Here is a 133,166-nt window from a genome sequence, read left to right on the forward strand (position 1 = left end):
AAAAGAACCTGAAAAAGAATATATATGTGTGTATGCATATATATATATATAACTGAATCACTTTGTAGTATGACTGAAACATTGTAAATCAACTATACTTCAATAAAAAAATAACAAAATAATGTATTCCTCATGCACCTATCACTTATCACCCAGCTTCAATATCTATCACCATTCTGCTAGTCTTGCTTTATTTACAGCAATCACTATGTCCTCTTAGTGTATTTTAAAGCAAATCTCAAACACTATGTTGTTTTACACTCAAATATTTAGTATGCATCTCTAACTGTTAAGGATATTTTTATATAACCACCATGCCCTTATCACATATGTCAAAATGAACAATAATTGCTTAATATCATCTAGTAACCAATCCATAGTCAAATTTCTCCATCTGTCCCCAAAATATAATTGGTGTACTCTAATCAAGATCCAAACAAGTCTACACATTGCATTTGGTTGAGCCTTTCAAGTTTCTTTTCTAGCGAGCACAATTTAATCTGTTTTTATTGGACAATTTAGAAAACATTCCAGGATTTCAGAGACTCTTGGGATCCTTAGCATAATAATAATTACACTGCACATGGCCAGATGTCTGTGAGTAAGTGATTATAGTATACAGAACATCAGACTGTGGTTTAGAGCTTTGGGATAGAGAGCTTCTTCCAAGTGATACACAAAGAACCAAAGTGAGACCATGGCCTTTGTCACATAGCTTCTTTCAGAAAAATGTGTAAAAGACTTAGTTGAGCTTTGTTGCCTTTGTTGTACAAATGCTTTAGCTAGCATTTTCCAGTTTAAAACAAACACCTCCAAAACACTACCTAAAGTCAAGACTATCTATTAGAGAAATAACAGTAAAATTTGAAGACATTTCTACTGCAAGAATTTTATGGGTGTAAGGTATGTCAGGAAAGAGCTAATGGGTCATTTTGATTTACTGAGAGAGAAAATACACCGTTTCCAATAGGATGAGAGGCTTCACCAAAGCAGCTAGCTAGGCTCAGGAAATTGGGGAAACCACATGACAGGGGACCAAGAGGGGAAAAAAAAAATCAAGCAGCGGTAACACAGAAGGTTATTGGGTTGGTCAAAAAGTTCGTTCGGTTCGTGAATACATTGTTTAATACAGTTCTTGGTGAAAATGAAAAACGTCTTATTTTTACTTAGAACTGAACGAACTTTTTGGCCAACCCAATACATGAGGTTTCAGCAAAGTGACTCAGAAAAAGGTACCTGAAGAGGGCTAAGATAAGAGGAGAAAAAAATCCTGATACTGTGCATTAATCTGCCATAACAAACTGTCACACACTGGGTGGCTTAAAACAACAGAAATTTATTTCTCAGTTTTGGAGGCTTGGAAATCTGAGATCAGCGTGCCAACATGGTCAGGGTGTGGTGAGGCTTCCTGGCTTGTACGTGGCCACCTTCTCGCTGTATCTTCACGTGGCAGAGGGAGAGAGAGCAGGAGAGAGAGAGAGAGAGAGAAAAGGAGAGAGAGAGAGCTAGAGGGCTTTGGTGTCTCTTTCTAATAAGGGCACGAATCCTATCATTGGGGCCCCGAGGAAACTCATCTAAACCTAATCACCTCCCAAAGGCCCTACCTCTAACTATCATCACACCGAAGAAAGGGCTTCAACATATGACTTTTGGGGGGACACGTAGCACATGGGAACCAAGGGAATGGAAAGGAATGAAGGGCAGGGTCGTGCCAATTGTCTGAAGACAAGAGTGCCACTGTTCTCTTGGGAAATGCAAAGACAGAAAGTATATTGAACAGTTTTCCTACCCCTGTATAGGAAGTGCAACCTATATACGCCTTGGATGGAGCAGGAAAAAATGAAGGTGATAATGTAAGAAGCATGATGCTGACTTATATAAAGTATAGGAAAGCAAGGCTCAAGCAAGGCAGGCAACCGTTTGGATTTTCCAATTAGTTTTGGGTGCAGATAAAGCTGTTAAACAGCTGGACTTAGCAAAGTGCTGAAAACTAGAGTGAAAGCTCTCTAAGGGTAGGGTCTGGGTCTCTACATCATTGCTGTCTTTAACACTTAACAGTGCATCTGCCCTGTGATGGGCATTCAATCCATACATGAATAAGTGAACTATTTAGTCCTCATGGAAATAAAGTGACCACAGGTGTGCAATGGTTACTGTGCACCTGCCAGCCTGGCTATGGCAGGACCTTTGAGGATGTGATAGCATGTTTCCTGTCCTCAAGGTAGACATATGCAATCAACAGAGTTTAAACCGAGTGATAGGGAATTCCCTGGCGGTCCAGTGGTTAGGACTTCACGCTTTCACTGCTGTGGGCGCGGGTTCAATCCCTGGTCGGGGAACTAAGATCAGCCAAGCAGCCAAAAAGTCAAAAAAATAAGATCAAAAATTAAAAATTGGTGTTTTACGGATTCAGTGTAGGTGGAGATGAAGGGGGCCTGAGGACCCCGGAAGGTTAATGTGAGCAGAGAGACTGACCTAGACATTACAGGAGAGGCAAGGGGCTTGGGTAGGGGAAGACAGAGCAGTCTGGTGATGCGTTGGTAAAGACAGGGAATGGGTAAAAAGCGAAGACGCAGGGGCTGGAATGAGCCTGGGTGGTGGTGAGGACGCTTGCTCAAAAGGATATGCATGGGGAATTATGGGGAGGGCCGTTAAAAGCAGGGGGACCAAGGTCAGCTCAAGGGATGCCATGAAGCCAGGTAAAGGGTCTTAGACGTCATGTGAACACCACGGGGGCAAGGTTGATCATATTTTCCCATCTTTTCGCTTAATATTTCTGCATTCGAGTCATTGTTAGGAAAGTTTTACCTACTCCTAGTTTATAAAGGATTTCTCTGAGCACTTGTATAGTTTAATCTTTCACATTTAAATTCCTGATCTGTTTGGAATGTATCCTGGTATATATTGTGAGACATGGATTCAATTTTATCTTTTGCTTTATGGTTATCTAGTTATTTCAGTACCATTTACTAATAACTCTGTCTTTGGGGGGACATGTCAGAAAGACAAAGAAGTCAGCTTGAAGGAGCACCCCAACTCACAGACAATTTGATCAAAATAAATAAAGATAGTAGTGGATTATAACCTACTGAATAAGATAAGGATCCATGAGTCCATCCTGCTGTAAATAATAAGCAAAATACACTGAAGATTTGATGAGGAATAAGATATTTACATAGTCTCAAAGTACCTCTCCATGAAATAGTTATTAACTACAAACGAAAAAAGTAACTTTATAGAAGAAGCCTGGAAGATACCACCTTAACCAAGATACCAAAATTAACATCACTAGTAACGGGACCAATTGAAATTGTACCTGATGGGATGCAATTAGGAGAACACAGACTTCTGTGAGATCCCTACCAAAGATGCATAAAATGAATCTAATCACAAGGAAACAACAGACAAACCCATGCTGAGGGACATTCTACAAACTTCCTTGACTAGGGTCTTCTAAAATGTCAAGATCATGAAAGGCAAGGCAAGACTGAGAACTGTTCCAAATTAAAGGAGTCTAAAGAGACAGCACAACTAAATGCAACATATGATTCAGGACTGGGTCATTTTGCTAGAAAGGACATTATTGGGACAATTGGCAAAATTTGAATGGAGTCTGAGGATTAGATCACAGTTGTGAGACAACATTAATTTTCTCATTTGGGGGGCTGTACTGTGGTTTTGTAGGAGAATGACATTGTTCCTAAGAAAGACACACTAAAGTATTTGGGGGTCGTGGTGATGGGACATCGTGCCCACAATTTATTCTCAAATGCTTCAAGGAATAAAAGGTTCTTTGTACGTACTTGTAACTTTTCTGTAAGTTAGAGACTGTGTAAAACAACACAGTTACAGAGAAAAAACCACCTCCACCTTTTCCTGATTTGAGATTCACCTTTTATCACATGGTAAATTTCCATATGCAATTGAATCCATTTATGCAATTCCATTCCATTGAGCTGTGGATTATATAGTTCATGAATCAATGCCACTCTGTTTTAATCATAGAACCGTTTCTACTGTTAAAAAACAAAATTCAACTGAGTAAATTAAAAAAATCTAATCGGCTTTATTCAATGGTTCATGAATTGGGCCAATATTATAAAATATTGGCTATATTCCCTGTGCTGTACGATATATCATTGTAGACAAGAGATTTTAATAAAATAATAGGTTATAGAATAAATATACAAAAATGAAAGTCCTCCATTAAAGAAAACAACATTATATTCAAATATATAATGAAACAAAAGATCTCATTCACAATAGAAAAAAATTACCTAGGCATAAAATTAACAAGACACATCCAAAACCTATATGAGGAAAATTACAAAACAGTTTGGAAGTATACAGAATTCTACTTGATTGACTAGAAAAATATATCATGTGCTTGGATAAAAGGAGTCAACATCATAAAAATGTATGCTCTTCCCAAGTTAATTTTATAAATTTAACAGATTCCAGTAAAATCTGTCAACCCCCTTTAGGGGTTGCCTCAGCTGTTGAAAGCCGTGTCACCATCCCCAGGCAGCCCACTACCAATGGAGGATGAGGCAGGAGTACAAAGGCCTGGTCCCTGCTCCAAGGGGGAACAAGTCTGCAGGACCATTCCAGTCCCAGAATTCCCTGCACAGTTGGCTGAACCTTCCACTGGGACTGAACTACAGGTCAACTTCTCTAACTTCGTGCTTCCTTCCTTTCCCGTCTGCAGTCCTGGATCCTGAGAGCACTCCCTAATAAATCTCCTGTTCACTAAGCTCTGTTAAAGTGATTAAACACCCTGATGCCTTGATAGCTTATGTGAGCAAACTAATACCTAACCGAGTTCAGGCAGTTGTATCCAAGGAATGGAAATTCAAGAACAACCAATCACAAACAGCCAGCTAGGCTTTCCCAGATAGGCAGCTGCTTAAGCTCTAGCCAATCAAATAATTCCCTTGCTTTGCTTCCTTCTCTGATGTGTAGAAGCCTTGCCCCTAGCTCCTGCCATCCAAGTGCCCCCCAATCACTTTCAGTTTGGCACTACTCCATTCGAATAGATTTTTGCTCAAATAAACTCCTGAAATTTTTCATGTGCCTCAGTTTATCTTTGAACACCTCTATTTCAGAGTCTGTTTCCTGAGTAATCTAGACTGTGACCAAGGCTGTTGGATTTGGCTTTATCTGTGAGGACAGAATCCTCCATTCTTCATGCTTTGGGCACAAGGCTGCTCTCTACCCCTGAAGAAAATTCTCTCAAACTCATTACAATACCACTTAAGTTCCTGGGGAATGGTAAATTCCTGCAGTGTCTCTAGGTTGCCCCCTCTCATAGAATATTTTTCTTCCCTTGTAGATGTGGGTGTCTGACTTGAAAAACATGATGATGCTATATAACTTCTGAAGAGCCCCCCACCAGCCTCGGCTGCTGGTCCACAATCCTGGCTGCACTGCCACAGACAAATGGATCTCTGTGTGCACTGCCAAACACTCATATTCATTATGTAATATATCTACTTAAGATATATTATTTTATGTGAATAGTTATAATATATAATTAATTAATATGGACTACATTAATATATGTATATGTAATATATAGTTCTATGATTATATTCAGTCTATTACTATATGTTTCAGAGGTATGCTCAGGTTTTCTACCTTCTGTAATACATTTCAGGTTTTTGTAGTAGATTGCCCAATTCCCGCTTCACTTATTTTTACAGTTGTTCATAGTTGAAGCCCCTAATGGTCACAACATCCATAGTGAAGAATACTTTTTTCCTTCTTTAACACCTTGATTTCAATCATTTCGTATAAAGTGAATGTCTATTACTTAGAAGAGTTCAAGTAGCTCAAGCTCTAGCTATTAGCATAATTTTGTAATGTGTAACCCTCTCCACCAGGAATATGTCTTGCTGTGATAGCCGTCTATGAGGGGAGATTATTCAACACAGGCAGGACTACATAAAGATAACCAAAGGATTGATTCTGCATCCGTGACCTCACACTATGAAATGAGAATCATATAAATAAGAATAATTAATTTATTCAACAACGAGTAGTTAGTATATGGTGGGGCTCTAATACTCATTTCTAATTTCTTCTTCCCCAAAGAATTGGTGAAAACCCTTAACACGGTGTCCTTGGGAAATGTTCTGAGCTTCTCTTCTTCCTGAGCTGAATAGTCTGCAGTTTGCTCTTCCCCTGTGTGTCCCCTACAATCCTTGTCATGTCATCTGATACGTCACCCCTTGTTTAGGAAACTTTATTGTGATTCGTAGAAATATTCTTAGTCTCGACATACAGTCGTAAAAGAAAAACAACACTTTGGGTCCAGTTGGTTTAGCACTTATGTTGCAAATAAGATTTGTTTTTCTTCATCAGGCTCTGCAACGTGTCTAGGTATATGACCTCTGTCTCTCTGAAGCCTTGGAGCTTGGTGTTTTGGCCTGAGGCCATATGTTCTGGGGCCCACCCCTCTGTGTTGTGCCGCTTTGTCCCAGTCCTGCCCTGTTGTAGCAATGAGGTCATAGAGGAAAGAGGCATCCTCTGGCTCCTTGGGCAGGAAGAGTCATTTCTCTTCCCTCTCAACCCTGTGTCTATGAGCCAGCTCAGAGCATCCATCTCACTGCCGGCCTGTTAAGGGCAGTCGTGAAGACCCACCTGTCCTCTGCCTTGTTCTCTGCCAACTCTGCTTTGATCCAGTTCCTGACCAGTCCCTTGTCCCTGGGGCAGGTCTTTCCTTTGGCATCTCAAACCAGCCTGTGGACTTTTGAGTTGAATCTCAAGCTTCTAGCCCAAAGTCCCGTGAAGGGCTTTGACTTTGAGTGAAGCTAGGCTCCCCCAACTCTCTGGCTGCTTGAGGATGTGATTCCCCACGAAGCAAGTAAGTCCTTGAGGCCAAAGGTAAGGTCTTGGCCCATCGAAAAATCCCCTACTGCCTTTTTGTTGTCCCCAAGGAGGGGATTTAGACACTCTTAGATTAGGATCCAAGCTGATGATGGATTTTTCACTGGGCTGAACCAGAGGCCCTATAATATTTAACCATTGTTAAGTTGTTAAAATTCGTATTTAACATTGTTAAAAAGCAGCGATGGGCTTCCCTGGTGGCGCAGTGGTTGAGAGTCCGCCTGCCGATGCAGGGGACACGGGTTCGTGCCCCTATCCCGGAAGATCCCACATGCCGCGCAGCGGCTGGGCCCGCGAGCCATGGCCGTGGAGCCTGTGTGTCCGGAGCCTGTGCTCCGCAACGGGAGAGGCCACAGCAGTGAGAGGCCCGCGTACAGAAAAAAAAAAAAAAAAAAAAAAAAAAAAAAAAGCAGCGATGGCTGAGACCCTTTCATCATTTGACACTTCCATGTATATTTCAAAAAAGATTAACAGAGAAGTTGGGGAAAGGAAACTGGTAAACTCTAAAGAATCTAATTTTAAAACAAGATTTTCTATTTCCTGTCAGGCTTCCAGCGTTCAAAAACAAGTGAAATGTACAACTTAGATAATATCTGGTGAACTCTGCTCTGCACAGACTGCCTCTTTATTGAAACCTCCTGTGGCATCAAAAGAGACTCACCTAGATATCTGTTAATGAAAAGCTGGACAGCAAGAAAGAAGTAATAAGGACATTTTATCTCTTTGGCAGTCTTCTAATAAAAAAAATGAAAGGAAAGTAAGTTCATTTTAATTGATGAAAGAAACACGGATTTCATCAAGTTGGAAAAGGCAGATAAACACTGCTCAGGGCAAACAGCATTCCTCTGTGCTTCTTGTTTAAAGATGCTGAGCATTGCTCTACTGCAACGTGAATTAGGTTCATGGTAATTGTCTGTTTTCATATTTGGTTTTCCTAGGATTAGCATCATTTCTGATCGATAAGGGAATATTTCCAATGATGAGCACAGTGCCTGACACAGAGCTGGTGTTCAATAAATCATTCTGGAATGGATGAATAAAAGATAATGCAAGATCTCTTCCTGCAGGAATTTATTATCTACTTGGGAAGAGAAACACACACACACACACACACACACACACACACACACACGATGGTTCCTATCATTTTCTTCATTGTTAATATTTCACTGTTATTTTTCATTATTAGTTTTGTAGTGTTTGTAATAAGTCCGAAAGGTGGTCAGAAATGTTCTTTGTACCCTGGACTGTGTCCAATTTTTCCAACTCTCCAGCCTCAAGCTTGCTTCCCAACTCTGCCTGGAGTGCTCATCTTCCTCAGCAGTTGCCTAACTCCTGTTCACCCTTCAAGGCTCAGCATAGTTGATGTTCCATAAATGCTTGTATAATGAACACACATCTTATCATTAAGATCACCTTGAGATAGGTCAGGGGCTCTGGACCGTGGAGCTGGTTCTGAAACTGATGGGGAGCGGAAGCCTGGAGAAGAGTGGAATGTGTTCAAGGTGTGTGGTCCACAGACAGCAGCACTGGCTTCACCTGGGGCTTGTTAGAAATGCAGCTTCTCAGGCCCCGCCCCAGACCTGGGTGATTTGTACCCACATCCAAGTTTAAGAAACACTGCTTTTAGGGCTTCCCTGGTGGCGCAGTGGTTGAGAGTCCGCCTGCCGATGCCAGGGGACATGGGTTCGTGCCCCGGTCCGGGAAGATCCCTACATGCCGTGGAGCGGCTAGGCCCGTGAGCCATGGCCGCTGAGCCTGCGTGTCCGGAGCCTGTGCTCCGCAATGGGAGAGGCCACAACAGTGAGAGGCCCGCGTACAGCAAAAAAAAAAGAAACACTGCTTTTAGAGGCTTCATTTTGCCACATGATACCAAGGGAGAAGATGGACCTTGGCAGTTACCCCACCTGGGAGGCCGAGGACCCTGAACAGGCCTGGACAACTGCCCGGATGTGTCTCTAAAGGCTCCTGTTCCCTCCACAACCAAGGCTTGAGTTCAAGACATTTTTGGCCTCATAGAGCACAACGTAACTGATTACTTTTGTCTGGGGAAAATGCTGTTTGCCAGTGAGTTTTCTCCGTAAACACCATGGAACTGCAGTTCCTCTCCTGGCCTTGCTGCCCGTTGGATATCGAGAAAGGATAGTCAACCTTCACTGGACTCAAAGTTTTATATCCCCAGGCCTCTGGCTGACTTTTCATTGCTGGAACCAAGCAAAAGACATTCCAAGCAGATCTCACAAGCATCCTTTCCACCCAACCCGTCCCACCCTCCTGGATGTGTGATTCTCTTGCAGGCTAGGTAAGGGAACAGAGTGTCCACAGCTAAGGAGCCCACAACTTCAGGGACCTGTGGATGAGTAAGACTTGACAAGGAGGCCAGCACAGGCTGCCTGCTGGGTGAGGCAGTGGGGACGTGGGCTCAACATTCAAACACAAGAGCTGTTTTACACCAAAGCGTGAGAGATGGAAGTTTCCAGAATTCAGCTTAGAGCTGGACCAAGACTTTCTCTGCCACCAGTGACTTCTTAGTCACAGACATGCCCAAACCCTCTTCTAACCTGAGGGCAGCAAGAGCTCAGAATTCTTTGGCAGCCAAGTGGACACACGGACTGGGGTGGGATGAGATAGAGGTGTACTTCAGGCTTCACCAATTCACCAGACCTGGAGCCAGGCCCCCACCAGGCCCACAGCTTCCCTATTCTGAACAGAAGCACTTCACAGTTATTTCTTGAAAAAGCCACAGTACACTGCTTCTTTCTGCTTTTGGTTCTCAGGTGGCTTTCCAGGTGGTATGAAGAAGTACACCTCTGTATTACTTAGAGCTGCCTCAGCTTAAACGTCTGTCATCTCGTTGAATCATCCTACATTTGGCAAAGCCCAGGCCCATGTCCCAGGGCCATGACTAACTCCCCTTGCTGATTCAGGGAGACCTCTGAATTCTACCCTGACCATCCAAGGCCTCACCCTGACACCACCAGTTTCCTGGGTTCCTGCCTCAGCAGCTCCCACAAGGGACACACTGGGTTGCTCAAGGAGCAGCTGGCTGTTTTGATCACTTGGAAACATGAGACTTTTTAAGATAACCTTTAGGTGTTGCATTTGCAATACTAGGGAAGAACCTGCTTGAGTTCACCGTGGACATAAGGGCAGGGAGAGTGGGGAAAGAAGTGGGTATTCAGAAGCAGGTGAGAGGGGTTGGCAATCCCACTCAAGTATATGCCAAGGTAACGGCAATACTGTGTGGTAGATCAAGGTGGGTCTTGGAATCTCCCTGGCTTTTTAGAAAAGCATTATTTCTGCCTTTTTATCTTGCCTTTGCCCCTCGCTAACTACTTTATCTCACTTTCCTCATCTGTAAAATGGGCTGTTGTTAGGTTTAACTGGGAATTATGTATGTAAAATGCTTACTACGGTGCCTGGTACCAGAAAAGCCCTCATTTACTGTTTGCTATTCTCTCTACTGCTCCTTTCCAGGGAGTCACTGGGGTGCTGGAGGAAGACACCCAATCTGCCATCCTCCCAGCCCCCAAGCTGAACAGCGCACCAGGGAAGCTGATGGGAAAATACCGTGCAGTGCAGAAGGCCAAAGGGTGGTGGTTCCAGGCACGGACTCTTGGAGGCCCTAGGTGACGACCTCTCTGCTCCGGAGTCCGCCCTCCCCAGGTTTGAGCGGCGGGGCTCCGGGCGGGGTCGGGGGCGGTGCGCTCCAACCAGGACGGCGCGTAGGCGGGCGGGCGGGGCTCCGCGACCCGACGCCCTCGGCCGGCAATATAGCCGCTCGGCTGAGGCGCTGGTGCGCGGGGGCAGCGCAGCGGGCGGGGGCCGCGAGCCAGACACCAGAGCAGCTGCCACCGAGGTGGCCCGGAGAGGGACGAGCAACATGAGCAGCAAATGCGACGTGGTCGTGGTGGGGGGCGGCATCTCAGGTCAGTGGCGGCCGCGCGCCCTCCTTCCTCCTCCCGGGCTCCGACAAGTGGCCGCCCAGGGAGGCACGCGAGGCGGCAGGGGGGCGGGGTGCCCCCAGGAGCCCCTAGACCCTCCGTGCGCCCGAGGGGATCTAGAGGGTCCCGAGCGTGCACACGGAATCCTCCCTCGGGGGAAGGATTTGGTGCGCCCCTGGACAGAAGCCGGGGGCTGGAAATCTGTTGAAGGTCTGGGGCTGGACTTTGAACTTTTCCCCGGACAGTTGCCAAGCCTGAGCTTGCTGGAATTTTCAAATCGCGGGGGAAGAAAATGGGCAGGGGACAGAGGCTTGCTAGAGGGTGGCATAAAGGTCAGTCACTTTGTTGCAGCCTGACCTGAACACTCTACATCCTTACTTGGAGCAGGCGTGCACCACTGCGTGTTGTTATTCTGGTAACAGGAAAACGACCTTGAACAGCTCCCAGTTCAGAAAGGATTGGACCCTGGGGCAGTCGATTACCAACGACCCTCCTGACCCTGATTCTTTGTGGTTCCATGATTGCCATGTGTCTGCCTGGGGCTGTAGGGCCTTCTTGTCAAACGCCTCTTCTCTCATTCCCTCCTCCCCCCACTCAGTGGCGGTGGCCAAGAAGCCCAACAGGAATGGGGACAGAAACTACCCTCTTAGACACGGAGGGAGAAGGGGGGAGAGAAGGGGGGAGAGGGACCGTGCACACAGCAGGGCCCCCCAGAAAACAGAAGCCAGAAGAGGGATGGGGTCAGTGGGGGAACCCACCCTCTCAGGAGGGTCAGGCGGATCCTATGGGATGGTGTCAGTGGAAATAAGCAATGCTTCCAAAACAGCCTGGCTAACAGACCCCTGGCGATGCTTTGGCTGAACCCCCAGGACCTCCTGGTGCTTGAGCAGTAATTAGGACACCTCCACAAGCCATGAATGTGTTGGCTAAAATATGCCCTAACCAGATCAAAGGAGCAGGGCTCCACCTTGTTCTCTGTGGGGTGGGCAGGGCAGAGGTGCTCTGACTCCCTTGTGCCAGGTGAAGAAGCCAAGGTGTTGGATGTTGGGTGCTGCTCTTCCACTCCAGCCTTCCTCACCTTTGAGTCAGACCTCAGGGGTTACCACTTCTGTCTGCCCGGTTCCTCCTGAGCTCACCCATGCCAGGCTCTGTGGCCGGTGCTGCAGGTACACAGGTACATAAGCACAACAGCATGCTGCGGTAGGCTAAGGCTATATAGATGCCATTGTCTTTCAGTATTTTTGACATCTTCTCTCCTAGAAGAACTTGGACTCAGAATCATATCTACCTAGGTGTTTTAGAAAATATCGCTAGATGCGCCTCCATGCTGCCTTGCACAGCACCCCATCTTAGGGAAGCTGAAGGCTCTCTTTCTGGGCCCCCAAAGTCTTTTTCTTGCCCAACCTATGTCTAACAGGTTCAGATTCTTCTGTTTTCCCTCTTACTTTGGCCTTTCTGATTCATACTCCAAACCTTCAAGCTCACTCAAATTATTCATGTTAGACTCGTATGGGAAGGATAGATAAGGTTTTAGCTATTTTTCCAACAGTGGTGAATCTCTACTCTGACCCCCAAACTCTCCAGACAAGGGACTGGTGAGTAGATCTGCCTTTTCTCAAGAACCGTACATAGAATAGGCATTGTTCTACATGAGGATAACACCAACTAGTCAGCTAGGTTACGAGGGCCTTGTGAAAGGTAAGTGAAGCACTGTGTGTGAAAATGGCTTTGCAAAGTCTGACATATGTATGACATAAGGTCTTACAAGAGTTTTGCTCATTTATTCAAACAGTAGGCATTAGGGCCAGCTGCGGTAGAGGATGCAAAAATGGGTCACATTGTTCTTGTCCTGGAAGATTTGTCCATTCAGGAAGGGAGGTGAGGTATCCACACGAAGGCAGTACAGGGTAGAAAGCGGTAGGTGTCACAAGAGGGGTCCACTCATTAATTCATTATCCATTCATTCAAGGAACATTTGCTTCCTGTCCCACATCTTACCCCAAAGGGAATGAAAGATGAATTAGGCAGAGCCATTGCCCCTGGGGTAGTCACACGCTGAGGCAGGAGGCATAGTCATGAACAAGTAAAACTAATGATCTATGATAGATGCCTTAGTAGCAGGAAGTTCTAGGCAAAGTGCATGTCCAACTCTGCCTGAGAATATCTGGGCAGACTTCACAGAGGAGGTGACACTTGAAGTCGATCTTAAGGAATGGATATGAATTCACCAGGAGACTAGATGAAGAAAGTATTTGAAGCTAAAGAGCAGCTTATATAAAATCACAAATATGTGAGATGTTCTCATGCTTAGGAAACATAAGAACTTCAGTGTGGAGTGTTGGGGGGACTTGGGAGAGACCAAGCTACGAAGGTGGGTTGGGATGAACTGTGGGGAGCCTTGTATGTCATCCCACAAAGATTTAGTTCCTTCTGAGGTCAGTGAACAGCCACTGATGATTTTTCATTCACAGAGTGGCATGTGTCAAGTGACAGAAATATGGTGATGCAGAAAGAGGGACGTGCAGAAGAAGAAGAGCAGGCTTGGGGGAAAGATGGGACATCTAGAGTGGGAGGTGCTGGGTGAACTCCCAGGGAGAGATGTCTAGCAGCTGGAAGTGCAAGGAACAAGTTGGGCGGACAGATTTGTGTGACAGAGACATTTTATCTGAAGCCACTGAAGTCCATGAAATGACCCAAACCAAGAGCAGAAAGAGAAGAGAGGATGCTTGGGACAGAACTGGACAAGGGCGTGCTTACCTCCTCCACTGGGAGGAAGATATTCAGTCATTCTTTTTTCTTTTTTAATAATAATCTTTCTTTCAATTAATTAATTAATTAATTAATTAATTAATTTTTGGCTGCGTTGGGTCTTCATTGCTGCGCGCAGGCTTTCCCTAGTTGCAGCGAGCTGGGGCTACTCTTTGTTGCTGTGCGTGGGCTTCTCATTGCGGTGGCTTCTCTTGTTGCGGAGCACGGGCTCTAGGCACACGGGCTTCAGTAGTTGTGGCACGCAGCCTCAGTAGTCGTGGTGCACAGGCTTAGTTACTCCGCAGCATGTGGGATCTCCTTGGACCAGGGATCGAACCCGTGTCCCCTGCATTGGCAGGTGGATTCTTAACCACTGAGCCACCAGGGAAGCCCTACAGTCATTCTTTAGAGTTTGATGAAAGATATGAGGAAACTGAGAAACTGAAAAACAATTAGTTAACCTCAGATCTTAGCTCAGATGTCATTTCCCCGGAGCAGCCTTCCCAAATCCCTCTAAATGGGATTAGATGCCTTTGTTTAATTTTTCTCTGCCATCTTGTTCCTTTCCATGAGTTTTTAATTGTTCATATATTAATGTCATTTCTTGTTCAATATCTTTCTCCTCCACTAGGCTGTAAGCCTCTGGAGCCCGGGGAGGTGTTTCTTTTTCTCCCTGAGAACCCCTAACCCCAGCTCCAGAGCTCTGCCTGGCCCAGTTAGCACTCAAAATGAGTTGAATTAATGAACTTTAACTTTACACCAACAAAGCAGCAGTTGATTGGATCTGATATTCATATCCATTCACTACCAATCCTTTTGCATGTCCTGCCAAATCATATTGTGAATGGGAAAAGTGGTAAAATCAGAATTTGGGGATTAGTCGGTGACTGACGCAGTGGTTTAAAAGAGTCTGAATTCGGGGCTTCCCTGGTGGCACAGTGGTTGAGAGTCTGCCTGCCGATGCAGGGGGCACGGGTTCGTGCCCTGGTCTGGGAAGATCCCACATGCCGTGGAGCGGCTGGGCCCGTGAGCCATGGCCGCTGAGCCTGTGCGTCCAGAGCCTGTGCTCCTCAACGGGAGAGGCCACAACAGTGAGAGGCCCACGTACTGCAAAAAAAAAAAAAAAAATGAGAGTCCGAATTAGACTCTGTTTTTTTAACTTTGTTAATTATTAAACTTGGGACATTCTGGTCATTCTGGTTAATTCTCTGATAGTTTGCAAAGCTGTCAGCAAATTTTAATCACTCCCTTTGGGATAAACAGATGTACTGGGGGTACAGCTGGTTAATATGTAACTTTTTTTTTTAGTGTTTGAAAAATTCCAAGGCAACTATAGAACAGCTTTTTGTTTTTGGAAATGTGTGTGGTATATACATGCACACCTCCTGAAATCTCTTTCGCCCCAGGAGCAGCTCATCTCTGGAGACTTGGCAGCGTAAATGGCATTTCCCACATGGAGCTGGACAGCAGCATATGGTTTCTGTTCCGAGTCTTGGTTTTAAAGTTTGGTTTGGTAGAACCATGGAAACTATGTTTTGCAATTCTGGAATGGCTCTTGCTCAAGCCTCAAAATAAAAGCTAAAAAGGGAAACTTGAAGCAGAAAGGAGAACTTTTTTCCCCCCCAGGCTTGAGAGAGGAGATCTGGCCATGTGAGGGTGGCAGGCACTTGGCTAAGAGTCTGGAGGAATCAGAGCCAGCTTTCCAAGTGGTAACCAACACCTGGGAGGTGATCTGTGCGGCCAGGAGGGCCAGTTTGCTGTTGGTTGGCAGGAGTGGCCTGGGCAGGGGCGTCAGAGAGGGCCCACGAGGGATCATGAGTTGAGGGACGCAATAGACAGACGTGGCCTGTATGTTAGTGGCAAAAGCCCCACCTCACCTTTGATGAAGAAAGTTGGAGAACTTCCCTGGACTCCTGTAACCCACCTCAATGTTCTAAAAAATAGTAATCGGATAGAAGTGCTTGGAAATTTGTATATCCCGGTCAAGGACAGGATATAGAGAAGCAGTATGGCAGTGTTTAAGCAGCATACATCAAACATCAAACAGACTTGTTATGAATCCCATTTCCTACACTTACCTATTGTGTCACCTTAAAATTTCCCTCACCTCTCTGCTCTTCAGCTGCCTTATCTTTATTTTTTTTAATTTAATTAATTAATTTATTTATTTATTTTTGGCTGAGTTGGGTCTTTGTTGCTGCGCACGGGCTTTCTCTAGTTGCGGTGAGCGGGGGCTACTCTTTGTTGTGGTGCGTGCGCTTCTCATCGCGGTGGCTTCTCTTGTTTCGGAGCACGGGCTCTAGGTGCACAGGCTTCAGTAGTTGTGGCACACGGGCTCAGTAGTTGTGGCTCGTGGGCTCTAGAGCACAGGCTCAGTAGTTGTGGCGCACGGGCTTAGATGCTTCACAGCATGTGGGATCTTCCCGGACCAGGGCTCGAACCTGTGTCCCCTGCATTGGCAAGTGGATTCTTAACCACTATGCCATGAGGGAAGCCCCCAGCTGCCTTATCTTTAAAATGAGACTCCTAATGCCTTTATTGGTGGAGAGGTTGTTGCTAGGATTAGAAAGAATGCACATGAAGGACTGTACACAGTGGTCATTATGGTGTCAACTTGTACCTTTTTTTTTTTTTTGCAGTACACGGGCCTCTCACTGCCGTGGCCTCTCCCGTTGCGGAGCACAGGCTCCGGACGCGCAGGCTCAGCGGCCATGGCTCACGGGCCTAGCCGCTCCGCGGCATGTGGGATCTTCCCAGACCGGGGCACGAACCCGTGTCCCCTGCATCGGCAGGCGGACTCTCAACCACTGCGCCACCAGGGAAGCCCTCAGCTTGTACCTTTTGAAAAAGACATCTTTTTTAGCTTCTAGGGTTTTTTAATCTGTGGGAGCAGAGGCAGGCACCTCTGTGTAATCACATCTCCCTCTTTAGTAACCAGTCATTTTTCTTGCTGTGAGGCATTTATAAGGTGGCAACAGGATGCAAGGTATATACGCAGGCATGGTTCCGGCCTCATCCTGTCCACCCCCATCCCTTGATTCCCTCTGATGAGGAGCCTGAAGAGCTCAGGCTTACCTTGGGCTTCAGAGCCACTAAACCCACTGTGCTCCTCTTCAGAAGACATTTAAAAGCACTAGATCTGGGGGCTTCCCTGGTGGCGCAGTGGTTCAGAGTCTGCCTGCCGATGCAGGGGACACGGGTTCGTGCCCCGGTCCGGGAAGATCCCACATGCCGCGGAGCGGCTGGGCCCGTGAGCCATGGCCGCTGAGCCTGTGCGTCCGGAGCCTGTGCTCCGCAATGGGAGAGGCCACAACAGTGAGAGGCCCGCGTACCGCAAAAAAAAAAAGCACTAGATCTGTATCTCATCACTACCCCAGCCCAGCTGTTATTCCGATTCTGACCTGGTCCTCATTTTCAGCCACCTGACTCCTATCTTAATTATAAGAAATAATAAATGGGACTATTATTTATGTCTTTAATAATATTAATTATTTAATAATAATAAAAGAGCCAGCATTTTGAGTGTTGTCTATATGCTAAATTGAGTAACAGTGAGGTGATCCTAGTATTAACATCTGCCGAGCACCAAATGAATTCAAAATCTTCGTGTAGAAGTCTGTTCTGTGTTTAGAATTTCTGACATGTTTATCTCTTAAATATATATTAAAAATAATTGGAGTCGAAGATTTTTCTTGCAGTTTAGCTGCTGACTTTCGTATATCATCTGAGTTAGTAAATCACATACAAGCCAAGAAAGTAGGGCTGCAAAGCAGCATCCCTGTTACAAGATAATATTCCATGAGTGTGTGTGTGTGTGTGTTAGGGTGTGTACATTCACAGCCACTAGCCACCCCCTCAACCCAAGGTTTGACAGTGGAGTCGACTGGCACACTGCCATTTCAGATCCATTAGTGGTTAGTGGCCATTTTGTCAGCCTGATTAACAATAATAGCCGAGGTCTGCTGTGTGCTTGCCAGATGCCAAGCCCCATTCCAAGCACTTAACATACATTTTCTCTTTTAACCCTTTAAATCGCTTTTTGAAGTATTATCCCTACTTTCTAGATGAGAAAACTAAGGCATGGAAAGGTTACCAACTTTGCTTAAGGTGGCACAGCTGGTTAGTGGTGAAACCACAATTAACGCCATGCTCTTAACCTCTATGCTCTACCAATGCTGATTTCTTCTGCTCCCAGAGAAAATGTCATTGCATGAGCGGTTCCAGCCTCTTAACCTTTGCCCATCATCAGACCAACCATTTCCTCTGTAACAATAACTTAGAATTTGCTTTGATACAATTTGTTCACACTGGAACAATGGAAAAGACATACACACTGAGTAATACAACTGATATGTATGTCATCAAAGTTTGAAAATCAGCTGGTTTACAGCTTAATATTAAAAAAACAAACAACCCAATCCAAAAATGGGCAGAAGACCTAAATAGACATTTCTCCAAAGAAGACATACAGATGGCCAACAGGCACATGAAAAGATGCTCAGTACCACTGATTATTAGAGAAATGCAAATCAAAACTACAATGAGTAGTTGACCTCACACCAGTTAGAATGTCCATCATTAAAAAGTCTACAGACAATTGATGCTGGAGAGTGTGTGGAGAAAAGAGGACCCTCTTACACTGTTGATAGGAATGTAAATCGGTACAGCCACTATGGAGAACAGTATGGAGGTTCCTTAAAAAACTAAAAACAGAGTTACCATATGATCCAGCAATCCCACTCCTGGGCGTATATCCAGAGAAAACGCTAATTCGAAAAGATACATGCACCCCAATGTTCATAGCAGCACTATTTACAATAGCCAAGACACGGAAGCAACCTAAATGTCCATTAACAGATGAATGGATAAAGGTGCGAGATCGATCTATCTATCTATCTATCTATCTATCTTATTCAGCCATAAAAAAGAATGAAAATGCCATTTGCAGCAATATGGATGGACCTAGAGATTATCATACTAAGTGAAGTCAGACAAAGTCAAATATCATATGATAGCAATTATATGTGGAATCTAAAAAATGATACAAATGAACTTATTTATAAAACAGAAATAGACTCACGGACATAGAAAACAAACTTACGGTGACCAAAGGGGTTAGCGGTGGGGGAGAGATAAATTAGTAGTTTGGGATTAACATATACACACTACTATATATAAAATAGATAACCAACAAAGACCTGCTGTATAGCACAGGGAACTATATTCAATATCTTATAATAACCTATAATGGAAAAGAATCTGAAAAAATATATATATGTGTGTATATATATATATATATATATATATATGAATCACTTTGCTGTACACCTGAAACTAACACAACATTGTATATTAACTATACTTCAATTAAAAAATGGTTAAGGGCTTCCCTGGTGGCGCAGTGGTTGGGAGTCTGCCTGCCGATGCAGGAGACACAGGTTCGTGCCCCGGTCCGGGAAGATCCCGCATGTCGCGGAGCGGCTGGGCCTGTGAGCCATGGCCGCTGAGCCTGCGCATCCGGAGCCTGTGCTCCGCAATGGGAGAGGCCACAGCAGTGAGAGACCCGTGTACCGCAAAAGAAAAAAAAATAAAAAAATAAAAGATGGGAGGAATAATATAAGGCCATAGGCTCCAGTTGACAGGTGATATTTCTGTTTATAGGAAGGTAGAAAGTACAGCAAGTCTAGACTAGTAGGATGGGGAGATAATGGGTAATAAAGTTAGAAGGAGGAGGGCAGGATCAAGCAAGGAAAAGCAAAGTGAGTTGGTTACGTTTTTCTGTGGCTGGAAAGAAGGAAGCATTGACAATTTTTACTATAAAGATAAGATGGGCAGTTGTGTGCCTGATAGGTGAAAGAGGGCAACCCTAGAGCCAGGGCAGCCAAAAGATGGGTAGTAATTCAGGAATAGGTTGAGAGGTGATCAGCTGTGTATCATGAATTGAGTTATCCTGAAGCTCAAGGCAGGTCGCAGGAGAAAGGGAGGGGAGGCAAGAATGGAAAGAAGTACTGCAATGGTACACGCTCCTTTTTTCTATTTTGCTGAGAACATACCCAGAAAAGAAGTATCACAAAAAATAGTATTTCCCCCCTGAAGTTTTATAATTGAAATGGAAGGACTTGACTGTATTTTTAAGTTTCCTTTTTAAAAAAAATAAGATCAAAGAGATTTTCTTCCTAAGGGTTGTGACCCAGCTTACTAAATGAGGAACACACATCTTGGGCAATCTCAAACACAAAGTGAGTAGTTCATCCTGTTTTGTAACATAAAAGTTGTCATTGAAACTTGCTGTTTTGTGAGAGAGAGGGCAAAATCAGAAAGCAAGTTCAGGTAGGTTTGGCCTTTCAAATGTTAGTTATGTTACCGTAGTCTCCATTTAATGGCATCTTAAATGTCATGTTCTAGTTAATTTCAACTTCATGTCAGAAGTTTACACTCTTGATCTCATGTCATCTCATCCCTTACCTGGGCCATTTTCCACTCTGGACTCATCATCATCATCAACATTTATCAATTCCACAATGGTGAAGGTGTCCTTCTAGGTCCTTAGTTTTATTTGCTCTCCTTCCAGCCTAAATAATCCCCCTTTTCGTTTACCTTGCAGATATTTGCAATGATTCTTTTATAGTGAATTTGGAATCCTGACCTCATCTTTTGGAATTGGAGCTACTTTTTATTCCTGTGATCCCAGTTGTGTTTCTGTCTTAAATTGTGTCTTTATAATTATGTTTAATTCTATCTCCCTTCTTTGGGTTATTTTCCAGTTAAAGCAACACGCTCTTTGGAAAAGTTTTGTTATCCAACACGGCTCCCTTTCAGATAACTTAGGGTAAAGTGAAGAATTAATAACCAAAGTTCCCTCGAAAATTTTTAGGAAGAAAGGCCACTGATGTAAATGAAATATGAAATCACATTCCTTCTTGGTTATTTACAGCTTAAGGAATTTTTTTGGAGATGCGGGAACATTTTTTTAATAAGGTGAATTGCAGAAATTATATTTATTGTGAAAATCTGTAAGTTACAGAAAGAGACAGAAAGAAAATGAAAATCATCTATAATTGATTCCCCACACACACACACTCAAAACAGCCACTGTTACTATTGTCACCTATATTTTCTTTTTGCAAACCACCTACTGTATTTACTGCACTCGCTGGTAGTTCTTTTTAAATAAATAACATATTATGAATGTTTAACCATGTCTTAAATGCTCTTCTTCTATACGATCTTGATAACTTTATATTATTTCATCTGATTATATTTATTTACCAATCTTCTATTGCTGAACATTTGTGTTGTTTCCAAATTTCTGCTATTTTAAACAAAGCTATTATGAATATCCTTATACCCAAACCTTTGTGCATAACTGATTATTTCTTTAGGAAATTCTTAGAAATAAGTGTTGGGAATCCTTTTAAGGCATTTAGTAATGATTACAAAATTTTCACTCCAAGAAAGTTTCATCAGTTTAAGGTGGAATTTTAATAATGGGCTTCTTAGTTACTTCACTAGGAAACCAGTATTTTTCCCTCTCTGACACAACACAGAGAAAACCATGGTTCTTCACCAGCTCAGTGTTGTAATTTAATGAAATTGTAGGTGCTAGGTTTTGTAAATGATCTTTAGTCTTGTAAAATTTCAGCGGTGGCAAGTAATTCTTGCTCTCTACGACATGCAGGCAAACCACTTTTGCAATTAATGCTCTATGCCTACCATGATTTACTAGGTATTTATATATTTTTATAGTGCTTTAACATTTTTTGAATACCATTATCCTGTGCTTCTAGAAGTTTGAAATCATTAATTAGATAATTCTGTTGTGTTTCAGTGCAGAAAAGAAAAAAGGATAGTCCTGTAGCAAACCATTTTCTATGATTATTTTTACCCGTCTAGATAAGACATGAATATAGCCTTGGTCCACAGTCTATTGTAAATGCTGATCAACCAGCTGTTTCATGTTTTACATTTTAATTTCCTCTCTAGTTTGCATTCAAATTCTATGATAGATTTTGGTTTATTTAGGAGTCCTATAAGATACAGTTGATTGTTTTCAGAATACCCCTTTTATGCTATGCCAGTTAAAGTGAAACAGCCCTTGTTAAGTACTGATGATAAGCACACATAAAGGCATACACTCAAATGAGTTATCCTCATTTGATCAAACATGTTTTCTCATTTTGTTGTTTCTGCAGGGGAGAAAAAGAAGTCAGGTTTGCCCATTCGTTGATTGATTGATTCATTCAATAAACCCTTATCAAGTGCCTTATTTACCAAGCATTGGGCTAGGCATGGGAATATCCAGATGGGTAATCCATGTTTCCATCTTTGAAGGGTACACCAAGCAGAGGGAGGAGCATGCAGCCACATACAGGTGAATTCTCTGAGGGGTGGTGTGTGCTGAGAAAGATAAGTTCATCTGGTTCTGATGACACAGAGGAGAAGAGGATGGCAGTTTCACCTCAGGGCCTCAGAAGACCCAAAGGAAGACTTGGTGATAGGATTTATTAGAGAGATAATTAGCCAATTCAAATATTCTTCCATAAAATATAGCGTTAAGTGGTTGAAATTTAAATCTACATTCTAATATACACATGGCATTGAAATTTCAGGTTTGTTCTTCTTGCTGTTGGCCTTAAAATGGCAGTGTAGTGGATGCTGTAGTGGGCTGCCCAAGCCCCCTTTAGGACAGTTATTCCCCCATCTGCTGAGAGTGTTGGCTGCTGCTTGTTCACAGCTGAGTCCCTCTCTGGAAATTGCCCTTGACTGGGGGGAGCTGACTTCCTGCAACAGATGTGGGGGTATAGAGGCCTGGCCCCCTTGCCTCAATGCAAGACAACTCTGAAGGGCCATCTCAGCTGTGGAGCCCCCTGTAGGATTGACTGAGGCCTATGTTGTGATTGCATTTCAGTTCAACTTCTTCCTCTGTCCAGTCCTGCTTCACTTACATTTTTCTTCGTGTTGAACCCTGATAAGCTCCTATATGCAAATCAGGTTCAGAAGCTTCTTGCCACGGACCCTAATTTAGACAGACAATAATTGAACAGCATTTTTGTTCTGCACATCACAAGATGTTCTAACCACGAAGCTTCAGTCAGTTGGAGGTGGAGGCCATTAAAGGACTTGGCCCTTTCCAGGATTCAAGATGCCAACAGGGCCGGGGAGGGTGGTAAGCCTCATCAGTTCTGGATAATCTCTCTTAGGTGTCCTGAGGGTCCCTGGAACAGGGGTGGATGGTGGAGGCTGACCACTACAGTGGCCCATACAAGCTCTGGGGAATTCCATTCTCTCATCACTCTGTGTGCTGATTTAGAGGTGAGATTCATAGGCTCTGATCTGGACTTGCTACAGATGTGGATGTCTTTCTTTATTGGAGAAATTTGTGGCAGTGCAGCCAAGGCATAAATTATGAAACAGACACCCCTAATCTGTGAAGACGATTCAGGTCAGGAGCCATCCATCTCTCCCAGGCTACCATTTTGGATCCAGCTCAGATTCTGGGTTATTGGCAAAATGGTGCTGTTGGTGTCAACCTCTGTTCTTCCCCTAATACTACAACCATTTCATGCAGCTTCCTGTAGGGTTTCTTATAGGGAATTGGAGATAGTGAAAGTGATTCTAGAAATGGATGATGGAATCCCAGAAGGAGAAGAGAGAAAGTGAGGCTGTGAGGGAGCTGTTGGTAGGATTTGAGTGGAAAGGTTCATAGATCGAGGGTCTTGGGTTAAAGGACATTGATATGAGATGGATTTGAACAACTGAACTAGAAAGATAGAAGATGGTGATTGCAAGGGAGGGTGCTGTAGAGTTTGGACAGGTAACCTTTGACTCTACTTCTTAATGACCATTAATAGCATTTAAATGAGTTGCAACATTTTGAATCAGCATGTCCAGAGATAGTATTCTCTGTGTGATTCAACAAACAATTTAAAGGCCAGAAAAATGAATACCTTTTTAAAAAAATAGTAATCTGCTCCTGGTTTTACAATTGGGCAGAGGACACAACTATGCATTAAGTCCAAGTTTAGGGATGACTTAAGTCTAAATTTAGGGAAGGCCCATCTGCTGGATTGAGAAAGGCAGGAATCCTGTGCTTTGGATCCTGAAGATTCTAAGCAGAGGTTTTTGTTCAAATTGCATGCACATCACTGAAAGGATAACCCCTCAAATGCTGACTTGTGTGTGACTGATGGACGAAGAGTAGGGAGGGGACCCAAAGCAAGGTGCTCAAGGTCTGGCAGTGCAGAGCAACAGGGAGGCAAAGAAAGACTTTCCCTACCTGCTTACTTTTTTGAAGATGATTGGAAAAGCATGGAAAAAGGCAAGGACTATATATAATTCAGCATTATATGAAGTCCAATAGGGACAACACATTGTCACATTCCACGGCAAAACAGAGAGAGGAGAGAGAGAGAGCCTGTCCTTCCCATGCCCTGCCAAACCAAAGATTATAGAGCTAGACTATTAGTATTATAATGACATTGACACTTTGAGGATTCTGTTCTCTGATTGAAAAAGATGAAGCACATTACTTATGGAAATGTCTGTAAAAGGAAATTGTGGGCTAGTTTTTAATCCTGTGATTCAGCCTCTTCTGTTTACTATCTACTGAAAAATCTTGTCTGGCAGCATGCCAATCTGTTTCTGTCCATCTGCTGCTAGCCTTTGATTGAGAAAACATTAAGTGAGGGCCTTCTACGTGCCAGGTGCTAGGAATGAACAATCAGGAAACAGTTCCAGTTTAACACAGGCGTGCGCACACAAGGAATCATGTTAAATTACATTTCCTGTGCCTAGTTATTGTTGATGCATGCACAAAAATGTCCTTTTTCAATGAAAGAAACCTCTGTGTACCTTTCAAGAGATCACCCTTGGACCAAGTTAGAATAGATGCTAAGATAACTTTGGTTTGGGTTTCCAGGTGTTGTGGCCTCTGTTACCTTTTTTAGTCTTACTCATAGATCGTGTGATACTTCTGGCCTTAGGAGGGGTACGGAGAACATCACAAATGCCTTTTCTGTCATGAGAAATCAGGTTGCATGCGGGAACGGCCACAATCTGAAAGGAAATCACATGGGTCGCCCTAGTCGATAAAAGGCAGAACATCCAAAATACACTGCCTGTGATCTGCTTTTCTCCCCTTGTTCCTTTCTCTCTGATTTCGTGAAGAATATGTCCAGAGGGAAATGAGTTTTCTGTAGATAAATCAGTCTGCTGGTCCACAATATTGCGTTTCCAGTGGACAGGTCTGAGAAATGGGGAAAAGTACAGAGGTTGAGCTGACTGCAAGGTAGGCGAGGCAAAAACATTCTATGTGCAAAAGAAAAATCATCTGGGGCTTATGCTTGCTTTATTTCTGGATTTTATTTGTGAACAGAATACTATGAGAAGCTGATGGAAATGAGAGAGCATTTTTTTTCTCCTACTGTGTTCTTTTAAAAGGTATATTTCAGTAAACAGATATTTTTTAAATATGGCTTCCTTTCCCATAGATGAATTCCTTTGAAAGGAATTTATAGGTTTAAAGATTTCATGAGAGCAAGTTTAATACCAGTCCTTAAAATTCAAAGCATAGTGAATTGTAAATTTCCAATGAATATATGTGTGTGTTAAGATATTTGAATACTTTTTCATAGAAAAATAGGGGTTTTTAAAAGTATGAGCAGTTAGAATTTAAGCCACTCTTCAAATCATGCATTCTATATATAAATTCTTGGCATTATTTTTCAATATTTTTAAAATACAGTGGATGAAGCCCTCAATGACAATGAAAAATGATGCCTGCATTTTTCAAGTTACAAGTAATTTGTAAACTGAGAGCTTATTCAGTCTTGCTGCTAAAACCTTTGCAGCTATGTGTGAAGAACACGTGCAAAATATAGTAACAAAAATACAGTATCTGCCTGGTATTTCTAAAGGACCTTGGTTACATATAATTCCGTACATATAAGAAAGGCAATATTAGGGTTTTTTTCCTCCACAAATATATCCTTCCTATAAGGTGGTATGTGCAGTATATTGATTCGTACAATTTTACATGAAGTGGAAAGTCAGAAAGAGATGGAGTGTGGAAACACATTGAAAGCTTTTATTTCTCTCACACTGTTACTTGTCTGGTTGAATATCATTTCCTCTGTCTTTGGCATCTGAGCCTTGTGGTTCAGCACAGTATAAGGGTGTTTGGGTCCTATAACCTGTTATTTAACTAATACTGTTTTCTAGAAGAGTTCCCACTAAGATTTTTCAGCTTCTCGTGCTATGTGTTAACCAGGCATTTTAAACCATCACTTCTCATCACTCCCATGATCCCACCGTTTCATGCTTCCCTCCTTCTCTAGCTGCTCCTTCAGCCTCCTGTGCCAGCACCTACACGCTTCACCTCCAGTGTTCCCTGTTTTGGGAAATAGAATCACCTTCAGACCAGTTTTCAAGTCACGACCCTTGACACTGGTAGCAGACATTGGAGGGGTCCCACCATCTCCCCTCGGCACCCATTCCCATATACAGGGACCTACGGCTACTGAGTGCTGCAAGTCTATGCCTGAGGGCTTTCTCTGGCCACTGGAACCCATAAGGGCTTCCACTCAGGACAGGCCAGCAGTGGGGTGGGGTTAATGCCCCCAGGAACAGCCATCTTCCTAAGACTGACATGATCAATCAATCCCCTCTTAGTTGGAATCACTAAGGCATGTTCTGCACAGTCTCCCAGAGGTCTCGAGTGGGATCAAGCCCCAGTTGCCCACAGTAACAGCCTGCTAGATGCTGTGTCTTTACTGCCTACCTTCCCTTCCTTGTTTCATCTCCCCAGAGTCCTACCGGGGCTTCCTGAGGTCACCTCCCAAATAAGCTAGTGGCATCCAACTCCTTGTTTCAGGGTCTGCTTTTGGATATTAGATACTTTCTTCTTGTCTTATTCCTAAAGTCCTAGTTGCAAAATAATAACTTGGATCTGTCCACCTCACCGTCTCCGTGTCCCTGCAGACCTGGGGTTCCACATGTGGGACCGCTACAGTTCTGAGTCTGCTCATTTAAGTCCCGTCATTTGGTCCAGCCCTTCTGCAGTCCACTCTTTTTCTTTTTCCTTTTTTACTGTGATAAAATATGTATATAACATAAAATTTACCATTTTAAGTGTACAATTCAGTAGCAGGAAGTACATCTATATTGTTGTGCAGCCATCACCACCATCCATCTCCAGAATTTTGTCATCAACCTAAATTGAAACTCTGTCCCCATTCCTCTCTCCCCTCAACCCCTGGTAACCTCCATACTACTTCCTGCCTCTATGAATTTGACTACTCGGGAACTTCACATAAGCGGTATCATACACTATTTGTCCTTTTGTGTCTGGCTTCTTTCACTTGGCATAATGTCCTCAAGGTTCATCCATCCAGTCCTTTCTTACATTAAAGGAAGAATAATTTGTTTTTAGTGGGGAAAGCACAAATTTGATGTTTCTAAGTTACAAAAAAATATTTATTGTCAGAAGTGATGTAAACAAAGTTGTTCAAAGACAAAAGCTAACTACCCATCGGCCTTTATCCCATCCCAACCCTTCTGAGGTGACTTGTGTTGACAGCCTGGCATGTATCCTTCCAGACTTTTCTCCTGGAAGGATAATCTTTCTAAAATATAAATCTCATGAGGTTACTCGTGTGCTTCAGACCCTTCAGCAACCTTCCAAGATCAAGTCCGAAATGATGACTGTGGCCCAGACACATGGCAGACCTGAGAGCTCCCTACAGTGGAAGCCCAATCTCCCATGACTTCTTGTGTTCACTGTGTAGCCACACTGGCCCATTTTCAACTTCTCAAATAATCTACCATGTTCTTTATGGTCTCTGGCCTTTGCACTTGCTCTTCATGTGGATCTCTTCCTAGCTCTCCTCCTGTTACTGAAAGTGGGGTCTGGCTGCTCACCTCTCGAAAGCCAATAAAGAGGTAAGGTTGGTGGAAAGGAAAGTTTGCTTTATGTTGGAGGCCGGCAAGTGGGGGTGGGAGGGAAGGGCAGAGTCCTGTCCAAAGGCCGACTCCCCCCCCACTGACAATCAGGGGGCAAGAACTTTTATAAGCCGAGGGAGGGGGCTACATACAGAAACAGCACAGTCAGCTCTGACAGTCATCTTGAAATTGGTCGTGCGGTGGTCTGACCAGTGTGGTCTTGATTGTTTTAAGTACAGTTAGTCTTTAGTTCCAAGGTCGGTTTGTTCATATATCTTTGAGGCCAGCTCTCAGAATTGTGGCAGCTTATGTCATGGCTCCAGTCTGGTCACCATGTAGTTAACTTCTTCCACCTGTTGGGGGTTTGGTATCTATAAGACAGCTCAAAAAATATGGCTCTGAATATTATCTATAGCCCTTGAGGAGGAACTTAAAGGTCTTTGACTATTTTTAATGACTGAACTATTATTAGTTAGTCTTGTTGGACTGTTTTCCTTTGTTTCTGCATTTTCTCACTTCTCTGATTAAACTTATTCTTTGGCTTAAGTTTTTCCACAGACAAAAGGCAGGTCGAGGACATGGGGGGCAAGGACCATGGGGTCCTGCTCCGTTTTGCTCCTTCCTACCTATGACTTTGGTAACTCTTGATCATCTTTCAGAGTTTATTTTAAAACTTACTTTTTAGGGGGAGGGTCTCCTTATCTGATAGCTTTTCCCGCAAACTACACTGTACCCCCCGTTCTTCCTTCCTATGGCACCTTGTTTTATACCTTTCCTGCTCTCCCTGGGATAAACTCCAGGAGTGCAGACACTCTGTCTTTTTCACCACCTAGCGCAGTGCTTGCACCTAATAAGTTCACAGTAAATATTGATTGGCTAATTAAGCCTTTCCTTGAGAACCCAATTTAGAACTTTGGGTTTTAAATTTCATTTGGACCCCTCTGTGTTATCCCTCTTTTCTGAGTTACTTTAATGTACTTATTATGATGGGTTAGTAACTATTTTTTTCCCAAATAACAGGGTTCATTTTTTTTCAGTTATACATATATGTGTAATCTGTTCTTTTTCAAGTTCTTTTCCCATTTAGGTTATTACAGAATATTGAGCAGAGTTCCCTGTGCTAGATAGTAGGTCCTTGTTGGTTCTCTATTTGAAATATAGCAGTCTGTACGTGTCAGTCCCAAACTCCCAATCTATCCCTCACCCCATCCTTCCCCCTGTAACTATAAGTTCGTTCTCTAAGTCTGTGAGTCTGTTTCTGTTTTATAGACAAATTCATTTGTATCATTTTTTTAGATTCCTCACATAAGCGCTATCATATGATGTTTGTCTTTCTCTGTCTTTTTTTACTTCTTTACTTTTTTTTTACTGTCTTTACTTCACTTAGTACGATAATGTCCAGGTCCATACATGTTGCTGCAAATGGCATTATTTCATTCTTTTTAATGGCTGAATAATATTCCATTCTATACATGTACCACATCTTCTTTTTCCATTCATCTGTCGATGGACATTTAGGTTGCTTCCATGTCTTGGCTAAACAGTGCTGCAATGAACATTAGGGTGCATGTATCCTTTTGAACCGTGGTTTTCTCTGTATATATGCCCAGGAGTGGGATTGCTGGAACATATGGTAGTTCTATTTGTAGTTTTTTAAGGAACCTCCATACTGTTCTCCATAGTGGCTGTACCAATGTACATTCCCACCAGCAGTGCAAGAGTGTTCCCTTTTCTCCACACCCTCTCCAGCATTTATTGTTTGTAGATATTTTGATGATGGCCATTCTGACTGGTGTGAGGTGATACCTCATTGTAGTTCTGATTTGCATTTCTCTAATAGTTAGCGATGTTGAGCATCTTTTCATGTGCCTCTCGGTCATCTGTATGTCTTCTTTGGAGAAATGTCTGTTTAGCTCTTCTGATGATTGGTTAGTAACTATTAAACCACCTAGTTGGCTGGCAAAATTATATTTTTAATGAAGGGAATGTCCTCGTTTTCCCTGAGTCTTCTTGTCCGATTTTCAACACCCATGTCCTCAGCACTTATTTGATGACAGCTATGACTCTAATCTACCATAATACAGGCCACAGTCCCTTATCTGCACTTCCCAAACACCCAGAGCTCTGAAAATTGAAAGTATTTTCAGGAGCTTTCAGTAAGAGCTGACCAGAACTGATGTGTCTGGTTTGCTATTAGTCATATGTTTTACTGCAGACATAATAATGCAGGTGATCTCAGAGTGGTTGTCCCAGTTGTCATTAGGACTATTACATAATATACACCTATGTACTGTTTTGTCACTCTAAAATCTGAAAAATTCGAAGTTCTGAAATGCATTTGGTTCCCAGAGTTTCAGATCAGGCCCATCTTTAAAAATTTAAACCAGGGAGCTTCCCTGGTGGTGCAGTGGTTAAGAATCCACCTGCCAATGCAGGGGACATGGGTTTGAACCCTGGTCTGGGAAGATCTCACATGTCGTGGAGCAGCTAAGCCCATGCACCACAACTACTGAGCCAGGGCTCTAGAGCCCGCATGCCACAACTACTGAGCCTGTGTGCCACAACTACTGAGCCCGTGTGCCACAACTACTGAAGCCCTCCCGCGAGCCTAGAGCCCGTGCTCCGCAACAAGAGAAGCCACCGCAATGAAAAGCCTGTGCATAGTAACGAAGGGTAGCCCCCGCTCACCGCAACTAGAGAAAGCCCGCACGCAGCAATGAAGACCCAATGCAGCCAAAAATAAATAATAAATTAATTAAAAAATATATATATAAACTAGGAGGATGGCATACTTTGGAAAATATAATACCAAAATGAAACAGTCATAAGTTTATTCTGTTCATCGTGAGGTTTTAGTTTGTTAGTTGGTGGGTTTTTGCTAAGGAACACAGTTCATCGTTCTCAGAAAAGACCTGACTATTCCCACCAAACTTTTCAGCAAGAATTCAACATGTAGGAGTACCAACAAAGTTTCCAATTTTAAGCTTTCAGTACTTTGGTGGCAGTGCTTCCATGGCGTCTGCTGTTCTGTCCCTCTGAGTAGGGCCATCATGCTAACTGAACCCCAGAGGACAGTAGGGTTCTCTACTCACCAAAACTTGGCTGACTCTGGAACCTTCCATCTGCTAGTCTCTGCCAGCTCTAGTGTCCCTGCTCTGATCCCCTGAAGCCCTTTGCTGCTGTTTCCACGGACTAGACACGCTGCAGTCGCCCCATCCACAGCACGGCACTGGGAGGTGCTCCTTCTACACCTGTAGGCTGAGGTCTCAGAATCCTCTGGTTGGAACCCCCAGGGAAGACAGTGGCTCCAGAGACCCCTGCTCCAAAGGCCACCACATTTCCCATGCAGCCTGGTATATAAAGATGGGCTGTAGTTATTATGGCAGTTGAAGGAAACTCGGCATTATTTGTAAAACCGAGTTAACAAAATCTAATTCTAAATCTATCTCTCTGTGTCTGTGTTTTTTCTTTTAATAACTTGACCAATTATCATCATTCTAGATCTTTCTAGTGGGGCAAAATATGGCTATTATTTGAGAAAGGAAGAAAGAGTAGCATGTATCTTGGCTTGGGTTCCCCTAGAAGCTGATCCTAAGACAGAATGTGAGTGCAAGTCATTTATTTGGGAAGTCATCCCAGCAGACCCCAGAGGGGTTTGGAAACCTAGAGGAGGTAAGGAAGTCAAAAAGGATGAATTTTCAAGCCTGTTTCCACTGTGGGTGACTGGAGCTCAATCCTGCTGGGGACCCCGGGGGAGACAGTGGAGGATCCTCCTCATTTATCCCCACTGAGTTGTGAGGTAGAGTCAGTCAGGGGCTTAAGTAGAAACGAATGAGGAGGGGATGTAGGGGGGGGGTGGGGCATGGACAACACCTGTTACACATCTTTCATTAAAACCTCAACATAACTTTAAAAAGGTATGATAATAATTGTAAACCTTATCAAGTTCTAAAATTTCATCTTCTCAAAGTTTTTAAATGACCCCTTCGTTGATATATACAATTCACATACCATACAATTCACTCACTTCCAGTGTACAGTGTAATGGTTTTTAATATATTCACAGGGTTGTGTAATCATGACCCCAATGTGACTTTTGAATTTTTTTGACCCCGCAAAAGAAACCCTGCACCCATTTGCAGTCATTCTCCATTCCCCATCACCACCACCACCATCACTACCCGCCTACCCTCAGCCCCTGGCAACCACTAATCTACTTTCTATCTCTAGATATTTGCTTGTTCTGAACATTTCATATAGATGGAATCATACCATAAATGACTTTTATGTCTGGCTTCTTTCACTCAGCATAATGTTTTCAAGGCTCATCCACATTGTAGCATGTATGAATACTTCATTCCTTTTTATGGCTGAATAATATTTCATTGTATGGATAGACCACATTTTGTTTATCTCTTCATTAGTTGATGGACATTTGGGTTGTTCCCACTTTGGGGCTATCGTGGATAGTGATAGTGCTGCTATGAACATTCATGTACAAATTTCTGTGTAGACATATGTTTTCATTTCTCTTGGGTAGATACCTAGGAGTGGAATCGCTGGGTCATATGGTAACTCTATGCTTAACCTTTTGAGAATCATCTTCCTAAGATTTTTTAAAAATTTATATATATAATTTATAATGTATATAATTTAACATATATATAAAATATATATAACATATATATATATAATGTGTTAACTTCTGCTGTACAGCAAAGTGATTCAGTTATATATTCTTTTTCATATTCTTTTCCATTATGGTTTATCACAGGATATTGAATATATTTCTCTGTGCTGTATATACAGTAGCACCTTGTTGTTTATCCGTCCTATATATAATAGTTTGCCTCTGTTAATCCCAAACTCCCAGTCCTTCCCTCCCCTACCCCCCTTGGCAATCACAAGTCTGTTCTCTATACCTAAGATTTTAAAATGTCATCTTCAGTGATTTTCTGGATACCACGTAGTGTGGATGCACCTAGAAAATGGTATTTTGTGTTGCCTTCTGGAAAGAGAAGTTGACTGTATTAGTCCAGGAAACTGGAAGGAGACAGGAGGGGCTTGACCAGCTAAGCTGCCTGCTTCTCCCGTATGCCTTTCCCAGATGGTTGGGACTGGAAGAGATAGATCCTTGGGGCAAAATGCCCCAACATTCACAGGAAAACCCTGACCAAAGAAAATACTTACTGGTGTATTGAAGTATATGCTTATATATAAAATGTGTATATTTACATGAATATAGTTATGTGTATATTTAAGTATAATATTTAACATGTAATAAGTATTTTCCTTAGTAACAATTTTCCTATGAACGTTGGGGCATTTTAGTTGGCCTGTGAGCCTGGAATACAGATCTTGATGCCAAATTCAGTTCCTTAATAGGTGAGCGATAATTGCATTGTATTCATCAGTTTAGAAAGCACAATATAAACAATGTCATTAAGTTCCAAAATTTACAGGGTAATCTAATAAAGATGTATTGGTGGTGTTCAAAGAAAAAGCAATTAAGGGAAACAGCTCCTGAGCCTTAAAAAAAATAATGTACATCCTTCGCTCTTTTCCCTACTGTCATCATTAGGTTGTAACTGAAGTAAATTTCATAAAATTTCAAGTAGTTGAGTTTATTTTTATTAGATTTGATATACAGCTTTGGGAAAGCACTTTTGTCAATTTACTTGCATACAATTTTTTTCTGAAATAGGGAAAGTTAGTGACAATATAAAGGCAGGTAGACTGATTTACAGAGAAGTTTTGCAATTATGTGACTCTAAGTGCTTAATTTTAGGTCTCTAAAAAGTATAAATTTATAACAAAAAATCAATCATTTATACAATGAATCCTGGAAATAGCCCAGTAAACGAAACTACTCATCACAACTAATAAATTTTTTTTACTAATTCTGGATGAATTATTTTCATAAGTTCATTTTTAAGTCTTATCATCCAAAGACAACCACTCTTAACATTTGGGTATATTTTATTTCAGCCTTTTTTCATGCATTTGTTTGTTTTCTCTGTGTGTGTGTCACACATTTATATTTATAGTCATAGAACAGACACAATTTTATATCTTTTCACCTGATATTAAAACATAAGCATTTTCCACATTATTACAGTCTTTATGAATACAATTTAATATCAAATAAGCTTACCATAGCTTACTTAACTAATACCAGATTATTGGACATTATGTATTATGTGTGTGCACTGTTATTATAAACGACACTGCACTAAAGATCTTTAGGAATAATATTTTTTCCACATTTGATATTATTTCTTGGAATTGAATCATAAAGTAATAATTTCCGATTTAAAGATATGGATACTTTAAAGTTTTTGACAGATACTGCCAAATTGCTTCTCTCAAATGTTTTACCAATTATTATTCCAGCCAGCTTTGTTTCATCACATTGTTGGCAGCCTTTAATATCATCCTTTTTTTACAATCTTTCTCAGATTGCAAGTGAAAATGGTATTTCTCAGTTTCTCAAATTGAGAGGTGAAAATGGTTGTTTTTAATTACTAGAAAGTTGAACATTTTTCTTGTGTCTATTAGTCAATTATATTTTCTGGGAGGGCTATTTTTATTTCTTTTTTTTCTTCATTTGTGGTTAGAATCTGGGGTGGAATCTATTCTTCTTTTTGAATAAACCAGTATTTACGTATATGTTTCTTGGTTACAGTTAAAAACTTTAACCAACATGTTTAAATACTCTTTGAGAATGATTATGCCCTTCTAATGCAGGTAGTCTTCTGTGAGCTTCTCGACCCCTTCCAATGTACCGATTTCACACCCAGGTGTATGGCCAAAAGCCACGGGATGATTCTGATACTGCAATTAAAATGGTTTAGTCCAATAAGTAGACTTCCTTGAACATGTTTTCCTTGTGGTATTATTCTATGCAAAATTTGTATTGTGATTCTACTACTTTTACAAACCCCCAGGGGAACGTAGCAGTTTCAGACTTCACCTGTGCTAAGATGACTCCCAAATCACTATGTATTTCCAGCCAAAGTCAACAGATGGGAAAATAGATAACTATTGGCTTTGTAGTTGGGTCAGTTATGAGAGACAAAAGGAACTGGGGAAGTATGAGATACAGATGGACATAGTAAGACTAAGCTAAGAACGTACATGGAGACCCACACAAGGATATACACAGAGTAGAGGAGCCCCAGAAATAGACTCAATGAATCAAACAGAAATTCAGCTGGACAAGGGGGCACAGAAGAACAGAACATCACAGCACAACTTTCTAGATTTAGAATTTTGTTACTAAAGGCTGTTAAATGTATTTTTGCAATTGTGGGTGTAAGTGTTGACATTGGCATTTTCAGTTCCATTTGCTCCTTTGTCTAGGAGGAATTTGTCAAGGATCAGAGGACCCCCAGGTCTGGATTACACCTCCTTTCAACAAGACGGAAGCCACCTCTAATGAGAGGTGGTTTCACCTTTCAACTTGGAATGCAGATTGGTATTACAATTTGGTGCTATGCCCAAAGCTTGGGAGTACAGAGTGTGTTTAAGGTACTTAAACACACACACACACACACACACACACACACAATTTCAGCTAGAGCATAATATTAAAACACATTTAATGTATAAGAAACCTCTGTCAGTAGCTGGTACAACATAGACCAGGTACCTTTCTGTTCCACAACCTAATGGTGCAGGCTTAAGATTTAAATGCTCCAGAGGAATTCATAATTAACAAAGCCTTTAAAATACCTTTTTAAAATATCAGATGCTCAAGTGATCTTCTGCTGAGGAAATAGTTTAGTTTTCTGATGGGTGCCCAGACTATGTTATTGATTAAAGGAAACTCTGTAGCCTTTAGATGTGAGGCAGGCAGGTTGTGGAGCTGACATTGTACTGTTAATATTTGGAGACCTGTATGAATCCTTCTCCAGGTGGAAGACTCCATTTCTATGTTGACACTTTTTTCCTTGCAAATTTTTGGGAATAAGTTTGTAATTAAAAAGATATTTGGAACAGAAAATTTGGGGTTGAAACTTTTAAAGGGCACTTGTGATCAAATGGTCACACTGCCATTAAAATAAGTTTTGTGATACATCAGATTTTGAGTAGAAATGCATTCTGATGAACCCACTAGAGTAAGTGCTTTGCACAATGAGCCCCTGTTCATCCTTTGCAGCTGAACTAGTTGACTTGTCTGAGTTGTTTCATGCCAGCAACAAATATTTATTGAGGATGTCTACATGTCAGATATTCTCCCAGGTTCTGGGAATAAAGTAGGAAACAAAACAACTAAGACCCTGCCCTCACAGAGCTTATAATCTAGTGAGGAGGATCACACAGTAAATAACAAAAAAATCAACCAAATAAATACCTACGTACCTACATACATACCAAGTACTACCAGTGGCAAGTAATCCATGAAAAATAAAATAGATGGTGTGATGGAGCAGAGTCAGGGAATACCTCTTCCTTAGAGGTGAGGTATAAGCTGAGATCAGAGATGTTGAACATGTAAGTATCAGGGAAAAGAGTATTACAGGAGATGGGAACAATTGATGCAAAGCCCATATGGTGGGAACAACTTCGAAGTGTTCAAGGAACAGAAGGAAAATCAACATGGCTGGAGTGGGATGAAGTGGGTACTAAGGCAAGATACACAGGCAAGAGTGAATTCATATGTGGCCCTGTAATAAGTAATGAGGTGGGATTACCTCTTTGCAATGTAAGTCATTGGAAGATTTGAAGCAGGGAAATGTCTTGAATTTGATTTTGCTTTAAAGGATATTCTACCCTATGTAAGTTGAAAACAGAGAAGTTAAGAGTGGAAGCAGTTGCAGTTGCAAGGCTATTGCAATAGTCCAAAGGAGAGATGCTTTCATCTTAGACCAAGGTAGTAGCAGTATGGGTTCTAAGAAATGGTTGTATTCAGGTAGAGTTGACTTACTGATGTATTGATTGGAGGGTGGAGTGGCCAGGAGGAAAAAAGAACAAGGATAATTCCTGGATTTGGGCCTGAACAACTGGCTGAAGTATGGTACCATTACTGAGGTGGAAAAGACTGCAGAAGAACTGGTTTGGTGGAGGGGACTCAAGACCTCTGTTTGAGATATGTTAAGTTTGAGATGATTATTAAATAGCTGAAGGCACAATTAAGTAGGCAATTTCTATATCAAGCTTGAAGTTTCAAGTCTATAGGATTGAGTGAGATCACCCAAGAATGATTTAAAAAAAAAGAGAGATCCAAGAACTGACTCTTGGGGCTCTCCAACATTTAGAAGCTAGGAAAAGGAGAAAATCCAGCAAAGGAGTCTGAGAAGAAGCAGAGTTAGAGAGGAAGAAACCCAAGGAAATGTGTGGCCCAGAAACAAGTGGAGACAGTGGGGTCAAGAAGGAGGACAAGGGAGTTCCCCAGTGGCCTAGTGGTTAGGATTCTGGGCTTTCACTGCCTTGGCCCAGGTTCAATCCCTGGTTGGGGAACTGAGATCCCACAAGCTGCATGGCGCAGCCAAAAAAAGAGACATTAAGGCAGATCCTACAGACATTATAAAGAGAGAGAGAGAGAATAAGAAGGAGGATAAGACGAGAAGCTGCTAAGAGAACAATTAATTTAAGGACCCAGACTGGACCACTGGGTTTGCAATATGAAAATCACTGACATCCTTGACAAGAGTAGTCTAGGTGGAATGGTAGGGATGAAAGCCTGACTGAAGTGAAGTGGAGAAATAGAGGCAATGGGTGAAGATAACTCTCTGAAGAAGTGTTATGAAGAGATGCAGAGGGAAGGGGTTGTAGCTAAAAGGAGATATTGGGCCAGTTAGGTTTTTTGAAGATGAGAGATACCAGAGCAGGTTTGTGTGTCGATGACAGTGATCCAGGAGAGAGGGAGAAATCGATGATTCAGGAAAGAAAGTATATGATTAGAGGATCAAAGCCCTGGGGGGAATAGGATCCAAAGAGAGTGGCGAGGGTTGACTTCCTTAAAGAAGCCACTTCACTTAAGTCATAAGAGGTAAAGAAAGCAGCACATGCAGGCACAGGTGAAGGTATATAGCTGGATTTATTATGGAAAGATGATATTTTTATTTTCTTAATAAAAAATGGAGCAGAGCCATCAGTCAAAGAGGGCTGGGGGCAGGGGAGGTGGTGTCATGGAAGTTTAAGAAGAAAAGGCATGAAATAGCCATTTTGGACAGTGGGAAATTACATACTAAGGTTCAAAAACATTATTCATTTAATTGCATGAAGGTATCTGTCAAATATAATAGTCTTAACTTTAGAAAAGAGATATTAAAATATTCTTCCCGAGGATGATTAATCAAAAGATACTGCTTGGATTGCTCCAAGTCCATGATAAAAATGTTATCAACAGAGAAAAAATTGCTTTACCTCTTCGCTGCTATGGTCAGTGGGCATTTGTCCAATCTATGATAGAATTTATCCATTTGTTTTGTTATAGGTTAAAAAGGTGGTTTAAGACCCAGTCATTTTTTGTGTGATGCACAGTTTGAAGAAATAATAAAACCTGGGATGTTATGCCAATATTGTAAGACGTGGGTCTATAGATAAATCATCTATACTGAATCAAAGGTTGATGAGACATGCTATAAAAAGGCTTGAGTTGCCAATAAGTATTTGTGGGGAGGTGGAACTTAAGGAAGCAGAGGCATGATTAATTCCCTGGCAGGCCCAGCCTGCCTATCATTATATGACAACAGCAGGCCCAATATATGCAAGTAATTTTGCACACATAATCTTTGTTTCAACTCTGCCTGCAAGGTACATCCCTGTTTTACAGACTGGAATTAGGAGGAGTTCAGAAGTTATTTGCCCAAGATTCCACAGTGCCTAAGAGGCAAAGTGGGGTCAGAAGCTCATTCTTCCAATTTCAAAGCCAAATACTTCCTAAGATGTTGGATCCATTCATTGAACAGATATTTGTTGAGTATATACCATGCAACAGGCAATGTTCTAAGAGCCTTATATATTTTGCCTCAATTTCTTTTCACAACTACTTGATAAGGTAGGGAGTAAATACTTCCACTCTTTTACAGGTCAGGAACTTGAGGTTTAAAGGAGGGGATAAATTTAATCACCTAACCAATGGTAGACCCTGAATATGAGAGATGTCTAATTTTTCAGAAAGATGAATATTTCCTTTTTGAAGTGATAAAAAGCCAATTTCACACAAGGAATTTATTAAGACAGTTGGATTGGTAAGGGTTGGGGCCCACTGCTCAGAATGAAATCTAGATATTCTGACTAAAAGCACCTCAATTTGTTTTTGATTTGGGGTAACTGAGTAGATGTCCTAAAGTGAATGAGGAAACTGGATCCCAGCTACAGATACCCCTGAAATAATTTGCCCAGACAGCAACAGATATTTTGTTTTTCTCTACATTTTGGCACTAGTGTTCATTTTTGTGTGGCAGGTTCTCTTCTGATATTAACCTAACAACTGAGTCCAGGACCTCTAACTGAGATTTAGAGTGATCCTTTTTTACTTTTTCTGAGAGTATATTTTTCCCTAAAAAGAATTGAACCTATGAACATACAAGTAAACTTCATCTGAGTTCCATTTGAGGTCCTGTCTTCACAAACATTGACAGCTTGTTTTGGCTTTCCGGAAGCCTTTTATCAAACCACAAGGTGGGTTTTGGCCAGACATGGAGAGCTTTCAACCTATCTCCAAACAGTTGGTATGAAATAACAGGAAAAGCCTCTTTCCAAAAATAATTTGAGTGAAAAGTTTAAAATTATAGAGCTCCCATAAAAGAATGAGGAGACCATGGTGGGTCAGGAGAAGGTAGGCTGAGGCAGAATTTGCATCTAAATCCCCAAGCCATTAAAAAAAATTGATATATAATTGACATATATTAGCTTTAGGTGTACAACATAAAGATTCAATATTTGTATATACTGTATATACTGTGAAATGATCACCACAATATGTGTAGTTAACATGCATCACCACACATAGTTACAAAAATTTTTTTCTTTGGATGAGAATTTTTAAGGTCTACTCTCTTAGCAACTTTCAAATATACAATACAGTCTGATTAACTATAGTCACCATGTTGTACATTACATCCCCATGACTTATGTATTTTTTTTTTTGTGGTACGTGGGCCTCTCACTGTTGTGGCCTCTCCCGTTGTGGAGCACGGGCTCTGGACGCACAGGCTCAGCGGCCATGGCTCACAGGCCCAGCCGCTCCACGGCATGTGGGATCTTCCTGGACTGGGGCACGAACCCGTATCCCCTGCATCGGCAGGTGGACGCTCAACCACTGCGCCACCAGGGAAGCCAGACTTACGTATTTTATAACTGGAAGTTTGTACCTTTTGACCACCCGATTTAACTTTTTTTTCCAGAATTTTTTATTGTGAGAATTTTCAAGGAATTATACACTCATATACCTTGCAACTAGATTGTACAGTTAACATTTTCGCTATATTTGCTTTGTTCCGTATTATCCATCTATCCATCCCTCTCTTTATCTATCAATCCCTCTTTTTTTTATGCATTTCAAAGGAAGCCACAGACATGGGACCTTCTACCTCTTAGCACGCCTATCTTTAACCAGCTTTGTTTGCATCTGCATTTTCTTGTCGTACAACAAGCACAAAAATCACGTTTTTTTGTTCTGTTTTTTTTTTATCACAATGCTTTTATTATAACAAAATTCACATGTTTTTTATTAACACCTATTGATGTCACTCAAATTGCATGCTCCACAGGGCAGACTTTGGGCTAATGCTTTGGGGTTATGAAGACACCACCTATGTAATGAAATTCCAGGTTATTTAAAATTGTTGTCCTGTCTCATGTAGATTAATCACAGAATGGAAAGGGGGTTAATCATTCACTTTACAGATGGGGAAAGTGAGGCCCAGAAAGGTGGGGACTCTTGTTCAAGGTCATACAGCCCAGTAGACCTATTTGGCATAGAGCTTTTCTACAGAATGACAATGTTCTGCCTTGTCCTTGAATGAGGCTATGTTTTCCTTTTACTCTGGTCCTTGCACACCGCTGACTGCCTTGGTCTTTGGCTCACAAGGGTGTTTCAGCGGCAAAGTAAAACTCCTGGGCCAGGCTCCAAGCTAGGCTCCCAAATGACTGCTTTGTAACTTCATTTCTTCCAGTTACTTGTCACATCTCATCCAGATTTCTTTTCCTTGGCAATGTCCACATTTCATTCTGTTCTTCTAGAATTCCAAATTAATCATCTCATTTTTGGTGAAAGGAGATGTTGAAATGAAGAAGTGTTCAAAGTATTCTACAGCAGGCCTGTGACCCTCTTCTGGGCATTTGTAACACCCAGCTCTTTCAGAGACTAAGATCTAGGGAGTGGGTGAGCCAAAGGGGGAATGGTATCTCTCCTATTTTATATTCTACCTTAAAGATGTTTGTGATTCTAAAAATCATGTTGGTAAAATAAATAAAAATCATGTTGGTAATACATAGGAGGGCAATGAGATATTTCACCCTTAAATCACAGTCAAGGAAACTTGACTGGCATCATATGATTATTTTCGATATTTAAAAAACAGTATTCTTAAAGGAGTGTGTGTTTATTTATATATGTTCCATTGAATTTCCAAAAGGTGAATTAAACGATTAGTTTTATATAACAATTTTAAAAATGAAGACTATAACACACAAATTTGGGAAAGACAAGGCTGTAATTTCTGGGTTTGCCTCCTTTTTTCATGGGAGACCATATTGAGGTCAAGCAGAAACAAATTTTGTGTACCATGATTATAATACACGAAAGAGAACCCACTCCTTTCACACGACAAAGACAAGAGCTTGGCTATGAAACGAGGCTCATTATGATTGCTGACATTTTAGGGAAATGCAGTAATTTACATGTAAAGCGTGATGAAACAATTTTTATGGTTTTAAATGTATTCTGAAAGGCCTTGGAAGGCAATGTCATTGTAGTATCTCAGAAGCAGCCGCATCTGGAGAAAGGTTTCTATGGCAACTCATGAAAGCTTGATGTTTTTTTCTCCTTTTCAAGAGCATAAATCATCCCACGGCCTGAGGCTTCAGTAAAGGTCTCCTTTATTTTAGAAGCTATTGCCATTTGTTCTTGTGTTGTATATTTTGACTGTCTAAGAGAAAACAGAGCAAAGGGCTTCCAAGAGGGCTTGGAGTCTTTTTCCTATCTGGGGGCAAGATGTGAATAACGTAATTCTAGACTTTGCTTCTCAGTGATCAAAGTGATGGTACATACACATTGATATGTTTGGTTTATATCATGTGTTGTTTCAGTTTTCAAGAAAGTTGTGATCGGTGCGTTCTCAGGAAAGAGGAGTTAGCCTGGAATGAGGAGGAACTGTTTGGCCAAAGCACCTCTTAATGAGTAGTTCAATGGCGGTATCCTAGAGGGCACTGCGAGACTCTAAATGTCTTCAGATCTCCCTGTAAATGTCTTGGTCCCAGGGTTTTGGGCACTGACAGACTCCAGGTGGTTTTTATCAACATAGTCTTTCCAAGAAGTTAATTAAACATTCTATTTTTAAAACTCGGCATGCTTTGAGAATTGTTTTTTAACAACATTGGCCTTTGTATGTTACAGGAAGTAATGTGACTAATGAAGAACACACAGTAACGCTGAGCAAGCTCTTGAACCTCTCCCAGACTCCATTTTCTAATCTGAAAAATAGGAATAACAATGAGAGCCTCAAAGGCTTATTGTTAAGAACTTAATGTGTGTGAATATTGGAAACTGTAGTGCTGTACAAATATAAGGCGGTTATTATAATTGGTTAGCCGGCTTTCTTTCCAGCTCCTTTTCTTTGAAAAAGTCAAGGGTATCCCTTTACCATTTCCGGTGTGACGAGAAGAAATCAGTTTCAACGTGTGTCAATATTTTAGTTTCCTATACTATATTAAATATATTATGTTTATATAGACACCATTTCAGCCATTTATTTCTTGACTAAGTGTCATCTTTGCTGCAGGGTATTAAATGAATACACTCAACAAACATGTAAGTGCCAACTGTGTACTAGCATCGAGGACACAAAGACTAGATAATTAAATTCTTATCATTCAGGAAATAAGTTTTCTGAGTTTCAAGGCCACGGCATAAGCTGTTCAGGCTGATGCCGTGAAAGAGGGGGTTGTAGTCCAGCCCACACTCTGCTAGCCAAGCACCGATGTGAGCTGCATTCACCCAGAGAAAGGATGCCTTTTTGAAATTCACCTGCCAGGAGTGTGTGCCTTTGTTACCGAGTCCAAGCTCGCTCTGCTCACCGCTCAACTGGCCAATAACGGGAGACAAGGTGTTGAGGCAGGGAATAGAGATTTTACTCAGAAAGCCAGCAAACCAAGAAGATGGCCAGCTAGTGTCTCAAAAGAACCATCTTATGGGGTCTGGATGCCAGTTTCTTTTATAGAACAAAGAGGGGGAGGAGGTGAGGAAGTAAGGTAAAAGGCCATTTGCAAATATCACCTGGAATGGGCAGCCTCAGGGAGGGGATGTGTTAATTTCTTTCTTGCAGGCATTCACACGTGGGTGGGGTCAGGATGTTTCCCTGAACAAAGGCACTTTGGTTTAACATTCACGGAGAGGGGCAGGGTTCCCTGAGGTGCAGGCCATTATGTATAGACAGTATCCTTTTAGTGAACAAAAGCAATGGGAAGCAAAGGTTAAAGTAAAAGAAACAGATCCAGCATGTAGTCAGATTTTGTTCTTCCCTGTAACACCTTCTTGTCATTTACACAAAGGTATGGAATGTGCTAGCAGTGACCCTGATGATTATGTGGTTCATGATGTTCTATGGAAGGCTTTCAGTGTTTCACCTTTAGTAAAGGCTGCTGGCCATGTTTGTTATCTGGAGTCAGAGTGCCTGGATTTGAATACTGGCTCTGCCATTGGCCAGCTGTGTGACCTTGGGTATATTACTTGACCTCTCTGTGCTTCTCTTTTTACATCTGCCCACTTCATAGAGTTGTTAGGAGGATAAATAAATTCTTATATGTAAAACACTTGGAATAGAAACTGGCATGCAGTCAGTGCTCAAAATGTTCCTGTTTTCAGTGATATCTTTACCTGCCTCTACTCTGTGTTGAAGAGTTCAACAATCAGCATCTGAATTCTACCTACAAATGCTGCTTTTCTTTAATGAATTTAATCTCACATTGGTGATATTTTTCTTTTTACCCCAGACCCTTTTGTTTGTGTGTGCGTGTTTGTGTTAAGTAACTGAAAAGGCATTCTCTGTAGAGACATCAAAGAATTCCAGTTCTTTGATCAGAAGGTCACTTGGTTGTTTCTAGAATTTTCTCATAAAACCAATTTGCTTTGTCAGAAGTGACAGGTGATGAGGGCTATTTGCATACTTTTGGCTTTTATCCTTCCTGAGGGAGTGCTTATATGGTTTACCAGTGTTATAAGGGTAGAGATGCTTTGAGGTACAGTGAATTTTTTTTCTCAGTTTCGGTTAACATGATACTTTTTTTTGGTATCTTAAAACTGAGAAAAAGTCCTCATGTAATATTGAAGTACTGATGATTCATAATGTTTTCAAAACAATTAACTTTGCATTTGAAAATGCTGACAAATTCTGTTAAATACCAGGTTTTGATAGGAAGGACATGAGACATATCGACAAAGCAAGAAGAAACCCCTCTGTTACCTGCACTGTGTACTTTTCAGTCTCCTACAGTATGTTACTCTTCGGCCCTTTTCCGTGGCACAAAACTGGAAGCATAGAATGTTAATAAAGCTGCAAACCACTGATGTTTAGGTATTTTAAATAATTTGAGTTTCTAATCCAAATTGAAGTATCCAAATAATTTAATTGAAATAGTCATCACTTTGATGAAACATTTTCCAAGTGAATTACCTGGGAAGGGAGATGAAATATTTTGATCATTTCATGGCATTAGGCTTTAGTCTACCATTAGTAAGGTGCGCCATGCTATGCTTATTCATCCAAAGGAGACTCCCTGAGCCAAAATACTACGGATCCTACACCATTTAGAGGTAACAAATGAGATGATCTTATCAAGGGCCTGTCAGGGACACATAGGGGCTGCCTCTGAAGTTGCCAAATGATCACTGTGAAATAGTAACTGATCCTGCATGTTAAACTCAAGTTTAATTAGCTTTTTAAAAGTACGAAGTCATTATAAGCTTGTTTCTAAATTAGTTGCAAAAATTAAATATCTGTTTAAGAGAAAAATTGATATTTTAAGATTCTTCTATTTAGATGGAAAGCAGAATGTTTTAAGACACTTTGCATCAATCAGTGTATAGATGACTGCATTTTTAACATTTCCTTTTTGGTCCATGGGTGGTGGCTAAGAGTTCAGGTTTGGGGCTGAACCCTGACCCTGCCACTTACTAATTGTATAATCTACGGCAAGTCAGTGAATGTCTGCAAACCTCCATTTTTTTCTTTTTAAAATGAGGATGATAATAACTCTCAGCACTGTGGTGAAAATCCGATGAGCGTTATGTATGAAATGTTATTTCTTCACACAGCAAAGCAATCCTCAATGCTTTATGATGGTGGCTGCTATTACTGTGGGGTTTTTTTTTTTTTAGCCGTTATTCCATTGTGTCAGGAAATGATTGCCTGTTTCAACTGTGCCAATTACATTGTCTAGTGTTCTTAGGGCAAATGTAATTCTGCTACTTTATGATTTTTTTTCACAATAGTATTGCATTTTAAAATTCCCAGACTTCCCAGTGAATGTACCATCTCTCATATTTTTGTTCTATGATAAAATGTGTTAAAAGTTCCAAATGGGGCTCCCCTGGTGGCGCAGTGGTTAGGAATCCCCCTGCCAATGCAGGGGACACGGGTTTGAGCCCTGGACCGGGAAGATCCCAAATGCCGAGGAGCAGCTAAGCCCATGTGCCACAACTACTCAGCCTGCACTCTGGAGCCTGCAAGCCACAACTACTGAGCCCACGTGCCACAACTACTGAAGCCCGCACGCCTAGAGCCCGTGCTCTGCAACAAGAGAAGCCACCGCAACGAGAAGCCCACGCACCGCAAGGGAGAGTGGCCCCCGCTCGCCACAACTAGAGAAAGCCCTCGCCCAGCAACAAAGACCCAACTCAGCCAAAAATAAACAGATAGATAAATTTATTTAAAAAAAGAGTTCCAAATGACTGACATAAACATGAACTCTTGGGAAACAACCCTGTTGTAAGCTGGAGCATTTCTGGATTCTTAGTTGTTTGCTTATTCTTTGATCAATCAAACCATTAGTCCTTTTGCCAGTCATCACTAAGGAATCCCTTGAGATCTTAACAAACTTTTTTTATTTTATTTATAAAAAAGTTTTATTGAAGTATAGTCGATTTAGAATGTTGTGTTGATTTGGAATGTTGTGTTAATTTCTGCTGTCCACCAGAGTGATTCCGTTATACATATATATACATTCTTTTTTTAATATTCTTTTCCATTATGGTTTATCATAGGATATTTAATATAGTTCTCTGTGCTATACAGTAGGACCTTGTTGTTTATACATCTTAACAATCTTAATCAGCTCCGGGCCAGACTCCAACTCCTCAGTTTCTTCTTCAGTTTCCTAAAATTCCCTCCTTCTAAACTTGCAGGGACTTTCTTAAGCCATTGGTATTTGCGTCCATTATTTTTCAAATCAGTTTTTGTCAGTTGATATCCAACAAGCATGCGTGAGACAAGTTGTGAGGTATTTCTAACAACATATTCTCGTATTGCCCTATTTAAAGATATTTTTGTAATTTCTGTTTATGCCTTTTTAAGGCACATGAGCATAAAGAACTCTATTCAATGATTTGATAAGACCCTGGCTTGTTTTAGTAAATGTTTCTGTTTAGCATCAGATATTATTGGGTAACTGCACTTACCCAGTAGTACCTTTTATGGAATATAAAACGCTAGTGTATATGAGTGATGTTGTGTTTCGTTCTGAGCCCTTTTGTTTAAGCCTCAACATGCTCAGCAAGGGTATCTGAATTCCATGATAGCACCTGTTACTAAGGCTGAATGTTATTTCATATTTCATTTGTTGAACTGATGCTTGATAAGAGAAACAGCATTGAATCGTCTGCAATTTTGACTCTAAACAGAAAGGTTTTCTCTCTCTCTTTGTTTTTTCCTTATAAAGGTAAAATTAGGAAACTGGAGTTAAAAATCCAAGCCCTGTATTTCTAAATTAGGGTTCTGCAGTGCTTGTGCACATTGCTCGCGGGGCTGTGGACTGCGGCACCATCACCCCACCACCAACTGGAAGTCCCGGCCTTGCACCCAAGGACAGGGATCGGAAGATGGATTAACTCAAATAATGAAATTTCACATCAGCCTCTTTATTTATTTTTTAATTAATTTAATTTATTTATTTATTTTTGGCTGCGTTGGGTCTTCGTTGCTGCGCACAGGCTTTCTCTAGTTGTGGCGAGTGGGGGCTGCTCTTCGTTTCGGTGTGCGAGCTCTCATGGCGGTGGCTTCTCTTGTTGCGGAGCATGGGCTCTAGAGTGCAGGCTCAGTAGCTGTGGTGTGTGGGCTCAGTAGTTGTGGCTCACGGGCTCTAGAGTGCAGGCTCAGTAGTTGTGGCGCATGGGCTTAGTTGCTCCACGGCATGTGGGATCTTCCCGGACCAGGGCTCGAATCCATGTCCCCTGCATTGGCAGGTGGATTCTCAACCACCGTGCCACCAGGGAAGCCCCACATCAGCCTCTTTAAAAAGAAAAGAAAAGGTTTCTTCTTTTAGGGCAGCTCAGAGAGGGCGAATGAAGCCTCGGCTTTTCATTGTGGCTTTTATAGTAGGCTCATATCTTATGTTCCATGGATTCTTATCAAACCACAAGATACAAGTGTGTGTGGTTTTTTTTAGAATATTCTACTTATTTAATGTTTAAGTATTTATTTATTTATTGTGGCTGCTCTGGGTCTTAGTTGTGACACGTGGTATCGTTGCTGTGGCATGCGGACTTCTTAGTTGCGGCATGCATGTGGTATCTAGTTCCCCAATCAGGGATGGAACCCGGGCCCCCTGCATTGGGAGTGCAGAGTCTTACCCACTGGACCACCAGGGAGGTCCCTACAAATGTGTTTTAAAAACACATTGGTCCAAACAAAGTGAAAAGTATCTTTTGAAATGTAATCTCTCCCTGAAGCAAAAATTGAGAGATGCGATCTATGGAAAGGATGGCTCTGAGGCCCCGTGAAAAGCAATACTCGTAGTGGTTATAGAAACGGACACTGGAACGAAACTGCCCGGCTCTGCTGCTGACTCGTTATGGGACTTTGGACACTTTGTGCTTCAGTTTCCCCAGCCATAAAATGGGAATATCAATAGTACCTTTCACTGAATTCACTGAATTCTCACAGCATTAAAAATATACATTAAAACACTTAGACTAGCATCTCAAATGTTGTGAGCACTATATGAATATTAGCTATTTTTATGGGAATCATTTTTTTCACAATAGTGTGATCTACAAGTCCCAGAACTATTATTTTTAAAAGATGGGATAGAAACTGTTTCATTTATCTGTAAGGCACAGCATCTAGTCATTTCCTTGATTTTGTTTGGTCTCATAAAGCAAACAAGTAAGGTGTTTGGAACTGAGCAAATTCAGTTCATTGTGGTAAGAGCACCAGAGTTCTCTTGTCTGAGAAAACTCTTACAAAACTCTGTAAGTTAAAGATACAGAATTTTAAGATTTGTGAGGTAAAAAACTACATTCAGGATGTACTTATACCAAAAACTACATATTCGAACTCTACGCTAAGCTTTATACTTTATCAAAACTCACTGAACTCATTGGGTAAGGTTTATTGTATGTAAATGTACCTCAATAAAACTTTTTTCTTTTTTAAGTTGAACTCATGATGGTGGGAATGTAGTAGGCATACAATAAATATTTTTGACTACATGAATAATTAAATGAATGAATGAATGAATGGAGTCATTTCATTCTTCGGTGATGGATCATATGGGGAATTAGGACAATTAAGTGGGTTGAATCTTATGTCCTTGGTTTTGAAACTTTACATCAACTTCTAAAAGTTCGGTTTTAATAGTAAAGCTTAGGTCCTTTCACAGGTCCTTTCACATGTTTTGAAGGCCGACTCTACCCCCCCACTCCCCAATTTACCAGATTTTCAGATTTGCCTTGAGAATGGAGTCAGTGGCTCCATTTTGTCCTGTGTCTGCTGGGGCTTATACATTTCTCTTTTGTGTGGCTTTGTGTTTTCTTTCATGTTGTCAGACACATAATCATGTAATTTAGTCTTTAAAGATAGACATTTTGATATAGTGACCAAAGAAGTTTCTAAGATTTGAGACCTTTACCAAAAATGAAATCCCTTTTATTCTTTCTAGAAATAGCAGTGGGTTTCCCAGGCTTGGACTCTGGGTCTCTGTTGAGAAACCCTAGCCACCTGTAAGTTGAATAACTTGAGCATGATGATAAGCCATGTGTATGAGCTAACATGGACTTTTCTCATTGGCTGTTAACATGAGGAGCTGATCTGGAGTCCCTGTAAAGTGTTTGATTCTGATTTTTTCTTGTATTTTCTCCTAGGTATGGCAGCAGCCAAACTCCTGCATGACTCTGGCCTGAATGTGATTGTTCTGGAAGCCCGGGACCGTGTGGGAGGCAGGACTTACACCATCAGGGTAAGACAATAATGATGGGCTGGAGAAACGTGACACTGAAGCTGAGTTTCTTGTTTCTTTCTGAAAGTCTTGAACTTCATTTGACTCTTTTTAAGAGAGTGAAAATTACTCTCCACAGCCTCTCAATTTGCTTCCTTTTCAATCCTTTTCTTCTGTCCTTTTTCTCGCCTCATGATACTTGGCACCTGCTCAATAAATGATTGCACCAATAATTAGGTGTTTGAAATACATTAGTGAATAAAACAAAGACCACTGCCCTTGTGAAATGTATGTTCCTTTTTTTTTTAGTCGGAGAACTATATAGTCAACAAACAAAAACAGAAAAGGAGGACCTGCTCTGGTGTCCCTGATTATTAGGAATCCAGTTATGTTTGGACATGTTCAAACATAGGGAGTTTTTCTAGTCACTCTTTTTCAAAGGTTGGTCCTTAGTTGTTTCAAGTGAAGCTAATTCATAACCATATAGAAAACTTGCTACTGAACGTAAGAGCAGTTTCAAAGGTTTGAATTAGGACCAAATATTCCCTAATGCTATCTTTCAAATGTCTGGATGAGCAAACCACAAAAGAAGTGGTCATCTCCTGGATGGACTTAGAGTTTATCATACTAGGTGAAGAAAGTCACACAAAGAAAGACAAATATCATATAATATCACTTATATGCAGAATCTTAAAACAATGATACAAATGAACTTACAGAACAGAAATAGACTCACAAACGTAGAAGACAAATTTATGGTTACCAAAGGAGATAGAGGGGGGAGGGATAAATTAGGAGTTTGGGATTAACAGATACACTCTACCATATATAACATAGATAACCAACAAGGACCTACTGTATAGCACAGGGAACTATATTAAACATTTTGTAATAACCTATAATGGAAAAGAATCTGAAAAAGAATATATATATGTATATATACACATATATACATATATAAAAAACTGAATCACTTTGCTATACACCTGAAACATTGTAAATCAACTATACTTCAATGAAAAAAAAAGAAGTGGTCATTTCCTTTCTCACTTTTCCTCTAGTATTAGGTGCCTCAGAATTAGCCTGAGGTACTAAGTAAAGAGAAATTCATCAATAATTCACAGCTTACAAATCTAAGCCACTAAAACCCAAAGCACGTTGTGGTATGTATTGAGAATGATGGGGTTCAGAAGTCTCTTGCCTATTTCAAGGTCAATCAATTTTGCTTTACATTAAGGAATGATTCAATAACTGTTAAGTTGCATGACTGAAGTAGAGTTGCTAACAGAATCCAGTTTACTATGGATACACCTCAAGGTGTGTCTAGAACCTATGAAATGCCAATTTGCTTATTTCAGGGCTGTCTTTTTTTTAATCTTACAAATAACATTTTCACATATATTTATTTTTTTTTTCCATGGGAAAACAGAACCAAAAAGTTAAATATGTGGACCTTGGAGGATCTTATGTTGGCCCAACTCAGAATCGTATCTTAAGATTATCCAAGGAGCTAGGATTGGAGACCTACAAAGTGAATGAAGTAGAGCATCTGATTCACTATGTAAAGGTAAGCCTGGACCAGCCTTTGAAGGATTTGAAGATTTCTCTATGGGTGTTTTCCATATATGAATTCCACATCCTCCCCTCAGACAATCTCCTTCATCCTTGAATGATGCATATGTATTTTATAAGTATATTTCAACCATTCTGAGAATTTTTTTTTTACTGTTATCTAAAGGAGAATTCTGAACCTATTTGGGAAGGTTATTGTTGAAGTGGTATTGCCCATTTGGTAAAAAGTTTAACAAAACCAATAGAGAAAAAAACATTTGTGATTGATTTATTAAATACCTCTATTAAAATAACTGGGGCTCTTTCATGTGATACAAAAACCTGTGTATAGTTTTACTAATGCTGCCCTAGACTTCACATTATAGAGTATTTGCAATATGTCTAATGTAATATTTTGAAATTTGGTCATTATGTCCTATATATAGGCTAAACTCACTCTCTTAGAGATTTACATAAAAGTAAGTCAAGTCTCAAATTCCATCTTTCATGGGGAAGCTCCATTGATCCCCCCAAATTCCTGTGAGTTTACTGGGTTTCAACTCCCATGAACATTTGTGGCTCAGGGTTCTTGCTTCCATGATACTTATGCTCATTCACATTCATGGCTGGTGACTCTCTTCTTTCCTTTGTTCTATGTCAACCTGGGTTCAAATTCATCTCTTTCTCTTGATTTTCTTCGGACCACCCCAAGCATTTGTGTACAGCAAAATTGAAGTTTTGAACAGTGTGGGTAAGGGGTTCAATTGCAAAAACATAAACAACTTAGAATTGAATACTGGACATTCTAATTGTAATAAGCTCTTCAAACAGTGTGCCCTGGGGATTTCTCACTGGCCACATTTCTCTGTGGATTCCAGTCTCCCACCATGTTTCTCCCTTTAGACTCTTCTGGCATCTCCCTGATCCTTGTTTTCCCAGCATCATTTTCTTGGTCCACAATGTCACTGATGTTCTCTGACAAGCAAAGAGTCACCTACCCTGGACCCCACTCTGAAGTCCCACGGAAGGACTGGCAGAGGTTTTGAATTTCAGTCTTTCCTCTCTCTTCCTCACTTGCCTCCGTAAGTGGAAGCAAGCAGTATAGAGCCAAGTTCCTCACCAGAAGAAATCATCCCCTTAGGAGACAGAAGAGCTCGCAACAGTCAGTTTTGATATACATAACAGTGTTGACACCTGGATATTATTTGTGGGTCATAATATCAAGAAGGACAAATAATAGACTACATTGTGAATCATTTAATAAAACAGGAAATAAACATCTATCTGATTTGGTATAATGCGGGTAACATTTATACATAAATGTTTTGGTTGATGTTCAGATTTTGTTTTATGAGCCTTTTCACCTGCTTCCCTATTTGTCTAGTGGAAAAAGAGACATATGAATTAGAAATGAAAATGTAGCATGGTAATAGAGTGTGATTTGTTGAACATCCATCAGCAACACTTAGTAAACATTCTTCATTGCGTTCCTCGCTTTTATATGTAGCTCATCTTGACTGATTTCTTCTGTCTTTCTTGTCCTAACATTTAAGACTTGCAGAGACTGAATTCCCAGAACACTAGGATCTCTTTTAGGTTTCTCCCGACAAAGGAGCTGACTAGAAATTATATTCACTTTTCTGTCTGTGTGTGGGCAGGGTTTCTTGGCAGTCAGGAGCTAAGTTCAGGACGCTTTGTTTATCTGGAAATCTTACGGCCGACATTATGTTCCTTGTTTGAAAGAGATTGCTTATAGTTATCAACTGTGGAAACGATGTAATACTTGAATTTTTCAGAGTGATGACCGACTAATGCTGCTTTCTTAATGTATTTCGTATAATCCATGTGCAGCTAAGAAACTAGAATTAAGCAGTATCTCTGACTTGATACAGAATAAATATATATGCCAACATTGCTTTGCATGAAATTCAAAATAAATGTTATTGCTTTTGAATTATTACAAAAGGAAAGCATGTTTATTGTAAAAATATAATAAGAAAATGTGGTAGAGAAAAACAGTTTAAAAACCCCTCCAATAATCCTATCTAGAGAAAATCACTCTAAAATATTCTTTTGGTACCTAGATTTTCATGTTCCTATATTGCTGTTTTCTGACTTCTGCTGTACATGTTTGATATACTTACTTACTCTAATTAATTCTCATCCTGACACGATTGAAACACTAATGAATTTATGAAACAAAGGTTTTTTTCAGTCTTGATAATGGTGCTAATTTGACCTCCTTGTGGCTGTATCCAATGAAGCGCTACACAATAATAAATAATAGTAAAGACCTTAGAGCTAAGAAGTCTAAATATTTGTTCTCCACCATCATCACCTCTATGTCTTTGCTCATATGTCATTTTTCTGATTTTGAACCTGTAAAAAGCATCTCAGATGACTCCATCCATTTCTGGGATTATTGAGCAGAACTCTGATAGCTGATCTGCTACTACATGCCAAAGAATGTAGTTCAGAAAGTTGTCTTCTCTGTCATGGTAGGCAGTACTTTGGCCATTTGGACATTACTCTCTATTACCTGTTTCAATAACTACTCTTCCCAAGTGCAAATACTGTTCCCAAGTGGTTCATGCAAATATCTAGTATATTTCTGCCTTGTTTCTTCAGTGGACCTGCATGTATTTCTCAACCCAAAGCCTGAGAATATCAAGAGTATCAAGTGTGTTACTTCTCATATTGTCAGATCCTGCAATCCAAATCAGCCTGCTCAAGGACTCTGTTTTTTTTCAATTTCTTACATGGTCGTTAAAAGAAGACAGAGTTTTACATGCAGCCTTAATAACATTAAGCTAGGGAATTTGGATATGATGGTTGGAATTGAAACTGGTGAAATGGAGCTACTCACAAAATGGGGCAGGGGGGTGCTACAGCAGCCCATGATAGGATAGCTATCCAAAGGAAGGGTGTGTTTCCCAAGAAACGAGGACTCCCAGTATCACCAGTTCTCTGATAGTTCTGGAAGAAATGGTCTGTTGACAGATGGGATGTGCTCATGCTGGGCCCATAACAAGCATGCATCAACCCCTGGTGTGCTGTGATGTGCAGGGCGTTTTTGCTCTCTGCCTCTGATCTGCCAGAAATGTTTCTATCTACTGAGTGGCATTCATTTTTAGTACTACAGGAGATCTGTCTTATGTCACTAAAATGTGGTTTTCCAAAACCTTGTTTGTGATTCAAAGATGTGATACCAAGCTATATTGGGATTTAATTATCAGTGGGAAAAGTGATCGCTTCACCTCAAATCTATATAATTTAGAAGGTGTTTTCTGCACCTCTCAAATCAGTGATGCAGTCCTTCGTGCTTAACAATTACCGTGAAACATCTGTGGAAGTTTTTAATCTGTTTCACAAATCGTCATGCTAATTTCTGCTAGGATAGTTTAGAAGGCAGCTGTTTACATGCCTTGAAAGTGACTTGTGAAAAATGTTCCATTTTAGGGACTATCTCATAATTAAAAAGAAAAGATAAAAAATATAAACCTCTTGGGCTTCCCTGGTGGCACAGTGGTTGAGAGTCCGCCTGCCGATGCAGGGGACACGGGTTCGTGCTCCGGTCCGGGAAGATCCCACATGCTGCGGAGCGACTGGGCCCGTGAGCCATGGCCGCTGAGCCTTCGCGTCCGGAGCGTGTGCTCCGCAATGGGAGAGGCCACAACAGTGAGAGGCCCGTGTACCACAAAAAAAAAAAAAAAAAAAGAAGAAGAGCGTACAGTGGAAGCTAGATCTCTAATGATAAGACCAGTTGAGTGATCTGCTTGGAAGAGATCACTGTCACTCAGTGTTGGGGAACAGCAACAAAATTAGAGGCGAAATGTTGAAAAAGAAAATATTCAAATTTTAATTGCATTTGGTGAATGTAAACTGTCCTATGGTGCAAGACCTCAGCATCTCCCAGGAATCAGCAGACCAGGAGTGCCCAGTCCTCTTCAGACTCTTAGTATCCCCTTCTGCATGCCTCTCCCTCCAATCCTGTTAATCCAGAGAAGCCTGGATCGAGGTCCAGGGTGTACTTGCTTCTCTCACGATGACAGAAGAATCCAGAAACAGGTTAGACAAAATCTTGTATTTCATCCAGGAACAGCTGCCCCTTTCACGTGAATGTCACACATGCCACACAGAGCTCACTGGTTCCGAGAGTCTGCCCGAGCTGAGATGGGCTTCCTGAACCTTCTCTTCCACACCCACCCCCATTCCATTTCATTTATTTGTTGAAAACATATATGTCTTATCATCATGGGAAACTTTTCCCCCAGATGTGTAGAATAGTCATTTCCTCTTCAGCAAGTGAAACCCATTTGTTTAGTGATCATTCTGAAGCTTGTGTTAGTTATTCTGGAAACCACAGTACTCATTTGTGTTCTTTAGAAAATAAAGACAGATTTTCGGCATGTAATAATTTGCTGAAAATGATGCTTTCAGTGACTGGATGTGGAGCAATATTAGGGGATATGAGATGAACTTATTCTAAGCCTTCAAGGTTTCCTTTTAGAATTTAAAATATGATAAAATCAGTAAACATATTCTCTGTGTACAAATACACATGCACACACATCTGGATAAACTTAACAAAAACTAGAGTTGTGGGTAACAGTTTTAAATTATACTGGAGGTGGAGGGTAGAGCATGTATAGAGTTCAGTTATGATGGTGCAATTCATGAAAGGAAACAAGCCTGTAGCTTAAATCCTGTGTGAAATTTTATATGACGTCTATACGATGTCATCAAGGGGTATGGCCAAGTAGCCCAAAGGAGATGCAACGACATGGGCCCAGCTCATCAGAGGATGGTGACTAATAAAGGTGATCATGTAACAGGTGAAAGCTTCAGCAGCCTGTAGGGATTGACAGGAAGTACAAGATGACCTAAAATGTGTTAGCCTAACTCAGCACACCCTCACAGAGCCCACGCCTTTCTATTGGCCTCTGCTGCAACCAGTAAATAATAACAATGGTAACGTTACTCTGGTATGGACATCTAGAACCTTCCAAGTGCTTTCACACTTATGTCTTATTTGGACCTCACAAACGTGAGTCCCAAATAACTGGAAGTTATTTGGCTGTGAACTAGAAGTTTTGTTCCCATTTAACAGGTAAGAATGTAAAGGCTAAAGAGATTAATTGCATATGGCAGGAAGCGATGGAGTCAGAGCATGAACTGAGGCGCCAAGAATACACATTGAAGAGCTCGCTGTCCTCTGGATGGGAGGGTTTCTGTCATTTCCTTCTGAGCCCCAGCACCTAGCTTGCCCCGCTTCCTTCCTGCCAAACTTACCCTCTCACTTCTTGGAAAAACCCTGTTAAAGATCCACCTTTCCTTAAAATGTTCTGCAATTGACTCCAGTGATTCCACTGACTCCTTCCCAAGTCCTGTCTCCTCCTCACTTTCTTGATCACATTTTGTAATTTACAGTTATTTGTACTTTAAGATTATGCACCACACACACACACAACTTATTTCATTTATATTTGACTTTCTTGGATTCTTTTTTTAAATACTTTCACATAAAGAAGGTTTTTAGGTTTGCCTTTTCACTTATAAATATTTCACAAGTATTTTCTAATGTCATTAAAAGTTCTCTGTAGATACGATTTTAATATTCTGTCACAAGAACATTCTGTAATATGGTGGATATTTTGCCAATCGGTTACTGTTAAGCTTCTACACTCTATTCAAATTGTCTAACATGTAATGCACATCTAATATAGGCGACTACTGTGCAGGGCACAGGGCTAAGTTATTGAATTTGAGACAATTTGGGGTGAAGTCGGTGTGGGATTTGTGGGATCAAAGATTTTTCTTTTAATATGAAAAGAAATAAACAACAAAAAAAGGAAAAGTGACTAAATAAAATAAAGCAAAAAAAAGATCCCATGGCACAATTAAACCGGGAAAAGACAGCAGCCATAGATCATAAAATTTGAGAATTGATGACAAGAAAGGGTTTCCAGTCCTGGCTCTTCAATCCCAGAGCTACACCATTGCTGAAAGCAAACATGTTACAAAGTAAAAAATCACTAACAGGGCTTCCCTGGTGGCGCAGTGGTTGAGAGTCTGCCTGCCGATGCAGGGGACACGGCTTCGTGCCCCGGTCCAGGAAGATCCCACATGCCACGGAGCGGCTGGGACCGTGAGCCATGGCCGCTGAGCCTGCGCGTCCGGAGCCTGTGCTCTGCAACAGGAGAGGCCACAACAGTGAGAGGCCCGCGTACCGCAAAAAAAAAAAAAAACCCACAACTCCAACAGTTTCTCTTAGAGCTTCAAGGTTGGTAAGTCTGCCTTTCCCAATCATCCAGGCGACAGTTTTGCCAGTGCTTTACCACTTTCTCTACCTTTCAATCCTGTGCCATTTCTTTTCTGGGCACCTGCACCCTGCCCACTAAGCTAATGGCACACAATTTAAAATTTTGTCGTAGCATCACTCCACTTCAAGGTATCATTAAATGATGATTCCAAATAAAGAACTCAGGAATAATGGATCAGCTTGGATGAAATTGGCACTAAACATTAAATACGTTTAAATAAAGATTTAAACAAAGAATTGGAAGAATTACGACGCTAGTAAAGAATGTACTACAGACCTTTTTTAAAAAAAGCCTTTATATGGTAAAAAATTATATAATCTATAAAATCAGAATGTGGAGAAGGTGAGAAGGGAAGAGGTATAAGAAAGGTGAGGGCTACTGAAATCTTCCTTCATAGCATGAAATCAGTATATACCAAAATTATACTTGTAGCTAATGAAAAAACAAAGGCTCAAATCTCTTAATGATTTTTATGATCTTTTGACTTTATGCTACAGGGCTCCTTCTCTTGGGTTATGCAACATTTATTTGAAGTTTAGCTCTTCCTTCAGTTCCTTCAGTTTATGTTTCTTCCATTAAATTTAAGTACATTTATGTCAGTGAAAACAACAAATATGATTTGATTCTCAGATGCTCGTATTTCTTTCTTTGCCCTTTCTTTCCTCCTTCCTTTCTTCCTTTTTTGTTTCCTTCCTCTTTCTCTCAGTCATCCATTCGTTCGCTTGTCCATCCATATCAACCATCCATCCAGCCAGCCAGCCAGCCAGCCATCTTTCTATATTGTAGACGCTTACACAGAAGTCTGGAATGTAATGTTATAGCTATTTTTTTAACCTGAATGGTACGATTTGAGGTAATTTGTTGCCTTCTTCATTGTATTTTTGAGTACTGCTTGAACTTTTTATGAAGAGCTCCTCTCATTTTTATTTTAAAAAATGCAATTAGAAAAAAAGACTAATTTTTTTCATATTCTTTTCCATTATAGTTTATAACAAGATATTGAATATAGTTTCCTGTGCTATACAGTAGGACCTTGTTGGTTATCCATTTTGTATCTAGTAATGTGTATTTGCTAATCCCAAACTCCTAATTTATCCCTCTCCACCCCTTTCCCCTTAGGTAATGATAAGTTTGTTTTCTATGCACAGACTCTACTTTTGATAGTTTATGGTCTATGAGAAGAGGTTAGGCCCAGTGTTTCCAGCAGATATCTGTGATTCTCACCTGCCTAGGCAGCAGTCTCCTGGGTGACATATCTATTAACAATAACCAAACTGCTTCCAGCCAGGCTTAGTGACTGAGCTTTGACCCTTTGCGTGTAGACAGTCTAGATCCCAAAGCAGCTGTTTGAATGCAAACCCTCAAAGACTCTTATCCTGGTATTACTGGGCCACAGAATTTTCGCAGTGTCTGCTACAGACACACACACACTTCATCACTGACTTTTTTGGTGACCTTGGCCATGTTATTTATGCTTTTGTACCTTGATTTCTCCATTTGCAAAAGATGGACATGTGTACCTGTCCTGCTGAGTGCTTTGAGATTTTAAAGAGAAAGAGAACAGAAGACACTGATTACCATTATTTTCACCAAGAAGCCTTCTGTGATACAATGAATATACTAAGGATGTTTTGATAGAGCTTGTTTCCTTTCCTTTTGAAAACAAACTTTTCTAATAGGCTCTGAGGAGCCTTACTACCAAGTAAAAATTTAAATGGTGAGACACCAGATAGGATAAAGCTTTACAAATTCTTTTCAAAAGAGAACCAGGCCAATAAACTCATCCTGAAAATATTTTTGTGGGCTCCTTACATACTGAAATATAACTTCTCTCACTTTAAAATCCAGTCTTCTCTTCTTTATTTAGTTCCCATATTACTGATAGGCTAGGACATCAGCATTTGGCTGCATCTAGACTCACATGCCCAGACGGAGTAAACAGATAATAAAAAAGAGAAATTAAAATCCCCTTTTTTAGTTGTGTTAACCTTCTAAGTTTCCTTCCGCTCCACTCTTCAGATCCTGGCATATGGGACCATGGTTATTATTTGGCCCAACTGAGACCCTTTCCTTTGGGTTACTAAGTGCTGATGGTCTTGTAGAGCTGTCAGGAGACAGTGGGCATGCCAGAGCTTACTAATCCCTAAATAACCTAAGTTCAGAGAATCAAAATACATTAATTTTCCCCCTTTTGACAAATACGTGAAATCTGGACTACTCATTAAAATAGCTTAAAGCAGCACTCTCTATTAGAAATATAAGATGTGCCACATATGCCATTTAAAGTTTTCTAGTAACCATATTGAAAAGTAAAAAGAAAGAGGTGAAATTAATTTTAAGAATATATTTTATTTAGTCCAGGATATCCGAAATATTATCTGAACTTGTAGTCATATAAAACGTTATTTAATAAGATATTTTACATTCTTGTTTTGTATTAAGCTTTTGAAATTTGGTATGTATTTTATACTTATAGCACATCTTAATTTTGACTCGCCCCATACTAAGCACTTTATAGCTACATAATGGCTAGTGGCTACTGTATGGGACAGCAGAGGCCTAGAAAGTTAGCAAATGCTATGGATTTTTGCAAATGTTTCTAATCCATCTTCAGTTTTTTTAACAACCTGTCTAAAACATATGTCTAGATCTTATAACATAAACCCTACATTATGGCATAGATTAATTTTACTTATTCTAGCAGCTCCAAATATATGGCATCACAAAGAACTTGGAAGTAAACAAAGAGTGAAATTCCTTATGGGCCTGTTGCTTCCTAAGGGCAAACCAGCTTAGAATCCCTTTTTAAAAACTCTCCTAGGTGCCCAGGAAAATGCCATGTCCCTGAGATTTTCATGCATAAGGCAGCGAACAAGTTGGAACTAAACGAGGTCGAGGTGGTCAGAGATACTGCCAGAGAGTGCTTTGGACACTTCTCAAGACCTTGAAGGACATTGCTAAATAAATTTAACGGGCTAACTTCATGGAGAGCATAAATACTTTTTGTATGATGGCATTACCTTAATATTATTTTAATAAAGTTTTTAAATTGTCCCTGACTATGACTGACACTGGAGAAACCACAGAACTGGCCCAAAGTGTTATAAAAGATTATTGGCTTAAAATATAGTTAAGGAAGATTCCCACAAGTAATGAGTTGTAGAGAAGATAAGGCTATAGTTCAGTGGAAGATGTTTATTTATTCATTTCATCTTTTAGCACACATGCTTCATGCAAAACTCTGAGCAAAAGGACTGCAAAGTGACCTGGAGCCTTTTACTTCTGACATTTACTGTTTCCTCTTTTTTAAGTTGGCAAATGTTAAGGGCAGCTGCTACAGACAGCATCAAGTCATGTGCAAACCAAGAAAAAAAAATCACAATTCATAATCACCTATAGTTCAGGCTCTCACATTGAACCAAACACACATGTGCGTTGTGGTTCCTGAAAACTCAGTTCAAAATTGAATTTAATAGCAACAACAATAGCCAACACCGTTTGAGATTTGAATATGTGCAAAGCACCAGTCTAAGCATTTGATACGCATTATCTCAATCCTCAGAAAAGCTTGATGGCCATTATTATCTCTTATTTACAAATGAGGGCACTGAAGCACAAGGTATTTGGGTGATTTGCTCAAGATCCCTCAGTTGGTAAGTGATGGAGTGAGGACTCCAACTCTGATCCACCTCACTTCAGAGTTTGTGTACTTGGTTCCTCAGCTGAGCTACTGACCAACACAGAAATCGTATATAAGAGTTGGGCGGGGGGGCTTCCCTGGTGGTGCAGTGGTTGAGAGTCCGCCTGCCGATGCAGGGGACGCGGGTTCGTGCCCCAGTCCGGGAGGATGCCACGTGCCGCGAAGCGGCTGGGCCCGTGAGCCGTGGCCGCTGACCCTGCGCGTCCGGAGCCTGTGCTCCGCAACAGGAGAGGCCACAACAGTGAGAGGCCCGCGTACCGGAAAAAAAAAAAAAAAAAAAAGAGTTGGGGGAAGTCTCAAGAAAAACAAGGAAAAGGGTAAGGGTGCTGAGAACTGAACTGTGGACTCAACCCTCTTCTTTCTGCTCAGGTTCTTGCCCCCTAATACTACCTTTCTTCTGTCTTATGCCTCATTGCTAATTTTTTTTTATCCCCATTTGACCTCCTGAGACCCACCTGATCTCCTAGTGGCATTAGGAGCCCACGGAGGCCACTGACATGAACTTTCCATCTGGTTAAATAAAGAGCTATTGAGAGACATTGAACCATCTCATTTCATTCTTAATCCAGGAATTTTTAAAAGTATTAAAGCTGCTCATTCTGGTAAGACTGCTGGAACTCTGTTATATCAGATAAATGTGAGAGTAGACAGCCATACACATATCTCACATTCATTTCATTTTCCCACTGCAAACTGTAAACATAATATAGTTAGAAGAAGCATTGCTTTATGTACAACTTCATGCTTAGGCAGAAAAGAGAAGATAAAACAATATATTTAAGGGTGAGCTATGTAGAGTAGATGTTTTGGCAGTTGAAGGGGGGCATTATGATACCTAATGACATTGATCCTTTGGATTAGAAAGGACGAGAGTCTATCTAAAAACATGTTATTTCAAGCTGCTACCTCTCTTTCTAAGGCCAGTGTAGTTGTGCTGCTGCTATTTTAGGAACCTCATATTTCTCCATTGTTACCTCTAGGCATTTCTCCCAGATCATTCTTGACATCTTGTCTATGTATCCAGGCTGGTTTCTTGACTGTAGAACCCTGGGAGAAAAAAAAGCAATAAAAAATAAAATAGAAGAATGAATGAAACTAAATTCTTATTATGGCCTACAAGTACCTACATAATAGCCCCTTCCAACCTCCTGACCCAGCCCACTCTAGTCCAGGCACTCTGGCTTCTAGTGTGTCAAGTTTATTCCTATTCCAGGGCTTTTTCACTTTGAAACATTAAAAATGGCCACATACAGAATCTAAAACAATGATACAATTGAACTTACTTCTAAAACAAACAGACTCACAGACTTCAAAAACAAATTTATGGTTACCAAAGGGGAAATGTGGGGGGAGAGATAAATTAGGAGGTTGGGATTAACATACACACTACTATATATAAAGTAGATAAACAACAAGGTCCTACTGTATAGCACAGGGAACTCTACTCAATATCTTGCAATAACCTGTAATGGGAAAGAATCTGAAAAAAATATATATATATATCTGAATCACTTTGCTATACACCTGAAACTAACACAACGTAAATTAACTATACTTCAATTTTTAAAAAGTTAAAAAAAAGATGGCTAGATGTTCTTTGACACCCCTCCTATGGGAAGGGAGAGGGGGATTCTATGCTCCCTCCTATTGGGAGGGCTCTGTAGCTGATATGACCAGTAGAATATGATGGAAGTGATGCTGTTCCAGTGTTGGGGCCCAGGCCTTAAGAAACTGGCAAATCCACTTCTCTCTTGGAGCTTTGAGTTACATCATGTATGAAGTCCAAATACCCTGAGACCACCATACTGGAGAAGCCACATATACTTACTCTGGTCTCCTGTCCCAGCTGAATCCAGCCTTCCAGCCTTACCTATCAAGGCACTAGACTTGGCAATGAAGTTGTCTTGGACGTCCAGCACAGTCGAGCCTTCAAATGACTCCAGCTCCAGCCTCTCTCTGATATAGCCACACTAGTAACCTCAAGCAAGAACTGCCCAGCTGAGCCCAGTCAAGCCATAGAACTATAAGAGAGAATAATAGGCTAATGTTTTAAGACATGGACTGTTTCTTTATGCATCAATAGATAATCAAAACATACTTGCTATTTCTTCCATTTGGAATGCTCTTTCTCATGTCTCAACTCAAGTATCCCCTCCTCAGAGGCACCTTCCCTGATAACCCCACCTTAAGGAGTAGCCTCTTCCACCCCACCTAATATTCTCTATCCTTAATTTATCCCTTCCCTGCCTTATTGTTTTTTCAATGCACTTACACATGCTTAACATAATATCATATATGTATTCATTTTTCGTATGCCTTCTCCTGGTAGAATGTAAGCTCCATGAAGGCAGAAGTTTGTTTCTATTTTGTCCTCTGAGGTACCGCCAACACTTGGATGAGGACCTGGTGCATAGCAGGCTTTAGGTAAATGTTTTTTGCCTGAATGACTGAAAGAATGGGTCTTTGCCCCTATGTGAGCCTGTCCCTTTTAGAGTACAATTGGGCGGACTTTGATTTGGTATCGTTCTTAGGGGCAAAAGTGAAATATTTTAGTCACAAGTAATCTAGTCTTACATATAACAAATGCCTACCTCATCTAATATCAAGAAACCAGGAGACCCCCGCCCCCATCTCAACACGTACACCACCAGCTTCCACCAAAATTCCACAACTGAAGACTACTTTCTTTGTCCACAATTAAGTTACAAATAAACTTACAAATACAGAGGCAAACAAAACAAATCCTTGCCCTGATGGAGCTTACATGTTAGCTGTGTAGGACCAGGAGTAAACCAAAAAAAATAGAGATATATTTCTATATTTTCAAAATATAGAAAACCCAATTTATATACCTAAAATAAAATTGGAATTAGCCATGTTTGATTTTATATTGCTTTTAACTTGCAGTAACTGACACAATCAAGAAATATGATAAAGTGCAAAATAAAAAAAGGTGTAAAATATGGATTTTCTTAAAAGTGAAGTTAATTTAGATGTACCAAAAATTCATATATTCTTTTGTATGAAACTTTAAAAAAATGCTCATTTTAAATTTAACACTCTCAGCTCTAATGGGTATATGAGTTGATTTTCAAATATATTTTAGAGTTAAAAATTGGTTAACCACCACGTTGTGGAATTATGCAAAAAGCTTTGGCTTTTAAAATCTGTTACTTTTCCCACGTCAAGATTTAATAATTTCTACAAAGGCTTTAAACTTTTTAACCAGATCTGCTAAATCTCCCATATACATTAAAGCGATGTGTAATAAAACATCTGCTCAGCCATATTTAAAAAAATATATATATGTATATACACACACATAATATATATGTTATTGGAAAGTCCCAAGTGCTACAAAGACTGGGAGGTGTGGGGATGTGAGAGAGTGGGATCCAATATCAAATAGAATAGTCAGGTAGGGCCTCCCTGAGGAGGTGACATTCTAACAAAACCTAACTCTCATCTGTAGGGTTTGCATGATGTAAATACTTCACTGCGGCTCAGGTCAACCTACCAACTTATCATTAATTAATACAGAGTTGGGAAGAGAGGAGCACAGTCAGTTCTCCTGAGTCAGCATTCACAAGCCCCAGCGCCACACTGGAAGGTCAGAGGACCTATAGGCAGTTATAAGAACATTGGCTTTTACTCTGGTCATATGGGAATCCACTGGAAGATTTTAAATAGAGAAGTAACGTGATCTGACTTTTGTTTTAAAAGTTATATTCTACAGAAGTTCACTCATGAGCAAATAGATACTCTGTGTGTTTGTGTGTATGTAATGTGTAGCCACACATGTACATATATGCACATGAGCACATGGTTATATGTATATTTCTTCTTCATAGTTGTTAGTTCCCCAGCCACCACTCGGCTCTTGCTTTTGGGTAGATACAAAAGAAGAATTCACATCCTTTCCTGCGAAGGTCTGATCCTCTTTCTTCATTGAGGCATTTAACCAAGAGCCTGCTGAAATAAAAATGCCATACATTATCATGGCTTTTAAGAATATGTTGCTTATTCACCCTTAGAGCTTCTCATAAAAGTGAAATCAGGCACACATTGTGAAGCCTTAAGTTGTAGTCCCAATTAGTTATATTACTTCATTTCATTAATTGGTGATGAAAGTATTCTTAGGATTCTGCTCTGTCCTCCAACTCTGAGGCTCATAGCATTCTATCCAAACGGATTTATGTACATTTAGGAACATAAGGGTTGTCAGCAGACATTCAATAACTTTGAAGGGGAACATTTTGAAACTATACTTTGGCCAGTCTGCATTTCTCATTTCTATGGTCACGTTTAAATTTACTTTCAGTCACCGTAAATTAGCTAGCACCCTGTGGGCTGCTTTGGAATTTAAAGCAGTCATATGAGACAATATCCCTGAATGGAATTTTACAATTGAAGCTATGCATAAGAATGGTGTTAGAGGTATTTTAGGAACCTTCTAAGTTAATAGATTAATTTCGAGTGAGTCTAAATGATACAGATCAAAGGAAGAGAAGATACTTGTATGGTGACAGGCTTCCTGAGCATAAATACATAGGCTTGAAGATGGAAAAAGTGAGATGGCTGAAAATAATGTCCAGAAGAAGAAAGAAGTAAATGCTTATAAATTTCACAGAAGACATGAATATATCTTAAATACAATACATCTTAAAGAGTGTCTTTCCTAGCTATGAGAGAAACAGCCTTTGTTTCAGTGGTCTTTTGCTAATATCTTCCACCAACTTGAAGACGTGTTGGCATTATTATATTAAAGTTCCTCATAGCCTTGAAAATATATTTTTTTGGGGGAAAGTCAAAGATAAAACAACCAGCCCATCTGTAATAATATAAAGATTGGGATCACATAGGTTTAGAACCCAGAGGACCTGGATTTGAATTTCTGACTCACTACTTATTAGCTGTGTGATTTGAGGCAAGTTTCTTAACCTCTCTGAGCCTCTATTTCTTAATCTAAAAAATGAAGATAATGATAACACCTTCCTCATAGGGTTGTTGAGAAAGAGAGAAATGAATTAAATATGTAAATTTCTTGAAAGAATCCCTGGTACACAGCAAACGTACAGAAAGTGCTAGCCACGATGATGATGATGATGATGGTGGTGGTGGTGATGGTGGTGGTGATGGGGATCATGGTAATTATGATGTTTGTCTATCACAATCCTTATTTCTCTTAGCCACCTTCTTCTTGCTCATGACTTCTCCTTTGCAGTGGTGGGTTTTTTTTAAGCATATGGGTGTTGATCAAAAGTACCCCTGAAGTGAATTTCTTTGAAAACTCTCTCTTCCTGAAATGAATTGTTTCAAATAAGCAGATGCCTCTGGGATATTCCTTTCATCTCAGTCCAGCTGGTAAAGTTTGAACTTCCTTCAAGTGTCTTCAGAGTGTATGTGAAATTCACAAGTTGCCTCTTTGCCAGACTTGCCTCTTTCTTCATCTGAATCTCACTCCAGGTTTCTCCTGCCAGGTCTCTTCTCTGCTAGACTCCAGAATGTTTTTCTAATTAGGATCTGCTCAGCATCCTTCTAACTGCCTCAACAAATGACTCCCTCAAATCAACACTATTCCGCCACCAGGGATTAATGTTCATAGCAGCAAAGCTCATTTGGGGGCCAAGGCGACCTTTCTATTTATGCATAAAGTCTCTTTTGATTTATTCCAAAGTGGAGTTCGTATTTCAAAGCATTGAATTTGAAATCTGGGAATCTTCTGACTCATCTAAGTGAATCATCATTTTGGTCTGTACCGTTAGAGATAGTAAGCATTTTCCCTCACACTATTTATGGAGTGAAAAGTTGGTATCTTTACCGGCATTAATCAGTGGCCGACTTTGGAACTGGGTGAGTTATTCAGTGGAAAGTAGAATACGTGTTGTGTTGGAAACGTTCAAGGATATGAATTTCCATCTTGTGAGGACCTCTCCTTAAAGGCAGACTGACTCTGGAGTCACAGCCCTTTGTTCAAGTCCTGGGCTTTCAGTAAATTCGCTATGGACCCCGGGTATGTCATTTACTGCTTCTTAGAACTCTCAAGTTCTAGTCTGTAAAGAGGGACTATTAGCTTCTACCTCCCAGTGTTGTCTTGAAAATTAAATATGATAATATATAAAATGACTTTATAAATATCAGGTACTTTTACGATTCTAAAAAATCTTATGTGGTAGAGAAACCCTTCAGGAGAGAAATTTTTTTTGATAACTTGCTTATTTATTTATTTATTTAAACTTGCTTTTTAGGCACAGTTTTTCTAGACCTAGATCATCACATTTCCTCAGATTTCAAAATGATAGTCTGCTAACCCAAAGAGGATAATTACTGACATCCGAGAAAAAACGCATTGTGAGAAAAATCATTTCTTTTAGAAGTTTTAATCTCTCTCTCTTTCTCTCTCTCTCCCCTTTGATGTTGTATGTGCCTGAGTTACAAAGAGCTTTTTCATCTTCTCATTACTCTGTACAGTTTGGGGACATCAAAAGCATTCGGATAATATCTTTGAAAGACTAGGGACGCACCTGTCGTCTGGCACCTGTGACCCCAGTGAGGCTACAGTTGGACTAGGAAAGGGGTGCAGTTGTTTGGGATTAGTTGAGCTGCTCTCTGAGGCTGGAGTTCAGGGTCCAGGTCTGGAGGTTCAGAGAGTACTTGACAGAGAAGGTGACTAGATGAGCACCTTCCCTCACAAGGGTGTACTGGGGTGAACAGTTGGGATTGATTGTTTCTGCTGGTAAATCCCAGCATGCTGAGTGATGTTGTAAGGGCAGGAAGCTTTGTGTCTTCTGCTACAAAATCATCCATGGGCTCACACAGTGGAATTCCCCTAGAGGACCCCGGGGAGATGTGTTTGGAAAGAGACATTGTATTTATTAAAATTATAACAATAGCATCCTTCTAAGCACTTTACATATAGTATCTCATTTAATCCTTGCTTCAGCCCTGGAGGTAGGTATTATTATCCACGTTGTATAAGTGATGAAAGTGTCGGCGATGTAAAGTAACTTACCTCTAAGGTCACAGAATCAGTCTGTTTCTAGAGCCAACGCTCTGAACCTCTAAAAGACAGTTGGTGAATAAAAAAATGAAATGATGCCATTTGCAGTAACATGGATGCAACTTGAGATTATCATACTAAGTGAAGTAAGTCAGAAGGAGAAAGACAAATGCCATACGATATCACTTATATGTGGAATCTAAAATACGACACAAATGAACCTATCTACGAAACAGAAGCAGACTCACAGACATAGAGAACAGACTTGTGGTTGCCAAGAAGGAGGGGGTTGGGTGAAGGGTGGAATGGGAGGTTGGGGTTAGCAGATGTGAGCTGTTATACATGGAATGGAAACGACAAGGTCCTACCGTGTAGCACAGGGAACCATATTCAATATCTTATGACAAGCCGTCATGAAAAGAATATATAAAAAAATGTATGTGTATGTATAACTGAATCACTTTGCTGCACAGCAGAAATTAACATAACATTGTAAATGAACTATACTTTAGTTTAAAAAAATTAATGAGAGTTGGCCATACCTTTTGTGGAAAGAAACGCGTAGGAACAGTAGTGATGATATTAGTCTGTATTTACACATTTGCCATGGGCGAGGCGCTCTGTTAAGAGACGTATATGCATCATCTCACTGCTTGCCAGCAGTGACCCCATGACATTGATTCTATTAACAGCCACGTTATACAGAGGTCAGACAGTGGAAGTCATTTGCCTGAGTTCACAAGTGGTTACCTAGTGCTGTGTTGAACATCACAAGCTGTGCTCTCGCCTCTAATCGCATGTATGTGGGTGCAAAAAGGGATCCTTTTCGAGTGACTTCTGATGTCTGAGTATTCTAAAATAAGGGTTGGCCATGATTATGATGAAGCCAGTGTCCCTTTTTTGCTAAGACGAATTGTGTTAGGTTTTATTTCTTTAATATCCTACAGTTCAGTCACCTGTGATCTATTTTTTACTCACCACCTCTCTGACGCTAAATATGTGGGGTTTTTCCCACGCCAACCAATTCTTTAGCTCTCTGGACATCAACTGGGTAACCTACAGTTAAATTCAACTCTGACACTACCTGAAGTTACCGTAGGCTCCACAAATTAAGAGCTCAGTCCCACAAAACTGCCCTCACTTTCAGATGCCAGTCGAAATGTCCAGGCCTCGCCTCCTTCTGACTGACAAGCTAGAAATCAAAGGTTTCCCATGACATACTCTTCAGGTTTGAAACTTTGCTAGAACAGCTCACAGAACTCAGAGAAAACAGTTTACTTACTATTACTGGTTTATTATAAAGGACACAGATGAACAGCCAAATGAGGATGTACATAGCGTGAGGTCTGGAAGGGTCCTGAGTGCAGGAGCTCCTGTCCCCATGGAGTTGGGGTGTACCACCCTCCAGGCACGTGGATGAGCTCTAGTTCCCTGACCCGGAGGCTCTCTGAACTCCCTTGCTTAGGGGTATTTATGGAGGTTTCATTTTGTAGGCGTGATTGATTAAATCATTGGGCACTGGTGATTACATCAAGATCCAGCGTCCCCCTTCCTCCCTGGAGGTCCAGGGAGTGATTAGTGGTTGGTTGCCAAGGGAACCAACCACTAATCACGTGGTTGGTTGGTTCCCTTGGCAACCAGCCCCGATCCTGAAGCTATCTAAAGGCCCATTAAGAGTCACCCTCATTAGCATAAACGCAGGTTTGCTTGCAAAGGGTTTGTTACGAATAACAAAGACACTCCTCTCATCCCTATCACTCAGGAATTTCCAAAGGTTTTAGAAGCTCGCCAGGAACTAGAGACAAAGATCAAATATATATCATCACAATGTCACACTGTTGAAGAAGTGTTGACCTAAAAAACTGCATAACGTGAGAGTTGCGAGTTAAGTTTGATTTGGGGCAAAATGAGGACTGCAGCCCAGGAGACAGCGTTCCAGATAGCTCTGAGAAACTGCTCCGAGGAGGTGAGCGGGGCAGCCAGGATATAGAGGAGTTTTGCAACAAAGGGCAGGTAGTCAAAAGATTATTGTTAATTAAAGAAAACCAGATATCTCAAGTTAAGGAATTTGGCACTTTTCTATGTATGGGAAGATGCAGGAGTCGGGGCTCACTGAAATCATTCCTTTGATATGCACCTCAGCTATCTGGGGCCTGTATTTTCACTTGCTGAGTTTCCTCAGGGCTCACCTCAGGGAGTGGCTGCACTCTGATGGCTGCTAGATGGCAGGTATTCTTTTCAGCCCTGAGTTTCCTCAGGGCTCACCAGCTCACGTTGGAGGGCTGCAAATCATTGGTGACTGTGACACCCTTTGTTTATTGATATGGCAGGAAATATTCCATTTATAAATATTCCATCCCATTTATAAATGTTCCATTTATCAGAAGTAAAATTTTCCAAACCATAACATTATCTGTACGAGCATGCAATTTTACAACTCTTTAATAATGGTTATTTTAACAAGCATTTTATCAGTTTTTTTCCTATGAAAAACCACATTGGATTTATTAGTTAAACTGTAATATTAGAGCTGGGGAAACTATCTTTTGTGTAAATTATTTATGGAGGATTTTATGAAGTCTTTTAGTGAGACTAAAATGATCTTTTCTCTAATTTAAGATTACATACAAGTTAATGCAGCTAGCAGAACATGTAAAAATGCATAGAAGGGAAGATTTCAATATTTAGATTTGTTTAAAATTTATTGGAATTTGGGGATCATGTGGATTTTAACTCCCAGGTCCTTTCCTAAATAACTCAAAACATACAGTAGTAATTATTTTTGTAAGGTCCTTGGAAAAACCATTTTTACGATGGCAAATTCACTCTTGCTGCTGGCACAAACCTCCATGTGAACATTAATGGGATTTTTAAATTATGACCTGTGATTAAAAGTGAGCTTTGCTTTGTAGGCCTTCTGTTGCCCAAAAACTGGGTTTGCCCCTTGGTGGCTGTCGGTAGATACCCTCTTGGTGGTTGAGCCAATAGACACAACCAAGCCAAAGTGAGGGAGACGGAAGGATTTATTATTACTTGCAGCAAGTAAGGAGAACACTGGGGATCTTTCCCAAAGCAGTGTCTCCCCAACAGCAAAACTGGGGAAGTTTTAAGCTACAGGTATATGCATAGTCATGAGGGGGCTTGAGCAGAGGAGAATTCAGCATAGGATTGGGGCAAAGGTCTTCAGAGTACCAGCTTCAGTTGACTGAAGTCAGGAGGGTCAACATCATCATTCCAACCTCCACCTGGATGGGGGCGTTAGTTCCTGCAGAACTCAAAGGTATTGCTATGTATATCCTTTGAGGGAGCATCAGGACCCTGCCCCAAGGCTGTGCTATTGTTTCTTGACTGCTCCTCCCTTGTTTCTACATCCCCCTTCCTTCGCTGATTAGCAATTGTTTGAATCTGCCCTTTGGAACTCAGGCAAGGTCAAGGAGGCTGAATGAAGCCCATTTCCTACAAACTAGGAAAGGGAGACACAGAAAGGATTTGTACCCGGGAGCCCCACAGGGTCCTGCTCAGTTTCACTTAGATTTGATTACAGACTTTCTCCTCTCAATTTCCCCCTGTCAGTCTGTTAAACTATGTGAATATGTTTGTAGCAGCTCTGGTAATATTTCTCATTTCCTTCAGCAAGTCTCCGGTGAGGATCACGGAGAGGATTGGGACCTCCCCACTAATCCTCTCCAAAGAAAACACCCCTATTCTCAAAGGAGGTCCCGTTGTGCCTGGTTCTACATGTTTTCCATGAGGTTTGGGCCCCCCCTAGAGCCCAGGGATTGCGAGTCTTTAGACATTGCTATAGTCTGTTGTGCCCATTCCATTGAATGGCTGCTGTGGTGGAGTTACCCAGGAAGCCAACTCTGAGATGGAGATGAGCATGCAGGAGGGTTATTAAGAGGTGCTCTGGGCATCGACAGCTGTAGATAAGAGGGGAGAGAGGCAGGAGTTGGCAGAGGGAGAAGTCAGACTGTTGCAGGAAGGAAAAGGCGGGGTACAAGAGGAGGGTCACGTCCCAGGTCTCGGATGAGTCCCTGGGACGGGCTGCCAAGAGTGGGTCCTTGGCTTCGAGCAGGAAAGAATTCAAGAGTGAGCCGCAGTAAAGTGAAAGCAGGTTTATTTAGAGAGATACACATTCCATAGGCAGAATGCAGTCCACCTCAGAAAGTGAGAGCAGCCTGGGAGAAACACACTTCACAGACCCAAGTGTGGGCCATCTCAGAAGGCGAGAGGCCCTCAAATATGGGGTGGCTCATTTTAATGGGCTGGGTAATTTCATAGGCTAATAAGTGGGAGGATTATTCCAAGTATTTGGGGGAAGGGGCGGGGATTTCCAGGAATTGGGTAACCACCCACTTTTTGGCCTTTTATGGTCTGCCTTGGCCTTTCATGGCGCCTGTGGGTGTGTCATTTAGCATACGCTAGCACATTACAATGAGAGTATAATGAGGCTCAAGGTCTAGTGGAAGTCAACTCGTCCACCATCTTGGATCTATCTAGTTGGTCCTAACCAGTTTATGCAGTGTCCTCAATGGCTGTCATTCTTTTAAAGGTTGTCCCCTGCCTCCTTCCTGTCTCAAAACTGTTATATATTTTCAATGGAAGCCTCTGCTAACTCTGCAAGGGATTCTGAAGATGGATGACACTTCAGAACTGTCCTGAGTGGGGCAGGAGGACAAGACCTTTCTACCCTCACATCAGTCAGTCACTGGAAGTGGGCTTCCCAGAGAAGGCAGCATGACCTTGGGCAAAGTGGTTTTTCTGCAGCTGGGGTCATCTCTGAAGGGGGCTAAGAACCAAGGGCTGCCTGCCAGGAACACTCCTAGCAGGTGAAGAAATAAGACCCTTACTTCTGAATGGGGAGATGGGCAAACATCACAATGTCCACCATACTGACCACTTGGGTAGACCACTCTTCTCTTTAGTAGTTCCAGACAAATCTTTACTTATTGGGGCTTTTGTAGACCTTGACACCTGGCTAACAGAATGGCTGTGGATGGAGAAGCATAGGGGCGTTTGGGGTAAGATAGATGCAGTCATGAATCCTGCTGACTGTACTCTCCATGAAATAGCTCCCTTTACCCAAAAACTGGGAGTTCCATCAAGGGGCTTTGCAATATACAGCCATGTAGCCAGGTGACACCGTGAAGCCAGCCATGTGCCATGTTATAATTATGGTGCTATAATTCTCTCTATGGACCTGCCTTTCCAACTAGACTTTGGAGCTCCTTGAGCCTGGGATTGTATCTTATTTAATTTCTGTGTCTTCAGAGTGTCACGTGGTACCTGTCTCATATCTGTGGTCAGTATGTTTTTACTGAATGAAAGAAATTGTCCAAGTGTTCATAGCACTTAAAACGATGATGCCTAGAGATTTTTCCTGGGCCTTTACAAGCCTATCAGTAAAACAATTTTAATTCTCTTCATCATTTAGCTAAATATAGTGTTAGTTCTAATTTAATAGTTACATTTTGGTTAGGATTTGCTTAGGGCTTTTAAAGTCACAAACACATTTAAGCAGACAGAGTGGAATGGCGATGAGGTGGGCCTTATTGGTGCCTGCTGTTTCCTGTGCCCCGGTGACCATCCAGATCTTGGATCTCCTGCTGCATGAGAGGTGGTATGAACTGGGGAACAGGCTTGACTTTAAGCATGGCTGAATTTGAACCCCTCTCATTAGCTGAGTGATTCTGGTGAAGTTGTTTATCCTGACTCAATCTGTAAAATGGATCAATATACAAAGGTTCATGCAGCATTATTCTAATAGCCAAAAAGCAAAAACAACCCAAATGTCCATCAACAGATGAATGGATAAATAAAATGTAGTCTCTCCATACGGTGGAATATCATTCAGCCTTAAAAAGAAATGAAATTCTGAAACATGTTATTTACTACATCGATGAATCTGGAAAACATTATGCTAAGTGAAATAAATAAGATGCAAAATCCATTTATATGCATGTGGTACCTAGAATAGGCAAATTCATAGAAACGAAAAGTAGCATGAGGGGGTTAGTGGGAGGGGGAAATGAGGTGTTAGTGTTTAACAGATATGAAGTTTCTATTTGAGATGATGAAAAAGTTCTGAAAAGGGATAGTAGTGATGGCTGTACAACATTGTGAATGTACTTACGGCACTAAATTGTATACTTAAAAATGGTTAAAATGATAAATTTGTTAATTTTATGGATGTGAATTATATCTCAATAAAGCTGTTAATAAAAAATAAGGTTACTCTGTGGTGACCTAAATGGGAAGGAAATCCAAAAAAGAGGGGCTATATGTACAGCAGGAACTGACACAGCAGAGTAAAGCAACTGTACTCCAATTATAAAAAATAATAAGGTTAATAACAGTACCTATTCCATAAAATACTTGTGAGGATTAAAAATGATATATGATACATACTACTAAGTATAAAATAGATTAACCAACAAGGACCTATTGTATAGCACAGGGAACTATACTCAATATTATGTGATAACCTATAAAGGCAAAGAATCTGAAGAAGAATATATATATATAAAACTGAATTGCTATGCTGTACACCTGAAACTTACATGATATTGTAAATCAGCTATACTTCAATAAAAAAATTTTTTTAACTTGAAAAAATGATCTATGAGAAGTACCATGCACAAGCACCAAAGGTAGTTGGTACTAAGCATGACCTAGAAAATAAGCATTTGTTTTATGCAAAAGACCGCATGACTCTAAAAGGCAGTGGTGCTTAAGGACGGTGGTGTGCAGCTCTTTCTCTGGCCTTGAGATGGGTGCAGGAATCTTCTCTAATAATAATCCATATGTGTGTGTGTGTGTGTGTGTGTGTGTGTGTGTACAATTGGGTGAGAGCTGTCCTTTCCCAGAGGAAAAACAGAGTGCTTCTCCACTGTACATTGACCCATTTTAACAGAAGGCATATGTTTGACATTGGTCACTGCCCTCCCACCAGCCCGAGCCATCCTGTGGTCAATGGTAAGTGTTGTCAGGACAGACACAGTGGTATTTCAGTTAATCACCATGGGACAGTGACCTGACTTCACAGATGAACTCATCATGAACCCCTTCCAAGTATGTGATTAAAGCATAACTGCCCTCTTGGCATTGCTACTATTTGTTTTGAATCTCCTCTGGCCTCTAAACATGGTTTCAGATGAACACAGCATTAGATTTTTTTTTTTTTGGCTGTGCCTTGCGGCGTGCAGGATCTTAGTTCCCCGACCAGGGATCAAACCTGTGCCCCCTGCACTGGGAGCACAGAGTCTTAACCACTGGACTGCCAGGGAAGTCCCTAGATTTTTATTTATGGGTAGTTGTAGATCATTCATTGTCATTGCTGTAGGGTATTCCATTGTGGGAATAGAACTCAATTTGTTGGTCCATAATACAGTTAACGGACATTTCACATTCTTGTGTATGTGTTTGGAGAGCATTTTCTTGGGCATCTAGAAGTGGGTCGCAAGCTGTATGCATAAGCATCCTTAGTAGGTACTGACAAAGAGTTTTCCAAAGTGGTTATACTATGTCACATTCCCATTAGCAGGACATGACAGTTCTGGTTGCTTCTTTTTTAAAAAAATTTATTATTATTTATTTATTTATTTATGGCTGTGTTGGGTGTTCGTTTCTGTGTGAGGGCTTTCTCTAGTTGCGGCAAGTGTGGGCCACTCTTCATCGCGGTGCACGGCCCTCTCACTATCGCGGCCTCTCTTGTTGCGGAGCACAGGCTCCAGACGCGCAGGCTCAGTAGTTGTGGCTCATGAGCTTAGTTGCCCCGCGGCATGTGGGATCCTCCCAGACCAGGGCTCGAACCTGTGTCCCCTGCATTGGCAGGCAGACTCTCAACCACTGCGCCACCAGGGAAGCCCACTGGTTTCTTGTTAATTGCACCAACACTCGGTATTGTAATCAAATTTGTCAACCTCAAGTCCGTGCCTCTTGGGGAAGAGCCCAAGATAAGTTTCAGTTACACTCCCCGGTTTTATATACAGAGTTGTTTGTATGTGTGCACTTTACTGGAGAGATTACATGGTTTTCTACAGAGTTTCAGAGGGACCCATGTCCCAGAGAAGAGCAAGGACCACTGCTTCAGGTGTTTGGCTTTCTTATAATGGTACACGCAGTGTTTATTTGAGCCAAGATTTCTCTTGGGAAAGCTAAAACTGCTGGGTAGCTGTCTCTGTTTTTGAGAAGCACATTATGGAAGGCCTGAGCACTCTGGCATTTTGCTAGTGCCGATGCATGTTGGGTAATGTGTTGGCAGTGTTCAAAATTACACGCCCTAAGAAAAAGAGATTACATTTTTTGGGATATTCTAGATGCCTGTGCTAATGTGATCTCATAAACACTTACGTGTCTACAAATTGAAAGAGTGAAAAAATTGGAACAGGAAAATAGATTTTAGCTGTAGGCGTTATTCTGCTTTGGAAACAACCTCTTAACGTCAGTGGTGTGTCCTGATGGTTTGCCATGTGATACAGCTGGAAATGGCTAATACAAACAGCAGAGGATTAGGGGCACAAAATCCTGCATCCTTCTCAACACACTGTTATTCTTTGATGTAAATGTATGGGCTGATTTTGGAAACTCTCCCCTGTGGAGGCCTCTGTCTCCATCAGCATGTGTATTTACAACAGATTATGAAAGTAAAGAGGACAAAGATATTGATCAGGTTTTGGGGGGGGAAGAATTACAATTTTCAGCTTCCTAGTTGAAACATTTTATTTTTTTTCAGAAGATACTAACTTCCATTGTATTTAGAAAACATTCAGTCAGTCTTCTGTCTCAGATCCTGAAGAAGTCCTCTTCTTATTTTAAGACTATTTGCCTTAGTCAATTTAGGCTGCTATAACAAAGTACCATAGATTGGGTGGCTTATAAACAATAGAAACTTATTTCTCACAGTTCTGGAGGCTGGGAAGTCCAAGCTCAAGGTTGCTGGCAGATGTGGTGATGCTGTCTGCTCACTGTATCCTCGCTTGCGCAGTCCATCTCAGGATGCTTGCTGGGGCCTCCGCCTGAAATGCTCTGCCCGCCACCCTGCTGAGCACATGGTTTCCCCCTCTCCTCTCATCTTTTCCCTCAAATGGTACCTTCTCAGTGAGGCCTTCCCTGTCCACCTTATTTAAAATTATAATCAACCCCAAACCACAACACCCCCTCTTTGGCTTTCCTACTCTCTTTTTCTTCATAGCACGTATCACTGTCTAATATACGACATGATTTTCTTCTTTATTTTCTTTAGTGTCTGTTTTGTTTGTTTGTTTTGGTTACACCTATTAGAATGTAAGCTCTCAGGAGAGCAGAGACTTTTGTCTGTTGTCACTCACTACTGTACCCCCAGAGCCTGGAACGGTGACAGATACATAGGAGGTGCTCAAGAAGTATTTGTTGACCTATGTGATTTTAAAATTTCTAATAGCTGCATCGAAAAAATAAATGAATAAACAGGTGAAATTAGTTCTTGTTAATCCTCTCGGGTAGCAATGGGGGAGCTACAGCATTATTGACATAATAAACTGCACATATTTAAGGTATAGAGTTTAAGATTTGACATACGTATACACCTGTGAAACCATCCGCACAATCAAAGGTCTTTGTGCCCCTTTGTAATTATATATGTTTAATAGTATATTTTGTTTAACCCAATTTATCAAAGATAGTCATTTTTACGTATATGAAATTGTTAATGAGGTATTTAACATTTTTTCATACCAAGTTTTCAAATTCCAGTGTGTTTTACACTGTGTGTAAAGAAATATTTGTTGAATAAATGAGTGAATGAACTGGCATGGAAGTCATTTGAAGATGGGCTGGACTGGTCCTTGCCTGGGATCAGGAGGGAGAGCCACGGAAAAGATCTGGCTGGTCATTGAACCCATCATCAGCTTCTACCTGGTTTGTAAGAATCTCAAGTGGTTACTGGGTCAAAATGTCTTCCAGAGACCTTCTTTACACCCACTGAGCAGTGGCTCATGGAGCAGAGATCTAAGTAAGAGCTTGAGCTCTGAATGCACAAACCCAAGGTTAAATTCTGTCTCCCCTGGCGTGCAAGCTGTGTGACCTTTGAACAAGCTTCTCAACCTCTCTGTGCTTCAGAACTCATCTGTAAAATGAAACATACAATTAGCAATTTACTGACTGAGTTGTTGTGAGAATTAAATTAAATTATTTAATTAAAACCGTCAGCCTAGTGTCTGACAAATGGTGTTCAATAATTAAGAGGCTGGGAACTTTCATGATCAAGAGTATTGGCCTTTGAATGTCTGAATTGCAATCCTGCTGCCACTTAGCAGTTGTGAGACCTTGAGCAGACGATAATTATTTCACCTCTCTATGTCTCAGCTTCTCCATCTGAAAGGGTGGCTGTGAAGATTAATGAATCAATACATGTAAAGTGCACAGAACGAGGCCTGAACGGGGTAACCAGTCTCTGTCAGCTGTTGTCATTATTGTTTGTTATGATTATTATTCCTGCAAGGCTTTGCCTAATTTCTCAGCCAGTACCATCCCCATCTTCCCTGTTTCTCCCTACATGGACGATTCTGTTGCAGGAAGGGGGACCCCTTCCAGGGCCCAAGAGTGGGTTCTTGTCTAACACTCGGAAATGAGTTGTCCAAGGAGACACACGTGCTGACAAAGCAAGAGACTTTTTTAGGAAGAGGTGCCTGGGCGGAGAGCAGGAGGGTAAGGGAACCCAGGAGGACTGCTCTGCCACGTGGCTCACAGTCTCGGGTTTTATGGTGATGGGGTTAGTTTCCAGGTTGTTTCTGGCCAATCATCTTGCTTGGCCCCTAGTCTGACTCAGGATCCTGCCTGGTGGCGTGTGAATCTCTCAGCCAAGATGGATTCCAGCAAGAGGACTCTGGGAAGTTGGTCCTTTCCTCCCTCTTTTGGCCCCTCCTGAATTCACCTAGTTAGTTTTCAGTGACAGCACCATGTTCCTTATCAGGACCTTCTGTTGTGAGACAACTCAGGCAATCGGGGTCTGGCCAAGGCGGGTGGTTTCAGTCAATGGTTCCCTAACCACTCCAGGCCTTTTCTGTGCTAAGTGCTGCTGGCCTGTTCCAAAAACGTTGTCACTGTTGTCTGCCTCTTCCTCCAGCTTCACCCATGTGATGATGCAATCAGAACCCCGTGCTGGGGCTTCCCTGGTGGTGCAGTGGTTAAGAATCTGCCTGCCAATGCAGGGGACATGGGTTCGAGCCCTGGTCCAGGAAGATCCCACATGCCTTGGAGCAACTAAGCCTGTGCGCCGCAACTAGTGAGCCCGTGCACCACAACTACTGAAGCCCGTGCGCCTAGACCCCACGCGCCTAGAGCTCGTGCTCTGCAACAAGAGAAGCCACCGCAATGAGAAGCCCACGCACCGCAACGAAGAGTAATCCCCGCTCACTGCAACTAGAGAAAGCCTGTGCGCAGCAACAAAGACCCAGTGCAGCCGAAAATAAAACAAATAAATAAATAAATATATTAAAAAAAAGAAAGAACCCCTGTTGACCACAGGTTCCAAGTGCTTAGACATGAGAACAGATAAACAGAGGAAGAAAGCCATTTGCCTAAGTAGAGCTTCCTTCCCTCCTCCCCCATAGGGTAGATTAAATTTCTTTTCTTCCAAACTGGAAATATAGCTCAAAACTTAAGCTTGGTCCTCCTGTTTTGTTTGTGGCCCAAGGATAGTCCTTTCCAAGAGCTGTAAAAGTCATTGAGTTCTAGAGAGGCCGGATGGCCTGCTGCACAGTGAGGAAGGCGACATTCCCATGAACAGCAGAGGAGACACGGAGAGGAAAAGGTCACTGTCGAGAAGCGGGATCGAAGAAAGGCCAGGCCACCTGTTCTTACTGCAGAGACCGGGGTCAATGTGGGGAAATAAGATGGCAAAAGGGCTTCCCAGATGCGACAGACTTCAGGGTGTGTGGTCTTTGCCTCAGAGAACAAGGGTCAGGAGAAGAGCAAGACATCTGGAGCATCAAAGTTGACATTAGTGATGTGCTTGCCTCCAAGCCAGCCCGTCTCTGAGAGCCCTGGCCCACTAGTTAGGGGGAGAATTGAGAAGGCAGATTTCAGATGTTTTTACTGAGCCTGCCGAAGCTCTTAGGCTACAAAATAAGGCCTTGTGATAATCGAGTTGGTTGCTGGTTTTCAGCAAGTCTGCTTTAAAAAGTCAAACACAAATCTTCATGCCAGGGTGTCTGATTCTAGGAATTTACCCAAAGGAGATCAATCAAAAATGTGGGCATGGGGGGCTTCCCTGGTGGCGCAGTGGTTGAGAGGCCGCCTGCCGATGCAGGGGACACGGGTTCGTGCCCCGGTCTGGGAAGATCCCACATGCCGCGGAGCGGCTGGGCCCGTGAGCCATGGCCGCTGAGCCTGCGCGTCCGGAGCCTGTGCTCCGCAACGGGAGAGGCCACAACAGTGAGAGGCCCGCGTACTGCAAAGAAACAAACAAACAAACAAAAACTTCTCAAATCGTGCATTTAAAATAGTTTCTTTGGTGTAAATTATACCTCAGTAAAGTTGGCTAAGAAGTGTGATAGTTAATTTTATGTGTCTACTTGGCTAGGCCACAATACCCACATATTTGATCAAACACTATTCTAGATGCTTCTGTAGAGGTATTTTTTTTTAGATGAGTTTAACATGTAAATTAGACTTTGAATAAAGCAGATTGCCCCCCATAATGTGAGTAGACCTCATGCAATCAGTTAAAGGCCTTAATAGAAAAACACTGAGGTCCCCAAGGAAGACGGAATTCTGCTAGCAGATGGCCTTTGGACTTGAACTGTGACTCTTCCCTGGGTTTCCAGCCAGCCAGCCTGCCCTGTAGATTTTGCAGTTGCCAAGCCTCTACAATTGCCTGAGCCAATTCCCTAAATTAATCTCTCTCTCACTGCCCCCTTGCCCCCCTCCCGACACACACATACATCCTATTGGTTCTGTTTCTCTGGAGAACCCTGACTAATACAAGAAGAAAAGTAAGCCTGTATGATAACTCTTCCCTGAGAATCTTAGGGCCTTGTTGGGGAACAAAGAACAATATGACCATAGAATTAACTATTAAAATAGTTTCTGTAACTACAAAATCAGTGTGAGATGAATCTTTGCCAAATGACTGAGAGTTATTGTGAGATCTTGGTTGACTGTGGACCTTGAGTTACTCCAATTTGGTTGCAAGATGATGTCAGAATGCATGGCCTGACTTCTGACTTAGGTTTTCAAATGAACCTAAAGTGGTTTTTGTGGCTGTACCTGAACTGCCATTAAGTTAAGCCTCCCAGAGATGACATACAAGCTGCCATGTTAGTAATCCTTGGAGAAATATATGCCCTTTGTCTCTGTGTCGAGGCGTCCCTTCTCTTCTGGGAGAACCAGGCAGTGTAAACATGTCACAAAGAGAACCTTGAAATTGTGTCTCTTTTTTTTTTTTTGCTGCACTGCTTGGCATGCGGGATCTTAGTCCCTGACCAGAGATCAAACCCCGGCCACGGCAGTGAAAGCGCCGAGTCCTAACCACTGGACCACCAGGGAACTCCCTAAGTTGTCTCTTCTTTCTGCTTTGACCTTGATCTCTGGGAACTCCTGTGTTGACCTAGCGTATCTGATTCTTTGGAGAAGCTTGCTCGGCCCTGTTTTGTGGCTCTTCCTACAGATACTTGCATTCCTGCAATCGGTTTTTCATCCCCTTCTAACTTGTGTAATATTTATAGTTGTCATTTTCTGACCCTCCACCATGCAGAGTCTCCTGGCTCTGAGATATTTGCAAGTATCATTGGCAAATGAGATTAGGTAACCCCACTTCTGTACTGGCATTTACATTTTACATGATAAGAGTTCCAATTTCACAGAGAAACCTTTCTATTGTGTTTGGTGTGGCACCAAATTTCTTTAGGTAACAGGGAATTTTGCTGGAAATCTTAATGCTAAAAAGTTAAGTTGGGTTCTGAGGACAGGAAGGAACTAAAACACTTGAGTGTATGTCACATATTGATAACATGATTTTGCTTACAGGTATTTAACAACGTGGCATATTTAACTACTTTTCCATTGTAGTAAATGTTCCCTTTTAAAATTATCTTGTATCTCACAGGGCAAATCCTACCCCTTCAGGGGCGCATTCCCACCTGTGTGGAATCCAATTACCTACCTAGATCATAACAACCTTTGGAGGACGATGGATGACATGGGACGAGAGGTAAAGCTTCCTAAAGCTTCTTTGATGACATTTGTATTCTTCATAATAAGTTCAGTCCTTAAAAGAAAGAAGGTGAAGCATGTCAACAGTGCCTAGCACATTGTGTAGCACAGTAACTTGCAGTAGAGATTTGTGAGATGTATAAGTGAACTTGTTTCTAACCTCTAAAAGAATGACATGTCCAACAGGCTGCAATTTGCATACTACTGATGAGGGGGGAGAAGATCTTCTATCATTCAGCTTTCCTGGGATGATGTTTCTAATTTAGAATAGCCTCAGGACAGAGCAAGTAAGACTTCTGGGTCTTTGAGTCACCACCATGCCCAAACCTGCAGCTCTTGAGTAAACACACACAGCTTGACCTGAAACTCCAGTTTAGACACGATCTGGTACATCTGTCTGATCTTTGTTAATGAGTTGATTTTTTAAAATTATTATTTATTTATTTTTGGCTGCGCCAGGTGTTAGCTGTGGCACGAGGGATCTACGTTGCCACGTGTGGTATCTTCAGTTGTGGCATTTGGGATCTTTTAGTCGCAGCATGAGAAATCTTTAGTTGCGGCATGCGAACTCTTAGTTGCGGCGTGTGGGATCTAGTTCCCTGAGCAGAGATCGAACCCGGGCCCCCTGCAGTGGGAGCGTGGAGTCTTAGCCACTGGACCACCAGGGAAGTCCCAAGGAGTTGAATTTCTGAATTGTTCTTTCTAAATTATAATAGTAACTTAGTAGTTGACATTTGGAAGCAGCCTGATTACAACATAGCCTCCATTTATAGCACAGGAAAGGTTATCAAAAATTAAATATGGGGCTTCCCTGGTGGCGCAGTGGTTGAGAGTCCACCTGTCGATGCAGGGGACACGGGTTCATGCCCCGGTCCGGGAAGATCCCACATGCCGCGGAGCGGCTGGGCCCGTGAGCCATGGCCGCTGAGCCTGCGCATCCGGAGCCTGTGCTCCGCAACGGGAGAGGCCACAGCAGTGAGAGGCCCACATACCACACACACAAAAAAAATATGGATAGAGTGAATAGGAAATCTACACAGACAACATGGATTGCGCAGTAAAAAACCACTATTGGGGGAATTTGGAAAACTTGCATTTTCCTTCTTTAAGTTAGAGTTTTGAATACTATTGAAATAGTTATTTAAAATGGAAAATTACATTTGCTTTTCCCCTCTGAATTGTCATCTGAATGTAGATTCCCAGTGATGCCCCATGGAAGGCGCCCCTTGCAGAACAGTGGGACCACATGACGATGAAGGAGCTGCTGGACAAGATCTGCTGGACGGAGTAAGACTCGCCATTAGGCACAGGCATTGACCGTGACTCTCTTTCAGGTTTATTTAGCAATTCCGTTCAGCAGCTATGAAACAAGTAGCTGCTTTGTGTCCATAACCACACCACTGGGCCAGGTGGAGTGCTGAAAAATATTGGAACCATGTCCTGCCCTAAAGATGTCTGTACATCAAACCTACTTCTTTGGAATAGTTTTGCATCACAAAGGTCATATTACCCCCTAAAGTCCTTAGGACAGACCACATTGTGCCACTTCCCTTATTTAGAACAGTTTAAAGATCTCACTTACCAAGCTGTCGATGTAGGGATACTTGTAATACTCCTCACTGGTGGTCAAGTATGGAAAGAGTGCATCAGCACATGCATTTCAAACACCTATGGGATGGAGTGGAATTCTTCAAGGCTTTGAAGAGGAACTTCTAGAGAAGTTCTCTGGATAATTCACAACTGTCCAGGAAACATGGATGACTGGACTGACTGCTCCCCCATTAGGTAGAAATGTGTAGCATTGAAAGAAAGTGTTCATGAGTCAAGTATTAAATTATGGTTGGCAGAGGTGGGAACTATACATGAGCTGTGGAAGCTGTATAGACAGACAGCGTGGAAAGGCCTCCCTGCTCTTGGACAGCAGGGAAAAAGGAAAGGATGGTAAGGGTTCCATCTCAAGCACATGGTGAATTTGTGGTAAGCAAAGTAGGAAAATGGCATTGCTATGAGACTGTTTGCCCATGCCAAACAGCATTAGTTGGGAATGTGGCTCTGGGGTTGATGTCTTCATTCTCTAGGCATTGTTGGGGGTGGGGGGGAAGTTGGAGCACTGGCAACTAAAAGTAAAAAGTTTTTAAGGATATCTGAATCTAAGATATAGAAATAACCAAAAGACATAAAATGTACATACTTCTTCATACATAAATTCAACTTCTTAGAATTTAGCTTAAAGAAGGAGAGAGGAAAGAAGAGAGGGAGAAAGGGAGAGAGGGAGATTCAAAGCATTATTTTTAAAAGGAAAATCTAAATGTCACATAATAGAAGACTGGTTAAATTAATTATGGTTTGTCCAAAAACTGGAATACTCTAAAATCTTTAAAAATCGTGTTGAAGAAGAATATTTAATGGCTTGAAAAAAATCATACTATTAAACAGATAGAAAAGCAGGCTGTCATCAAGTATGTACAGTGTGATATATCATCTCATTTCTAAAAAGAAAACTGTACATTCACTGCAAGCAACCGAGATCCATCAGAATGTTTTTTAACATCTAATATTACAATGCAAACAGTTATCCACGTCATTAAAATTCTTCATCAAACATCATATTCATGGTTGCAGACTATTCCATGGGAAGTGAATACCATAATGCGTTTATTTATTATCATTTGACATTTTAGTTACTTCCAGTTTTTAATCATTACCATTATTATTATATAATGCTCTATGATGAACATGTGCCTCTCCTACGTCTTCAGCCTTTGAAAGCAACCAATTTTGAAAGAGTAAAACCCTTTTATTGTCACAAAATCAATGCCTATTATTAATTACATCCTTTTTAACACTTATCTGATACTATTTACCACTGTTTTAGAATGTAGTTTGTAATACAACTTATTTTGTTTGTAATAAAATTGCAGTATTTACTTTTAAATTTTATACATGAAATTTTCAAAATATAGTGAGTATTTTTTACCTGCATTTGTTTTATAACTCCTGTTATAAAAAGCTTTTAATAAGTTCATTAGGTCTTCTCTCTCCAGAGAGCTTTGAAGCTCATTGAAGATAGGACTAATTATATTTCTTTGGTCTCACAGAGATCTGAGTTTTTCTGCCATAGTCCTTGGCCTAATCCTCCCCTTAGTGAATATTCTAGGCTGTTGGCTGACAAAATAAAGCATTCTGAGACGTTAGGAATATATGAACACAAAGTAATTTTTAAATTTTTCTTAAGCAAGATAAGCATGATATCATTTCCTGGTTTTAAAGGAAGTAATCCCCAGAATATCCAACCTACCGTGGTTCAAACTAAAGCACAATCATATATTCAAAGACTAATGTTGATCGTTCTTTCTGTTATCTTTTATAAAGTGGTTTTCAGAAACAGACTAAATTTATGATGTAGTCACAGCTGTGTAAATACACTTTTTATTTTTATTTTTATTTATTTATTTATTTATTTATTTATTTTTGCGGTACGCGGGCCTCTCACTGTTGTGGCCTCTCCCGTTGCGGAGCACAGGCTCCGAACGCGCAGGCTCAGCGGCCATGGCTCACGGGCCCAGCCGCTCCGCGGCACGTGGGATCCTCCCAGACCGGGGCACGAACCCGTGTCCCCTGCATCGGCAGGCGGACTCTCAACCACTGCGCCACCAGGGAAGCCCAAATACACTTTTTAAAACCTATAACTAGAAAAAGAAATGCACCAAAATGAGTCTAGGGATTATCTTTTGGGAGGCAGAAATGTGGAAGATACTCATTCTCTCATCTTTTTATTTTATGAATTTTCCAAATTTTATATAATATGTGTATATTTTTCATGTAGAAAACATAATAACGTTTATCTTTTAAAGAGTCAACAGGGCAAGGAACACGAAAATGTTATTGCACTAGCTTCCTTGGCCTTCCATCCCTCAGGTATTTTTTTTCTCATTTCTTTTCTCAGTAAAGCTCCTAGAATAAATCAAATAAAGGATTAGGAATGGCCTGGCCCTCCAGAGACAAATTACTTTTAGATCTCCCTTGATTTCAAACCAGGGTTATTTCTTTCTCACCAAATTGGCAACAGTAACAACTAGAATCACAGCTCTATTTTTATATTTAATATCGGTTATCTAGCTAGGGCAACATTAGGTTTTAGTTATTTATGACTCCCTTATACCATCCGAATTCACCTATACAATAAAGAACAAAGAAAACGGGACATCAGGAAGCAGCAAAGGATGTTTTCACTTTGAAGTAATATTTTAAACCAATCTTTGGATATTTGTTTTAGATAGAAGCCAAAAATTGCCTCTGCAAAGAAAGCATGAGTCAGCAATTTCCATCCCTTCAGTTATCATGAGGAATCTTGCAAAACTAACTTGAAGTCACTTCAACATATATGTTACACTATTTGCAGGCTTAATGACGGGGACCGTCACAAAAGTGCTACAAGTAACTGGTATGTGTGTTAGGTGTGATTCTACAAACTTCCAGAGTCAAGGTACACTAGGGTAGAGGAGTGTCCCTTGGTCAATATTTGTCCCTTCAAGGTTGTCAACTTACTGATTTTAAAGCATTTTGAGGTATTAAAGGCATGAAGTTTGAATCAGGTATGATGTGGTTTGCAGTTGTACCATTTAGTGATCTGTGCACTACGTATTATTAACTTCCCTGAGACTCAGTGTTTGGGTTTGTGAACTGGGGAAAAATAATGACTGTCATTTTTGTGACAAATCGATAAGACAATGGGTTTTAAAAACCATGGAGTGTGAAAGAGTTCAATAAATGGAAGACAGTATTATTTATTCCACCCATTGTCAGCACTACCAGGTGGAAAATTCTGCTTCAGGTATAACCAGATTAACAACGTGCAAACTTTATGTCAAAGTCAAAAGCGGGATTGGTCCTAATTAAAGATATCCCAGAGTACACATTACTACTGGTGAATTTTAGGATCTGTTAGATTTCACTGGGCTGTTGGAATTGCATGAGATCATTCACTTTCTGGTGTGGCTTCAGATAGGACATAACCTCTCATTTACCTGCCAACCTCAGGCAAAAGTTCGTCTATCTATACTCTGTTAATCACTTTTTCCCCTCATCCATTCTTTGAGCTGGTCTTCCATTAGACAGTAAAATAACTGAATAGATAACTATGACTAATTCTGTACTTGGTACAGCACCTAGCATATCCTTTGAGCATTATGGATCATTTAAAAATAATGTTTAGGGAGTTTCCTGGTGGCCTAGTGGTTAGGATTCCAGGCTTTCACTGCCGTGGCCTGGGTTTAATCCAGTTGGGGAACTGAGATCCCACAAGGTGTGTGGCATGGCCAAAATAAATAAAGAAAGAAAAGAAAAGTAGCGTTTAATTGATATTTCTCATCAACCATGTATTCATTCAGTCATCTAACAAGTAAGTTATTAAGTGCTTACTATGTGCCAGTCACTATTTTAGTAAAGAGGATACTATGGTGAGCAAGAAAGTTAAGATCCCTGTCTCACTGATTGATATTCTAGTGGGGGAGACAGCAATAAAAAATAATAAACCAATAATTAAGATAAGACAGTGAAAATCGTTTTAAAGCTACCACACTACGGTACAATGATAGAGAATGCCAGGGTGCTGGGAATATAGAAGCTGGTGCTCATTTTTATAGACATATAAGAGTTCATCTTTCTGAGAGGACATTAGAATAAGTAGAGAAGGTACAGGATGAGATAGGAAAGGTAGGCATGGGCTAGATCACTTAGGACTTTGGAGGCCATGGTAAAAGATCTGAATCTTATTCTGGTTTTGATAGGATGCCACTGGAAAGTTTTAAATGAGGGAATGACATGACTTGATTTACACTAGAGAAAGAGCACCACAGAGGGGAGGGCAATAAAAAGCTTTTGGCTTCAAGTGTAGTAAATAGATATTCAGTGAGGACAAGTGGAACGAGACAGACCAGTCTGGAGGAAATAATGCTAATCATCCTGGCAAGAGGTGATGCCAATTTGGTGGTAATGAAGGTGGAGTGATGTGGTGAGAGACAACAGGACTTCCTGATGGATTGGATGGTGGGAGAGTGATGGAAAGAGAGAAATTAAGGTTGATTTCTGGAGTGTTGGCCTTAGCAAGTGGGTGAATGGTGATGCCTTTTACTGAGATGGGGATGCCTAGGAGAGTAGCAAGTGTGTGGAGAGCAATCATGACAGCATAGCATATGGAATACATGCTGATTCTGAGCTAGGTCTTTTGATTAAGGGGAAAATATGTCTCCTATTCCCCAAATCTCTGATGTCATGTTTTATAATATTAGATTCTAGTGACAATTTTCTGCAGTTTGCTAAATTGTTCTCCACTTAGCCAAGTTAAGTTTACTGCTTGAATAATTTCCAGAGAATGAAGAAGATGCTCCCCTGCATTTGCCAGCTTTGCTCTTGTTTCTTCCTGAGCAGATCTTCGAAGCAGCTTGCTACTCTCTTTGTGAACCTGTGTGTCACCGCAGAGACCCATGAGGTCTCCGCTCTCTGGTTCCTGTGGTATGTGAAGCAGTGTGGGGGCAGTGCCAGGATCATCTCAACAACCAATGGAGGGCAGGTACCCATTCATACCCCGACCGTTGAAACAGAAAACCACCACTGCCTAAAAAAGATTGGCATCATCCTTCAGTCATGAAAGGATGGAACAGGAGGCAGGCTTGTGGCTTTCAGAGCTTAATCATAGCAGCTCAAAGTGACTTTTGAAAGGGACAGTCTGTTGTTAAGTACCCAGTGTGACAACCCAGTGGCCAATGTCATTTTAAAATTAGGCTTGTCTCCTTTTTTTATGTACTTTGCAACTTTCAATTTGGATATACATCCGATGATTATTTGGTAAGTTGGTAAGAGACCAGCTGATGAACATAACTTGAGTGCTTCTTGGAAAGCTGAACAAAAAACGTCAGAAACGTATTTTCAGTTTAAAACACAAGCACCACATGGAATTCATTCATTCATTCATTCATTCCTTCAGTGCCTATTTCCTGAACCCCAGCCTTGTATAATGCGCTGTGCTGGGCACAGTAGGAAATGGATTTGAGTTCTTAGCTAATCTCCTCGACAGTCATTTTCCTTTCCTTCCCTTCCTCTTCTTGCCCCCTCCTCCACCTCATCACCCTCTTTCTTCTCCTTCTCCCCGTCCCTTCTCTTTCCCCTTCTCCGTGACCTCCTTCCTAGACCTATTTGAAATAGTCCTTTTAAAAATTAACTGAACTGAAAATTTAGGAGAAGACAGTCAGCTCAACTGTGGGCGTGATCACGCAGAACATTTGGAAGCTTTTGCAGGTGGGTGCGGTGAGGTGAAATGGCCTCGGTGGCCGCAGAAACAGCAGGTACCTGACCCAGGGTGAGACAGACTGTAACAGGGAGTAAGCTGGCCTGGGGATGGGTGGGCCAGCAAGATTCTGAGACTGAGTAACAAGGAAACAGGAAACAGGCCTAGGTGTGCTCAGGCAAGTGGTGGCCCAGCAACTCAACCAAAGGATGCAGGTAGGACACAGAGCAGGGGTCTCGGCCAGGCAGGTGGGACATGAGAGTCAGGCTGAGGATGTCCAGCTGAGTTTGGAGTCTGGGAGTCCATCAGAACATAGCCTGGAAGGCTCGAAAACGTGTAAGTTTGTTGAAAGCCAGCAGTCATTGGTTAGAAAACAATGGTGAAAGACACCACCCACAACGGCAGCATGAAATTGTATATCTCACACAGTAAAGATATGTGAGGAAAACTAGCAACTTAGCAATTTATATCCATTCCTATATTTCCTACCCACCTCTTGGGTCCTTTTTTCTTTCCAGGAGAGGAAATTTGTGGGTGGATCTGGTCAAGTGAGTGAGCGGATAATGGACCTCCTTGGGGACCGAGTGAAGCTGGAGAGACCTGTGATCCACATTGACCAGACAGGAGAAAATGTCCTTGTGGAGACCCTAAACCACGAGATGTACGAGGTAACCAAGAGCCTTAAACCAGGGAGAAGAGACAAGAGTCCCATAGATAATCAGAGCTTAAATAAAGCGAAGAATATTCTAGACTTCATAGACAATGCCTTTGCCAAAAGCAAAAAAAGCTACCTCTATCTGAAAGAAAGGAAAACAGAACCATAATATTTGGGGGTGAGGGGGGAGATTTACAAAACACATATTATCAACCCTCTGTATTGGGCTCCTACATAATTAGAAAATCAAAGAAAATATTTATTTGATAAATATCAAGTGCCTCCTATGTGCCAGGCATTATTCTAGGAGTTGGGAACATAGCAGTGAACAAAAGTGAGGTGGGACGACTGGTCATGCAATTTTAAATAGTTCATCAAGGAAGCCCTCACTCAGAAGGTGATGTTTGAGCACAGAACCCAAGGAGATGAGGGATTGAGCCAGGTGGCTCTCTGGGGAATAGTTTTTCAGGTAGACAAACAGCCAGTGCAAAGGCCCTGAGGTAAGAGCAAGCCTGGCATGTTGAAGTAACAGCAAGGTAGTCAAAATGATGGAATTAAGAGGATTGAGGGGAAGAGTAACAGAAGATGAGATCAGAGATGTGACAGGGGTTCCTTTCATGTATGACCTTGAAAGTGACTGTAGGGAACTTAGCTTTGACTCCAAGTGCGATGGGAAGTCATTGGAGGTTTTGAGCTAGGGAGCAACAAGAGTTCATTTTGATTCTAACAAGTTTGATTCTTCTAGTTTCTCTTTTAAGAAGAGATTGAGTGGGGGATGAGGGTAAATGGGGGAGAAACATTAGAAAAAGAGCACAAACAGCCCACCAGCAATGTTTAACCACGCCATTTTTCTTCCAGGCTAAGTATGTGGTTAGCGCTATTCCTCCTGTTCTGGGCATGAAGATTCATTTCAATCCCCCTCTGCCAATGATGAGAAACCAGCTGATCACTCGTGTGCCTTTGGGTTCAGTCATCAAGTGCATAGTTTATTATAAAGAGCCCTTCTGGAGGAATAAGAGTGAGTACTTTTCTTTGCTTAAAAGGTCCAAGAAACTTGGTGCAAAGTCACACATTTGCGTGTAACTGTTTTTCTTAGAATTTGGACGTAAAACATTCATCCAGGTTCTAAGGTCAGTTCCATCGAGTGAAGTACATTGGCACACACTCATGCAATTAAGTTCCCTTAGAATATGATCAACTCTTTTCATAAATCAGTATAAAGTTTACTAATCCTTTCACAAAATCTTGTGAAAATAGGTTATTAACATTTTCTGATACAGGTTTTTAAAGTATGAGTTTATAGAGCCGTTCACAAAGGTGGGGATTCTGAAAATTTCCAGGCAATTTCTCACTAGTGTCAAGATTCTACTATATGAAATTAAATTCATTTATGCATTCATATATATTCAATAAGTGTGTGGCTCTACTGGATAGAACATTACAGGGATGCCCACTAAAGTACTAGATTCTGCAACGATGGAAATGTTCCAGAGTGGCTCTGTCCAGGACAGCAGCCACTAGCCATGTGTGTGGGTATATCAAACACTTGAAATGTAGCTAGTGAGACTGAGGACCTGAATTTTTCAATTTTATTTCATTTTAATTGCTTTAAAGTCAAATATAAAAAGCCACGCATGGCTATTTCATTTTAATAGCTTTAAATTCCAATGTAAAAATGCCACGCATGGCTACTATATTGGACGGCACAATGCTAGAGTCTTATCACATTGACTCTCATCACAGCTCCTTTTCTTCCAAGAGGAGTCCACGTAAGAACCGTCAGTACCTGGGACTGAGGGCAAAGGGAAGGATGGACTGAAATGAGGAGCTAGATTGCAGAAGGGAGAGGAAGGATGTGCTGGAGGCAAAGGGGGAAAGTTTCATATTCTTACCTTAGGGCGGTTCTTCCTGTATCTACCCCTTTCCACCACACTGCAGCCTCCTGATTCTCCCCCTTTGCACGAAATTCTGTTTAGGACTGTTATTGGATTGGTGCATCAGTTGAACAAGTAATCTATCTTTCACAAAGGACGGTGCAGTGACCCACCATGGAGAGCTCGCTGCTGCTAAGCTGCTTCCTCTCGTGATCCAGGCCACCCGTTTTAGACAGCTGGTTGCTGGCAAGTGGATAAGGTTTAGGACCGTGGAATGGAGATTTTTTTTTTCTCTTCATGACTCAGAATGCCTTTATTTATGGAGAGAATCTCTAGCTTTCCATTCACGTCCGCAGACCTTTATCTTAGGTCTGCAGTGTGCCAGGCAAGTTCATTGTTAGGTACTCGTATCAAAAAGAAAACCCAAGATGCAAACTATTATATATAGGATGGATAAACAACAAGGTCCTACTGTATAGCACAGGGAACTATATTCAGTATTCTGTGACAAACCATAATGGGAAAGAATATGAAAAAGAATAGATATATATGTATAACTGAATCACTGTGCTGTATGGCAGAAATTAACCCAACACTGTAAATCAACTACACTTCAATAAAATAAATTAAAAAAAAAAAAACAAAGAAAACCCAAGTTCTTCATCCTCAAGAAGAGGCTGGGTCTGACTCGGTCCTTATTGGTAATGAGCCTTGAGTTACACTTTAAAAAATGATTGTAGACGTGAGAGCTTCTTCAAAGCATTTTCAATTTCTTTTGAGAAATTGAATGTGTTTCCTCAGCCAACATCTACTGAGCACCTTATTGTATGACAGGCGCTGCGCTAGGCATTGGGAATTCAAAGGCATGTTTCCTTGCCCAGAAAAATCCAGACTTGGGAGGAAGCCAGTCTTGTAAACTGATAATTGCATTACAATGTATTGAGTACACTGTTGGTGTTACCTAGGCTATTATAGAAACACAGCGGAGGGCTCCAAGACTCACATCCAATATCATTCCTGTTACATCGATAAGCAATTCAATAACAATATTTTGAAGGATTCTATAAGGGAATGAAATCTGAGGAAGTTAACTCTTGTAAGAAGGTCTTTGCTTTGCGTCAGACTTTCAACGCCATCCCTAAAGGCACTGTGATTAATGAGTAATACAAAAGCACAGGGAATATGAGTCAACCAGATTCAAAGGGGGTGATTTTTGCAGCCCCAAACAGCCTAGCACAGTGACTGGCACATATGAGGCACTCAGCAATCAATCAGTCAAGATTACTGTTTGTTTGTTTTATAAGTGCAGCATGGTTTGGTTAAAGAGAAGGTAACTTTTTGCCTTTTGATACAGGTAGCCCTAGCCAGTTCTTGCTGCCTTGTAGAATGATTGTCCCAGGAAATGCTTTCCAGTTTCTTAAGTGTGTAATATCTTTGTGAGGTTACAAGGAGGGGCCCCCTCTTCTTTGCTGGTCTCCCACCAAATCATCCTAAGCTCAGCCACCCTCACCATCAACACCCTGCCCTCCCGGGGTCCCTGCAGGGGCAGGGGGTGCATCACAGCCACCTTAGCTTTGCCTCCCATCCCCACTTACCTGGAGAGAGCAGGCTCTTGCCGAAGCCTTATATCTTTCAGTATCCCTTGCTTTTGCTCACCTACACCATTTCTATTTTCCCTTAAATCTAAATGATTTCAACTGAAGTTTAAAATAACAGAAGCAGTACCTGCTTTTTTGTTTTGTTTTGTTTTGTTTTTTGCGGTACGCGGGCCTCCCACCGCTGTGGCCTCTCCCCCTGCGGAGCACAGGCTCCGGACGCGCAGGCTCAGCGGCCATGGCTCACGGGCCCAGCCGCTCCGCGGCATGTGGGATCTTCCCGGACCGGGGCACGAACCCGTGTCCCCCGCATCGGCAGGCGGACTCCCAACCACTGCGCCGCCAGGGAAGCCCAGTACCTGCTTTAAAAAAAAAATTACAGAAGTGAACTTATTCACTATAAAACTTTCAAAAAATAAAAGTGTATGAAAAATGTCCCTCTCCAATTGCCCCTCCCCTTAGGGAACCACTGTTCAAAATGTAAGTTGTTTATCCTTAGAGATTTATTGTAGGCACAGGTAATATTTTCAATATATTGTACATATATATTGAAATGTATATATACTTTAAATGTATATTAAAGAATATGCATAACAGTTATATGCAAATATAATTTTAAATAAATGTTACATACTTTCCCCAAACCATTTTTTTAAAAAATCATAATACACATTATACTGAAATTTGCTCTTTCCTATTAATGGTATGCCACAAACATTTCTCCACATCAGTGCATTTAAATCTACCTCATTTCAACAACTGAATAAACAGTATTTCACTGTATGGCTCTATCAAAATGTACCCGATAGGTATGCTGATGATAGGCATTTCGATTGTTTCCAAGTTTTTGCTATTATACACTATGCTACAATAAACAGCTTCCTTCATATTGCTCTGAAGATTTGAATAGGAGCATTTCCTTTTGATAAATTTGTAAAAGTGCAATTACGAAGTCAATTGACTTGGGTAGACCAGCTAATAATTTTTTTAACTTTCTGCCAATCAGTAGGGGAAAATGTCCCATTTATCTATAATTTGTAAGTTTCATCATTAATAAGGCTTCAGGGCTGTGTGAAATCATTTTGTAAATTATCTATTTATCCTGTGCTTATTAATATTTTTCTGTATGTGTTGCAAATATTTTCTCCCAGTGTACCAGTTTAAAAAAAATTTTTTATGATGGTTTCATACTCCTATGAAATATATCTACATTTCGGCTTTTCTGGACCAACAGTTCTTTTCCACTGATTTTTGTCACTGGGCTCCAAATATTTTTTACAGCCCTATATATAAAAAATTAAACATCAACTACCACTGAATATATTTATTCCTAAATTATGTACATGGACCACTGGAAAAAAGTGTATTGTTTTTCTTATAAAATATACAAGAGTAGTCATTTTTGAAAAGCTGGAATTGAAAAATAAGAATTTCTAATATCTTTCTCCACTATCCAGATGTACAATCTAGGTGTGCACACCCCGCTTTGGAGAACACAGATTTATATTCTCTAATCCTTTGGCAGCACTGTACTATTTTAATCCCCGTAGCTTTATAATAATTTTGATATCTGGTAGGATATTCTCTCTTCATTATTTTTCCTGTAATTTTGTCCTTGGTAAATGTCAGTTATTCTTCCAGATGAATGTGATCGTCTTTTCAGAACTCCTCCTTCCACACTTCACACTCACAAAGCTTCTGAATTATTTTATTCTGAATAGTCCTCTTTGTTACCTCCCATAGGTACAACATCTTCTTTTTTCTCCTTGAGAATGTTGCTTGCCACTTTGGGGGAAATTTCTTCTACTCTTTGTCTTTTTTTCCTGAGAGTTCCTTTTTGTTTGTTAGTTTGTTTCTGCTTTTGTCTTTGCTTCTTTTGTTAAAGAATTTTGTTCAATGTCTAGATGTCCTTGAATGGCCCTTCCTTTTTAAGAGTGAGGCTGGGGCTTCCCTGGTGGCGCAGTGGTTAATAATCCGCCTGCCTATGCAGGGGACACCGGTTCGTGCCCCGGTCCGGGAAGATCCCACGTGCCGCGGAGTGGCTGGGCCCGTGAGCCATGGCCTCTGGGCCTGCGCGTCCGGAGCCTGTGCTCCGCAATGGGAGAGGCCACAACAGTGAGAGGCCCGTGTACCGCAAAAAAAAAAAAAAAAAAAGAGTGAGGCTGAACCAAGCTAACTGGAAGTCCCATGTGCATGAGCAGAGCTCCTGAGCTTTCTACCTACAAATGATAGAACTGCTGCTGATGCCACATGGTTTGTTCTGGCATGAACAGGACTCTTCCGTCTGCCCCTTGTTCCTTCACTTCTGCCCAGTGCACATGCATGGTGCAGAGGCCAACTTTGTGCTGTGAAGGACGTGTCCAAGGAGCCCCTCCACCCAGAAAGCAGGGCCTCCACCCCAGCCAGCCTGGTGTCCTGCATGATCCCTCTGTCCGGTCCAGCAGAACCCCAAGTGACCCGTGTGCCCTTGCTCTTTTCTCTTATCACATCCTGTCCTCTTTCTTCTTATAGCAAGGTGATTCCTTAACTATTTCTGTTGTATTCTTAAATCTTCTTAAATTCTTCAGCAAACTTTAAGCATTTCTCCTTCCCCTATTTCAGTTTTTCGCAATGTTTTTCTTAGCCCCAGTACACCTGAGGGGCATGCAAGTACCCCTCAATCCAGTGACTGACTAGGACGTTGATTCTCATGGATGCAAAGTGGGGAGAGTCGTGGGGGGGGGAGAGAGAGAAGCAAGTGCAGGTAAAAAGGCCTACAGGTGTGTCTGCTCTCACACAGGTCGGGACAGTGCCTACCCTCCAAGTTATTTCTCTGCTCTTTCTTCCTCATTTTGAAACCCACTCATTGGATTTTCTATACAACATTAGTTCCCAGGTCTTCCACCATAATTTTGTTCGAACAACCTCAATTTGCAAGTAAATGATGAAGCAGAAAGAGTGGTACACTGTAGTCGGATCTTATTATAACATTTCAAATTCTGCCCTGACATTTTCACCATTGCTCTGTTGTATTCTTTTGTTGAAATTACATATATTTTGTTCAGGAGGGGAATGAGAGAAGCTCTTTTGTGCAGAATGAGCTGAAATTGTTTTCCAAGGTGTTCCGGAGGTCCTGTTTGAAATGAGGGGTTGGGACTCTGTGCATTTTATTTTATTATTATTTTTTCTATATCCAGCAAAGATATCTTTTTTCTTTTTATTTATTTATTTTTATTGGAGTATAGTTGCTTTTTTTTTACTAGTAGTTTCTGCTTTATAACAAAGTGAATCAGTTATACATATACATCTGTTCCCATATCCCTTCCCTCTTGCGTCTCCCTCCCTCCCACCCTCCCTATCCCACCCCTCCAGGCGGTCACAAAGCACTGAGCTGATCTCCCTGTGCTATACGGCTGCTCCCCACTAGCTATCTACCTTACGTTTGGTAGTGTATATATAAGTGTCCATCATCAGATGAATGGATAAAGAAGATGTGGCACATATACACAATGGAATATTACTCAGCCATAAAAAGAAATGAAATTGAGCTATTTGTAATGAGGTAGATAGACCTAGAGTCTGTCATACAGAGTGAAGTAAGTCAGAAAGAGAAAGACAAATACCGTATGCTAACACATATATATGGAAATTAAGAAAAAAAAATGTCATGAGGAACCTAGGGGTAAAACAGGAATAAAGACACAGACCTACTTGAGAATGGGCTTGAGGATATGGGGAGGGGGAAGGGTAAGCTGTGACAAAGCAAGAGAGAGGCATGGAGTATAGTTGCTTTACAATGGTGTGTTAGTTTCTGCTGTACAACAAAGTGAATCAGCTATGTGTATACATATATCCCCTCCCTTTTAAGGAGGAGGGTGGAAAAGTGGAGGGACCCTGTGCATTTTAGTCATCTGTGTCCTCTCTGCCCTGTCTCTAGATAATCACGAACTAGTTAGCATCGAATAAGTGGCTCCTCATAAAAGGTGAATGTTCAGTCCCTTCTATTTTACAGTAATAGAGTAGCGTTTCTTGAACACATCTTTGGTTTTATCTGATTTCCTGTGAAAGAGGAAAGAGAGGCACACATATTAACAGCAAGGAAAACAAGATTTCATTAAATGTTGGCCTGGATTAATTCATAATATCACATTGCTTCTTTGCAGAGAGGGGCTTACCGTTTGAGTTTTTCACCAAATGTTGGCTCCTTAGCCTTCCTTTTTTTTTTTTTTTTTTTTTTTTTTGCGATACGCGGGTCTCTCACCGTTGTGGCCTCTCCCGTTGCGGAGCACAGGCTCCGGACGCGCAGGCTCAGCAGCCATGGCTCACGGGCCCAGCTGCTCTGCGGCATGTGGGATCCTCCCAGACCGGGGCACGAACCCGTGTCCCCTGCATCGGCAGGCGGACTCTCAACCACTGCGCTACCCGGGAAGCCCAGCCTTACTTTTGACATCAGCTTGTATATTTAGGGTATAATATCTTATTTTCAGCCTTTGGGCTTCTCAAGTTGAAAAATGTGTGCTTCATTGTAACTGCTAAGGGTAGCTTGATAGGGTGATGATGCTTTTTTCCATTTTACTCTTCTCCAAGATTACTGTGGAAGCATGATTATCGAAGGAGAGGAAGCTCCAGTTGCCTACACGTTGGATGATACCAAACCTGATGGCACCTATGCCGCCATAATAGGGTAAGGCATGCTTATGGTGGTGTGATGATCTTCCATGTTGACAACGTATTCCTATACTGTTAATAAATGTGCCCCAAACTTTGTTCAATAATTTTTTACCCAACGTCACTCTTCTCCAAATTCAGCAGTAGGAAAAATCTTATTGCTTTTTAAAAAAATAATGTCTTCGAACAAATTAATATTTAGAAAGGAATTAGAATACCAATAACATTTGAAAATTTGTTATACTAGTTTTCTGCTTCATGTTTAATACTGGGGGTTGATATATTCTGGTAAGCTATCTTTTGTGAAAACATGATATGAAGATTTGACTTAGGGTGTTTCACTAAGAGGGCTTCTTGTGGAGGCTGTGGAGGCATCCATGGTATTTACATGGGATGCTGAGATTTTCCAGGTCCCACTAGAGCGGGGCGAAGACCAGCCCAGTTCTCAGCTTGGCAGGGAAGAGCAGCACAGATGGGGATGTCATGGGCAGTGGTTACCTGGAGCAGCCAAAATTGAGATGGGTCTCAGGATCTGTATGAGTTTATTTCACAGAGCCAAGGGTCAAAACAGGGAGATCAAAGCTAGTTGGTAAGTTGAAGGCAATCGTAGGGCTAGAAATGGAGGTGGATTCTAAAAGGCTGGGCACTAGGGAGATACCATCTTGAAGGTAGAACCAAAGAGAAAGGGCTGGATGAAAATGGAAAGTCTCAGACACATCTAAGATAGATATTTGAGACCCAGGGCATATTCCTGTTGAGCACCAGCCATGCAGTGGGAGATGGGTCAGTCATGGTATTATCCCAGGCAAAAATTATGGCCAGTCATCTGTTCTTAGTCCCTTGAATCCCTAAAACTAGAAGGTGCCTTTTAGTGTCAGGAATGTAACCAGGAAATAGTAAAACATGGAACATAAAATTATATAGTGTATGATTTGTTTCTTCTGGTTCACTTTTAACTTGTACACTAGGCATATGTGTAGCTATAGACATGAGGCCAGGATGAAAGCAGCCATTGATTTCCCCTCCTTTTTCTTGTTTGTATGTTTTAGATTTATTCTTGCTCACAAAGCCAGAAAACTGACCCGTCTTACCAAAGAGGAAAGGTAGGGGGAAAAGTACCTCCTCTTTCTTCCCTCCCTCTCTCTCTCCCTCCCCCACTCCTCCCTTATTTCCTCTGCTCCTCTCTTCCTTCCTGCCCACCTCTGTACTCCATCTCCCTTTCCTTCCTACTTCTTTCTACCCACTTTCAACTTTGCTTAACTTTTAAACTTAAAGACTGCTTATTAATACTGTGTGTATTCCCAACACAACATGTCTGTTATGTTCATTATGAGGGTCTTGTATAAAGGCACAATGCTGATAACTGAAGAACCAAGCATTCGAAATAATATTTATTGAGTTTATCGTACGTAAGATACCATGCAAGGAGCTATGGAGGATACAAAAATGGATATAGCCCAGGAGCTGAAATTTTACTTGGGGAGGAGATAACCAGGTAGACAAATGACCACATTGCAGGGCAGTCTGCAGTACATCCTGCATGAATGATGCATAACTATTACAGATTATAAGTACAGAAGGACTAGTTTCTCTGGAGGTGGCAATTTCTTTCAGCAATTAGCATTCACCACTACTAATTATTTATTCCCACACCACCACTGATAACATATTTACCAACTAAGAGCCCCTGAATTACGTTATGGCACATTCCTAACCCTCACAACCCTGCACCCTCCCCACCACCGTTAGCATGATGCTTTATGACTATTGCCATCACTGTGCTTGGCCAGGGCTATGGAATTCTGACTGACCCACTCACTAAAAAAGTGACCCAAGGGCTTCCCTGGTGGCGCAGTGGTTGAGACTCCGCCTGCCGATGCAGGGGACACGGGTTCGTGCCCTGGTCTGGGAAGATCACATGTGCCGCGGAGCGGCTGGGCCCGTGAGCCATGGCCGCTGAGCCTGCGCGTCCGGAGCCTGTGCTCCGCAACGGGAGAGGCCACAACAGTGAGAGGCCCGCGTACTGCAAAAAAAAAAAAAAAAAATTGTCCCCACTAGAATATTAACATCCACGAAGGTAGGAAGTTTTGTCTGGTGGGTTCACTGCTGGATCTCCAGTGCCTGGGACAGATCTTTTCCCAGTTTGTCTTTTGATCATATTTATGGCTTATCCATTTTATACTATAATAAAAGTTTAACTTTTTATAAAATTAGGTTGATCAGTTTTTAAAATCATTGCTTCCAAATGGTCTATCATGCATAGAAAAGACTTTCCCATTCCAAGGTTATGTTTTAAATTACCCATTTTCCATTACTTTTCTGGTTTCATCTATTATGTGTAAAGCTTTGATCCTTCTGAAATATATTTTGGTGTAAGAAGTCGCATAGGAGTCCAACTTTATTTCTTTCATGGGTAGCCATTTGTCCCAGTGCCATTTTATTGAATAATCTGTCTTTTTGTCATGGGTTTAGAATACTCACCTTTATGATTCTAAATTCCCTTATGTATTTGATTCTACTCCTGAATTTAATTTTCTTTACTCTGTCTGACTGTTCCTCTGCTTGTGCCAAAGTAGTCCATTTATGTAAAAACGAATTAGAAAGAAACAAGGAAGGAAAAAAATGAGAGAGCGCGAGAGAGAGATGGTGGAGGGGGAGAAAGAAGGAAGGAAGGAGGGATGGAAGAGAGGAAAGAAGGGTGGGGAAATAAGGCATTTTCATATACTTTTGTTTGTAGAAAGAGCTCCTGGGTTTAAAATAATAATAGGGATTTCCCTGGTGGTGCAGTGGTTAAGAATCCGCCTGCCAAAGCAGGGGACACGGGTTTGAGCCCTGGTCCGGGAAGATCCTACATGCCGCGGAGCAACTAAGCCCGTGAGCCACAACTACTGAAGCCCGCGCGCCGCAGCTACTGAAGCCCGCGCGCCTAGAGCTCATGCTCCACAACAAGAGAAGCGAACGCAATGAGAAGCCTGCACACAGCAACAAAGTGTAGCCCCCGCTCGACGCAACTAGAGAAAGCCCGCGCACAGCAACAAAGACCCCAGTGCAGCCAAAAGTAAATAAATAATTTAAAAAATACACTTAAAAAAATTAAAAATAAAATAATAATAATACTTTTGAAATCATTGGCCTAACTCTAAATCACCTGTAAGATCCCCTTTAACAATACTATTCTATAAAAATCAGAATGGAAATAAGTCTAATCTCATACCTTAACTGACTAATTATAACTTATGGCTTACATCCAATTCCCCCATAAGACTAAATTTAAGAGCTACCATTTATTGAGCATTTATTACGTATGTACCAGTTATTGAGCTGGAAACGTTATATGCTCTATATCAGTGGTTCTCAAACATAATCACCTGGAAGGTTTATGAAAACACAGTTGCTGCCACTGCTGTTTCTGAGTTAGAAGGTCTGGGATGAGGTCTGAGAATCTGCATTTCTAACAAGTTCCTGGGTGATGCAGCCGCTGTTGCTGATCCTGAGACCACATTGTTTTACCACCATTAGTGAAAAAAATCAGGTGAGTTTGTTGATAAAACCAAAGGTCAGAGAGTTTAAGTAACCTGCTCAAGACCTCATAGCATGGAAGAGGCAGAAACAGAATTCGAAGCTTTTCCTGCTCCGCTTTGCCCATTTCCTCTTCATGGGATGGGGAGAGAAAGGAAGGTGAGCAGGAATCATGTCTCAGTCCTCCCAGAATCTCCAGTGTTTAGGAAATTGACAGCAGGTACACAATGTTTTCTTGAATGGATGAACAAATTGCTGTGTGCCCCCCGTGATGCAGGCAATGCATCACTTTCTTTTCTTTAAAACTATTTGTGGGGGCTTCCCTGGTGGCGCAGTGGTTGCGAGTCCGCCTGCTGATGCAGGGGACATGGGTTCGTGCCCCGGTCCGGGAGGATCCCACGTGCCTCGGAGCGGCTGGGCCCGTGAGCCATGGCCGCTGGGCCTGTGCGTCCGGAGCCTGTGCTCCGCAGAGGGAGAGGCCACAACAGTGAGAGGCCCGCATACTGCAAAAAACAAACAAACAAAAAAACTATTTGTGACCTGACAGATTTAAGATATTGGAACTAGACCAAGGTGCCTTGTTTTGAAAAATTAAAATGAAATGTCAAGTGGAAGCAATAGCTCAGAATCTTTTTGAATGATGGGAATCATAGGTACCTCTTTGACTTTTTCTTCCTTTTCATTTTCACTTATTCTTCCCCCTCTCTTCCCATAGGTTGAAGAAACTTTGTGACCTCTATGCAAAAGTTCTGGGCTCACAAGAAGCTTTGCACGTAAGGCTTCCCAACCCTTCCCTAAGGGAGAGAGATCTTGCTTTGTTGTCAGGGGGCTAGCAGGGATGGGCTTGTGCAAGAAGGGCTCTAGAGCTCAAGTTTTCCCTGATCTATTCTTGGAGGAGTCTGCACCAGAGTTGGTAAACTTATGAGTTGTCCCAGAGAGTATGGGCCCTGGCTGTGCTAGTGGCAGCTTAGGCACCCTGCAACACTGATGTGTTTTAGGTGGTGCTACCCTTGTCCCTGAGTTCAAGGTGATCCCTGTCAGCTGAGTTTCCTAGACATCTTGGCAGGTAGCCTGAGGAAGCTGTGATGTTCAAATTCAAAGTCGTTCCCCTCCCCACTGGGTGGTTAAAGGTGGGATGGGATGGGTAGGGAGGCAGTGCGGTAGGGGCATTTGGTGATAGTCAAAGGGCCCAAAGGGCCCATAACCAGTAGCCATAACGACCTCCTTCATCAATATTTAAAACAATGAACCGACATTCTCGTTCCATTCACAACTGCTGGGTTTTTAATGTTTTGACACGGATTACATCACCTTTTGAAGGCTATTATTAAATCCAGTTATCTGTGCAGCACTTGAAGACAATGGAAAAGGATGTACAAATGAGCAGTTAAAGCATGAGACAAATCTAATAAAGGGGCTAAGAATGTTTAACTTGTTAAGCCTCTTAAATCCAAATCTCTGCAGGGCACGCCATGACCTAGTTCAACAGCTACATGGCTTCATCTTATCCCTCAAACACTTATTTTGCTCAACTTTGCAGTGGCTTGCTTCCTCCTAGTCAAGTTGTTGTGGCTTTTGAATTTGTCATTTTTGTTCATCCTTTTAAAGCAAGAGTTACTTGTTACAGGTGAAACACATGCTCTTGAAGGTTTGGGGGATTCCTCCTCAGTAAATGAACAAGAATGATGAATTGATTGGTTTGGAGAGAAACATAATAATAATGAAGAATGTGTTTTGTTTCATTTTTTGCTTTCATATACCATTTAACAAGTTTAAATATAAGCATAGCCTCTGGGCACAAGTGTAATATGAGTGAGGTAGCAAGACCCAAAGTAGATACACATTAAAAATTAATCCTACCACAGCTGCTAAAATTGACTGGCCTTTCTGTTTAAATGTTCGGTTCAAGATACTTCTCCCTGGTAGATTCTCAAGCTTTTTTGAAGTTATATTCTGAGACACCCTCAGGCTGTGAGATGGTTGTTCAGGGAAAACCCCAGTGGGAGGGGAAAGCAGTTGTGCTCAAGTTCCCCAAAAGTTGATCATTTTTAATATGGGCAAGTCTCTTTTCCTAAGAAGAATGTGGATGATTAATTGCTGGTGATAAAATGAGTTGGTCCTGGGAATTCCTGGCCGTCCAGTGGTTAGGACTCTGAGCTCTCACTGCTGAGGGACCAGGTTCGATCCCTGGTAGGGGAACTAAGATCCCACAAGCCACAAGGCGCGGCCAAGAAAAAAAAAAACGAGTTGGTCGTGCTGTTGTTTGGTGTGTGTCCTGGGAGCAAGGAAAGGTGAAAGATGAAGTCCAACCCTTCTTCTGATCGGCTGGCTGGAGACAGCCAGAGAAGGACACTCACGAGATGGAAGAGGGCCGGGTCTGAGGCATCAGAGCAACTTACACCCCTCAGACAGGGCCTCGTGCTTTTGTAAATAGGATTCGTTACAAATGACTATCCGAAGTCCCATGTGTGACTGCAAATTTTTAAAACAAAACATCTTTTCCAAGTCTATTTTTATGCTCACATTTTTCTCTTAAGACTTGCCATGTTGATTTTATCTTTTCAAAATAATACCTAATGATAACACTTATGTTTAGTTATTGTAATAAAGAGCTTGAACTTTGCAAAATCTCAGCTAATGTTTTGCCTGTTCATGGCAAAAACATACTTTTCAGACCGATAGCTGCCTGCATCGCCATCAACAGAAGTGCCTACATCCCATGAAAACATTAATCCGTCTGTTCTAGCTTCTCTTAACGAAGTTGACTTGCGTGAAAAACATGAATCTGGTCATTCTTTTTCCTTAACAGGCACGCTTTTCTACTTTTCTCATCCTCCTTACTCCAGTAAGCATAAATCCCTTTTTAAACTTGTCTTGAAACCATTAGGCACTAAGAACTTCTTAATACGTAAGGCCAATTTAAACATAGAGCCAGACAATTGCAGCTTATGAATAGTACCTGGGACATGAATGAACCAAGTGAGAAAATTTTCTAAGTCAGAATTTCTTAGAAGTCTATCACCAAGGACATTTACCTGCCCAAAGTCCTATCTCTAAAAACATCGGGATAATAAGGCTCTATTTCAGACAGATACTGATTGTCCAGTAGGAAGCCTACTGGACTGTGTTTGATTTATTCGAGACTAGATTGCTTCCTTTGAGTCTCCTTTGAGTTTTTGTCCCTCTGCCTTGCAGCCGGTGCACTATGAAGAGAAGAACTGGTGTGAGGAGCAGTACTCCGGGGGCTGCTACACGACCTACTTCCCCCCGGGGATCATGACTCAATATGGAAGGTAGAGTAAAAGTGGGCTCAGTTCTAACTGAAACTCCCTGAATCTGAGCCTGTAACTGTAAGAAGGTTCGTGGAGCTCTTCTCCCCTGTTCCTTGTAAATGCTGAAAAAAAATCCCCAAATCCCCAATTTCCTTTGGATCTTGTGAATCTCACTAATGAAGTCATTATAATTCTGCATCATGGTGGTGCCCGTGACTCTTAAGTCCTCTGAAGGAGCAATCCCAATCAATAGAACCAAAGAAGGTGGCAGCATAAGAATAGGAATTTAGATAGAGGGTTCCCTTATATTGTCAGAAGAAGTGTCTTTATACTGAGTTTAGGGCTCAGTGGAACTTCTTCAGTGGGCACTGTATAAGTGCCAATACGGGTACAGCATTATAAAAGCAAATTGTGTTCTAGACTGGGGGTAAAGGGACTTGGGTTCAAACCCCTGATCCTACCAATAACCAACTTTGTCATCCTGGACAGGTCACTTCTCCTCTCTGGACCTTACTTTCCTTAGCAGGTGGATGAGAAAGCACAAGATGGCATACAGTAGACAAGAATCAGTATGTTAATAGGAGCATAAGTTAGTTTTCACATCTTCATTGAGATATAATTCACATACCATAGAGTTCACCCATTCGAAGTGTATAATTCAATGGCTTTTAGCATTTACAGTGTTGTGCAGCCAAGTATGACTCATTGGTGTTCAGTTCATTGTATTTGATGACAACAACAAGGTATGAATTAATAATATAGTAGTAATTATTATGACCATCAAAGTAATACTGAACGAAGCAATCATTTAGTGCCAAGAGCTCAATCTAAGCAAAATAGGAAATGTAGAGTAATGAGTAAAAGGCTGAGTATGCAACAAAAAAAGGGTGTTAGTAAATGTAAATGGCTAATCAATCTGTTTGTGAAAACCAGTCAAAGAAGGATTAAAACCTGCTTGTGAGAGGATACATAATGGCTTTGGTGAGCACTTTGCCCATCTTCCTGAAGATGGCAAAATATCATCTATGAGATCATTCAGAGGGTGCCACCTGATTAGCTACTGGTCATTAAGTTAATTTTTGGATATGCTGATCGTAGAATATGTCAATAGTAATTGTTTCATTCAGCACTGATTGGCTAAGTGCCAACTATTTGCCAAGCACTCTGCTGAAAACTTCAATATATAGGCAGACCTTGAAGATATTGTGAGTTCGGTTCCAGACTACTGCAATAAAGCGAGTCACACAAAATTATTTTTTTGGTTGCCCAGTGCGTATAAAAGTTATGTTTACATTATACTGTTGAGTGTGCAAGAGCATTATGTCTAAAACAATGTACATATCTTAATTAAAAAATACTTTGTTGCTAAGAAATGCTAAGCATCATCTGACAATGCAGGGTTGCCACAAACCTTCAACTCGTGGGGAAAAAAATGCAATATTTGCGAAGCGCAATAAAGCAAAGCACAACAAAACAAAGTTTGCCTGTACCAAGATAAGCCCTCCCTGCTGTAAAGGAGCTGACGGTGTTAGGAGCTAGGGTAGGGATGGGGAGAGGAGAGAATATCAAACATTGACTCAAACATACTATGGTAAGTACTCTAAGAATAGAGGGGCATAAAAATGCCATGGGGGCCCAGGGAGGGATGGGCTAGCCTTAGCTAGAGAAAGCTGAGAAGGCTTCATAATACACATACCACCTGAGAATTGTAGAAGGCAGAGAAAGGCTATTGGGAAATGTATTCTAGGCAGACAGAACCATATGAGCAAACGCTTCCTACAGGAATCTAACAAGTTCATGGAATGTCTGGGGAAAAGTTACACGGCTGGGCCCTATGGGTTATTTTAAGGATAGAATAGAGAGTAAGAAAGGCAGATAGGATCCTTTGCGTCATAAAACACATTTAGGATCCTTTGCGTCATAAAACACATTTAGGAATACAAAACTTAACCTCTCAACAGAGAAAGACCATCAGTTTTGTGATGTGATTAGATTTCTGACCACGGGGGTAGCTAGTTTCATGCTCAATCCCATAAGGAGTGTCAGGAAAATGCCTTTGGAGTGATGGAGTCAGTGGGGGCGGGGCGGGGGAGGGAAGGACACTCACCTGCACTAGCCTGACCCTGACCACATGAAAGAAGCAAGGTAAACCCCGTCATATCAGGCATTTGTGGTGACATGGCAGCACCCTCCTTCATCTTTATTCCTTCTCAGGGCCATGTTTCAGGCTTCACGTGACTAGCTCCAATTTGTAGGATAGAAACTGAGGCAGATCATATCTTACTGACATACCTCTCCATCCAAGCAAGGACAACTGGCCCGCAGGGATTCCCTTGACCTTTCAGGTCCACGACATTTGGGATACTGCAAGGAATTTTATCTTCATGGCCTAGACATTACGCAGTAAATGTTCTGCTTCCAAATGGAAGACAGAGGACAGTATTGACAGTACAACTCTAGTAAAAAAAAAATAAACTCACATTTCTTAAGGTTTTTTACTTTAAGAAATGTGTGTTTATTTCTTAGACTGAAATATTGGGTTGGGTTTTTCTGTAAGATGTTATGAAAACCCGAATGAATTTTTTGGCCAAACCAACACTTGAGTGATTAAGTAGTGGTAAAACACATAAGGAAATATTTTACTCCACCCAGCCACAAGAAGTACACATGGAAATATCCTATAGTGTCTATTCCCTCACCTGCACGAGAAACAGCAGGGATTTTTCTTCCCCAGTTTTGGGGCTTTCTTTTTCCCCAAAGAAAGAAGATTTCCACATGACAAGTGGAGGGAAGATAATCTTCGCCTGTTTGAAATAAATTCTTGGTTTTTACATTTTTACATTCCAGTAGTCAGCATGATTAATTCTCTAAGCCTTTATTCTCTCTTCTAATATTTAATTCTAGGATTTGGCCAGGCCTCCCAGAGGTTTCCAGTTTGGGTTCCATCTGTTTGAAAACAGTGATTCATGTGGTGAAAGCAGCACTGTTTAATGAACATGGAAAAAGCAAAATTACCTTCTCTTGCCGAGAACCCTTCCTGAATACGCTTAGGCTCTCCAGCCCATGCTGGCTATGAATAATTCCAGATTATGCTATGTATTATTATCGGCATTCTAGTATTCTATAGTATCTTCTATTCTCCTTCTTTTTTTTTGCTTGATGGCGACAATAAGGGTAGGTGAAGGAAAACCCACCAATTCAAGCCAACTCATTTGGTTTTCTGTAAAAGGCCCAGTGGTATACAGTGTTGACTAAGACAGCCTGGATGTTAGCTCTGGACATCCACATCCATTATCTGTAATATAATGGAAACCTGGAATAGGATGAATAATGACATGTTGATGGCGCTTCCCTTATGGTATTTTTGTCAGGGTAACAACAAACTGCCCCTTGTAGAAACTAAGTGCTGTGACACTCTGTCCTTTTGTGTAGCATATGGGCACTCTTTGTTAACTAGTGATGATGATGATACACTAGGAGAAGTATATAACATAAAGACAGAGACTTTGACATCTGGTCGACCTAGTTCAAATCCTAGCTCTGCAATTTTCTAGCAAGTGGGTCTTGGCAAGTCAGCACACATTTCTCTAAGCCTCAGTTTCCTCATGTGTAAAATGGGATAATTGTAGCTATGCCATGAAGTTCTTTAAAAAGATTTAAAAAATAATTCAATAGAGGGAGGATGTATAACCAAGTGGTTAAGACTGTGGGCTCTGGAGTCAGATGACCTGGATTCAAATACCGGTTCTGCTACTTACTAGCTATGACCTAGTGTAAATTACTTTGTCTTTGTTGCTGGTTAGATTCCCCAGCAAAGCAGACTCTGAAGCAAAGATGAGCATATAGGATATGTACTAGGGAGAGCCTAGGCATCAACGTCTGTGGAAGGGAGAGGAAGGAAGCAGGAGTGGGCAGAGAGAGAAGTTGGGTTTCTCCCAGTGAAGTTCCAGTGAAGACCTCAGCTGACCCTTCAGGGAGCTCTAGGACTAAGATGACCCTTCAGAAATGTCCAAAGTTGGGGCGAGGGGTCAGGTTTTTATAGCCCTGTGATGATCAGTCACTGGATGCAATTGCTGCTGGAAGGAGGCATGACCTTGAACCAGGCAATTTTCTTTAGTGGAGGCAATTGCCAAAGAGGGCTGACATCAGAAGGCCATCTTCCTGCAGCACTTCCAGCACCTGAGAATAAGTCCTTCATGTTTTTTTTTTGTTTTTACTATATGATTCCACTTATATAAAATACTAGAAAATGCAGACTAATCTATAGAGACAGAAAGCAGATCAGTGGTTGACTGGGGAGGGGGGCCTGGAATGGGCCAAGAGCAGGGAAGAACAGCAAGGTCCTTCATTTTTGAAGGGAGGGCTAGGCAGGGCACCACAGTGTCCACCACAGCCTCTGTACCTCCATATTCTCACCTGCAAAATGGGGATTATAATCGTACTGACCTCATATGGTTGTGGTAAAGATTACTGCACTTAGAAGAGTGTTTGGCGCCCCCCAAAATGTTAACTGTTATAATTTAATGCAGTAAAACTCTTCACACTGGTAGAGCTAAGTGCTCAAGGAATGGTGGTTTTGGAGCCATAGTCATACTCACAGATTTGTTAAATGTTACTAATAGAAAAGGTTTTAAAAATTATTGGATCATGCCCCTTAGGAGATGGGGAAGCCAGAGCTCAGTGAGAGGAAATGATTTGCCAAGTTCATTGGTGGAATGACCAGGCGGGAAACTGGGGGCACGTGTCCCCTCGCTCAAAGTTGGTGAACCAGCTATCCATGTCTGGGCCTATACAGTCCCTCACTTTACGTATGTGAAGCAAATACTTACTTTACCTCCATTGATGTCCGTCCCTTTACCTGTAAGCTCTTGGTGCAGGAGTGAACTTTGGCTTTTATTCCATTTGGTCTGTGACAAAGATCATGTAAGAACTGGGGAACTCATGAACATTATTCCAAAATTGCCAATGGACTTCCTGACATTCAGAGTCTGAGGAAACGGATCAGCCTTGGTCTTTGTGGGAAGGCTCTCCTCTGGCTCTCTGAGACTGACCACTTTTATCTCTTCGCTTTGCTTTCAAGGGTTCTACGCCAGCCAGTGGGCAGGATTTACTTCGCAGGCACGGAGACTGCTACACACTGGAGTGGCTACATGGAGGGGGCTGTGGAGGCCGGGGAGAGAGCAGCCCGAGAGGTAAGGCCTGGGGTCATGGGCTGTGGGGAAGGACGCAACTCATGGGCCTGACAACCAGGTTAAATATGTCTGAGATCCTGGAAGCCAATTCCCCATGAACCCTCATCTGAAGGACAGTGAAACACCTTTTTAACAGTAGTCACAGGTGAAATGAACACCTTAACCCAAAAGTAACAATGAGTCCAAGGTAAAAAGAGTCCATGGGGCAAAAGATCACCATGGCTATACTTGAGAGATAACCTAGGTCTAATATTATAGAACCAAACATGTTTACACTAGGATTCAGGATTCATTTATATATTTTCCCACAGTTCCTCTGATCTCATCCCTATTAAGGTGTGTTCACGGCTATTAAAATTTATGGTGAGTCTAATGGTTGGACCTTCTTATGTTATAGATGGAAGACCTTTTGGGTCTTTTCAAAGGTTCAATGGACTACACTGGCTTTTACCCTGGTGTTTTTGATGGATATCCCAAAAGACATTGTTAGTCCTTTATTTAAAGAGCAGATTAGGAGAAGGATGGTGTCATTTTTGTTATTCACCAAGATGTGCTTTCTTTTCAGATCCTGCATGCCATGGGAAAGATCCCAGAGGATGAAATCTGGCAGCCCGAACCAGAGTCTGTGGTAGGTTATATTTTATGTCATGAATTTAAATCTCTTTCCTCTAAAAACAATTACTTGTGAATAGAACACACTTGTATATATTCACAGGCCTTCCCCTAAGTGATTCAACCCATGAATGTTTAAAGAGATGCCACGGGTTAGGGCAGAGGTGAGGGATTTAGAAGAACTTTGATAAATTTGCAGCTGCCACATGCCTTGCAGATTATTAGGAAAAAATAAATTATTTTTTGGTCGGATGAGACATTACTCGGAGAGTTCTAGACTTATTAAGAACTCAATAAATGTCTGTTGAATAAATCTCTAACCTGGTGATAGGGGGGAGGAAATGAAGATATGTCAGTATCCCCTGTCTGGGGACAAAGGAGTGGAATGAAATGGAGCAGATTTAGGTTAAAAATGCATTTTCAATATACCTATCATTTTGTAATAAAACCCCAGGAAATTTTCCTGACTGGAAGGAAGTATACACATCATAGAGGACAAGGGTCTAAAAGGTCAAAGTTATTCGTCTGTCAAGTGTAAGGTTAAAAACAGTAGCCTGGCCACTCCAAAGTCATTGTCTTAGTGCTTCTGTCAGAGATGGGATTGAGGACTGAGTGGACCACAGATGCATCCACTCAGCAAATACTTATTGTGCACCTGCTCTGCATCAGCCGCTGGGATAATGATACAGCAGTGCTTTCAGAGCTCAACATGTGGTGGGGAGAACAGATGAGAACAAAAAAGCCCACCTACCATGAAGATGACACGCTGAGAATGTAAAAAGAGGGGGTCATCTTAGTTTGGGGACACTGGAAAGGCTCCGAAGGAAGTGAGATATAAACTGAGACTTGCGAAGTTAGTGGTCAGAATTAGTTAAGTAAAGGGCCCAGTGGGGAACGGGGAATGAATGTTCTGAGCAAAGGGAATGTGACGTTTCATGGCCTAGAGGTTGGCAAGTGTGAGTCACGTTCGGAGAACTGGAAGAAATACAGACTTTCTGTACTGACACCAAATATTCTCTGAACCCAGGATGTCCCTGCGAAGCCCATTACCACCACCTTCTTGGAGAGACATTTGCCCTCCGTGCCCGGCTTGCTGAGGCTGATTGGATTGACCACCATCTTGTCAGCAACTGCTCTTGGCTACCTGGCCCACAAAAGGGGGCTACTTGTGCGGGTCTAAAGAGAGGGCATCTGTAACCACACCCTCTTCTGCTTTCTGTTTGGCGTGTGGGTTTGGGGAAGGAGTTGTAACAAAGTTCCATGAAGACACAAAGAATGTAGAGTGAAGTGGGGAGCATGACGATAAGTCAGCCTTCGACCACAGGAAAACACAATATCTCTTTCTCCATTTTGATCTCTGTGTATTGTCTAGTACCTAGCTTAGCACTCTGTTTCACCCATTTCCAAGTTCACTGGTCTCAGAATCTTTACAGTAGTTAAACAGGCTTGTTAAAGGTCCTTGCTATCCTACTGTATACATTGCCCAGGCACAAAAAACTAGCTTTTTCCTACCTCTGTGGCTTTGTGCTTGTCCTTCCTCTTACCTGTAAGGTCCACATCTTCCAAGATGTCTGCATTTGTCCTTAGAATCCTGTATTGTTACAGCTGGAAGAACTTAGACACCACCTTGTCCTTACTTGCTATTTTAGAGTTGAGCAAACTGAAGTCAAGAGAGGTGGGACTTAATTGCCCAAGGCCCACAATAAGCCACTGATATTTTGTTGAGTAGAACACAGGTGCATTGCTTTATCCCATTTCCCAGGGTGAATTTCCCAATCACCCTCTCTACTCCCTGCCATGGTTGCTAATCATGTTGCCCCTTGTGTGGGTTTACTCTGTACTAAGTTGTTTTGTGCTACTCAGTATATTTCCTTAAGTCTTACTGTCTTCTGCAGTGTGTCTTCAGCTCATTTAAATTTTTTTGAGGGTAGAAGTCTTGTCTTTTCTTCCTCTTGTATCCTCCCTTGTATCTGGATACGAAGGTTAGTACACGTTTGGGTAATTAAAAATAAAGTTGATTGACCAGATGTCTGTTGCCTTTTCTTTTTGGGTAATGACTTTCAAGGGTTTTGACAAATCAAATCAAGATCCAATATTAGGTATATAATTGTGGCTTAAAAGCATTGAGTCAAAATTTTCTTGAAGCTCAGATGATGCGTGCATTTGGATTGTGTGATCCATCATGGGTGGTGTCTATGTGAGCACTTGGTAAATGATTTATAATGATATCATAAGGATGCTAAAAGACACAGCTCCTTGCTTTCACCCCCTCTGCCCCCGAAAAAAGGCTGTCAAAATAATTGACATATTAATAAGTAAGATGCTTTAACTATTAAGACAATTATAATATTTCAGTTGACCTTTCATATTCCTTATCAGTGCAAAGCTTTTTAATAGGTACACTCATTGATTTAAACCATAGTTCCATAGTCCATTAAATCCTATTTGAACTACTTTTTAAATGAGATCATCATTTCCAAGTATTCATACCTGTCAACTCCCAAGATGAGTTTTTATCAGGATATATATATATATTTTTTAACATCTTTATTGGAGTATAATTGCTTTACATTGTTGTGTTACTTTCTGCTGTATAACAAAGTGAATCAGCTATATGTATACATATATCCCCATATCTCTTCCCTTTTGCGTCTCCCTCTCTCCCACCCTTCCTATCCCACCCCTCTAGGTGGACACAAAGCACCGAGCTGATCTCCCTGTGCTATGTGGCTGCTTCCCACTAGCTATCTATTTTACATTTGGTAGTGTATATATGTCCATGCCACTCTCTCACTTCGTCCCAGCTTACCCTTCCCCGTCCCTGTGTCCTCAAGCCCATTCTCTATGTCTGCGTCTTTATTCCTGTCCTGACCTTAGGTTCTTCAGAACCTTTTTTTTTTTTAGATTCCACAACTGTGTGTTAGCATACAGTATTTGTTTTTCTCTTTCTCACTTACTTCACTCTATATGACAGTCTCTAGGTCCATCCACCTCGCTACAAATCACTCAGTTTCATTTCTTTTTATGGCTGAGTAATATTCCATTTTATATATGTGCCACATCTTCTTTATCAGGATATATATATATATATTTTTTCTTTTTGCGGTATGCGGGCCTCTCACTGTTGTGGCCTCTCCCGTTGCGGAGCACAGGCTCCGGACGCGCAGGCCCAGCGGCCATGGCTCACGGGCCCAGCCGCTCCGCGGCATATGGGATCCTCCCAGACCGGGGCACGAACCCGTATCCCCTGCATCGGCAGGCGGACTCTCAACCACTGCGCCACCAGGGATATCAGGATATATTTTAAATCCATAAATGACCATTCTCACATGCTGCTTTAGAAAATGAAGGTTGTTTTTCTTAGCATAAATGAAATTTAAGAAATCTCCCAGGATTAATCAATAATAGTATAGTTTCCAATTTTTACAGTGACATTTAGATTCATGAATTTGTAGGAACTTTAGAGACTAAATGAGGAGATTAAAGAACCCACTAAGACTTCTGTAACCATTTTGGTTTGGGGATCTGTCTAGAAATATAATGTATTTGGCCTAGGAGTGTCTTCTTGAGCATGCTCCCCTCGGAAACAGTCCCGCCCACCCTGAGAGTCGTCATACTACTAACTCCAGCACATACATTAAGAAAGAGTCAGATAAGGAATTACCTTCTCCAGGAATCTCCTGGACCACTCATCCTCCAGCTGGGCCAGTGGAGAATGCTCAGTGTTCTCCCAGTGTTACATGCCTAGACTTCTTGTCCTGCACTTACCCTATGATATTGCAGTTGCGCCATCTTGTTAAATTACGTGATTTGAGGTGCCAAGTTACATTCAATATTAGTTACCAAGGTAAATCCTGAGATAGACAAAAATGGGAAACTTTAAATGAAAGACCTAAAAACCAGTTTCTTGTCTGATGAAACCCCTCACCAGTTCTGAGCGTATGAAAAGAGTGGAGAGGGTTTTTAAAAAATTTTTATTTAAATATAGTTGATTTACAGTGTTGTGTTAGTTTCAGACATACAGCAAAGTGATTCAGTTATACACACATATATATATACTTTTTTTACATTCTCTTCCATTATAGGTTATTACAAGATATTGAGTGTGTGTCAAATCTAAAAAATGATACAAATGAACTATTTTACAAAACAGAAATAGACTCACAGACGTAGAACACAAACTTATGGTTACTAAAGTGGAAAGGGGGGGAGGGATAAATTAGGAGTTTGGAATTAAAATATACACACTAGTATATATAAAGTAGATAACCAATAAGGACTTACTGTATAGCACAGGGAGGGGGTTTTGAAGGGATGACTCGTGAAGAAGTCTCTTTAGAGAGAGCTGCCATGCTTTGAGTCCAACCCACCCCAAAAGGGAGGGCCAGGGTTTTACCTTCTCATCCAAAGTCCTATGAGAGGGGCTTCAAGGAGACCCCTTCGAGAGCTTGAGACACCCCAGAGGAATCTAAAGCCTTGGCTTCTGTTCAAGATGCTTCTGACTTGAGAGTGAGGGAATGCTACTAAGACTGCCAGAAAACAGAAGCTGAATGGAGATCAAAATTGACTAACCAGACAATTCTACATTACCTACTCTTTTTAAAAACAATGTATCTGTGCCGTCTTTTGCAGAGAGCTAATTTTCATTTTTCTTCATACTCATTTTCAAAGTTTCAACTGCCTTTTTGACTATATTTTAGTTGAGGTAGCTCTAATAACTGGTTGGATCTGGTTTTCTCTTGGGTAGGTGATGAGTCTCAAGCAGTGATTCTCAGCTGAGGGTACACATCAGAATTACTGGGGTGCTTTGGAAAGACCCGCATGTCTAAGCTTTACATGGAGAGTTTAATTTAGCAGGTTGGGAAGAAGACAAGTGTCTTCATAGATCTTCTCTGTGAAGGTCTTAGCCAAGGGCTAAGAATCACAAGTTCAAAGGTACAGTAGGGCTTGGGCATATGGAGTTGAGCTTTTCTCAGAGGCCTGCTGCTCTGTCTCCGTCCTCTGTTATATCAATGTGAAAAGAAGATGCTTATAATATACTTGGAATAAAAGGAAACAGTGGGACTTCCCTGGTGGCGCAATGGTTAAGACTCCGTGCTCCCAATGCAGGCGGCCCAGGTTCGATCCCTGCTCAGAGAACTAGATCCCACATGCGTGCTGCAACTAAGAGTTCACATGCCACAACTAAGGAGCCCTCAAGCCGCAACCTGGAGCCCGTCTGCCACAACTAAGGAGCCTGCCTGCCGCAACTAAGACCCAGCACAAGCAAATAAATAAATAATAAAAAAAAAGGAAACAGTGTTCCTCTATGAAAGTTAAGCATTAATTCGACATGTTAAAGAGTGAGACATGTTCCCTGGATCATAAGAACTGCTTGACTGGGAATTCCCTGGCGGTCCAGTGGTTAGGACTCCAAGCTTTCACTGCTGAGGACACGGGTTCGATCCCTGGTCGGGGAACTAAGATCCTAAGATCCCACAAGCCGCGTGGCATGGCCAAAACCAAAAAACAAAAACTGCTTGACCAGAGAAAGGCTATCTTGATTGGAAGGCATGGTTGTCTTAGGCTGGGTCCTCCCCAAAAAGTAGAACCTCAAACAAGGGCTTTTATGCAGATAGTTCACTTTTGGAAGTGATTTCAGGGAGCAGAAGTGGGATTAGGAAGAGAGTGAAACCGGGCAGGTGGGAAAGCCAGTCCAAGGGTGCGTTATTGAATTGGTCACTGCTGTGGGCTACTGGGGCTCAGTGCGGCCAGGGACCCTCTGAGGAGCTATGCAGAATGTACCTTAGAAGAGATCACCTGAGGGGACCAAAGAAGGGTGTATTTATCTCCCACTGGCTTAAGTTTTCCTTGAACTGTTAACTCCCTTCCAGTTTTGTCCATGTATCAGAATGGCCAGTGAAGAAGGTGCTATCAGTAACTTGCACATCTGGTTGCTGGCTGCTGCAGCAATGGCTGGAGTGAAAAAATAGGCTGGGATGTTCTGATGCCCAGGAGATGTCCTATATATAGGGCCCAGTATACAACTTAAAAGACAAGTTAAAAGAAGCACAATATGTTTTTGTTTGTTTGTTTTGGTTTTGTCCAAGGGAGAGATTCTGAATCTTAGGGGGAAAAACATCTGTTTATGTGACACTCTTATGGATATTTTAGTTTTAAAAGAATACATCCCAATTTGAGATCTTCAAGGCTGCACGACCATCTACTGATAAGGTCCCAGGCAAGAAAGAGATCGACGAAACACTCTTTGCCATGCCTGTGGTCTCCTTTTAAAAATGTGGTCAGGGGCTTCCCTGGTGGCGCAGTGGTTGAGAATCTGCCTGCTAATGCAGGGGGACACAGGTTCGAGCCCTGGTCTGGGAGGATCCCACATGCCACGGAGCAACTAGGCCCGTGAGCCACAACTACTGAGCCTGCACATCTGGAGCCTGTGCTCTACAACAAGAGAGGCCGCGATAGTGAGAGGCCCACGCACCGCGATGAAGAGTGGCCCCCGCTTGCCACAACTAGAGAAAGCCCTCGCACAGAAACGAAGACCCAACACAGCAAAAATAAATTAATTAATTTTAAAAAAAAGTGGTCAGAAGTGGACCTTTGCACACCAGGCACCTGCTTGTGTGATCCTACTACTCTGGCCGCAACCGATTGGACTAGGGTTGATTTCCTGAGTCAAAGACAGAACTCTATGAGTAGCCAGTGGCCCATGAATTGGCCTGGCCCAAAGTCTTTCTGTGGCAGTGGTGAAGATGAAGTGGACACAAGGAGGGGGCAGACTAAGGCACAGGAATGGGGTAATGATGGCCGATCCTGAGGCAGTGACAGTAGAGTGGCTGCTGTGTCACTTGACCTATCGATGCATCTCAACAGCAATGACCGATGTTCCAGGACATCAGATGACTTGACTGAACCCCAGTGGCCTGACGTCCCCTACTTCTTCACTTCCTCTAGTTTTTCTCTGGAAACTGAGTGTATTTAACAGAGATGTCTTACCTCTGCCAACATTCATCTCCCTCCTATCTGCTTCCTCTTGAACTTCAACTTCTGCTTGTCCCCAACGACCTGGTCCTCTGTCACTGTACACCTTTTAGGATCTTGTCTCCTGGACAATCTGTTAGGATCCCTTAACTTCCATCTTAACCTCGGCTCCAAACTAAGAAGGGCAAGTTCTCATTTCCACAATAAGTTACATCTTGTAACCAAAGAGAATAGTCTAGAATGCTGTGTACTCTAGGAGAATGTATAGGCAACTTGGTGTGATGTGATGGTGGGTTTGTTGTTTGTTTCCTGTTAGTTTAAGTGCTGAGGAAGACTCATCTGAGTTGAAAATTCTCCTGGGGAGTGATCTTAATGACATCTCAGCCTGTGGACACTAGAAACCAAGCTCCTGTATTAGAAATAGCTGATCTAATCAGACCCTGCACTTAGCCAGGGCTGCTACTTTCTGAGGTGATTGTTCTTGGCATTTCTGCTGAGATCACGCAATGAGTCACTGACATGTCATACGCCACTCCAGTGGAAAGACATTCCAGCCTCTGGCCTCCATCCATGATCACTTTGACCTCTTCTTTCACCTTTCTTTGCATCTCTAATCCTCCACCATTTCTTCCGTAAGCATTCTGGTTCAGTTTCTTCTTGAAAATCCATTTCCCTGCGAGGCAAAATGCTGAGTGGCACTGAGCCTTTGTTCTTGACTTTGACATATCTGTTTTACCTCTAGGCCCTTTCATTGTATTTTAGTTTCTTTTCCCTAACCTGCTGTCAAAATCTTTTTAATACCAGAATCTTCCCTGGGTTTTAGAAAATCAAGCAGAAAGTCCTGGAGTTACGTGGGAGCAGTGAGAAGGAGACCACCAGCTGTTTCAGAAAAGACTTAGAGCTGGCCTGGGCCCTAAGCCCCTCACCCTCATGGTTGACTCCTCCTTTCTGGTCTCGTGTTGTCCTCTACCTGCCCTTCTCCTCTTCTGCTGTTTGACCTCCAGTGCTGTCAAACGCTCAGGCCCTTAGTCCACTGGTGAAGCCTGGGTTTGGATAAATATAACTCTTTCTGGAGCTCGAAACTCAGGGATGACGTTGGCCCTTTGGACTATGCATCCCTATATTTTGGAAGCACTCCAAGGACAAAATTGGTCTTCAAAATAACGTCCTCTAAAAGTTGCTTGGAGGGAGTTCCCTGGTGGCCTAGTGGTTAGGATTCAATGCTTTCACTGCCATGGCCCAGGTTCAATCTCTGGTTGGGGAACTGAGATCCTGCAAGCCGTGTGGCGTGGCCAAAATAAAATTAAATAAATAAATGAATACATAAATAAATTAAAAACTGCTTGGAATGTTAAAACCAGGAAATACGTGATGTGTCTTTCAGAAATATAACAGCCTCCCTGCCAACTCCCTGCATCCTTGAGCTTCCTTTGTTTTAGGTACCCAATTCCACAGGCGCTACTTAAGCAAAGGACAATGTAGGCGATGAAACCCCGCATAGAAAGGAGCAGTATAAGGACAAGGCTCACAGAGGGAGCTCTAAGCATTACTGGTCGTTCCCCAACGGCCATCTCTTTTTGAGCCACAAGTTAGGACAGAAGGTTGGGTATTAGACTTATCAATATTCATCCTTCCACTTGCTTCCTAATAGAATCTTGATTTTGTTTAGCTATTCACCCACCACTATGCCTCAGGGTGAGTAGGCTGGCCACATCCTCAGTCCTAAAAGATGGGCACTGGTTAGTCTAAGCTGATCGTGGTGGGCCTGTTTCCTTTGTCAATGGTTACCTTAAGCCTGGGTATGTTACGTAATTCTGGCTAAGCAAAAAAGAAGTCTTCTTGGGGGGTGGGGGGGGTGGGCTGGAGCTTCTGGAAGAGAGTCCGTCACTCTTAAAAACAGACCCATGAAAGAAAAAGTCCCATCCCATCCTTTCTCTGGACATCGTAAGTGTCTGGATGTGACACTTGTAATGGCTGCAGCCATCTGACTTTCAAGCTAAGGGTGAGGCCCATACACAGAAAAGGTCAGGGCCAAAAGAGTCACAAAAAAACTGAGTTGTAGCCCTGATGCACCCTGCTTACAGCCTATCCTGTCTCAGGAGTGCTGGTCATATGAGAAATAAATTCAAAAAGTTTGCATACAGATTTTCTGGTACTTACAGTCCAAAGCATCCTAAAAGATACACCTGACTTGACAAAAATTAAAACCTTCTTCTAAGGCTACCTTTGGATAATAATCATGCTTATTGTTAATTATAATAACAGCTCCTTTCATTAAACATGTATTATATAGAAGACACTGTACATTATCTCATTTTATCATGAAATCACCCCCACCTACATTTGACAGATGAGGAGTCTGAGTCTCAGAGATGCTATGAGGCTAAGGTCTCAAAATCAATAAGTAGTGGACATGGCTTCAAACCTACCTGGGAATTGTTCTTAACCTATGAGTGTTTTCTTCCCTGTCTACACTCCCTGATCCAGCCTTATAAGATCACTTATCCAGAATACTTAGGACCTGCGCTTTTTTTTTTTGCATATATCTTTTTAAAAAATATCTTTATTGGAGTATAGTTGCTTTACAATGGTGTGTCAGTTTCTGCTGTACAACAAAGTGAATCAGCTATACGTATACATATGTCCCCATATCTCCTCCCTCTTGTGTCTCCCTCCCACCCTCCCGATTCCACCCCTCTAGGTGGTCACAAAGCACCGAGCTGATCTCCCTGTGCCATGCGGCTGCTTCCAACTAGCTATCTATTTTATATTTGGTAGTGTATATATGTCCATGCCACTCTCTCACTTCGTCCCAGCTTACCCTTCCCCTTCCCCATACCCTCAAGTCCATTCTCTACGTCTGTGTCTTTATTCCTGTCCTGCCCCTAGGTTCTTCAGAACCTTTTTTTTTTTTAGATTCCATATATATGTGTTAGAAGACCTGACCTTTTTGAATCACTAGTATTTCCAAAGCTTAGACATTTTTATTTTTGAAAGAGCTTTTTCTTGCTCTCTTACCATGCAATCTAGTCCCAACCTCTTCTTGATAATGTTCTTTTGCCTTTTCCACAATGTGGATCAAAGAATGAAAATCATTCAACAATAACTCAACAGATATATATTGAACACTCTCTCTATTCCAGGTATTTTTCTAGGTGCTGGGAATAGAGTCGTGAACCAAAGTGAGAAAGACTCTTTCCTCATGGAATATAAAATCTGATAGGTAGACGGTAAATAAGTAAGTAAGTAAATAAATAAATGCTGTCATATATTCTGTCAGTGGAGAGACGTGTTATCAAGAAAATGTAAGCAAGGTGAGGGGGTGGGCAGAGAGTGATGTGGCAGTGAGGGATGGCTCTAGGAAATTTGGTGGTCAGGTTAGGCTTTGCTGAGAAAGTGACTTTTAAACAGTGGTCTAAATGAAGGGAATGAAGCATGGTGCTGTTTGGAAGAAGAGCATTCCAGGCAGGAGAAACAGGAAGCACAAGGTCCAGAAGGGAGAGGGGATGGTTGGAGTAATAAAGGAAGAGAAAAGGGGCCAGGGTGACAGGAGGAACAGCAGCAGAACACTAGTGGCAGGAAGTGAGGTTGGAGAGTTAGATAGGGGCCAGATCAGGTAGGGAGTCTTAGGCCATATATAGTAAAGGCTTTGGCTTTTATTCTAAATGTGAAGACAATCCACTGGGGGATTTCTAGTAGGGGAGTAGGTCTGACAGATGTTTATTAGAATCATTCTGTGGTGGATACTGTGGTTCACTGCCCACATCCTACCTTCAGGACTGCTGCCCTCATTCTCCCAGCTGCTGGGAGCTGGGAGGCTGACAACTCATGGCTGTGTCCCTTTCTGTGGGCTGAAGAAAGCCCCCAGGCCCAAAGATATGCCCCTTCCTAGGGGGAGCCCACATCCAATGACTGAGCAATGAGGGTGTACAAAGGACCATCCCAGCTTCACAGCTTCCATGGGGTCAGCTGATGCCTCTGTTGCAATTGCATCAGAGTTCAACTTCACTTTCTGCCCCGTTTTGCTTCCTTCACTCCCTCCCAGGTGTTGATCCCAAGGGCACCCTCCAATAAACTTTGTGCATGCAAATCTCCATCTCAGTGTCGGCTTCTTGGGCAATCCAGTCTGTGACACACTTTGCAACGTGGAGTCATGTACAGGAAGAGGGGAAGCAGGAGGCTAGTTCAGAGGCCAGGGCAGTTGTCCAAGCCAGAGACTCTGGTGGCTTGGTGATATCCGTGGACATCCAAGTGGCAATGTTGGGTAGTCTGTTCACTATATCTGTTACAGTTTAGGAGAGAGGTTGGGGCTGGTGATATAATTTGGGGAGCCATGGGATTGAGTGTAGAGAAATGTCTCCTTTCAGCATTTCTGTTATATATTTCTGGAGTTCACACACCTGGTTAAACAATCTGCTGCTATATTTAGGTATTTATTGTCTGCTGCCTCCCCCAAAATTTGAGACAACATCCAGTACATATAAATATAAAGTTAATAAAACAAAAACAGAAAATCAAGGCTCATGCCAAAAGCAGCTGATAGGTGAGCAGTAAGTGGATGAGGAGAATGTGGATGAACAGTTGGACACGGGGAAGGCCAACTGCTACGTAGGTGGGGAATCCGAGGAACTTAGCAGGGACACACTGACCCAGGCCTGAAATGTAACTATTTCATTTTGTCACACTGGTGAAATATTACATCAGAAATCCTGTTGGATTGGGGTTTCTCAAAATGCACATTCAACTCACCAAGTGGATTCCTGGCACATCTCACCCTAGTGTGAATAAGCATCAAATTGTAGTCAACCAGGAATAAAATCTACTCTGAAAATGAACTTCTGGGCAACATCAGCCCAAGGTGACTGCAGGATGTTGGGAGACCCAATGATTCCTCCTTCCCCATGACTTCCTGGGTTCCTCTTTCCGCCCTTCTCCTCCATGTCAGCTTTTCCTCATGTCTCTCCTTGGCTTCCTCCTGGAGCCCTTTCAGTTGGTGACCTCCTCCTTTCCCAAGATCCTGCTGATGCCCAGAAATAAGCCCACGCACCCATGGTCAACTAATCTACAGCAAGGTTGGCAAGAATATACGATGGAGAAAAGACTGTCTCTTCAGTAAGTGGTGCTGGGAAAACTAGACAGCTCCATGTAAAAAAATGAAATTAGAACATTCTCTAATGCCACACACAAAAATAAACTCAAAATGGATTAAAGACCTAGATGTAAGACTGGATACTATAAAACTCCTAGAGGAAAACATAGGAAGGACGCTTTGACATAAACTGCACCAAGATCCTGCTGATGGAGGGAGGAGGGTCCCATGTGCGTCCAGTGCTTCCCAGGGACCAGCAGGGGGATGCTAAAAGATACTTCATGGCTCGGCCTCAGAAAGATGGGTTCCCTATTTGAAAGAGTTACATGAAAAAGTGGATGGGTAAGAGAACTAAAATAAAGATAGGTGGGGGGGGAGGCTGCAGTGAGTTTGATTGGCTTTTTGTCTACCCAGCTGACTGTGACCTGAGACCCTTCCCCTGGGACTTGCACCTGTGAGCAGTACTATTTCCTCTCCCTTGGGCATCCTTCCCTATTGTCAGCCTGGAGAATGTCTACATTTTGTCTTCAGCCAGTCAGCTCCAGAATATCTTTCTTCAGGAAGCCAAGGAGAGGAGAGTCATCTGGGTCCAGTGAGGGTTTTCCCTCGGGGCAACCCATCAAGGCTGTCAGTACCAATCACACTAGAACACCTGGCTTGGTAGGGTGACCCAGACAGGTGAGCGGGGCAGAGCGCAGGATCTCAGGTCGGGCAGGCAGGTGATTTAGTTGAGGTTCCATGGAGACTAGTGCAGGTGGATTCAGGGGCCCAGACCTCAGCAGGGGTATGAAAAGTCATATTCAGCAGGGGGGTGTGGAGGGTAGGAGATTGGCGGTGCCTGGGTTCCAGCTTTATCCCTGCTTCCTAGGGAGACATGGTGAGAACATGGTAGTTAAGGTGCACAGTGCAGACCACTGGCCTAGGACTGGGTCTCAGGCCCCATATTCTCACAAAGGGTCTGCCTGAGGGGACAAGACAGAGGCTCCACGCCCAGTAGCCATCAGCAGTCCCCTGGGAATTCTGTGGGAGGCCTAGCAGCCTCTGCTTCTTGTGTGTGTGTGTGTGTATGGGTCCTCCTGCCTGAACTTGAAAGTGTGCCCTGTCCTGGATTAAGATTTGCTGCTGTTATTCTCTGCCAGCCTCCCGAGAAACCTAGACTGAGGATGGCTGGACACTTGCACGGCAAGCCCATCTTTTCCCCAAACATTCCCTGACCACCAAGACTGTCGTTTCCCTTTGCTTACCCTGGCCATGCCCCTATGTTGCCTCTGCCTCCGGAGATGGAATTGTGCCAGGCACAGGCTCCTTCTTTCTGTCTCAGGGGGACTGGCCATGCAGATCCAGTTTTCCTAGACATTGATCCAGGAAAGATGTTATCTGCCAAGCGCTTGAAAGCACCCACCGGATGCTAAACAACCCTCATATTGTCCCAATACTGTCTTCTCTCTTTACCTAACTAGGAATATCTACTTTGGACAGATTCATGTGTGTGCCTGGGTCTGGGGGCGCAGAGGGTGGAGGAGAAGGTTGGCCTGACTTTGAGAAGCCAGGGGCTGCCCTTTCCGAGTGTGCCCTGTGTCAGTCCTTGCCCTTGAAGTGAGCTGAGGTGAGGCTGGATTTGTTCCTTTCTGTGCTTGTTAATTTTAATTTGTTAATTTTGTATTTCAGCCAGATACCCAGCTTCCCCTCAAGACTGGGCATGTCATAAATGATTGAGTGAAATAAATAATGAATAAATGCTTCTCTCTTGGATTCCAATTTAAATCCAGGGAGCCCTGGTGAGATCTGAGGACTGGTCTTGTCAATTATTTCTTCCAGACTAACCTCCGGTTACTAATTGGCTCATTTAAATTCCTTCTTTTGAGGACATGTTACAATGGAAGTAAGATAATTAAAAGAGCAGCAAACTTGAGTTTGCGGTTGGATACGTTTGAAGCTATGTCATTACCATTATGATACTGGATACCATATGAAAATGTGGTCCAGGGAAACAACAGTCAGTTTTAATCTTTCTCCTGCAAATGATGTTTCATAGTAAAATCTGAATATTAATGGTGATCCTTGATTCTTACTTGCTTATATCTCTATGTGTACCCAAAATACTAGCTTTAAGGCAGTGCTTTCCAAACTTTTTCACATCAAATCACATAGAAAAAAAAATGACTGTATTTGTATGGCATATTTTGTAAATGGATAAGGTTACTCCATGCCTGGAAGCGAGGAGCTTGAGGGCTCCAGGCATGCGAGACACATCCCTGTGCCCAGAGGGCTGATGGCCTCCAGATCGCTGCACACGTAGAACCCATTTGGGGTGGGACTTATCATCTGGGGAGACATCAAACATCATTTAAACAAATATGTAATTTTAAATCTTTATGGAGGGAAAGTAAAGATAAGGAATTATGATGGTAATTGTGTAATTAATTGTGAGGAAGGGATTGTCAGGAAAGGCATCTCCTAGGAAGTGATATGTCATCGGTGACCTGAAGGATCTAGCCAAGTGAAGAATGGAGAAAAGAACCTTCCAGAGAGAGGCAAGTGAGACAGAAAAGGACTGGCTATGTCTGAGGATTTATAAGCAGAACTAGATGGCTAGAAGGTTCTGAGGGAGAGAGGAGGGATAGGCGAGGATAGGGAAGCAAGCTGGGGACGGAACACGCGAGGCCTTGGGAACCATGATCCATCACATCCAAAGTGCAACAACAGCTACTGAAGGGATATCGTCTCTGACTGAGGATCAGATTTGCACTTTTAAAGAGATCACTCAGGCTACTGAGTGGTGTGGTTTAAAAAAAACAGGGCATTTTGATAGAAGACTAACGGGAGACATGATAGATAGCTAGTGGGAAGCAGCCGCATAGCACAGGGAGATCAGCTCGGTGCTTTGTGACCACCTAAAGAGAAGGGATAGGGAGGGTGGGAGGGAGGGAGACGCAAGAGGGAAGGGATATGGGAACAGATGTATATGTATAACTGATTCACTTTGTTATAAAGCAGAAACTAACACACCATTGTAAAGCAATTATACCCCAATAAAGATGTAAAAAAAAAATCACCCACCCCAAACTGAAACTTATAAACCCTATAAACCTATAAACTCTATAAACCTATAAACCCTGCCCTAATTTCTGCACTTTGAGACACTGCTGAGACCCTGTCAATGTGATATTCGCCCTTACAGCAGTGAGTCTAATAAACTTAGCTGTGCTTGATCGACATGTTTCCTGGTGGTCTTTTGGGAGGTCAACGGTTGACAAGTGTCTGGTAGGAAGCTCTGTTACCTAAAGGGAGACCTGAGAAGAAGGTTCTCATAAGAGCACAGTACTCAGTTGTGTGCAGAATCTGAAAGAATTTGGATTAGAGAATAGAAATTTATTTGGATTGGAGAATAGAAATTTCTGTTCTCTAGTTTATTAAAGGTGCAAAATTGGAGTCTAGTTTTGTGCTTATGTAAGACAAATACACTTCTCAGGACCACAGATTCCGATCTTTTTGTATCTAAAAAGCAAAACTGGGAAATGGCTATATTCAGGTGCGTGGTGGGGCGGGGGATGGGGCATTGGTGGGAGCAGAGGACAGCCCATGTGGTTTTAAATCATTCAAAGTTCTACTTAATGCTCCAAATTCAGGTGCCTGAAATAGCAGGAATTTGAGGACAGGCCAATACTGGCATTTAACTCTTCGCTTTCAAGAACATCAAGGCCCACGTGGTAGGCTGAATAATGGCCCTGGCAAAGATGTTCACACCCTAACGCCAGAACCTCATGTGGGAAAAGGGATTTTGCAGATGTGGTAAGTTAAGGATAGTAAAATAGGGAGATTATCCTGGGTTATCCGAGTGGACCCAGTGTAATCCTAAGTGTCCCATAAGAGGGAGGCAGGAGGGTCAAAGTGAAGAGGAGGTGATGCGTTCATGGTAGCAAGAGATTGGGGTGATGTGGCCATGAGCTAAGGAATGCTGGCAACTTCTAGAAGGTGGAAGAGGCAAGGAATGGATTCTCCTCTGGAGCCTCCAGAAGGAACCAGCTTTGCTGACACCTTGATTTTAGCCCGGTAAGACCCATTTCAAACTTTTGACCTCTAGAACAGTAAGATAATACATCTGTGTTTTTTTTTTTGTTTTTTTGTTTTTTTTTTTTTTGTGTGGTATGTGGGCCTCTCACTGTTGTGGCCTCTCCCGTTGCGGAGCACAGGCTCCGGACGCACAGGCCCAGCGGCCATGGCTCACGGGCCCAGCCGCTCCGCGGCATGTGGGATCTTCCCAGACCGGGGCACGAACCCGTCTCCCCTGCATCGGCAGGCGGACTCCCAACCACTGCGCCACCAGGGAAGCCCCATCTGTGTTGTTTTAAGCCACTAAGTTTGTGGTAATTTGCTACAAGAGCAATAGGAAACTAATGCAGCCCATAAAATTAAATGGCTGACATAGCAAAGGTATTCATGATGATTGTGAGAGAAGCTGATCTGCTCTCACTCCCTTTGGCACACTTCCCAATGAACTTGACTTCAGGATGCACATTATGGCCTGCTCTGCACAGTTCAACACCAGCAGATGGGCGCCCGTCTGCACCTCCTGTGTTCCCTGGCTGATGCTGATACACTGACCCACGGTAGCTGGCTGAAGACACTTACAGGACAAGCAGAACTCCTTTACTCATTTTCTTAATAAAATCGAATTCACTGCTAGACCTATTTGGTGTCTATTTAGTCTGGGGTGCACGGTTTACCAGCTTAGGTGTCGGTCTTTTCAGGGTGGAGTGGCTGAGGTTCTTTATGTTTAGCTCCACTGAGATCCCATAAATGGAACCTACAGGACTCTTAGGCATCGTTCAACATGTCAGGCACTATTAACCATATATTTTTTGAATTCATATAGCCCAGAATAATATAGGCTGTTTGGGGGACCTCCAAGTTAATCCCAGTACAATATAATGTGTAATCACAATTTTGACTCCCAGTGCTTAGAGAGTAGTTGCAGAAGTTTATTGCACCAAATGACTCCAAGTCAAACTTCCCCAAAACCCTCCTTACATTCTGTCTCGCTAGGCTGTCAAGGCAGCTTTTGAAAACCCCTCCTTCTCTCCACCTGCACTCCAGAGCCCCAAATTGATTTTCTAAATTTTCTCTTCTTCTCCCCACTTCCCTTCTCTTGCTTTTCCCAGATTAGTTCCCTAACCGATTTAAGGTAAAAGCCATTCCACCTCTATCAGCTCTTCCTTACCCATTACCAAGATGGACACAACAGAGGCAGAAGAACCAAGCAGTTCTAACAAAAAATCTTACTGGGAGGTTAGGGCAGTGGAAAGGCTGTAGATACTAGGCATTAATATTTTTGATCCGTGTCACAACCGGAAAGTAAGAGAATCACAGGTAGATGTGTTTGGAGGAAATTCTGGAGGTGACGCCTCTTTAGTTTAGCGAAGGATGAAATTGTCTTGAACACTTCAGGTTTTCCGTTGGAAGGAAACAGCAGTGTTTGGCCAGAAGATGGCACTCTTTTAAAACAAATTTAGGCAGCCCTTTAGCACAGGGGCCTTGGGAGACAGTGAGTCCTAGTTGATAAAGATCTCAGAGTGCGGAGAAGGGCCAGGTAGAAGGGAACAGATGACTGTAGGGGTGAACAATAGTCAGTGGAGCAAAAGGGGTTTAATATTCAGCACTTACTGATGCTTGTTGTGGTTTTCTTTAACATTTAGCCATGCCATCTGCTGTGGTCTGAATGTTTGTATCCTCCCAAAATTCATGTTGAAATTCTAACTCCGAAATTGATGGTATTCAGAGCTGGGGCCTTTGGGAGGTGATTAGGTCATGAGGGTGGAACCTTCATGAATGGGATTAGTGCCCTTACAAAGAGGCCCAGCAGAGATCCTTTGCCCCTTCCACCATGTGAGGACACAGCTAGAAGTCTATGAACCAGAAAGCAGGCCCTTATCAGACGTCAAATCTGCCAGTGCCTTGATCTTGGACTTCCCAGCCTCCAGAACTGTAAGAAATAAATTATTGCTGTTTAAAAGCCACCCAGTTTATGACATTTTTGTTATAGCAGCCCGAACAGACTAAGATACCATCTCATTATTTTTTATTTCCTTTCTCTGCCCTGTGTAGTGTTCTTACCGACTTGCTCCACAGTGATGCTTATAGAGGTTTGAGGACAGATCCTCAAAACCTCCCCTTAAATCTCATGTCCTTCTGGAAACTCCCCCTGCATTCATAGTATCTCAGGCTTTCCTGCCATAGCCACAGTGAATGTGTTGGTGTCTACAGTAGGCTGTTCTCCGCGGGGTAGGCTCTATCTGTCTTGTTCACTGCTGAATCAGGGAACAGAGCCCTAAGTTCTAATAGAGGAGAAGAAATTCTTACTGTTACCCAACACCTTCCTTTGTTTCCATCCTGGTCCTCCAATGTCTCAGCCAGCTTCTCCTGGCTAAGGGCTATGTCTTGCATTTTTACCACAATCTCGGTGGAAAGCGGACAGTGTGGTTTTAAAAAATTAAGCCATTCAGTATTGATGTGCTGCTTACTAGAATGATATCATAGTCAGCAGAGATTATATGCTGACAAAAGAGCTACGATTTCTATCTTGTATAGTGAAGGTGCAGTTTTTCTAATAAACTTTGGCACTGCTCTTATCATCATGGCATTGACACAGCAGAAGATAAGAATTGTCTTGGGATGGGCTGCTGGAAGGGTTATTTCTTGAGGGGAATTTCTGGTCTAAGAGGGCTTTTTTCTAACTTTTTCGCCCCTATCTTTTTGCCCTTAACCAGGTCTTTCTTACCCATTCCAGGTAGTTTTACAAAATGGTTGCTGGCCTTGGTACTCATTTTTCAGGAAATCAAAGGCATCCAAAAAGAATTTGTCATTGACATGATGTAAAAACCAAACCTTGCATTTATTTGAGACCTGAGAACAATTTGGACCTGTGAGTAAAGCCTTCATATGTTTTGCTCGGTTAGGAATCTTTTAAAGGAATTTGAATATAAACATTCTTCTGAGGGGCAGATACTTCCCAGGTCAACCACAGTCCCTACTACTCCCTAATGTCTCATGCCTGCTGCTGTTCATTTTTAGCTGCCTGACTCCTGAAGACATTGGATTTTGGACTCCTGCTTATAAATGCACATTCCCCACACCTCCACCTTTAATTTTTCTATTAGTAACCTGTAGAGGGGGCTCCTTCGTTGAGACAGAGTTTGAATCATTTCCAGAGTACCTTCCAATTTTGATTTTTGATTTTTCTTCCACATAAATAGTGAAGAATACAATCTTCTATAATACAAAAATAGTGCAGAAATACAATCTTCTAAATGCAACTCTCTTACCTAATAGGGATATGTTCACAGAGAGAGCTCCATTCTACCTGTAAAATCAAAGCTCAAGTCCACAATATCTTTTACCTGACAAAGGGCAACTCTCTATATTTTTGGAGTGTGTAAAGCGGATACTGTGGGTGCCCCTCTCTGGATTCCCCAGCTGCAGGGATTCCAGGCGGAGCTCAGTTCACAGCTGCAGTTCCTCACCCAAGGTAACACCCCTTCCTAGAGGGGGATACAGAGGCCAGACCCCTTTGCCTCAATGGGGGACGATTCTGAAGGGCCTCCCCAGCTCCCCTTTAGGATCTGCTGAGGCCCCGGCTGCAACTGCTTCGTAGGTCAACTCCTGCCCAGTCCTGCCTTCCTCACCCCCTTATGTGTATTTCCTGAGAGCCATCCCCAATAAACTTTCTAACCTGACTCTGCATGTCAGAGTCTCTTTCTAGAAAACCCAACCTAAGACAAGCAGTGAACCGAGATACAGAAAGGCTGAGTGACTTGCCCCTGCCGTACTGATAGGCAAACATAGATAGAATTCTGGCAACAAATGCATAAATCACATAATGTTGCTGTGAAAAGAATCCTTGGAAGCTATCAAAGGCAACCCACCCTTTTCCAGACAGGGAGACTGAGGCAGAGAACCAAAGCATTTGTTCAAGGAATCATAAGCTAATTAGGTGCGAAAGCTCTGATCAAACCACATTTTCTGTGGCAGACAATATTCTAGCATTCAATCAGCTCCCAGGAAACCTTGAAAAAAATACAAGTCAAACTGAACTTTGAGAATTTGGAGTCAATACCAGGTGGCTTTTTAAGCCCATCCTCCATGGACAAAGTCTCACTGTGACCTCCTGCTATATGAAGCCATTTAACCTTCAAACCGTCACCTAAATAGAGGAGCCAGGTCTGAATCAGAGTTGATAGTGCACTTTATTAACAAACAAAACAGTACCACACAGGCAAAATCGTACTTCAATGGCAACGCATACACACGTGTACTCCCACGTGTAGCACTGGGGCACGTTTCAGACAGAACATTAGGCGCCAAGTTCACAAACTAAACACAGTTCACAATCCTTCGATATTTTGTCTTCAGGCTAATATAAGTCTTTATTTAATAGCTGTGACAAAAAGGTTAACTTTTCAAATCTCATTCTCAACCTTACTATGGAGTGAGGCTGACTCAGCCTTCAGAGCTGTGAAGCGGCTGACTTAACAGGGCCAGGTTCGATCAGCTGCCTAAACTGACTTGAGTATCTCTGGGTGGAAAAGAAGACCTATGGCATCTTGGCGCTGGACCACCTCGTGTATGTTGGGAGTTCTCAGCTCCAATTTCATGCCTAGGCACACCTGGGCTGGCATTAATTTTTGATAATCTGTAGCTTAATGGGGCTGATCTAATTAGGATGAATTAATTGGTTTGCTAAAAAGTTTGAGAAGAGGGTAAATCACATACTCTGGAGTCCTTCAACATTCGAGACTTAGATATGTTAACAAGCTGATGACTGTTAAAACCATTGCCAGTTAAGTTGAAGTCAGCATTTCCCAAAAGGCGTGTCAGAACCGAGTTATTCAGTAAGCAAACAGAAACGACTGAAATAGATCAGGGATGTGATTTCTCAAAGCAGTTTGGTATAAAGTGCAGCAAGTCCTTATGTATTGGAGCATATCCAAGACAATACCATAACTCCCAAGTTAGCTAAAACACTTTTCAATTGCAAGGTGAAGAGTGGCAGAAAAATCCTGCTCTTTGCTTTGAGGACGTAATTTTGGATTTACAATAAGGTTAATTATGTAATAAACTTGGGTTGGCTCCTCTGGCAATGTTTAATTCCCATTCGATAAAAAGTAGACAGCGGATTAGATTGCGTTATGGGGAGATAATGGAGATAAAAAGGATATGAAACAAAATACTGAATATGGGAGAAGATAGAAGCAGCAGACTCACCAGCTATAAAACAACTTTAGTTGTTTTAGTACAGGGGCAAAGACAAGGGTATCACTATTAAAAATGGTATCATTCTACTATAAACAGTATACTCTGATAAAAGTATAAAATAATCCAGATGCAGAATGATTGACCTGATTAATTTTAAAAAAGGAATTTGAATCTAGCTTATATAATAAATGTGTGGAAGTAGGTCCATCAAAATTTTAATTGATTAAAAAATTTTGGCACATAAAGAATAAGCTTCAGCTAGCTAGAAACTTCATTTAAAATGAAAGGCCTCATTCATCAATGATGCAGGATAAGGTATTACTGGGTATCTACCACATGGGTAGCTGAGTCCACAGAATCTTCTCAACGGCTTTATTTGATCACATATGTGTTGATTTCCCCCAGATATTTATATTAAAAAAAAGATACTTTATGGCTGAAACCTTTGGAAGGGGTTTTTAAAAATCTGACAGTCTTCTTTTTTTGGCTGCACCTCAGGGCTTGCGGGATCTTAGTTCCCCGACCAGGGATCGAACCCAGGGCCCCCGGCAGTGAAAGCACCGAGTCCTAAGCAAGGGGCTGCCAGGGAACTCCCCTGACAGTTTTTAAAATGGGAAAGATGAGAGGTGAGCACTGTTCTGAGCCCACATTTCTCCTAAGACAGAGAACTTAGTCTTGATATATAAAATCACTCAATTTCATGTCTTTTATAAATCTTAATAACTAAGGCAAGTGGGGTTATAGTAAGAGCCCTCATTTCCTTTCAGTATTTGACAGTCTCAAGAAATAACAATCACTCTCGGCGCCCCCTCGATGCTCTTAGCTGAGTGTCCCACGGAGCCCAAAGCGTTTACTTTGAAAAAATTAGTGTTCAAAGCAGGCCCGAAAAAAAAAAACAGAAAGAAATAACAATCAGAAATTTGTCGTGTATTTCAGTACTTATTTGAGAGAAATTGGCATGATGGTATTTAAGGTAACCACGTCGAAGACATGTTTAAGTTAACAGATCTGCCTAATTTTACTATGGCTGTAGGAAAAAAAGAAAAAATATATGCCACTAGGGGCCTTCAGAAGGCCAGGGTGTACCTGAAAAAAGGAAACTACTGCTTCCCTGGAATTGGCAGAGAATGTTATCGACAACAAGCCAAGTGACATCTTCCTTCCAGGAGGACGAGAAGAAGCCTATTGCAGTCGGTCTCACGCAGAGCGAGTCAGGGAGGCCTCCTGGGGGACACTCTTGCCACTATTTGAGTCTGCTCACCTGGGGAGCTACAGACAAGTCACAGCAAGTCAATTTATGCATTCTACCTT

The 133,166-nt window shown here is 41.8% G+C and overlaps 1 protein-coding gene across 1 annotated transcript; it reads left to right on the top strand.

The window, feature by feature from the left end:
• Window positions 1-10,590: 10,590 nt before the first annotated feature.
• On the top strand, window positions 10,591-112,566 carry MAOB (monoamine oxidase B). Its single transcript, XM_081221761.1, has 15 exons — window positions 10,591-10,817; window positions 49,048-49,142; window positions 50,551-50,688; window positions 81,782-81,886; window positions 83,084-83,175; window positions 88,318-88,459; window positions 89,692-89,841; window positions 90,687-90,846; window positions 97,864-97,960; window positions 98,994-99,047; window positions 102,179-102,236; window positions 104,659-104,756; window positions 109,816-109,927; window positions 110,493-110,555; window positions 111,567-112,566. The coding sequence occupies exons 1-15, from the start codon at window positions 10,772-10,774 to the stop codon at window positions 111,717-111,719; spliced, it is 1,563 nt and encodes a 520-aa protein (XP_081077887.1). The 5' UTR covers window positions 10,591-10,771; the 3' UTR covers window positions 111,720-112,566.
• Window positions 112,567-133,166: the final 20,600 nt, after the last annotated feature.

The sequence above is a fragment of the Mesoplodon bidens genome (assembly GCF_964165515.1).
Source record: "Mesoplodon bidens genome assembly, chromosome: X".
Taxonomy (NCBI): Eukaryota; Metazoa; Chordata; class Mammalia; order Artiodactyla; family Ziphiidae; genus Mesoplodon; species Mesoplodon bidens.

What these genes read in the sequence shown, in the direction of transcription:
- MAOB (XM_081221761.1), top strand. Translation starts at nt 10,772, where the DNA reads ATGAGCAGCAAATGCGACGTGGTCGTGGTGGGGGGCGGCATCTCAG. An exon ending in CAACAACCAATGGAGGGCAG is followed by an intron (nt 88,460 to 89,691) that starts GTACCCATTCAT and finishes TTTTCTTTCCAG; the next exon opens with GAGAGGAAATTTGTGGGTGG. An exon ending in GCCCTTCTGGAGGAATAAGA is followed by an intron (nt 90,847 to 97,863) that starts GTGAGTACTTTT and finishes CTCTTCTCCAAG; the next exon opens with ATTACTGTGGAAGCATGATT.